The sequence below is a fragment of the Gorilla gorilla genome, chromosome 2, assembly GCF_029281585.2.
Source record: "Gorilla gorilla gorilla isolate KB3781 chromosome 2, NHGRI_mGorGor1-v2.1_pri, whole genome shotgun sequence".
Lineage (NCBI taxonomy): Eukaryota > Metazoa > Chordata > Mammalia > Primates > Hominidae > Gorilla > Gorilla gorilla.
In genome coordinates, this window is record NC_086017.1 from 42533351 (window position 1) to 42675586 (window position 142236).

General features: G+C 43.4%; 1 protein-coding gene and 2 pseudogenes across 13 annotated transcripts; 2 read left to right on the forward strand and 1 right to left on the reverse strand.

The window, feature by feature from the left end:
- The first annotated feature begins 21449 nt into the window (after positions 1–21449).
- CNOT10 (CCR4-NOT transcription complex subunit 10) lies at positions 21450–109802 on the forward strand. 13 transcript variants are annotated; one of them, XM_004033799.2, is made up of 19 exons: positions 21458–21837; positions 40284–40378; positions 41231–41392; positions 45085–45235; positions 49632–49774; positions 52627–52713; positions 53556–53639; positions 56518–56635; positions 61673–61822; positions 63871–64073; positions 69296–69417; positions 70681–70857; positions 73292–73372; positions 95402–95515; positions 98674–98804; positions 100388–100423; positions 100615–100742; positions 105813–105888; positions 109384–109802. In XM_004033799.2, exons 1-19 carry the CDS (start codon positions 21816–21818, stop codon positions 109536–109538), a joined length of 2235 nt encoding a protein of 744 aa, XP_004033847.1. In that variant the 5' UTR covers positions 21458–21815; the 3' UTR covers positions 109539–109802. The 13 variants fall into 13 exon arrangements, with proteins under 13 accessions (XP_055239334.1, XP_004033848.1, XP_004033847.1 ...); XM_004033801.2 differs by lacking the exon at positions 21458–21837 and adding an exon at positions 31859–32164; XM_055383359.1 differs by lacking the exon at positions 100388–100423 and having other exon boundaries at positions 21450–21837.
- LOC115934275 (uncharacterized) lies at positions 30504–30578 on the reverse strand (annotated as a pseudogene).
- LOC129532690 (protein SGT1 homolog) lies at positions 86479–90246 on the forward strand (annotated as a pseudogene).
- Positions 109803–142236: the final 32434 nt, after the last annotated feature.

Genomic DNA, 142236 nt, shown 5'->3' on the forward strand with positions numbered 1-142236 from the left:
TCTTTCGCCCAGGCTGGAGTGAAGTGGCACGATCTCAGCTCACTGCAACCTCCACCCCCCAGGTTCAAGCAACTCTCCTGCCTCAGCCTCCCAAGTAGCTGGGACTACAGGCATCGCCACCATGCCTAGCTAATTTTTGTATTTTTAGTAGAGACAAGGTTTTGCCATGTTGGCCAGACTGGTCTCGAACTCCTGACCTCAGGTGATCCACCTGCCTTGCCCTCCCAAAGTGCTAGGATTACAGGCGTGAGCCACTGCACCCAGCCAGGCATTGTTATTATAGGGTTAACTAAGGTTAATTTATCATTGAAGATAAATTTCTGGCCAAGTGCAGTGGCTCACACCTGTAATCCCAGCACTTTGGGAGGCCAAGGTGGGAAGATCGCTTGAGCCCAGGAGTTCGAGGCTAGCCTGGGCAACATAGTGAGACCCTGTCTCTTTTTTTTAATTAAAAAATTAATAAATAGCCCAGGCACGGTGGCTCACGCCTGTAATCCCAGCACTTTGGGAGGCCGAGGTGGGTGGATCACGAGGTCAGGAGATCGAGACCATCCTGGCTAACACGGTGAAACCCTGTCTCTACTAAAAATACAAAACATTAGCCGGGCGTGGTGGTGGGCGCCTGTAGTCCCAGCTACTCGGGAGGCTGAGGCAGGAGAATGGTGTGAACCCAGGAGGCGGAGCTTGCAGTGAGCCGAGATTGCGCCACTGCACTCCAGCCTGGGCGACAGAGCGAGACTCCGTCTCAAAAAAAAAAAAAAAAAAAATTAATAAATAATGCCGGGTGTGTTGGTTCACGCCTGTAATCGTTTAACTTTGGGAAGCCAAGGCGGGTGGATCACCTGAGGTCAGGAGTTTGAGACCAGCCTGGCCAACATGGTGAAACCCCATCTCTACTAAAAATACAAAAATTAGCCGGGCGTGGTGGCATGTGCCTGTAATCCCAGCTACTCTGGATCCTGAGGCAGGAGAATCACTTGAACCTGGGAGGCGAAGGTTGCAGTGAGCTGAGATCGTGCCACTGCATTCCAGCCTAGGCAACAAGAGCGAAACTCTGTCTCCAAATAAATAAATATATAAATAATAAAGAGAAAAATTTGTTTTCTATAAATGTAGTGTAGTTTAAGTGTACAGTGCCTATAAAGTCCACAGAAGTGTACAGCAATGTCATGGGCTTTCACATTAACTCACCACTCACTCACTGACTCACTCAGAGTAACTTCAAGCCCTGCAAACTCCATTCATGGCAAGTGCCCTATAAGGGTGTACCATTTTTTATCTTTTATATTATCATGTACTGTGTCCTTTCTATGTTTAGGTACACAAATATTTACCATTGTATTACAATTGCCTACAGTATTCAGTAAAGTAACATGTTGTTCAGGTTTGTAGCCTGGGAGCAATTGGCTACACCATAGCCTAGGTGTGTAGTAGAATATACTATCCAGGTTTGTGTAAATACACTCTATGATGTTCACACAATGATGAAATCACCTAATGACACATATCTCAGTAGGTATCCCTGTCCTTAAGCAATGCATGGCTGTATTTCTGTAATATCCTTTCCGAAAATGCATAACCTTATTCTAACCATGAGAAAACACCAAACAAACCCAAATTCAGGGGTGTTCTCCAAATTTCTCTAAACTGACCAGTAGTCTTCAAAAACCGTCAAGATCATTGGAAGATAAAGAAAGACTGAGGACGTTAGAAGAGACTCAGAGCCTGGGCGGTATGGCAAGACTCTGTCTCTCAAAAAAAAAAAGGTTTGAAAAAATTAGCTCGGCATGGTGGCATATGCCTATAATCCTAGCTACTAGAGAGGATGAGGTAGGAGAATCACTTGAGCCCAGGAAGTGAAGGCTGCAGTAAGCTATGATTGTGTGACTGTTCTCCAGTCTGGGTGACAGAGCAAGACCCTAACTCTAAAATAACAGCAACAAAAGACTAGGAGAAGGCTGGGCAACAAAGTGAGACCTCGTCTCTACAAAAAAACAAAAAAATGAGGTGAGTGTGGCGGTGTGTGTGTACAGTCCTAGCTACTTGGGAGGACTATAAGTACACACCACCACACTCACCTCTTTTTTTTCTTTAGGAGGCTGACGTGAGAGGATCACTTGAGTCTGGGGGTAGAGGCAGCAGTAAGTCACGATCATGCCAGTGCACTCCAGCTTAGGCTACAGAGTGAGGCACTGTCTCAAAAAAAAAAACTAAAGAGAGATAATAACTAAATGCTATGTGAATGTGAAATCCTGGAACAGAAAAAGGACATCATTGGAAACACTGCTGAAATTTGAATAAGTTCTATACTTTAAATAATAGTACAGGCACACCTTGGAGATATTGCAGGTTTGGTTCCAGATCACTGCAATAAAGTATTGCGATAAACCAAACCACATAAATTTTTTGGTCCCCCAGTGGATATAAAAATTATGTTTATACTATAGCTTAAGTCTGTTAAGAGTGCAGTAGTGAGCATGCCACTGCACTCCAGCCTGGGTGACCAGCGAAACCTTGTCTCAAGAAAAAAATACTTTATTGCTAAAAAATGCTAATAATCATTTGAGCCTCCAACAAATTTGTAATTTTTTTGCTGTTAGAGGGTCTTGCCTCCATGTGGATGGCTGCTTACTGATCAGGGTGGTTGTTACTGAGGGTTGGACTGGCTGTGGCAATTTTTAAGGTAAGACAACAATGAAGTTTGTCACACCAATGGGCTCTTCCTTTCATGAAAGATTTCTCTGCAGCATGCGATGCTGTTTGATAGCATTTCACCCCACAGTAGAACTTCTTTCAAATATGCCACTTCTTTATTCACTAAATGTATGTAATATTCTAAATTATTTGTTGTCATTTCAACAGTGATCACTGGCCGGGTTACAGTGGCTCATATCTGTAATCCCAGCACTTTGCAGAAGCTGAGGCAAGCAGATTGCTTGAGCTCAAGAGTTCAAGACCAGCCTGGGCAACACTGTGAAACCCTGTCTCTACAAAAAATGCAAAAATTAGCCGGGCATGGTGGCATGAGCCTGTAATCCCAGCTACTCAGGAGGCTGAGGCAAGAGAATCGCTTGAACCTGGGAGGTGGAGGTTGCAGTGAGTTGAGATCACACCACTGCACGCCAGCCTGGGCAATAGAGCAAGACTCCATCTCAAAACAAAACAAAACAATGTTCACAGCGTCTTCACCAGGAGTAAACTTTGTCTCAAGAAACCACGTGTTTTTTTTTTTTTCTCAAGACCGAGTTTTGCTCTGTCACCCAGGCTGGAGTGCAGTGGCACAATCTCAGCTCACTGCAACCTCCACCTCCTGGGTTCAGGTGATTCTCCTGCCTCAGCCTCCTGAATAGCTGGGATTACAGGCGCCCACCACCACGCTGGGCTAATTTTTGTATTTTTAGTAGAGATGGGGTTTCGCCATTTTGGCCAGGCTGGTCTCAAACTACTGACATCAAGTGACCTGCCCACCTTGGCCTCCCAAAGTGCTGGGGTTACAGGCATGAGCCACCACGCCTAGCCAAGAAACCTCTTTCTTTACTCTTCCGTAAGAAACATCTCCTATCTATTCAAGTTTTATCATGAGGTTGCAGCAATTCAGTCACATGTTCAGGCTCTACTTCTAATTCTAGTTATCTTGCTATTTTCTACCACATCTGCAGTGACTTCTCACTGAAGTCTTGAACTCCTCAACGTCTTCCATGAGGGTTGGAATCAACTTCTCCCAAACTCCTATGAATCCTGATATTCTGACCTCCTTCCATGAATCATGAATGTTCTTTAATGGCATCTAGAATGGTGAATCTTTTCCAAAGGGTTTCAATTTACTTTGCCCGAATCCATCAGGGGAATCACTATTTATGGCAGCTATAGCCTTACAAAATGTATTCTTTAAATAATAAGACTTGAAAGTTGAAATTACTCCCTGATCCATGGGCTGTCTGAATGTTGTGTTAGCAGGTATGAAAACAACATTCATCTCCTTGTACATCTCTATCTGAGCTCTTGGGTGACAAGGTGCATTGTCAATGAGCACTAATATTTTGAAAACAATCTTTTGTCTGAGCAGCAGTTCTCAACAGTGGGCTTAAAATATTCAGTAAACCAAATGTGTAAACAGATATGCTGTCATCCAGGCTTTGTTGTTCCATTTGTAAAGTACAGACACAGTAGATTTAACACAATTCTTAAGGGGCTTAGGATTTTCAGAATGGTAAATGACCACTGGCTTCAACTTAAGGTCACCAGCTGCATCAACCCCTAACAAGAGAGTCAACCTGTCCTTTGAAGCTTCGAAGCCAGATATTGACTTCTCCTCTCTAGCTATAAAAGTCCTAGATGGTATCTTGTTCCAATATAAAACTGCTTCATCTACATTGGATATTTGTTGTTTAGTGTAGCCATCTTCACCAATGATCTTAGATCTGGGTAACTTGCTGCAGCTTCTACAAAAGTACATGCTGCTTCACCTTGCACTTTTATGTTATGGAGATGACTTCTTTCCTTTACCTCATGAATCCACCTGTGCTAGCTTCAAACTCTTTCCTGAAGCTTCCTCACCTTTCTCAGTCTTCATAGAATTGAAGACAGTTAGAGCCTTGCTCTTGATTAGGCTTTGGCTTAAGGGAATATTGTGATTGGTTTGATCTACCCAGACCACTCAAACTTCCTACGTATCAGCAATAAGGCTATTTTGCTTTTTTAGCATTTGTGTGTTCACTGAAGTAGCACTTTTATTTATTTATTTGCTATTATTTTTTGAGACAGAATCTCGTTCTGTTGCCCTGGCTGATGTGCAGTGGTGTGATCATAGCTAACTGCAACTTCGCACTTCTGGGCTCAAGCGATCCTCCTGCCTCAGTACCTGGGACTACAGGCTCATGCCTGCACCTGAGTAAAGGACTACAGGCTGTACTCAGTCCTGAGTACCTGGGACTACAGGCTCATGCCACATCTGGCTAATTTTTATTTTCTATTTTTTGTAGAGATAAGATCTCATTATGTTGCCCAAGCTAGTCTTGAACTCCTGGGCTAAGTTATCCTCCTGCCTTGGCCTCCCAAAGCACTGAGATTACAGGTGTGTGCCACCGTGCTTGGCCTGGAGTACTACTTTTAATTTCTTTCAAGAACTTTTCCTTTGCAATCACAACTTAGCTAACTGTTGGGAGCAAGACACCTGGCTTTCAGGCTGTCTTGGCCTTCAACAAGCCTTCCTCACTAAGCTTAATCATTCTCACTGCTTATGTTCAAAATTGTACGAAAGTTCTAGCTTTTGGTTTAAAGTGAGAGATGTGGGACTCTTCCTTTCACTTGAGCACTCAGAGGCCATTGCAGGGTTATTAATTGGCCTAATTTCAATATTGCTGTGTCTCAGGGGATAGGAAGGTCCAAAAAGAGGGAGAGAGAGCAGCAGTCCCCACCTTTTTGGCACCAGGGACCAGTTTCATGGAGATCATTTTTCCATGGACTGGGGGATGGGGAAGTAGTTTTGGGATGATTCAAGCACATTACATTTATTGTGCACATTATTTCTATTATTACATTGTAATACATAATGAAATATTTTTACAACTCACCATAACATACAATCAGTGGGAGCCCTGAACTTGCTTTCCTGCAGCTAGATAGTCCCATCTGGGAGTGATGAGAGACAGTGACAGATCATCAGGCATTAGATTCTCGTAAGGAACACACAACCTAGATCCCTCACATGTGCAGTTCACAACAAGGTTCGCACACCTACGAAAATCTAATGCTGCTGCTGATCTGACAGGAGGCGGAGCTCAGGAAGTAATGTGAGCAATGGGGAGTGGCTATAAATACGATACAGATGAAGCTTTGCTGGCTCGCCTGCCTCTTACCTCCTGCTGTGCAGCCCGGTTCCTAACAGGCCATGGACTGGTACTAGTCTGTGACCCAGATGTTGGGGAACCCTGATATAGGGGAATGGCCAATCCATTATGCAGTCAGAACACACATATTGATCAATAACTTTGCTGTCCTATGTGGGCACAGTCCATGGCACCCCAAAACAATTACATAGTAACATCAAACATCACTAAATACAGATCACCATAACAGATATAACAATACTAAGGTTTGAAATATTGTGAGAATTACCAAAACGTGACACCGTGACAAAAAGTGAGTACATGCTATTGGAAAAACGGTGCTGATAGACTTGTGTGATGCAGGGATGCCACAAATTTTCAACTTGTTAAAAAAAAACAAAAACAAAACAACAACAAAAAAACTATTTGCAAAGCACAATAAAGCAAAGTACAATAAAACAATGTATGCCTGTGTTATACGAAGATTAATTTCCTGGTTTTAATGACTGTACTATGGTTATATAAGAAGGTAGCATTAAATGAAGCTGGTTGAAAGGTATGTGGGAATTCTCGGAACTTTTTTCTAAGTCTGAAATTAGATAAAAATAAAAAGTTTTTTTGGTTTTGTTTGTTTTTCTGAGACATGATCACTCTGTCGCCTAGGCTGGAGTGCAGTGGCATAATCTCGGCTCACTGTAACCTCCACCTCCTGGATTCAAGCAACTCTCCCACCTCAGCTTCCTGTGTAGCTGAGACTACAGGCACACACCACCAAGCCCAGCTAATTTTTTTTTTTATATTTTAAGTAGAGATGGGGTTTCACCATGTTGGCCAGGCTGGTCTCCAACTCCTGACCTCAAGTGATCCGCCTGCCTAGGCCTTCCAAAGTGCTGGGATTACAGGCATGAACCACCACATACAGCCAAAAATAATTTTTTTTTTTTAAAGGTGGCCAGGGGCAGTGGCTGACGCTTGTAATCTCAGCACTTTGGAAGGCTGAGGCGGGCAGATCACGTGGTCAGGAGTTTTGAGACCAGCCTGGCCAACAACATAGTGACGCCCCGTCTCTACCAAAAAAATACAAAAATTACTTGGGCATGGTGGTAGGCACCCATAAGCCCAGCTACTTGGGAGGCTGAGGCAGGAGAATCGCTTGAACCCGGGAGGCGGAGGTTGCAGTGAGCCAAGATTGTGCCACTGCACTCCAGCCTGGGCTCCAGAGCGAGAATCCGTCCTTAAAAAAAAAAGTGTGCATCTACAAATGTCAGTAGAGAATTTGGTGTAAAAATATTGAATACAGAATATCAATATTAAAGCCAATAGCTATTTCATATTTTTTGTTTTTAAAAACTATTGTCTTATGTTTTAGTAAGAAAACATATCTGAACTCCCAAAATAAGGGAATGGAACTAAGAAATTAGCTAAAACCACTGTCAACCTGGGGTGACAGTGGACACGCAGCTTTTTCCCTTCAGCAGCAACAGTCTTTTCCCCTGAAGAGCTTCACAGAGTGAGGAGCTTGACACAGTGAGGAGAGGCAGGGAGAACACACTATACTAAAATAATCTAGCCAGCCACTAAATAAACAAACAGAGGAAGGGGACAGTATACAGAGTTACTACAATGTATTGTGTCCGGAATTGGTTCCTTCCGGTGGGTTCTTGGTCTCACTGACTTCAAAAATCAAGCTGCGGACCCTCTCAGGGAGTGTTACAGTTCTTAAAGATGGTGTGTCCAGAGCTTGTGCCTTCAGATGTTCAGATGTGTCCGGAGTTTCCTCCTTCTGGTGGGTTCGTGGTCTCACTAACTTCAGGAGTGAAGCTGCAGACCTTTGCTGTGAATATTGCAGCGCTTAAAGGTGGCAAGTCAGGAGTTGTTCATTCCTCCGGGTGAGTTCGTGGTTTAACTGACTTCAGGAGTGAAACTGCAGACCTGCACCCTGTGACAGCTCTTCAAGGTGGCAGGTCTGGAATTGTTGGTTCCTCTCACTGGGTTTATGGTCTCACTGGCTTCAACAGTGAAGCTGCAGACCTTCATGTTGAGTGCTACAGCTCATAAACATAGTGCAGACCCAAAGAGCAACCAGCAACAAGATTTATTACAAAGAGTAAAAAAACAAACCTTCCACAGCATCCACAGTGACCCCAGTGGGTTGCAGACGCCGTCAGGGTGGCCTGCTTTTATTCCCTTATTTGGCCCCACCCACATCCTGCTGATTGGTCCACTTTACAGAGAGCTGATTGGTCCATTTTACAGAGTGCTGATTGGTCCGTTTTGACAGAGTGCTGATTGGTGCATTTACAAACCTTTAGCTAGACCTAGAGTGCTGATTGGTGCATTTACAATCCTTTAGCTAGACAGAAAAGTTCTCCAAGTCCCTACTTAACCCAGAAGCCCAGCTGGCTTCACATCTCAATATTACTAAAATGTTTCTGACAAAAACAATTATAGAACATACAAAGAAACAAGAAAGTGTGATTTGCTCTAGAAAACAAACAACAAACAAAAAAATACAGGCAACAGATACTGCATGTGAGAGCAAGCGGACTTCAGATTTAACAAACAAATCCTTCAAAGTATAATACTTGTTATAGATATGTTGGAACAAACTAAAGGAAACCATGTTTAAAGAAGTAAAGGGGCCAGGTATGGTGGCTCACGCCTGTAACACCAGCACATTGGGAGGCCAAGGAGGGTGGATCATTTGAGATCAGGAGTTCAAGACAAGCCTGGCCAACATGGGGAAATACTGTCTCTACTAAAAATACAAAAATTAGCTGGGCGGTAGTGGCGGGCACCTGTAATCCCAGCTACTCAGGATACTGAGGCAGGAGAATTGCTTGAGCCTGGCAGGCCAAGGTTGCAATGAGCCAAGTTCACGCCACTGCACTCCAGCCTGGGCAGGCAACAGTGTGAGACTCCGTCTCAAAAATAAAAAAATAAAAATAAAAATAAATAAAAAGCCAAGAAGAAGAAGTAAAGGAGACTGGGCCCTGTGGCGCTTGCCTGTAATCCCAGCACTTTGGGAGTTCGAGGTGGATGGATCATTTGAGGTCAGAAGTTTGAGACCAGCCTGGCCAACATGGTGAAACCCCATCTCCACTAAAAATACAAAAAAAAAAAAAAAAAAAAATTAGCTGGGCATGGTGGCACACGCTTGTAATCCCAGCTACTTGGGAGGCTGAGGCAGGAGAATCGCTTGAACCTGTGAGAAGAAGGTTGCAGTGAGCCGAGATTGGGCCACTGAACTCCAGCCTAGGCAACAGAGTAAGATTCCGTCTCAAAAAAAAAAAGTAAAGGGGTTGGGAGCAGTGGCTCACGCCCCTAATCCCAGCACTTTGGGAAGCTGAAGTGGGCGGATCACCTGAGGTTAGGAATTCGAGACCAGCCTGGGAAGCATGGCAAAACCTCGTCTGCACAAAAAATTTAAAAATAATCTGGACATGGTGGCACATGCATGTAATCCCAGCTACTCAGAAGGCTGAGGTGGGAGGATGCTTGGGCCTGGGAGATCGAGGCTGCAGTAAGCCATGACCACGCCACTGCGCTCTAAGATAAGTGGCAGAGAGAGATCCTGTCTCAAAAAAAAAAAAAAAGGAGTTACAGACTGATAAGTCACACCTGTAATAGGTGTGAGCCACCGCACCTGGACTAACCTGCATATTTCTCAATAAAATATCCCAAGTAAATGTGGCAAGCATTGAGCTTTGTTCAATCTGGATGGTAAATAGACTTGTCATATTATATTCTGTACTTTTCAGTGTTTTGAAATATCTCATAATGATGATGATGATAAAAACATTATTCCTCAAATTCCCCATACTTATAGTTGAAATAATTTATTAGATTTATGTTTCAAAGAATAATAAAAGTATATCTAAAATACATATTTTTTTCACAAGTAAATTTAAAATGTCCACAGGAGATGGCACCAATAGATCATTGAAAAACACTCTTCATTGGTAATTGGACACAGAATTACAAAATACAGATACAATAGTGAAAATCCCATTATACTATTAATCTTCTATTAAGAATATATATATTTTTTGAGACGGAGTCTCGCTCAGGTGCCCAGGATGGAGTGCAATGGCGTGATCTCAGCTCACTGCAACCTCTGCCTCCCGAGTTCAAGCGATTCTCCTGCCTCAGCTTCCCGAGTAGCTAGGATCACAGGCACCTGCCACCACATCCTGCTAATTTTTGTATTTTTGTAGAGATGGGGTTTCACCATCCTGGCCAGGCTGGTCTCAAACTCCCGACCTCAGGTGATCCGCCAGCCTCAGCCTCCAAAACTGCTGGTATTACAGGTGTGAGCCACCGCGCCCTGCCTTTTTTTTTTTTTTTTGAGATGGAGTCTCACTCTGTCGCCCAGGCTGGAGTGCAGTGGCATGATCTCAGCTCCCTGCAACCTCCACCTTCCGGGTTCAAGCAATTCTCCTGCCTCAACCTCCAGAGTAGCTGGGATTACAGGCACCCACCACCACGCCCGGCTAATTTTTGTATTTTTAGTAGAGACGGGGTTTCACCATGTTGGCCAGGCTGGTCTCAAACTTCTGACCTCGTGATCCGCCCACCTCGGCCTTCCAAAGTGCTGGGATTACAGGCTTGAGCCACCATTCCCAGCCTATCAACAATATTTTGTAACTGCATAGAGATACAAAATATAGGGTGCTGTGACTCACACCTGTAATCCCAGTACTTTGTGAGTCCAAAGGCAGGCTGATAGCTTGAGCTCAGGAGTTTGAGATCAGCCTGGGCAACATAGTGAAACCCCACCTCTACCAAAAATGCAAAAAAAAAAAAAAAAATTCAGGTGTGAGGCTGAAGTGGGAGGATCACTTGAGCCTGGGAAGTCAAGGCTGCAATGAGCCGAGATGGAGTCACTGCACTTCAGTCTGAGTGACAGACCGAGACCCTGTTTCAAAAAAAAAAAAAAAGGGGGAGGGCGCGGGGAAGGCGAGGCAACAAAAGAAAAGAAAAGAAAAATGATAAAACCACCAAATGCCACCAAACATTGTAAGACATCTCTACAAGAAATAAGCAAGCTCTGTCAGGAAGCCTTCGGATGAAAGAGGAGACTTATCTGTTAATATGTTTTTTGTAAGTCTTTTGCCAAAGAGTTATATCAGTGAGGATCTAGCCAGGAAAACAGAAACCACTGTAAGCATTTAAAAAACACTTCAATACTTTTTTTTTAATTAAAAAAAAAAAAGAAGGAATTGAGCCAGATGCAGTGGCTCACGCCTGTAATCCCAGCACTTTGGGAGGCCAAGGCAGGTGAATCATGAGGTCAGGAGTTCAAGACCAGCCTGGCCAAGATGGTGAAACCCTGTCTCTACTAAAAATACAAAAATTAGCCGGGTGTGGTGGCGGGTGCCTGTAACCTTAGCTACTCAGGAGGCTGAGGCAGAGAACTGCTTGAACCCAGGAGGCAGAGATTGCAGTGAGCAGAGGTTGCACCACTGCACTCCAGCCTGGGTGACAGAGTGAGACTCCATCTCAAAAAAAAAATTAAAAAATTAAAAATAAATTTAAAAAGAAGGAATCAAATAGTAGGAATTGGATGGAAGAGCTGAGAAACCAAGCAAAGGAGTAAAGCAACCCAGGCCTTAGCAACAGAAGAATACCACCACCACCCTCAGCTACAGGAGAAAGGGAAGGATGGAAGAGATGTTTCTGACATCCAAGGGCTGGGGTCACTGAACAAAGCCAGAACCATCATGGGACTGTTTGGGGATAAAGCCTTTGCCAGAAAGACTTCTGAGGCAGACATGGAAAGGGAGAAACACCTTGCCCTTCCTCTTGCCCCATAATCTCTCACTGATGCCTTCTGTTGACTGAATTTCACTGAAGCCAGCTGACATGGGAGCCTGGGAAGCAGCCTAGAGGAGTGAGCCCTGTGATACAGGGCAGGGCAGAGCACAACAAGGACAAAATGTAGAGCCAAGGGCAAAGGAAATCCCTTTCATGAGTTATAACCTTATAAATTATGGCTGAACTTTTTTTTTTTTTTTTTGAGACAGGTTCTCTATCTGTCACCCAGACTGGAATGAAATGGCAAGAATACTGCTCTCTGCAGCCTTGACCTCCTGGGCTCAAGTGATCCTCACACCTCAGCCTCCCAAAGTGTTGAGATTATAGGTGTGAGCCACCACACCTGCCCCCACCTACCTTTAAAAACCCTTACTTGCAAGCCATCAAGAAGGTTGGATCTTAAGCATGAGCTGCCCAATTCTCCTTGCTTGGTGCCCTACAGATAAACACTCCTTTCTCCCACCACAAACCTTGGTGTGGGTATTTGGCCTTACTGTGCCGGGTGAAGGGACCCTAGTTCGGTTAGACAACATAAATATTTGCAGTGCATGTGTACTACCCAAGTACATGACTTCATTGACAAATACGTATAATCCCAGGGCTTTGGGAGGCCAAGGCAGGTCAAACAAAATTTACCAGACTTGGGTCCAACGGTTACTACCACACTTTAAGTTAGCAAATAGCTTTCCCTTGGAAGCTTGATTTGAACAGCCAGTGAAAGAGAAGCACAGCTGGGCCAGGGGCTTGATGTCCCTGGGTATGTTACTGCTTTGGAAAAAGGGGCAGAAATGTATGCTTTTGCACCTTTGTAGTACTTCTTGGTAACAGAGTGTTCCTGTGATGAATCGGTTGCAAAACCATTTGTAGTTTCCATTTAAATCCTGATTATGGGAATAATAACACCTTGATTTAACCCTCAGGGACCTAGAAAGAGTCACATCTAGAGTCCAAGAACTCTTTTCAAGTTCTAGTTCTAATACTTACCAGCTGAGCAAGTTGATCTACTGATTTACTTTTCAGAAATCAAAAAAAGCCCCACTTTCCTTATCTATAAAATGGGTATGAATATCCTTATCACAGGAATGTTAAGGATAAAAAGAGAAATAATTGTACAAACTCTGTATGAAACCATCAAAGGCCATACAAAAGTAAAGACTGTTTAACACCCCAATATAGTGAGGAATTATATTTTAAAGTTGTGTGCTTACAGATATTGTAGTGCTTACTATGCATCGGACACATATACAAATCAATGGAAATACAATATTGATAATATTTAAAGGCAGAATTTGGAGATTACAGTTAGGGTGGTGGCAAGGGGATTCATGCCAAGAGATTGTCCCCAAAGTGTAATAGAAGATTTGAAAGATGTTAGTACGGTCTTTTTTTTTTTTTTTGAGATGGAGTCTCGCTCTGTCGCCAGGCTGGAGTGCAGTGGCACGATCTTGGCTCACTGCAACCTCTGCCTCCCAGGTTCAAGCGATTCTCCTGCCTCGGCCTCCCGAGTAGTTGGGACTACAGGTGCACGCCACCACGCCTAGCTAATTTTTGTATTTTTAGTAGAGACGGGGTTTCCCTATGTTGGCCAGGATGGTCTCAATCTCTTGACCTCGTGATCCGCCTGCCTTGGCCTCCCAAAGTGCTAGTAGTACAGTCTTTGGCAGTCCAAAAAGTCTTCTTGGGAAAATGACAGTCGTCCTTCCTTGGAAGGTGATGGCATTGGCTACACAAGAGAGTGTGTGGCCAGGCACAGTGGCTCACGCCTGTAATCTCAGCACTTTGGGAGGCCAAGGCAGGTGGATCACCTGAGGTCAGAAATTCGAGACCAGCCTGGGCACATGGTGAGACCCCACCTCCATTAAAAATACAAAAAATTAGCCAGGCATGATGGTGCACGCCTGTAGTCCCAGCTACTCAGGAGGCTGAGGCAAGAGGATCGCTTGAACCCAGGAGGCAGAGGTTGCAGTGAGCTGAAATTGTGCCACTGCACTCCAGCCTGCGTGACAGAGAGACTCAGTCTTAAAAAAAAAAAAAAAGAGCATGTGGAGTAGAGGCTAAAGGGGATTATAGACAAATGCCATGGCAAATGCAAAAAAACAATATAGTGCCTCTGAGGAACCCCAGTAATATGGCCAAAGTGGGGAGTATGGAGACATGAAGCCAGAGGTCACAGCCAGATTGTGAAGGCCCTTAAAAGTCCTTGTAGGTCAGGCACAGTGGTTCACACCTATAATCCCAGCAATTTGGGAGCCCAAGGCGGGTGGATCACCTGATATTAGGAGTTCGAGACCAGCCTGAGCACCATGGGGAAACCCTGTCTCTATTAAAAGTACAAAAAATTAGCCAGATGTGGTGGCGGGCATCCGTAATCCCAGCTACTCCAGAGGCTGAGGCAGGAGAATCACTTGAACCCGGGAGTTGGAAGTTACAGTGAGCTAAGATCTCGCCATTGCACTCCACCCTGGGCAAGAGCAAAACTCTGTCTCAAAAAAAAAAAAAAAAAAGGCCTTTCAAGGAGTTTGGACTTGGTATTAAGAGCATTGAATTGTCTTAAATGGCTGTGGATATAATCCAATTCATATTTCTAAAAATCTTTGGCTAAATGCAAGGATTCTGGAGGAAAACAGACCAGATGACAAGGTTGAAGTGGCGCTAGTATCAGTTGGGATTTAGGCTTAGGAATGGAGTAGCAGTGAGAATGGGAAGATCCAGCCTATTTAAGAAGTAGAATGCACAGACCTTGGTTGGTTGAACTAGATGGGGAAATGAATTAGTAGATGTTTCAGTTACCTGTTGCTGCACAACAAAGCATCTTCAAACTTAGCAGTTTAAAAGAATAACATGGGCCAGGTGCAGTGGCTCACGCCTGTAATCCCAGCACTTTGGGAGGCCGAGGCAGGCAGATCACGAGGTCAGGAGACTGAGACCATCCTGGCCAACATAGTGAAACCCTGTCTCCACTAAAAATACAAAAAATAAGCCAGGCATGGTGGCGGGCGCCTGTAGTCCCAGCTACTTGGGAGGCTGAGGCAGGAGAATCACTTGAACCCAGGAGGCAGAGGTTGCAGTGAGCCTAAATGGGTCACTTAGAAAATTGATGTTTGGGCCAGGCGCAGTGGCTCACGCCTGTAATCCCAGCACTTTGGGAGGCCAAGGCGGGTGGATCACCTGAGGTCAAGAGTTTGAAACCAGCCTGGCCAACATACTGAAACCCCGTCTCTACTAAAAATACAAAAAATTAGCTGGACTTGGTGGTGAGCGCCTGTAATCCCAGCTACTTGGGAGGCTGAGGCAGGAGAATCATTTGAACCCAGGACACGTAGGTTGCAGTGAGCCGAGATTGAGCCAGTCCACTCCGGCCTGGGTGACAATAGTGAAACTTTGTCTCAAAAAAAAAAAAAAAGTTCATGGAAAAATAGAATTAAAAAGATAAACTTCATTTCTTAACATAAGCTTCATTGAGTTCAAGACACTTATAAATGATGATACCAGATCACTTGAGGTAAGGAGTTTGAGACTAGCTTGGGCAACTTGGTGAAACCCTCTCTCTACTAAAAATACAAAAATTAGCCCAGTGTGGTGGCGCACGTCTGCAATCCCAGCTACTCAGGAGGCTGAGGCATGAGAATGGCTTGAACCTGGAAGGTGGAGGTTGCAGTGAGCTGAGATCATGCCCCTGCACTCCAGCCTGGGCAACAGAGGGAGACTCCATTAAAAACAAAAAAAATCTTAAAGGGCACCCATTTTTATTCAGCTAACAATGTAAAAAAGACATGCATTGACATGGTTAAATCCCCAGGCCCCTCAGTTCTTTAGTGATCTGCCTGCCTTAGCCTTAAGGTTAGAAAAGAAAAAAAAAGTCAGAAGAAGCCAAATCACGACTGTAAGGTGGATGCCTAATGATTTCCCACTGAAACTCTCAAAAAATTGCCCTTGTTTGATGAGAGGAATGAACAGGATCATTGTTGTGGTGGAGAAAGTCTCTGTAGTAAAGCTTTCCTGTGTGGTTTTGTTTCTTTTCTTTTCAGTTTTTTTGTTTTTTGTTTTGTTTTGTTTTGGGACAGAGTCTCACTCTGTTGCCAGGCTGGAGTGCAGTGGTGTGATCTTGGCTCACTGCAATCTCTGCCTCCCTAGTTCAAGTGATTCTCCTGCCTCAACCTCCCAAGTAGCTGGGACTACAGGCACACGCAACCACACCCAGCTAATTTTTGTATTTTTTAGTAGAGACAGAGTTTCACCATGTTGGCCAGGATGGTCTTGATCTCTTGACCTCGTGATCTGCCCACCTTGGCCTCCCAAAGTGGTGGGATTACAGGTGTGAGCCACCGCACCCGGAATTTTTTTTTTCCTAAAACTTTGGCTAACTTTCTTAAAACACTCTCATAATAAGCAGATGTTATTATTCTTTGGCCCTCCAGAAAGTCAACAGGCAAAATGAGTTGAACATCCCCAGTAACTGTTGCCACGATCTTTGATCTTGATTGGTGTGCTTTTGCTTTGACTGGACCCCTCCAACCTCTTGGTAGCCATTGCTTTGATTATGCTTTGTCTACAAAGTTGTACTGGTAAAGCCATGTTTCATCTTCTGTTACAATTCCTAGAAGAAATGCTTAAGAATTTTGATCCCATTTGTTTAAAATTTCCATTGAAACCTTTGCTTGTCTACAGTTGATCAGGGTGCAACTGTTTGAGTAACTATTTAATGGAAATTTTGCTCAACTTTAATTTTTTAGTCAGACTTGTGTAAGCTGAACCAATTGAGATGTCTATGGTATTGGCTATTGTTTCTGCTGTTAATCGTCTGTCTTACTCAATTAGGGCACAAACCAAGATAGATTTTTTTCCTTGAAAATTGATGTGGATGATCTGCCACTTTGCACTTTGTCTTCAACATTGTCTCATCCCTTCTATTTTTTTTTTTTTTTTTTTTGAGATGGAATCTCACTCTGTCACCCAGGCTGGAGTTCAGTGGCACGATCTTGGCTCACTGCAGCTCCACCTCCTGGGTTCAAGTAATCCCTCTGCCTCAGCCTCCTGAGTAGCTAAGACTACAGGCACGCCCCACCACGCCTGGCTAATTTTTGTATTTTTTCAGTAGAGTCAAGGTTTCATCATTTTAGCCAGGCTGGTCTTGAACTCCTGACCTCAAGTGATCCACCCACCTCGGCCTCCCAAAGTGTTGGAATTACAGGCATGAGCCACTGCACCTGGCCATCTCATCCCTTCTTAAAACGAGTTATGCATTTGTAAACTACTGATTTGTGGGGGGCATTCTCTTTATAAACCTTTTATAAAGGATAAATTATTTCACCATTCTTCCATCCAAGCTTTACCAGAAATGTGGTGTTTGTTCTTGCTTCAATTTTAGCAGAATTCATATTGCTCTGAAAGGGGCTCTTTTCAAACTGATGTCTTATCTTTCTTAGTGCCTCAAACTGGATCCTATTTTGACATGTTATAATAAGTTAGTATGAATTTATTTTGGTGCAAAAAGAGTTTGAAATTCATGCATAGTTTTTTCATAATACATATTTTCCATGAACTTTTTGAAGACTCCACATATACAATACATTATTATTATTATTATTGAGACAGGATATTGCTTTGTTGCCCAGGCTGGAGTGCAACCTCCACCTCCTAGGCTCAAGCAATCCTCCCACCTCAGCCTCCCGAGTAGCTGGGACGACAGGTGCCTGCCACCACACCTGGCTAATTTTTGTATTTTTTGTAGAGACAGGGTTTCGCTATGTTTCCCAGGCTGGTCTCAAACTCCTAGGCTCAAGTGATCCACCTGCATCAGCTTCCCAAAGTGCTGAGATTACAGGTGTGAATCACCACACCCAACCTTACAATACATTATTATTAACTATAGTCACCATGCTATACATTGGGTTCGACTCCACCTCCTGATGGATGGGAGAAGCAGCATGTGCGTATTGGGATGGTAAGAGTTGTCAACCAAGAAGCTAGATGTAAAAGGTCACATATTGTATGATTCTCTGGAGGCAGTTTTCCACAAGCAGTAAGAATCACATATAGGCCAGGCACTGTGGCTAACACCTATAATCCCAACATTTTGGGAGGCCGAGGTGGGTGTATCACTTGAGTCCAGGAGTTTGAGAACAGCCTGGGAAAAATGGCAAAATCCAGTCTCTACCAAAAATACAAAAAATTAGGCCAGGCGAGGTGGCTCACGCCTGTAATCCCAGCGCTTTGAGAGGCTGAGGCGGGTGGTTCACCTGATGTCAGGAGTTCGAGACCAGCCTGGCCAATGTGGTGAACTAAAAAAACAAAAATTAGCCAAGCACGGTGGCTTGCACCTGTAATCCCAGCTACTCAGGAGGCTGAGGCAGGAAGATTGCTTGAACCCGGGAGGTGGAGGTTGCAGTGAGCCAAGATCGCATCACTGCACTCCAGCCTGGATGACAAGAGAGAAATTCCACCTCAAAATAAATAAATAAATAAATAAATAATAAAAATAAAAATAACAAAAATATAAAAAATTAGTCAGGCGTGGTGGCGTGCACCTGCAGTCCCAGCTACTTGGGAGGCTAAGGTGGGAGAATCACCTGAAACTGGGAGTTAGAGGCTGGAGTGAGCCATGATTACACCACTGCACTACAGCCTGGGTAACAGAGTGAAACCTGTCTCAAAACACAGACACAAACAAACAAACCACATACAGTCTAAAGTACTGTGAATGGATAGTGGTATCATTATTAGCTGGAGGTAAAGTGACTCACCATAGTTTATGACGGAGCAAAATCCTACTGAGTTTTTCCACCTCCCCACTCCTGAATTAGTTATCCATCATTGATGTCAGCCTGATGGTGAAAAAAGGGAGAGCTGCTGATATGGAAAGTAGAGGGAAGAGAGCCCAAATATCTTCAATATAATAGCAAATCCTAGAATCTAAAATGTAGTGGTTAAGATAATAGCCATTTACCAGTCTTGTGGCTTGGGAAAGTGGATTAACATCTGTGCCTCAGTTTCCCTATCTATGAAATGGGGGACAAGAACCAACACAGATGTGACCACATGTGAGAAAGTGAAAAGGGGACTAAGAAAATTAAAAAAAAAAAAAAAAACAGTTCTGTTAGTAGAATGTTCCCAACTGGACATAAACAGCACTCACAGAATATGAACAATGTTCATAGACAGTTTCACCATGATCGTGTTTTGGACAAGACAGAAACAAGGCCCTCAACAACCACACAAATGGGAAAACACCCCCTTCTTCTAATGTAAATGATCCCGCTTTTTTTTTTTTAACCAATGACAGCTCTAGCTTGCTTTGTTCCTCCTTCTGTTTAGATAAAACCAAGACTGAATTGCCTGTTTCCTGACAGCATCCAATTCAAATTTGGCCTCCTACTTTCCCAATCCCTCTAGAATAAGCCCAAATTCTATAAGAGATTCCTCCTAATTCCTTTTCATTAAGAGGCTCCCTACTACACTTCAGGTGTGCCTTTTTAGTATTTTTTATTCTTTATTTTATTTATTTATTTATTTATTTTTGAGATGGACTTTTGCTCTTGTTGGCCAGGCTGCAGTGCAATGGCACGACCTCGGTTCACTGCAACCTCTGCCTCCCGGGTTCAAACAATTCTCCTGCCTCAGCCTGCCAAGTAGCTGGGATTACAGGCACCTGTCACAACGCCCGGCTAATTTTTGTATTTTTTTTTAGTAGAGACGGGGTTTCACCATGTTGGCCAGGCTGATCTCAAACTCCTGACCTCAGGTAATCTGCCTGCCTCGGCCTCCCGAAGTGCTGGGATTACAGGCATTAGCCACCGTGCCCGGCCAGGTATGCCTTTGCCCAGCCAGGTATGCCTTTTTATGGTGGGCACATATTCATCAAAAGTCATACTAGAGTAATCATATTGGCCTATTCAAAATAGATAAAATATCCAAATGCCCAACAATAAAATGAATACATAAATTAAGGAATATTCACATAATGCAACATTATAATATATAACAATGAGAAAAAAATACAACTTCATTCAACAATGTGAATGAATCTCATACTATCGAGCAAAAGAAGCTAGACCCTAAAAAATATATTGCATAATGTATATACATTAAGTTTAAAAGCAGGTGAAGCTAATCCATAGTGTTAAATGTCAGCATAATGATTATCTTTGTGGAGAGATGGGAAGAGGTTATGAGGGGAACTCCCAGGTATGGGTAAAGCTCTGCCCTTTCTCTGGGTGCTAGTTATACGTATGTGTTGAGTTGATGAAAAGTCAATAAACTGTACTTATGATTCATGCACTTTTGTTTGTGTATGTTAGCCCGAATTAAAAAGTTTAAGAAAAAACAAATACCTTTTTTTTTTTTTTGAGACAGTCTCACTCTGTTGCCCAGGCTGGAGTGCAGTGGCACGATCTTGGCTCACTGCAATCTCCGCCTCCCGGACTCAAGGGATTCTCCTGCCTGAGCCTCCCAAGTAGCTGGGATTACAGGTGCACACCACCACACCCAGCTAATTTTTGTATTTTTAGTAGAGACGGGGTTTCACCATGTTGGCCAGGCTGGTCACAAACTCCTGACCTCAAGTGATCCACTCGCCTTGGCCTCCCAAAGTGCTGGGATTGCAGTTGTGAGCCACCACGCCCGGCCAAAAACAAATACTTTTTTAAAAGAAAGTTTAAAACAAAAGTTAAAAAAAAAAAGAAAAAAACAGGTACAAACCTGAAAAAATCTCCCAATTAACAAAGCTGGGACAATTTTAGCAACAAAATAATGTAGTATTGGAATGTAACCATTATAAGATAAACATCCATGAGTCCATACTGATATAAATAGCTAAGTGAGGGAGAAGAGGCAAACTTCCCTTGGGGAAGATAATTTATGTACATACTCCCCACTGCAGGAGGTAGAGCTTAAATACCCCGCCTTCCCACCTTGAGTGTGGGTTGCATTTATTGACTTGGTTCCAAAGTAGTGTGGAAGGGTAGGAGGAGTAACTGCACAGTAGAGAAAACTGGCAAGCACTACCTTAGAGAGGTAATCAAGGTTAACATGATCAGTGATGTCATTTTGACAGCATGTACCCTTGATTCTATGTGATGAGAACAGCCAGTCACCTTGTGGTCTTCCTCCTAAACACCCAAAACCCCAGTCTAACCATGAGAAAAATATTGGCCAAACCCAAATTGAGGCACATTCCACCAAATATCTGAGGAGTAACTCTTCAAAACTGTTAATGTCATCAAAAACAAGGAGAATCTGAGAAACTGTCACAGCCAAAAATAGCCTAAGACGACATCATGAATAAATGCAATATGGTGTCCTGGACAGGATCCTGGAACAACAAAAAAAAGGACATTGAAAGAAAGCTGGTAAATGTGAATAAAATGTGTGGTTTAGTGAGTAATAGTGCGCCAATCAAACTGGTTTCTTAGATGTGATCAACGTTACATAGTAAAATAATTAAGACGTTCACAATAGGAGAAACTAGGTGAGGAGACAGGAACTCTAGGTGTCATCTTTGCAACTTTTCTGCACAACTACAACTATACTAAAATAAAAGGCGTTTCTTTTTAAACAGGAATCCTCAACAGCGCCTCTCTCATGGGGTTGCAAGAAATCAATGAGATAGTACAGACCAAGTGCAGGGCTCAGTGCTTAGCACATAAATGTCAGATGTGGTTATTGTAATATTATGTAACATTGAGGGACAAAAGCTCTGACACCTCGGTGTTTTAATTAGAATAAGCAAAGGACAGAGGCGCGTACGTCCCACCGCGTCAGCCCTGCGAACATCCAGAGATTCCAGTCAGAGTACGTCCGGCCGGAGGCGGGGCGCGGAAGGGACGTCGGCGTGGGGCGGGGCCAGCAGCAGTTCCCACGCCGGCGCTCCAGGCGCGGCAGGCTGCCGCCCCCGGAAGTAGTGGGTACCGGGACGCGGTGAGGCGGAAGCTGTGTATGGCGGGAGGCTGTGGCGGTCCCTTGGTGGGGAAGCTGTTGCTGTTGCTAGACGACGGGAACTAGCTCTCGTCACTTCCTCAGCCCGCCGTCTGCCCACTCCTCTAGCCGGAACCTGGGGGCCCGGAGCCGGGGTAGGCACAGAGTTGTCCTCGGAGGTCCAGGACAGCGGCCAGCCCGGCGGCGGGAGTCAGGGCCACGCCACCTGCAGGGAAGAACCCGAGCCGAAGCGGGAAGATGGCTGCAGACAAGCCTGCAGGTAGGGCGCCAATGTCCCGAGCGACGAGACGACGGGACGTGCGGGGCCGGGCGGACCCTGAACTCGGAGGCGGCGGGGCCCGGGGTGGGGACTCCAGGGCGACTTGAATTTGGGCGTGCATTTCTTTACCCCATCCTCTGTCTCGGCTGTCGCTAACATGAGTCTTCGGGCCCCGGGTCCAATAGTTGTTTTACTCAAGTGCAGTATGAAGTCGCCACTGGCCGCCTTTGCCCTGCTCTTCAGAATAACTCCGGCCCAAAAAGCTTAAATGTGTTTTGCCGCTTCGCAGAATTTTCCGCTTCTTCGTGGGAAAAGCAGACAAGAGAAAGTCACCCTGGAGCACACATCTGCCTATAATATCGCGTGGCTGAGGCTGGGATTCACCTGGGCTGTTTTGACCACATGTGGCTTCCTCTGGTCATTGACTCCTGTGAAATTAACTTTGTAAAAACCACTTTTTTTTTCTTGATAGAGACGGGCGGGGGTCTCGCTATGGTGCCCAGGCTGATCTCGAACTTCTGGGCCCAAGCGATCCTTCCGCCTTGGCCTCTCAAAGTAAACCACTTATTTAAATAAGCATAAAATCCCATTGTCTCTCTACAGTCTGTGCTCCTAAAATCTTGCATTTGGTACTTAATTGCTCTAGTTCCTCGAAATTACTTAATCTCAATGGTTTTCTTTATGGGTTATTGCTCCCATTCCTAGAATCTTCCACATTAAGGAATATAAAATTATTTCCTGACCTTGTCCGGAATGTTTCCCGCAAGAAATTCATATTCTTTGTGGCATCCAGGTTTTATTGGAAAGAACTTAAGTGACAGGATTTAAAAGTGATGGAACTTAAAATTTTTACAGTGAATTTAATTTAAAATTAAAGAAAAATTCAGTGTGCTGTGGATTTTAGTAGGTTCTGATCACAATAACTGACAAATGAACTTCACTTGGAAATTAAGCCAATTCTATTTTAGGTACAGAGGAATAAAAATCATTAGAGGATCTCTTCAATAATCTAAGAAGAAAAACAACAAAACAAAGGCCTTGAGAGGGTATAAGGAATGTGCTGTGAAATTTTGGATAGGTTGTTCAGGGAAGGCCTCTGGTGAGATGGTATTTGAGCAGAGATATGAAAGAAGTGAGGGAATGAGCCATAAGAAATGAGGAAAGGTGGATGAGGGAGAGACTATTAGACAGGAAAACGGCATGGCCTGTCCAAGGCTGGACCAGGGGACCAACATCTTCCTCCTTATTTTAGAATAGTGTCTGTGTTCCCCACATTTACCATTCCTACTTGCTCATACCATTGCGCTTGCCCGAAATCACCCTTTTAGACCTAAAGCCCATCCAGTTTTCAAATCCTCAGTCATAAAGCCTTCTACTTGTTCATTTATTCATTCGCAAAGATTGAGTGTTGAATAATGGATATGACACACTCCCTGCCTTTGAAGACCTGCTGTTCAGTCTGTTGGAGGAGACAGGCATATCCTAGCTGCACTCCTGTTTGGTAAGAGCTGTGTGATGTGTGTAGTTGAAGAATAAGGTCCACAGTGATTAGGGGACTGTTTTTTTCATTGGTTTAAGTTTATAGGCCATATTGAAGGAAACTTCCTGCTTTGATATAAGGTTAAATTTGAATAAAATAGATGAGTGTTTAGTGTAGCTCCTTTGAATCTCTGCTCATCTCCATCTCAACTGCTGTGTTTCTGGCCTTTATCTTTTAATATGATCTATGTCGCATTGAGTAGTCTTCTCACTGGTGTTTGTCTCTTGTCTCTTCCTATCCCATCCATTTTCCTCACTATCGCCCCCCCCTTTTTTTATGTCCTAAGACATTCATTGAATCCTGTCATTCCCCTTCCTATAAAGTTTCTAAGACTGTACATGCTTTGGGTATCAAGTCATCATTCTTTTTATTTAATTTGTATTATATTTTCTTTCTCCTTTTAAGTCCTCACGGTTTTTTTTGTTTTTTTTTTGAGACGGAGTCTCGCTCTGTCGCCCAGGCTGGAGTGCAGTGGTGTGATATCGGCTCACTGCAAACTCCGCCTCCCGGGTTCACGCCATTCTCCTGCCTCAGCCTCCCGAGTAGCTGGGACTACAGGCGCCCACCACCACGCCCTGCTAATTTTTTTGTATTTTTTAGTAGAGACAGGGTTTCACCGTGTTAGCCAGGATGGTCTCCATTTCCTGACCTTGTGATCCGCCCGCCTCGCCCTCCCAAAGTGCTGGGATTACAGGCGTGAGCCACCGCGCCCTGCCGTCCTCACTCTAATGTGGTTTGTGAGCATCTTCAAAATCTATTTCCAGCTGGTTTTTCTGTATCAACCCACCCAGCTCTTCACATCATAAGTTACTGTTGCAAAGCATTGTTTTTTTTGAGTTTTTGAGCCGTAGTGTCCTTTCTCTTCTCCGTCGGGTGAACACTATTCATTCAAAGTCTATCTTACATGCTGCTTCCTCTCTGAGCTCATGAGGTCAGGATATTTGTCACGTAGGGTCTTGTGTGTGTGTTCTTCATCAGGTAAGAAAAAAAGGGTCATGAAAGGACTTAAGGTGAGCTGATCACACTGACTGTTGTAGGTGGTGGATTTAAATGAAGACAGGAAGCCTAGAGACCACCTAAGATGAGTTAATGTTGTGATATTAATTTATTCAGTAAATATTCACCAGTGGCCTGTTTTGCCAGGTACTACTTTAGGAAGTGGGCAGGAACAAAACAAAGTCTCTGTTCTGGAGCTTATGTACTATGAAGGACAGATAAGCATGTAAACAAAATGAAAAATAAGATGATTTCAAGTTGTGATAGATACTCTGAAGAAGGCCGAGTGTGGTGGCTCACACCTGTAATCCCAGCATTTTGGGAGGCTGAGGGGGGTGGATCACCTGAGGTCAGGAGTTCAAAACCAGCCTGACCAACATGGTGAAACGCCATCTACTGAAAATATAAAAATTAGCCGGGCATGCTGGCGCACACCTGTAATCCCAGCTAGCCGGGAGGCTGAGGCAGGAGAATTGCTTGAACCTGGGAGGCAGAGGTTGCAGCAACCCGAGATCGCACCACTGCACTCCAGGCTAGGTGACAGAGTGAGACTCCATCTCAAAAAAAATAAATAATACTCAGAAGAAAAAAATGAGTAAGAGAGGCTGTCTGCAGTTGCTCACACCTGTAATCCTAGCACTTTGGATGGCTGAAGTGGGAGGATTGCCTGAGGCCAGGAGTTTGAGACCAGCCTGGGCAGCATAAGTGAAACCCTGACTCTAAAAAATAAAAAGCCAGATATCATGGTGTGTGCCTATAGTCTCAGCTCCTAGGGAGGCTGAGGTGGGAGGATTGCTTGTACCTAGGAGTTCAAGGCTGCAGTGAGCTTTGATCACACCACTGTCCAGGCAACAGAATGAGACCCTCTCTCAAAAAAATAAAATAAAAGGCCGGACGTGGTGGCTCACGCCTGTAATCCCAGCACTTTGGGAGGCCGAGGTGGCAGATCACGAGGTCAGGAGATCGAGACCATCCTGGCTAACACAGTGATACCCCGTCTCTACTAAAAATACAAAAAAATTAGCAGGGCCTGCTGGCGGGCGCCTGTGGCTCCCACCTGTAATCCCAGGACTTTGGGAGGCCGAGGTGAGTGGATCACCTGAGGACAGGAGTTCGAGACCAGGCTGGCCAACATGTTGAAACCCTGTCTTGACTAAAAATACAAAAATTAGCTGGTTGTGGTGGCAGACGCCTGTATTCCCAGCTACTCGGGAGGCTGAAGCAAGAGAATCACTTGAACCCAGGTGGCAGAGGTTGCAGTGAGCCAAGATCGTGCCATTGCACTCCAGCCTGGGCAACAAGAGCAAAACACCGTCTCAAAAAAAAAAAAAAAAAAAAAAAAAAACAGAATAGAGGATAACTGAAAGCCTTGTTTTTCAGATAGATTAGAGAAAGGCTTTCTTAGAGTTGACATTTAAACAGAAACCCTAAGGATGAAGAGCCAGCTGTGTTGGGAAGAATGATCCAGGTAAGAGGAGCAACGAATATGCAAATGTACAGAACCCTTGCTTGGAAAATGTCTAAAGAACATCAAGCAGACCCCTTGAATACAAGCTCCCCGAAGATAGAGACTTTTGTCTGTGTTAGTCGTGTTCTAGCTCTAGTCCCTAGAACAATATCTGACAAGAGACACTCAACACATAATTTAAGGGTGGGCATAGATGCTCACACCTGTGGGAGGCTGAGGTGGGAGAATCGCTTGAGGCCAGGAGTTCAAACCAGCCTAGGCAACATAGCCAGACTTGTCTCCATAAAAAATAAAAAAAAAAATTAGCTAGGCATGGTGGTGTGACCCTGAAGTCCTAGCTGCTCCAGAGTCTGAGATGAGAGGATGGCTTGAGCCCAGGAGTTGAAGGTTGCAGTGAGCTATAATTGTGCCACTGTACTGTAGCCTGGGTGACAGTGAGACCCTATCTCAAACAGAAAACAAAAAAGCCAATACACAATTTATAGCATAGGGAGCAAAGGCAGCATGGCAAGAGATAAAGTCACAGTTGTGTCAGGAGTTGGTGTATGTTGGGAGTTACAGGCCATGGAGGGAGTTTGAATTCATTTTAACTAATGGGAAGAGAGTGGAAGTTTTCAATAAGGGCATGATGGTGTGATCTGATTTATATTTAACTGATCCAGGTAAGGAATGATAAGAGTTAAGAGTAGGGGGTTTGAAATCAGATAGTTTAGGTTCATCCTAGCTGTACTACTTGGTATTTGTGTGAAATTGGGCAAATTTCAAGAAGCCTTTTTTTTAAGCTTCAGCTTTCCTGCGTGTAGAATGAGAACGATGAAAGTATCTACCTCACAGGTATGGTAACAGGTTAAATGATATAATCTCAGGCTCTGAGTTTTTTGGTTTTTTGTTTTGTTTTGTTTTGAGACAGGGTCTCCCTCTTTCACCCATGTTGGTGTGCGGTGGCACCATCATAGCTCACTGCAGCCATGAACTCCTGGGCTTAAGCAATCCTCTTGCCTTAGCCTCTTGAGTAGTTAGGACTACGGGTGTGTACTACCGTATCCAGATTTTTTTTTTTTTTTTTTTTTGAGACAGAGTCTCGCTCTGTTGCCCAGGCTGGAGTGCAGTGGTGCGATCTCAGCTCACTGCAAGCTCCGCCTACCGGGTTCACACCATTCTCCTGCCTCAGCCTCCCAAGTTGCTAGGACTACAGGTGCATGCCACCATGCCCGGCTAGTTTTTTTGTATTTTTAGTAGAGAAGGGGTTTCACCATGTTGGCCAGGCTGGTCTCTAACTCCTGACCTCGTGATCCGCCTGCCTCGGCCTCCCAAAGTGCTGGGATTACAGGCATGAGCCACCGCGCCTGGCCTTATTTGGTATTTTTTCAACTTTTTATTATGAATGATTTCAAACACCTAAAAAATTTAAAAAATAAAATGAATATCTATATATCTACCCCCTAGTTCAGCAATTGTTATATTTTACCATATTTGCTTCCTCTATCACTAGCTATGACTTTTTTTTTTTTTTTTTTTGAGATGGAGTCTCACTCTGTTGCCCAGGCTGGAGTGCAGTGGTACGATCTTTGCTCATTGCAACCTCCATCTCCCGAGTTCAAGCGATTCTCTTGCCTCAGCCTCCCGAGTAGCTGGGCTTGCAGGCACATGCTACCACAGCCAGCTATTTTTTTTTTTTTTTTTGAGATGGAATATCACTCTGTTGCCCAGGCTGGAGTGCAGTGGTGCGATCTCGGCTCACTGCAACCTCTGTCTCCTGGGTTGAAGTGATTCTCCTGCCTCAGCCTCCTGTGTAGCTGGGACTACAGGTGTGTGCCACCATGCCTGGCTAATTTTTTGTATTTTTAGTAGAGACGAGGTTTCACCGTGTTAGCCAGGATGGTCTCGATCTCCTGACCTCATGATCCACCCACCTCGACCTCCCAAAGTGCTGGGATTACAGATGTGAGCCACTGTGCCTGGCCATGCCCAGCTAACTTTTGTATTTTTAGTAGAGACGTGGTTTGACCATGTTGGCCCGGCTGGTCTTGAACTCCTGAGCTTAAGTGATCTGCCTGCCTCGGCCTCCCAAAGTGCCGATGTGAGCCAACACGCCTGGCTCTAGCTATGACTTTTAATGTTGAATCATTTCAAAATAGGTTATAAACATCACAACACTTCATCTCTAAATATTTCAACATGCGTTTCTTAAAAATAGGGACATTCACCTATGTAACCACGATGCCATTGTCATAGTTTAGACAATTCATGTTTTAATATATTAAAAATTTCCTGCCAGCCAGGCACGGCACCTCACACCTGTAATCCCAGCACTTTGGGAGTCTGAGGTGGGAGGATCAGTTGAGTTCAGGAGTTAGAGACCAGCGTAGGTAACATGGTGAAACCCTGTCTCTACCAAAAATGTAAAAAATTAGTGGTGGCGCATGCCTGTAGTCCCACCTACAAGGGAGGGTGAGGTGGGAGGATCATTTGAGCCTGGGAGGCAGAGGTTGCAGTAAGCCAAGATAACACCACTGCACTCCAACCTGGGTGACTGAGTGAGACCCTGTCACCAAAAAAAAAAAAAAAAAAGCCAATTTCCTGCCAGGCATGGTGGTTCATACCTATAAATCCTAGCACTTTTGGAGGCCGAGGTGGGTGGATTGCTTGAACCTAGGAGTTCAAGACCAGCCTGGGCACCATGGTAAAACCCTGTCTCTACAAAAAATACAGAAAGTTAGCTGGGTGTGGTGGCATGTGCCTGTAGTCCCAGCTATGGCTATATTTTAAAAATTTATTTGTAGGCACAGGGTCCCGATATATTGCCCAGGCTGGTCTCAAACTCTTGGGCTGAAGGAATCCTCCCAGCTTGGTCTCCCAAAGTGCTGGGATTACAGGTGTAAGCCACTGCACCCAGCTTTATCTCCTGTATTTTCTTAAACTCCAACTTATTTCTACAGGCTTGATTAGATATAGGTTCAACATATTTTTGAGAAACTTTGTAGGTGATGGTATATACTTTATTTTCTGTATAAAGTACATAATGTCAGGTTATCCAGTATTAGTGATGCTAAATTTGATCAATTTGAGGTGCTGACAGGAACATCTTTTTCCATTTTCAGTTAGAGGTAATTTATGGAGTAATTGGCATTTCGTAAATATCCACTGTTGATTCTTTCCTCAATCAGTTGTATTATTGAGGGTTACAAAATGATTTTTACCTAGTTCTATTGTAGTTTCTACCTTTGTTAGTGAATGTTCTTCTTTAAAGAGTAGCTCTCCTGGGCTGGGTACAGTGACTCATGCCTGTAATCCCAGCACTTTGGGAGGCCAAGGTAGGCAGATCGCTTGAGCCCAGGAGTTCAAGAGCAGCCTGGGCAACATGAGAGCCTGTCTCTACAAAAAGATTGAAAAAACTTAGTTGGTGTGCTGCTGCGTGCCTGTAGTCCCAGCTACTTGGGAGGCTGAGGTAGGAGGTCACTGGAGCCCAGGAAGTCGAAGCTACAGTGAGCCGTGATCACACCACCGCACTCTAGACTGGGCTACAAAGTGAGACCCTGTCTCAGAAACAACAACAACAAAAAAGAATAGCTTTCTCATATTGACTGTTAGTCTTCCCAGAAAGCCATGTTAAATGCTAAAAGCTTAATTCATTATTTTCAATTACCAGTTTTCAGAACAAGGAGTTGATGTGGTAGTGACCTATGTTTGATATTTAAAGTGGTTTTTTTCTTTTTTAAATTTAATTAATTTTTTTGAGGCAGGGTCTCACTCTGTTGCCCAGGCTGGAGTACAGGGGCATGATCTTGGCTCACCGCAGCCTTGACCTCCCGGGTTCAAGTGATCCTCCCACCCCAACCTCCCAAGTAGCTGGGACTACAAGTACATGCCACCACACCCGGCCAGTTTTTCTGTTTTTCTGTAGAGACAGGGTTTTGCCATGTATCCCGGGCTGGTCTCAAACTCCTGGACTCAAGCAAGCCTCCTGCCTTGACTGCCCAAATTGCTGGGATTACAGGCGTTGAGTAAGTGTTTTTAATATTAGAATTTAGAGTAATATATTGGTCTTTTTTTTTTTCCCCAGACAGGGTATCACTCTGTCACCCAGGCTGGAGTGCAGTGGCATGAACACTGCTCACTGCATCCTTGACTTCCCAGGCTCAAGCGATCCTCCCACCTCAACCTCCCAAGTAGCTGGGACTATAGGCATGCGCCACCACGCCTGGCTAACTTTTGTATTTTTTGTAGAGATGAGGTTTCGTCATGTTGCCCAGGCTAGTCTTGAACTCTTGAGCTCAAGCCATCCTCCCACCTTGACCTCCCAAAGTGCTGGGATTACAGGTGTGAGCCACCATGCCCGGCACTTATATTAGTCTTATGATTTCAATTTAAAATGTATAATCGACTGAATATTGATTTATACTTGTGAATTTAAATTGAAACCTTATTGTAGTTATTTTATTTTGTGGACATTAGAGAGTACCTAAGAGTCACTATAAGTTTAATTTTTTAGGTATGTAAGTTATTCTCAGGAAATTTTTTTTTCTTGACACATGTTAAAATACAAAAATTTTGTCTTTTTAAGTCTAGCAATTATACTTAAAATTGAATATATTGTTGGGGTTTGGTGGGGGGGTTGCAATAGTTCTCACTTGATAATTTTTTTTTTTTTAATTTAAAAAAAGTGTTTGGTACTCTACACTTTTGGAGAAACTTCTAGTAACAAACTGTAGAAATGATCCCTGAAAGTGTAGTCTTGGTAAAATTTTTTAAGTAGTTAACATTTTATGTTTGAAGATGTTATGTTGAAGGTGAACTTTGAAATGAGTTTAGACATTCATCACAGGCCTTTAAAATTAGACCTCCAAGTAGAATAAGTTGTCTAAGTTCAGTGTAAAAATTTGAGTAAAATCTAGGCTTTTTGAATTTGTAACTTTAATAAATTAAGTATTAATATTTTAAAACTAGAGTAAATCTCAGTCTTTTCTATGCATAAAAACTCCTCCTCTTAGGTGTGAAAACAAAATACTCATCAGCAGTGGCAATATTCTGCTTTGCCTAGCTTCCTTAAAGCATGCTGATATTGTTTTTTCTTTTTTCAGTTTTTTTTGTTTGTTTGTTTTTTGAGGCAGTCTTGCTCTGTTGCCTAGGCTGGAGTGCAGTGGCATGATCTCGGGTCACTGCAATCTCTACCTCCTGGGTTCAAGTGATTCTCCCGCCTCAGCCTCCTGAGTAGCTGGGATTATAGGCGTGCACCACCACGCCCGGCTAATTTTTGTATTTTTAGTAGAGATGGGGGTTTCACCATGTTGGTCGGAATGCTCTCAAACTCCCCACCTCGTGATCTGCCTGCCTTGGCCTCCCAAAGTGCTGAGATTATAGGTGTGAGTCACCGCGCCCAGCCTAACTTTTGTATTTTTAGTAGAGATGGGATTTCATCATGTTGGCCAGGCTGGTCTCAAACTCCTGACCCCAGGTGATCCTCCTGCCCTGGCCTCCCAAAGTGCTGGGATTACAGGCCTGAGCCACCGTGCTGGCCATGCTGATATTGTTGATTTGAATTTCTGTTCCTTTATTTCTGCACTACTGGGCAGGACGCTCAATTCTGTAACATTGCTTGTTACAAATGGCTTATTCTTTGGGCTGCGAAGTGTGTGCTTTCCCATTTCTCCAGCTCCTCTTCTCCAGTGGAGGGAATATGGTTTAGTGAATAAACCATTTGAGGTTTTGGTAAGTCAAGTATACTTGTTCAGATGATAGAAATCATATGTGAGGTATGTTAACCTAGCTGTATAGTGACGTTAGTGGGCCTGAATTGTTTTTCTTCGAAGTGGCATCCTTCTTAAGATTTAAAACTTTCCTTCACAAGGGCATCATTGGTATTTTGTGACTGTTGATTGTTGATTTCCTTAGGTCTTTTAACATCCCTTTTTTCTTTGGAAAAGTTTTCTTTTCTTGATATATCAGTGGAGCTGTATTTTGATGAGTGTAGCTTGTAGTCTCCACCAATCAGATTTGAATGATTAACATTCTGTATTGGAATGTGTCTGTGCTTTCAGTTAACTGATGATTTTCAGTTTTGAAAACGTGGTGCATTTCTTTTCTGCTTAGTTCAAACCTAAAGGCAATTGTTTGATTAGAAATGAAGTCTATTGGTGTAAAGACTGTCAAGGTTTGTGGGTCAAAGAGCTCTGTACGCATAGAAGATCAGCCATGTTCATTAGGCCAGAGTAGAAGGAAAGTCAAGCTTATGGGTGAACGGTCGTATACTCTTTCAATTGGCAACGGAGACTACTTTTGGACAAATAAAGAAATGCTGTGGGATTATGTGCAGACTCTGTCTGGTAAGAAGTCAGTAGTTATAAATAATAAATGTTTTTAAAACGTTAAAAAAACTGATTACAAAAATGAATACCCATTTCTGGCAGAAAACTCGAGAAATGTTCAAATATTTAACAGGGAAAATAAAAATAATCCTGTTGAAGTGTGTGTGTGTGTGTCTGTGTGTGTGTGTGTGTGTTTGAAATGGGGTCTTGGCCGGGCGTGGTGGCTCATGCTGTGTGTGTGTGTGTGTGTGTGTGTGTGTGTGTGTGTGTGTTTGAAATGGGGTCTTGGCCGGGTGTGGTGGCTCATGCTGGTAATCCCAGCACTTTGGTAGGCCGAGGCAGGCAGATCACTTGAGATCAGGAGTTCAAGACCAACCTGGCTGACATGGTGAAACCCCGCCTCTACTAAAAATACAAAAATTAGCTGAGCATGGTGGCACGCGCCTGTAATCCCAGCTACTCGGGAGGCTGAGGCAGGAGAATCACTTGAACCTGGGAAGCAGAGGTTGCGGTGAGCTGGGATTGTGCCTCTGCACTCCAGCCTGGGCAACAGAGTGAGATTCCGTCTCAAAAAAAAAAAAAAAAAGAAGAAGAAATGGGGTCTCACTGATTGCTCAGGCTGGTAGTCATATACTGGGCTCAAGCAATCTTCCCACCTAAGCCTCCGGAGTAGTGAAGTGTGTTTTTTTAAAAACAGAAAATTTTTATCCTGAAGTTAAAGAAGGTAGGTAAAATAATGGTTCATTAACATGTAAAAGGTTATTTATTGAGCTCAGTTCTGTGAAACGTGTGTAGAAATGGGAATTTCAGAGGCTCTTGTCAGCCGTAGAGTCCAGCTTATCTATTTATTTATTTATTATTTATTTATTTTGAGATGGGGTCTCACTGTCACCCAAGCTGGAGTGCAGTGGCACAATCTCAGCTCACTGCAACCTCCACTTCCTGGGTTCAAATGATCCTCCCTCCTCAGCCTCCCAGGTAGCTGGACTACGGGCATGTGCCACCACACCTGGCTAAGTTTTGTGCTTTTGGTAGAGATGGGGTTTCACCATGTTGTCCTGAGCTCAAGATCCACCCTCCTCAGCCTCCCGAAGTGCTGGGATTACAGGCGTGAGCCAGTGTGTCCAGCCCAGCTTATATATTTATCTTAAATTGGCTTCTCTCCTTTTCTGGAGAATTTTAGGAGACTTACATTTTCTTTTTCTTTTCTTTTTTTTTTTTTTTTTTTTGAGATGGAGTCTCGCTCTGTCACCCAGACTGGAGTGCAGTGGTGTGATCTCGGCTCACTGCAGCCTCTGCCTTCTGGGTTCCAGCGATTCTCCTGCCACAGCCTCCCAAGTAGCTGAGATTCTAGGCATATGCCACCACGCCCAGCTAATTTTTGTATTTTTAGTAGAAACGGGTTTCACCATGTTGGCCAGGCTGGTCTGGAACTCCTGACCTCAGGTGATCTGCCCACCTTGGCCTCCCAAAGTGCTGAGATTATAGGCGTGAGCCACCATGTCCAGCCTGAGACTTCCATTTTCTGGGGTTGCTGACAGCAGTGGCCACGTGAACTACTCTACTTTTAGTGGAGAATAGAAGCTAAAAATTTTCAACACCTGGGTGAGTTGTTGGGTTTTTTCCCGTTTGCCCTGTATTTCTAAGGTGCTCTTACAGTTGGTCCCAAAAGTCCCATTAAAGAATGTCATCTAATCTAGGACATATTTTACTTATTTATTTTATTCATATTTTTTATTATTATTATTTTTGAGACAGGGTTTCACTCTGTCACCCAGGCTGGAGTGCAGTGGCATGGTCACGGCTCACTGCAGCCTCAACCTCCCAGGCTTCAGCGATTATCCCACCTCAGCTCCCCAAGTAGCTGGGACTACAGGCACATGCCACTATGCCTGGCTAATTAAAACAATTTTTTAAAATAGAGACAGGGTCTTGTTTTGTTTCCCAGGCTGGTCTGGAACTCCTAGGCTCAAGCAGTCCTCCTGCCTTGGCCTGCCAAACTGCTGGGGTTACAGGTGTGAGCCACTGCCCAGCCAAGGGGCATATTTTAGAAGAAGCTTTAGAGAAAACTCAATGGCAAACTAAGAATTTTTGGCATTTGGTTTAAATTATGCTTCTTTATGAGAGAAGACACATTTTTTAAAATGTTAGGTTTTCTAAAATCTTTAATAATAAAAGAAACATGAAAGATATTTATATTCTTTGTTAAAGTTTTATGGTGACAATATGTGGGTTGAGGATTCTGTTTCAATCTAAACTTATAACTTGCTTTCTGAGGTCCTAAAGTCCTGTGTCACATTTTTACACGTTTTAAAATAATTGGTCCTTACCTTTTTTGTGCACCTGACAGTTTTGCAAAACAGATGTATTGGATAAACAGTATGTTCTTGCAGTGAAACTCATTGTTATTGGCTTTCCAAAGAAAAAACTGTTTAACATTGTCCTTTGAAACTGGCAAACTTTATTCACTTAACTCTTAGCTTTTCCTCCTCCCTGTTGTATGCTAAAGTGGAAATAAAATACTAATTGACCTGCTAACTTTAATTATCAGAAGTAACACTTTTTAATAAGCCCAAATACTGGAATGCCTTTTTTATACAGCAGATAAGTTCTTAGATGAGTTTTTTTAAGTACAAGTTATACAGTATTACGTTGTTATAAGTGGTGACTCTCAAAAGGGTGTGCAGTCTTCTGGGGGTTTCGTAGTGATCTAAAGAGCTGTTTCATAGTCAAGTCACATGAAATTGAATTTTACTGTTAATTTTTATGTTTAAATTACAGACATAAATATATTTTTAAAAATATAACTACAAGAATTTTTAGTTCTGGTAAAAGGAAAGTGGGGAAGGGAGCTATATTTATTTAGCATCTCCAGTTAAAGACAGGCCAAAGGAAGACTGGACTGAAGATGTGACTGATTCTAAGACTTGTGCTCTTTTAATTATGTCATATTGCCTTCTTGGAAAAGGGAAGTTGGGAATCTTCACTGACTGCTGACATGTGCCAGGCTAGGACTTCCCAAAGTTAGTTCTGTTGACAACTGGTTCTTTTATTTTTAGTTTATTAAGATGGGGTCTTACTCTGCTGCCCAGGCTGGAGTGCTGTGGCACAATCTCAGCTCACTGCACACTCCACCTCCTGTGTTCAAGCAATCCTCCCACCTTTGCCTGGCTTGTAGCTGGGACTACAGATGCATGCCACCATGCCCAGCTAATTTTTGTATTTTTTGTAGAGATGGGGTTTCACCATGCTGCCCAGACTGGTCTTGAACTCCTGGGCTCAAGTGATCCACCCGCGTTGGCCTCCCAAAATGCTGGAACTACAGGTGTGAGCCACCACACCTGGCCAACAGCTGGTTCTTTGAGATGCTCCTGGTGTCTAGGCAGTTATCAAAAAGTGCCCAGATCATAAGTGCACATACAGTTTGGTGAGTAGTTTGCTGTGTATCCTTGTAGACTTTATACTTATTCAGAGGTACATATTTGTGTATATATTTTTATAAAACATGTACAAAGCAGTTTGCAATCTGTTTCTTTTATTTAACAACATGTTGTAAATATTTTTCCACATCAAGTTATATAGACTTAATAACTGTTAATGTGCCATTGTATTCCTATACCATGATTTAGTTATCAAATCTCTTGAAGAATATTTATTTCTAGACATTTAGTATTATCGTTTTAATTTACAATTATTTAATAAATAATGAGGCTGAATTTCATTTCATGTTATTAAGCCATTCATATTTACTCTTCTTTCAGCAAGTTTCTGGTGTTTGAGGAACACTGTGAAGGACTGTGGCAGGGTTCTTGAAGATAAGGGAGTTTGTTTATCTAGGCAACTCCTGGAAGCCATTATAGAGGGAGTCCCACTTCCCAGTATCCTGGAAGGGGGCTTGTGATGGATGAGGTGCAAAAGTGGAGGCTACTATGACAGATGCAACTCTAGGGCACCATACTGGGGGAGCATTCTACTAGCTCTAGCCCCAACTTGAGTCCATGTTGGCAGATCTATAGAAGGAGAGGGAAGAATGGAAAGGAGACAGTAAGCAAAAGAACCCCATAACCAGTGTGATTCTTGACAACTTTCTGGAAAGTTGGTTGTAGGCACTCTTGAGGGGTAAACTTGGGGACAAGGTGGTCTACTATTTCTCATGTGGGTATTTGTCTTCCATAGAAACCTTAATTGGATATGAGTGCTGCTTTAGGAACAAACATATCAGTTTCTTTTTTTTTTTTTTTTTTTTTGAGATGAAGTCTTGCTCTGTCACCCAGGCTAGAGTGCAGTGGCATGATCTCGGCTTACTGCAACCTCCGCCTCCCAGGTTCAAGTGATTCTTCTGCTCCAGCCTCCCAAGTAGCTGAGACTGCAGGCATGCACCACCATGCCCTGCTAATTTTTGTGTTTTTAGCAGTGATGGGGTTTTACCATGTTGTCCAGGCTGGTCTTGAACTCCTGACCTCAGGTGATCCACCTGCCTCGGCCTCCCAAAGTGCTGGGATTACAGGTGTGAGCCACTGCGCCCGGCCTCAGTTTCTTTATAGAAGCATGTTTGGAGTTACTGAATCTGAGTTGGAAGGGATGCTAAAAACTATTTAATAGAGACTCTCATTTTAGTAAATAGGGAAGCTGAAACTTGCCCCAGTTCCACTTTGTAGCATCTGTTTAATTTCAGAAGTGACATTAAAGTTTTAGTCTTATTTCAATTCTAAAAATTGTCTGTACGTCACTGTGCAACCTGCCTCCCGTCTGTATGTTGAAAATGATAGAATCTGCACTATTGTGCTACATATCGGGTTTACTCTGCCAGGTACATGCCAGTTACTTCACATATATTCTTACTAAAGCCTTACAATAACTTGAAAAAGGGTTTTCTTATCCCCATTTTGCAGATAGGTTCAAGCTTTGGAAGTCTTTGAGTTTCAGTCTGAAGCAACAATTCTGTATGAAAAAAATTCCTGTATAAATAAGAAATTCAAATATTGTGAGACTTTGAAATTCTTTAAAGTCATACACAGTGACATTGCCATCACCTACCTATGTTTGCGGCCCATGACATCACATTTATGCAGTGGTCACATTTCCTTTTAATGATATTTCCATTAGTGGTGCATGGAGCTTTTGCTGGTGAGTAGAACCAAGAAACAGAATATTCTTTGGGAGATAGTAAAATATAAAAGGAATCTTTTAAAAACAAATGGCAAATTTTTGCAGAAAAGAAAACTTAACATTAAAAATGACTAAGCCAAGCGCAGTGGCTCACACCTGTAATCCTAGCACTTTGGGAGGCTGAGGCCAGCAGTCACCTGGGAGGTCAGAAGTTTGAGACCAGCCTGGCCAACATGGCAAAACCCCGTCCCTACTAAAAATAAAAAAATTAGCTAGGTGTGGCGGCAGTTGCCTGTAGTCCCAGCTACTCGGGAGGCTGGGGAGGCTGAGCCAAGATTGTGCCACTGCAGTCCAACCTGGGTGACAGAGCAAGACTCCATCTAAATAAATAAAATAAAAATAAAAAATAAATAAAAATGACTAATATTTACATTACCTATATAGTATTCTTGCCAGAAATGTTAAACTGCATGTAATATTGAGGAAATAACCAGAAAAATTCAGAATGTAGGACATTCTAATTCTATTTCATTAATTCTAATTGGCTTAGACTCTTTTGAAAAAAATAAAAAACTAAAAAACAATGACCTAATGATATCGTGTAGCTGTGTGTCCCCAGCCAAATCTCATGTTGAATTGTAAATCCCCAGTGTTAGGGGAGGGACCTGGTGGGAGGTGACTGGATCATGGGGGTGGATTTCCCCCTTGCTATACTGGTGATAGTGAGTGAGTTCTCACTAGATGTCGTTATTTAAAAGTGTGTAGCACCTCCCCCTTTGCTCTCTCTCCTGCTGACCATGTGAAGATCTGCTTGCTTCCTCTTTGCCTTCTGCCATGATTGTAAGTTTCCTGAGAACTCCCTATATGTGCTTTCTGTACAGCCTGTGGAACCATAAGCCAATTAAACCTCATTTCTTTATAAATTGCCCAGTCTCTGATAGTTTTTTTTGTTTGTTTGTTTTTTGACAGAGTCTCACTCTGTTGCTCAGGCTAGAGTGCAGTGGTGCAATCTCGGCTCGCTGCAAGTTCTGCCTCCCGGGTTCACGCCATTCTCCTGCCTCAGCCTCCCGAGTAGCTGGGACTACAGGCACCCGCCACCACGCCCAGCTAATTTTTTTATTTTTTATTTTTAGTAGAGATGGGGTTTCTCCATGTTAGCCAGGATGGTCTCGATCTCCTGACCTCGTGATCCACCCGCCTCGGCCTCCCAAAATGCTGGGATTACAGGCGTGAGCCACTGCACTTGGCCTTTTTTTTTTTTTTTTTTTTCTCAAGACAGTCTCACTCTGTCGCCCAGGCTGGAGTGAAGTGGCGTGATCTCAGCTCACTGCAACCTCTGCCTCCCAGGTTCAAGCAATTCTCATGCCTCAGCCTCCCAGGTAGCTGGGATTATAGGCATGAGCCATCACGCCCAGCCAACAATGACTCTTGAGAGAACTATAAAAAGTATTGAAGCATTTGTTAGAGTACTTAACACACTTTTGTTCTGAGTAGTTTTAGGTTTGGTTCAGCTGAGATTTTTACCTTTATTTTGGAATTCTATTTTCAAATTAAAACAAAAAGCAAAACATCTAATATTTAAAATAGCAAATTATAGAGGTAGGAGGTAGTTTTCCCAGCTAAACAGATTATTAACCTTTACTGTGAATTTATATGGACACTTAACATATTAAAGAAACTTTTTAAATGTGTTAATATTTTGGATTTCTGAGCCTGTGAAAATATTCCTTGCCTGGAAATTAGCTGTAAGCCCTTATCAGTGTAGTTTTCTGATTGTTACTACTTTCCAACTAAATTATAAATCTCTTAAAGGCATCGTAGGTGTGTTTATATCTCCAGCACCTGCCATAGTTGCTTGAATATGTGGGACTGTATATTGTTGGGTGGCAGATCTAATATTTTTTAAAGAGCACAATATTCTCAGCTTGAATGTCCTCATCTACAGGGCTTGTGGTCTTTATTTAAGTGGGCAGGTTTTCATTGTGTTTCAACTTGGCCAAAGGAACCTTTTCAAGCTTTCAGAGGAGTAGCTTCTTATTAGCTTATAACATTAATCAGTCATTGTTGTTTTTTTTTTTTTTTTTTTGAGACGGAGTCCTACTCTGTCGCCCCGGCTGGAGTGCAGTGGCATTATCTTGGCTCACTGCAAGCTCCACCTCCCAGGTTCATGCCGTTCTCCCGCCTCAGTCTCCCAAGTAGCTGGGACTACAGGCGCCCGCCACCACGCCAAGCTAATTTTTTTTTTTTTTTTTTGTATTTTTAGTAGTGACGGGGTTTCACTGTGTTAGCCAGGATGGTCTCGATCTCCTGACCTTGTGATGTGCCCGCCTTGGCCTCCCAAAGTGCTGGGATTACAGGCGTGAGCCACCGCGCCTGGCAACATTAATCAGTTATTGTTGAGAGAGCCCTAACTTTGGCCACTTTATTAGGAAGAACACAAGATGAAAACTAGGGATAAATTCACTATACAGTAGTCCCCCACCTTTTCCTCAGAAGATACATTCAGGGTCCTCCGGTGGATACTTGAAACCACAGATAGTACTGAACCTATGTACTGCTTTTTTAAATACGTACGTAACTATGATAAAGTTTATAAATGAGGCACAGTAAGAGATTAACAACAACAGTAATAAAATAACAGTTATCTGAATGTGGTTTCTCTTTCTCAAAATATCTTACTGTACCCTACTCACCTTTCTTCCTATGACCTATTGATCTGATAACCAAGATGGCTACTGTGTGTCCAAGGGGGAGGTATCTTATACAACATGGAATGCTGGACAAAGGAATGATTGACTTCCTGGATGGGACAGAGCGGGACACTGCAGGATGGCAAGAGATTTCATCATGTTACTCAGAACATTGCTGTTTAAAACTTAAGAACTGCTTATTTCTGGAATTTTCCATTTGATATTTTCATACCATACTTGACCTTGGGTAACTGAAACTGCAGAAAGTGAAACTGGATAAGGAGGGACCATTGTACAACTTTTATTTCTAAAGAACTGTAAAATTTGTGTGTTTGCAGATCAGGGAGCAGAGAAACATGAAGGCACAGGTCAGTCCTCTGGGATCACTGATCAAGAGAAGGAGTTATCCACCAATGCTTTCCAAGCTTTCACAGTAAGAAATGGCTTCTCTTAATCTGCTCAAGTTGTAGGGTTCTGTCAAGTATGAATCTTTTCATAGTGAATTTTTAAATTTACAATTTTTAATCTGTAATAATTCAAAAGTTAATTTAGAGATAAGTAGGTTTAATTTTAAAAATAAATGTTTTAGAGTTTGAATATGGTGAAAGGAATGGGAGTAATTGGAGCCATTCCCAAGTTTTTGTAAACATGTTTTAACTCATATACTGTTGTTTTTAAGTCTTTTAAATTTAGATTTGTAAGTATGTGGGTCAGTCTTTTCATTTCACTAAGCTGTTCAATTCGTTTATTTATTTATTTCTGAAAATATCAGATTCAAAAATTATTTTCTTGAAGGTACTTTAAAATGGAACCCCAAAACTTTATTGGCAGAATTTTAACTTTTTCTGACATTAAACAATATGAAAGAAAACCTTATTTGGTTATCAGGTTACATGCATGTAAGCAGAAGAACTTGATGCTTGGGTATTTAAAATATATTTACTAGAAAATAAAATTTGGAGTAATTATATTACCTTTCTTGACTAGCCTCAGCCATTAATACCCTGCTAGCACTATATGTATATGCCAGTATATTTATCATATCAATATATGTGTCTTATATGTGTCAGTGTCAGGGTTTTGAGTCTTAGGAAGTAAATATCCACAGTTTCTTAACTGACATGAATATTGCTTTAGTGACTTTGATTAGTATATGTAGGGAAACTACATCTTTCTTTTTAAGAACTTTTAAGATAAAGATGAATGAAATATATTTGGAATGATATACTGTTCTTAAAGCTGGTATGTAATTTTGTGTGTGTGTGTGTGGTTTTCTTTTTTTTAGTCTGGAAATTATGATGCCTGTCTACAACACCTTGCCTGTCTACAAGATATAAACAAAGATGATTATAAAATAATTTTGAATACAGCAGTAGCTGAGTTTTTTAAAAGTAACCAAACAACAACAGATAATTTGAGACAAACACTTAACCAGCTGAAGAATCAGGTGATACACAAATGAATTTAACTATAAAAAATATTGTTCTGTTCTTTAATTTGTGAAACACAAATAGTTAAGGAAAATAAATGTGATTTGTCTGGTATTTCTTGTCAGAAACATTTGTTAGCATTAATTTTATTTCCGTAAAATTATTCCAGGAGATAAAAGGTATGTTGTGGTATTATTTTTTTTAATTGGGGTTTTAATTAACTTGAACAGAATAGACTAATATACCAAATTTGAATGAGCTTTGGAGTTTTGAGAAAGAACTATATGAAGAAGCTTAGCTGTGGAGATATATCTTGTTTATAATTTAAAAAATATGATTAATCCTAATGTCAAGTCGTTTTAGCATTTGGATCAGGAGATGATTGATTAAATAGAAGATATTCTGCTTTGTATCTGGCTTGGGGCTTGAATTGGGGATTGGTCTGGTGATAATGGCAATGTTTCTTGAATCCTGGGGCTAGACTTTTGGTGTTCAAGAGGGCTGATAACAGTGATGGTGCTGATAGGATCAGCTAGCATATGTTAAGTGTTCACTGTGTGACAGGGCTCTGCCAAGAGCTTGTATGCAACTTCTCAGCTTGTTCTTCTCAGTAGCCCTATGAAATAGCTATATAATTTTTCTTATTTTAAAAGTGGGAAAGCCAAGGCACAGATAGCTATGTAAATTGTCCAAAAACACAAAGTTTTTGAGTAGTAAGAGCTACATGAACTCAGTTGTATTTAACTCTATAGCCTGTAATTTTAGTTACTGCTTCATGCTGTTAGGGAGTCATGAGACCTTTCCTGTAACCATGAGTACCATGATACTCTATAGTATCACCCTAAAGTGTGACACAGGTAGAAGCAAGTTGTCCCTTCAGGCTCTCTATAATCCTTTATAGGCATAAAGTAATTTTTAAACCCCATTAAAATTCAAAAATGAGAATAATAGCTACCATTTATTGAATGCATACTGGGTGCCAAATTCTGTATTAAGTGCTTTTTATGCCTTATCTCATATAATCCTCACATTCAACTCTTGAGGCAGTAGGTGCTTATTATCTCAGTTTTAAAACCAGGATTTAGGAAGTCTAATTTAAATTTACACAACTAGGAAGGGGAAGAACAGATTTAAACCAGGCCTTCTGACTCTTGAGCCTGTTCTCCTACCTGTCTCAGTCTTCATAAATTTATATGTCCTCACGTTTCCTCATTACTCCAGTATTATTACTGATGATTTTACCTAGTGTTCCAGAATCAAAAGAAAGATGATGCTTACTGATAATCTAGTACATGCACCCTACGACCTCATAGACAGTTTCTTCCAGGACAGATTTGTTTGGTTTTTGAGAATAAGTTCAGCCTTTAAACTTTTTTTGAATAAGCAATTCCTGCAAACTTCCAGTTAGGCCAAAAAAACTTTGTGAAGTTCTTTCACTAGCTTTTATTGTTTATAAGGTTTGTTAGGGCCTTCCAACTCTTGAGTTTCCTAGAAGTGTTTGTACTTTTGGTTACTGACTTCTTTAAATCATACTTCTGTTCGCAGTCACATTGGGCACAGTGACACACCTTTTCAACCTATTCCATTTTAATTAGCAAACGTCTAATTTCACTTAATGAGTAGTTTTTCTTTTGGCTGGAGCAATTACTAGACTATTTTGGTGAGTCATAGAATATGTGGCAAAGTTATTCGTGTGATAATTATTCAACCATTGCTGAATCCAAAACGCCATAGTTTATCTAAAAGCTTTTCTGGCTAAACTCTTCTTAACTCAGTCTCTCTCCATTACATAACTACAGAAAGAGTTACCTTTGGAAATTGAGTTTTCACTGTTTGAAGATACTGTTTTTAATCTCTTTAAGATAGTGACTTGATAAGCGAAGATTATAAAAAGTTCCCAAACTCATTGAGATGCACATGTTGGTCAGCTAGGACCACTTGCTAACATTTGAACCATGTCAAGCTTAACCATGTGGGTGGTTGACGTCTGCTGAAGTCCAGTTACAAAATTTACAAATCATTGTGTGTTGTGAACTTGCAGGTTCCTTGCCATTAGTCAAACCAAGGCTGTTAAATCCATGTACTGTATATCAGAGTTCTATGGAAGTGTTGGGTCTTAGAGTTAATTACTTAATATTGAACAATAATTTATTGCAATCTTCATGATGGCAAAGGTTAGTTTTAATACAAGTAGACGTCCAGTTTCGTGTGTTACATGGAATTGTGCAATGGTTGTAAAGCTTGATTAAAATTTAAAAGCCCGTTGCTACAGCTTACAGAAGGGGGTATACAGTTTGAGAATGCAAAGTGTCATGCTTTTTTTTTTTCTTTTGGTGTCAGTTACAGATGTTAGCCTTTAGTGAAGCCCATAAAAGCCTTTTCTAACCATCATGTGTGCAATAATATATTTTTGTTATTGAGTACTTTAAAAAAATCTGTTCTTTTTTACGGGAACAAAACCTGAAAATATACTTTCTAGCCCTATGGCCTTGGGCAAGATAATTAAGTTTTCTGTGCTGGTTTCCTTATGTATAAAGTGGAAATGAAATTATCTATGTCCTCGGCCAGGTGCGGTGGCTCATGCCTGTAATCCAAGCGCTTTGGGAGGCCGAGGTGGGCAGATCGCCAGAGGTCAGGAGTTCAAGACCAGCCTGGCCAACATGGTGAAACCCCATCTCTACTAAAAATACAAAATTAGCCAGGTGTTGTGGTGCATGCCTGTAGTCCGAGCTACTCAGGAGGCTAAGGCAGGAGAATCACTTGAACCCTGGAGGTGGAGGTTACGCTGAGCTGAGTTCGTGCCACTGCACTACGGCCTGGGTGACTCCATCTCAAAAAAAAAAATTATCTATGACCTTGAGGTATGGTGAGGATTAACCTGTAAAAGTTTTAACATAGCAAGTCTGGCACATGGTAAATAGTTAACTATTTTTGTTTTGTTTGATACAGAGTCTCGCTGTGTTGTTCAGGCTAGAGTGCAGTGATGTGATCTTGGCTCACTGCAGCCACTGCCTTTTGGATTTAAGCAAGTTTCCTCCCTCAGCCTCCCGAGTAGCTGGGACTACAGGCGCGTGCCACCACACCCAGCTAAATTTTTTTTTTGTATTTTGTATTTTTAGTAGAGACGGGGTTCACCATGTTGGCTAAGCTGGTCTCAAACTCCTGACGTCAAGTGGTCTGCCTGTCTCGGCCTCCCAAAGTGCTGGGATTATAGGCATGAGCTGCCACGCCCGGCCAGCTATTATTAATGTTTAAATTTTACCTTAGTTTTTACAAAATGAAATCAAACTATGAATACTACGTGACATTTTTATGGGAAAGGTCAATTTTGAGTTTGTTGCACGCCTGGTGTAGCCTCTTGTAGTTTGTGAGACTAGGAGATGGGAATCCTACTCAGAAGTGGTGTTACCAATTGAAACAGGGAAGATAGCTTCACAGTGACAAGGAAGATAATTGTCTAGCCATGTGCTGGGTACTTAATAAGGTCTCATGAAAACATTTTACCTAAAATTTTATTATGTGTGGCACAGAAGAATGAAAATAATTTTTAGTATGTGAGAGTAATTAAAATCTAAAGATACTGTTGAAAGTATGGAAAAATTCAGAATAAGAATGTTGGCCTATGTTCCTTTTTATTCATATGAATTCTTTCACTTTTGCTTTTTATTTCCTTAATGTTAAAATATAATCTCTGTTGATTGCTTTATAGGTCCACTCAGCTGTTGAAGAAATGGATGGATTAGATGATGTTGAAAACAGCATGTTGTACTATAATCAAGCAGTCATTCTTTATCATCTGCGGCAGTATACAGAAGCCATATCAGTTGGTGAAAAACTTTATCAGTTCATAGAGCCTTTTGGTATGTTATCTGTCAAGTCAAAAATTTCCCTATCTTCCCTATACTTGCAGAATTCTCTGGTACTTTTACCTAGATAACCTAAATCCGAGAAGTCCATGTCAGTATTCAAAGAAAAGCCGTATCAGCTTTGCTTAATGGTTAGAAAAGATAAAAATGTAATCCAGGTTTTCTTTGAGTGTCCCTTCCCAAATTTTGAAGATAACTGTTAAAAATGCTGTTGGAAAGTGCTGAAAACACTTAGTGATGTTTGTGGGGTTTTTGCTGTTTCAACACTATTTTAGTGTACCTGATCCTTTCTTACTTTAGTACATTAAGGAAGTAGCATTTTGGAATGTTAGGGGACAGTGAGGTATTTCATTTTTGCCTATTGCCTTACTGAAATTTTTGGTGGTAATTATGGAGTAGGAAGTATAGAACAGAGTTAGTTTTTTGCTATCTTAATTAGCTTACTAACCTCAAGTAGGAGTAGCAAGAAAAGTAAGGGCAAAGGAAAAAAGAAGAGCAAAGGAGAAAGCTAGACCCAGGAAATGGTTGTTAGAGAAGGCTGTTGGTTTCTAGCCCACAAGCAGTCAAATTCCATTTGTGAGTTACATTTTTGTCTTTTTTTTCCATAATTGCTTTCTTTTACATTCAAAACACAAATGAGAATTCCTAATTTATCAGGAACGCCTGATTGCTGATGTGGTTACCACAGGACAAGTGGTGGGGTATGATAGCGCTCTGTGGTGCTTTGGGAAGAGGTAGAGAGTCCCCTTTTGCTGACAGCTGGTTGAACAGCTGATTACTATGGCTCCAGAGAGCCATTCTGAGGTGCTTCTCTTCTTTCCCTCAATCCTGAGAGCTTGGTAGCTGGACAGACTGGGCGGGAGAGACACCAGTGGTAAGGGATTATGTAATTAGTGACCAGGTCCTTCTGTATAGCTAGAAATCAGAGTTACACTTTTAGGACTGTACACATTTTTCTGTAAAGTTACTGTTATTGATGCTTCTTAGAATTTCAATATGGAGAAACTGCCTTTAAAGGCAGCTATTAAAATATAAATATGCCCAGCGCAGTGGCTCACGCCTGTAATCCCAGCACTTTGGGAGGTTGAGGCGAGCAGATCATCTGAGGTCAGGAGTTCGAGACCAGCCTGATCAACATGGGGAAACTCCGTCTCTACTAAAAATACAAAATTAGCCGGGTGTGGTGGCACATGCCTGTAATCCCAGCTACTCAGGAAGGCTGAGACAGGAGGATCACTTGAACCCGAGAGGCCGAGGTTGCAGTGAGCCAAGATTGCACCACAGCATTCCAGCCTGGGCAACAAGGGCAAAACTTGCTCTCAAAAAAAAAAAAGAATTTCCAGAATTCATGAAATCCTATTAATCTGCACTGTGGCTGAACAGAATATATTAATATTAATCAACTAGTCAGTATTCACATTCATTTTTCTTTTATGGCTTTTTTTTTTTAAACTTTTACTGCTTGGATTTTTTTTAAAGACTGTTTTTTTAGAGAAGGTTTAGATTTACAGCAAAACCAAGTTTCCTCTTGTACAGAGATTTCCTGTGTGTCCTCTGCCCCAACACATCCATAGCCTCCCTCATTACCATTATCCCTCAACAGTGTGGTGCATTTGTTATAATTGATAAACCTACATTGATACATCATAATCATCCAAAGTTCATAGTTTACGTTAGGGTTCACTCTTGGTATTGTATGTTCTATGTGTTTGGACAAATATATTCATTATAGTATCATACAGAGTATTTTTCACTGCCCTAGGAATTCTGTGTTGTGCCTGTTCATTCCCTTTCTACATATAACCACTGATCTTTTTACTGTCTCTATAGTTTTGCCTTTTCTACAGTGTCAAACTTGGAATCATAACTACTCAGCTTCTTTTTTTTTTTTTTTTTTTTTTTTTTTTGACATGGGGTCTCTTTCTGTTGCCCAGGCTGGAGTGCAGTGGCGTGAACTCCACTCACTGCAACCTCCACCTGCCAAGCCCAAGCGATCCTCCCACCCCAGCCTCTTCAATAGCTGGGATTACAGACACGTGCCACCACACCCAGCTAATTTTTGTATTGTTTTGCAGAGACTGGGTTTCGCTATGTTGCCTAGGCTGGTCTTGAACTCCTGGGCTCAAGCAGTCCGCCCACCTTGGCCTCTCAGTGTGCTGGGATTATAGGTGTGAACCACCATGCCTAGCCAGTACTCAGATTCTTCATACAACATATGCTAATTGAGCACATGGGCCAATACTGTGGGCCAGACACTGTTCTGGGTCTGGAGATAATGCAGTGAATGAAATACAGAAACTCTTTACCCCCGTTAAGCTTCTATTCTAATAGGAGAGAAAGCAACGTAATAAAAAAACAGCCATCCCTTGGTATTCAAGGGAGATTGGTTCTAGGACACCCCTCTTCAGATACCAAAATCTGCTGATACTTAAATACCTTATATAAAATGGTGTAGTATTTACATACAGTCTCTGTGTATGTCCTCCTGTACATTTTAAATAATCGCTAAATTACTTATAATACCTAATACACTGTAAATGCTATGAAAATGTTTTTATACCATATTGTTTAGGGAACAATGATGGAGAAAACATCTGTACATATTCAGTGCAGATACAACAACTTTTTTTTTTTCTTTTAACATTTTCAATCTGAGGTTGGTTGAATCTGTGGGTGCAGGTCAGATACAGGGGGCTGGCTGTATACTGAATGCTATGAAGTAAAGCTAAAATTGAGTGAGAATGTAGAGATTGACTGGGGATGTTTTAAGTAAGGTAATCAAGCAAGGCCTGGGATGAGATGGTATTTGAAACCAGACCTGAATAAAGAAAAGACATTATCCTTGCTACTGTTTAGAGGGAAAGCATTCCCACTGGAGGTAATGGGATATGGAGAAGACTTGAGGTGAGAGGCTGTGTTTGGTGAGAGCAATAGCAGCAAGATCATTGTGACTGGAGCTAGGTAAGGAGGATAATAGGAAATAAAGTCAGAATTAGCCACGGGCAGAAGAGGTAAAGCCTAGGGCAGGGCTTACTGTCTTAGGTGCAGTGAGAAGCCCTTGGAGATATATGACCTTTGCGCACCAGCTGTGTTAATTTCAGTTTTTAAATGAATTCCACTCTTTAAAGGCTTTTGAAATTTTCTCTTCTAGACCTTATTTTTCCTTTTATCTTCTTTTTTGAAAGGAAAGATAGTTTTATGTCACACCAGGTTAACTTTCCTCTCTTCATTGGGTTCTTTTTCTTTTGAAGGTCTTGTCTCTTGGCAGTCTCAATTTTCTGATATACTCCAGCCCATACCTTGCTTCTTTTGCTTCTGTAATCAGATGTTTTTTTTTTTTTTCCATCTCCATGACCTAGAAAAGAAATGTATTTCATGGAGTCATAGACTTTTTTAGTTAGAAGGAACCTCACAAGATCCCCTGGTCCACTCCTCTGCCTTCAGGCAGGTAAAATATTCTCCTCATTTTACAGGTCAGCCAGCTGAGGTCTGAAAAGTTAAACGATGTACAGAGACCACACATACCTAGTTAGTGGCTGAATAGGTGCAGATTGAGTATCCCTTATCCAAAATGCTTGGGACAAGAAGTGTTTCAGATTTGGGATTTGTTTTAACTTTGGAATATTTGCATTATACTTACTGGTTCAGTATTCCTAACCTGAGGTCCAAAATGCTACCATGAGCATTTTATTTGAGCATCATTGGTGCTCAAAAAGTTTTGGATTTTGAGGCTGGACACAGTGGCTCACACCTGTAATCCTATCCTTTGTGAGGCCAAGGTGGGTGGATCACTTGAGCTCAGGAGCTTGAGACCAGCCTGGGCAACATAGTGAAACCCTGTCTCTATGAAAAAATTAGCCAGGCATGGTGACACATGTTTGTGGTCCCAGCTACTCAGGAGGCTAAGATGAAAGGATCTCTTGAGCCTAGTAGGCAGAGGTTGCAGTAAGCCAAGATTGCAACACTGCACTCCAGCCTGGGTAACACGGTGAGATACCATCTCAGAAACAAAAAAAGTTTTGGATTTTGGAGGATTACAAATTTCAGATTTCAACATTTCTGGTTAGGAATGCACAACCTCTATTGGAATTCAGGTTTCTTTCCGCCTAAAGTAATATTCCTCATTACATGTGCTAGTGTTTAGTAGATATTTTCCTAAGGAAGATTTAATCACTGGAATTTCTGAAATGAGAGGCCTTGCAGTGCCTAGTAAAATGACATTGTTGGCATTGCAAGTTGCTTTCATTCATGGCTCTAGGTGATAGGCATTCATTGAGTAAAGACTTATGCTTTGCTATTTAAAGCTTTGTATCCTTTTTTGGAGGGTGGTCTGAGATGTATGCTTTACTTTAGGTTGTGACTATTCTTTTCTGTGTTTTTTTTCTCCCAGAAGAAAAATTTGCCCAAGCAGTGTGTTTTTTGCTTGTAGACCTGTATATATTAACCTACCAAGCTGAGAAAGCTTTGCATCTTCTTGCTGTCCTAGAAAAAATGATTTCACAGGGTAACAATAACAAAAATGGAAAGAATGAGGTAAGTCTTTAGAGGTGATCAGACTAAAATCTAAAATGTGATTAATTCTCTCTACTTGTTGGTTTACTGGATTAAAAAGAAAGCAATTAAAATATGATTAATGTTTGTGGTTATGAACTATTAACAGCTTTAAGATACAATTTTCATATTATAAGCTTTACCATTTTAAAGTGTAGAGTTTAGTGGTTTTGAGTGTACTCACATTTGTACAACCATTACTACTATCTAATTTCAAAATATTTTTATCACCCCAAAAAGAAACCCTGTACCATTTGCAGTCACTCCCCATTTCCCCCTTTCCTCAGCCCCAAGCAGCCATTAATCTAATTACTGTCTCTGAATTTACTGTCTGGACATTACATATGAATGGAATCATAATATGCGGCTATTTGTCACTGGCTTTTTTTACTTAGTGTAATGCTTTCAAGCTTCATCCATATTGTAGCATATACTTATTTTTTTTTCATGTACTTCGTGCCTTTTGTGGCTGAATAATATTCCATTCATTATATGAATATGCCACATTTTAAAAAATTCTTTATCAGTTGGTGGACATTTGGGTTCTTTTCTACTTTTTGGTTATTATATATAGTGCTCTGTGACCATTCATGTACAAATTTTTGTGTGGATATATGTTTTCAGTTACCTTGGATATAATATTTAGGAGTAGAATCACTAGGTTATATGGTATCTTAACTCTATATTTAACCCTATACAAGACTGTTTTACAAAGTGGCTGCACTATTTTAAATTCCCACCGGCCACTTGTGAGGTTGTAATTTCTCCACATTGTTACCAACACTTGTTATTGTCTATCTTTAAAAAAAAATTAGCTATCTTAGGGGGTGTGAAGTGGTATCTTGTTACAGTTTTGATTTATATTTTCCTAATGACTAAGGATGTACATTGAGTATCTTTTCATATATGAGCTATTACTTTTATAGAATTGAAAGATTGGAATTAAGACAATAGAATCCATACCTGGATAAACACTGTTGCTTTCATTAGGGAAAATTTCATCATTAAAGTTCTTCAAAAAAAAAAAAAAAAATACATGGCTGGGCGTGGTAGCTCACACCTGTAATCCCAGCACTTTGAGAGTCCAAGGCGGGTGGATCACCTGAGGTCAGGAGTTAGAGACCAGCCTGGCCAACATGGTGAAACCCTGTCTTTACTAAAAATACAAAAAATAGCTGGGCATGGTGGCACACAACTGTAATTCCAACTACTCAGGAGGTTGAGGCACGAGAATCACTTGAAACTGGGAGGCGGAGATTGCAGTGAGCCAAGATTACGCCACTGCACTCCAGCCTGGGAGACAGAGCAAGACTCAGACTCAAAAATAAAAAAGCATACATTGTGATGTTTAAGCTTCACCATGTTCTGGTGAGAGACTTGGTGCCCAGTATGAGTATATCCTGGGTCTCATGTTTTTCTTTTACTTGTGCTTCTGGTTATCAAGGGATGACCCTTCTTTCTTCCGTTTTCTGTCCCTTTGTTTTAAAAGGAGTATTTGCAGGAAACGTTGCCAATACCTTTTTGCCTGTGTACATTCTTGATGTTTAAAAAGAAAATAAACATCTGGCATTACTTTTTTCAATTTAAGTGTGTATTCATAAGGGATTTCAGTTGAATAACCTTAGCATTATACCGAAACATTGTGTAGTAAAATATTTATATTCAGTACTTGTAAAATTTGATTAAATATAATTTAATTTAGCAGATGCTTATGTGCTCTGCCAGGTTCTAAGGTACTCTGCTAGGTACTAAGGTGACAAAAACAAACAAAAACGTTGCAGTCCTTGCTTGCAAGGATCTCATGTCTAGGAAGAGATAAATTGGCCAACATCTGGTCATGGACAAGGAGGAAAGAGGTGAAACGGGTTAGGGAATGTTTCAGAGGAATTTGGATGTTTGTTTTGGGCCTTGGAAGATGGTTAATAGTTTGACAAGTCAGACAAGGAGGGGTAGAGCAGGATAACCAGCCTGGCAGAGAATATCACAAAAGGTATGAGCTTATGGTGTGCTGGAGACCTTTCTGGTAATGAAATGAACAGTACCAGAGAAATGCAGAGGAGAGCAGTGGGAGATGATGTTGGCAATATGAGTGTGAGTGATAGCTTGAAGAACTTTGAATACTAGAAAGTTCAAATTTGATATGATTGGCAGTGTTCATAACAGAGAAAGTTTTAAGAAGTGGGTAGATCTGTTCTGGGTTTTAGAAAGATATTCTGAGTTTTGCTTAAAGTAATATTCATGCTTTTTAAAACAAGCCCAGGCTGGCCACAGTGGAGACCCCCGTCTCTATGAAAAATTAAAATTGTAAATAAATAAAACCAGCTCATCATTACATTCGACTGTGAGCTTCTCATGAGTAGAGCTTCCTGTCACCCACTCTAGACTACTGAACCTCAGTCTCTAGGAGTGGGACCTGGGATTCTGCATTTTTTAAAGACAGGGTCTTGCTCTGCCACCTCAGGCTGGAGTATAGTAGCACAATCACGCCTCACTGCAGCCTTGATCTCCTGGGCTCAGGCAGTCTTCCCACCTCAGCTTCCTGAGTAGCTGGGACTACAGGTACATGCCACCATGCCCAGCTAATTTTTGTATTTTTTGTAGAGATGCGATTTTGCCATGTTACTCAAGCTGGTCTCGAACTCCTGGGCTCAAGCGATCCGCCCGCCTCTGCCTTCCAAAGTTCTGGGATTACAGGCATGAACCACCATGTCCCACAAATTCTACATGTTGAAAATGCTCTCTAGGTAATTTAGATTAGCTCACTTGGAAATCACTGATTTAAATTATGGTCAAAAATATTTAATTTTGATAAACTTTGTTTCATCACCCTACAGACTGGTAATAACAACAACAAAGATGGATCTAATCATAAAGCTGAAAGTGGAGCTCTAATAGAAGCTGCAAAATCGAAGATACATCAGGTAGTATAAATTTTAAAGGGGGGCAATACATCACATATATTTAATTGTAGTTATGACACATGAAGCAATGAGATAGATCATTGGAAGCAGTCAGTAATTCAAGGTGCATATATTTGTTTGTCTTTTGAAGTATTGTAGTTTAGAAGCACATTTATCCTAAATACATTTTTCTTAAGGGGATAATATAATTTATTTAAATTGCTCTATAAATAAAGTTTGAGAGAAATGGCACGGGAATGTACTGCATGATAAAAACAACTGGAATTTTAAAAAGTCATTGTTAGCCATGTGCAGAAGAGGATTGATAGGATTTTTGCCCGGAACTTGAGTATTTAAGTTTTTTGTTTGTTTTTTGAGACGGAGCCTCACTCTGTCACCCAAGCTGCAGTGCAATGGTGCGATCTCGGCTCGCCGCAACCTCCGCCTCCCAGGTTCAAGCGATTCTCCTGCCTCAGCCTTCCTGAATAGCTGGTATTACTAGTGCGCATCACCACACCCGGATAATTTTTTGTATTTTTAGTAGAGACAGGGTTTCATCATGTTGGCCAGGCTGGTCTCAAACTCCTGACCTCAGGTGATCCACCTGCCTCAGCCTTCAAAGTACTGGGATTACAGGCGTGAGCCACCACATCTGGCTAAGTTTTTATTCTACCATGATTTTAGTATTTTGAAGTATATTCGAAGAGTACAGTGAAAATAGCATATTTTCTAAAATTGTAAACTTGATTTAGCAAGTAATTAGTGTAACTATGTTGTAAATAGATTGGGTTTTCTTAACTAGAAAGTAAAACTGAATGTAAATCCACCATAGTTTTAACATACTAACATTTTCCCTTTGACAGTACAAAGTACGAGCTTATATCCAAATGAAGTCTCTGAAAGCATGTAAAAGGGAAATCAAGTCAGTCATGAATACAGCTGGAAATGTAAGTTTCTTCTGGACTTTTGTTTTTCAATTTGTGTCTTTCTTATTTAGACTATGGGTATTGTCAGGTTTAAATAATTTATCTTAGTCTTTTACATATACTGCCAGATATGAACCTTGCTATTTTAAAGTTGGGAAGTAGTAATAATACTGTGTCTACAGTTTAATTTTTTTTTTTTTTACTTAAAATTACAACAAGCACTTTTCTATTTTATGTAACCTTCAAAACCACCATTTTAAATAACTGCCTATTTTTCTGTGACTGGTTTATCACAACTCACTTAAACATGTTGCTAATATTAGACATTTAGGTTATTTTAGAATTTTTTAGTATTATACTCAAAACATTTATGGCCAGGTGGTGACTCACCTTGCAATCCCAGCACTTTAGGAGGCCAAGGTGGGTGGATCACCTGAGGTCAGGAGTTCAAGACCAGCCTGGTCAACATGATGAGACCCTGTCTCTACTAAAAATACAAAAATAAGCCGGGTGTGGTGGCGTGTGCCTGTAGTCCCAGCCACTAGGGAGGCTAAAGTGGGAGGATCACTTGAACCTGGGAAGCAGAAGCTGCAGTGAGCTGAGATCGTGTCATTGCATGCTAACCTGGGCAACAGGGTGAGACCCTGTCAAAAAAATTTTTTTAAATAAAAAAAAATTTATTAAAAATCTAACAGTCAAATTGTAGCCAAAACCTGCCCCTTCCAAGTGACTTTTGGCTTGACAGTACCTTCGATTTAACTGAGATAGAATTACTTCTTCCTTCCACTCCCTCCACCCTAATCTTTCATTGATAATTTTTAAGATGGTGTAGGAAAGAAACAGAATTGTGAACAATCTTGATGCTTCTAGAAAAACTATAAATTTAGAAGTATAAAGTCATGAGAAAATATGGTTAAAAATCTCAGGCAGGATCCAGATTAGTCAGTGAGTTAGTTAATATGCTAGTGATTTTTGAGAACAATTGTGGCCTAGACCTGAGCCTAAGAGGGAAAGGCCCAGTTAGCCAGCCAGCCATTATCAAACTTTTTTTTTTTTTTTTTTTTAATGATAAAAGACATAATTCCTAGCCAGGCGCGGTGGCTCACGCCTGTAATCCCAGCACTTTGGGAGGCTGAGGCGGGCAGATCACGAGGTCAGGAGATCGAGACCATCCTGGTTAACACAGTGAAACCCCATCTCTACTAAAAATACAAAAAATGAGCTGGGCGTGGTGGCGGGCGCCTGTAGTCCCAGCTACTCGGGAGGCTGAGGCAGGAGAATGGTGTGAACCCGGGAGGCGGATCTTGCTGTGAGCCGAGACCGCGCCACTGCACTCCAGCCTGGGCAACAGAACAAGACTCATTCTCAAAAAAAAAAAAAAAAAAAAAAGACGTAATTCCTGTCTTAAAGGAGACCACAGTCATAGAGGAAAGACAATTGAAAATTAGTAGTCATCCTAAATCAGCGAAAACTTCAGGAGGAATAGCTACCACTAAGAATAAGCACTGAAAGCCCTTGTTTCTTTAGTGACCAGAACTTTGGGGTGGGTGGGAGGCAGAGCAAAGGATAAACTAGGATTTAGAAGGAAAGCCTGTTGCTAAATTAAGTGAATAAATAGGCCAGGCGTGATGGCTCATGCCTGTAATCCCAGCACTTTGGAAGGCTGAGACAGGCAGATCACCTGAGGTCAGGAGTTTGAGACCAACCTTGCCGACATGGGGAAGCCCCATCTCTACTAAAAATAAAAAAATCAGGTCGGGCATGGTGGCTCACGCCTGTAATCCCCACACTTTGTGAGGCTGAGGCAGGCGGATCCCAAAGTCAGGAGTTCAAGACCAGCCTGACCAACATGGTGAAACCCCATCTCTACTAAAAATACAAAAATTAGCCAGGTGTGGTGGTATGCGCCTGTAATCCCAGCCACTGAGGAGGCTGAGGCAGGAGAATTGCTTGAACCCGGGAGGCGGAGGTTGCAGTGAGCCGAGATCACGCCACTACACTCTAGCCTGGGCAACGGAGCGAGACTCCGTCTAAAAACAAAAACAAAAACAAAAATTTGCCTGGCATGGTGGCGCATGCCTGTAATCCCAGCTACTCAGGAGGCTGAGGCAGGAGAATTGTTTGAACCTAGGAGGCGGAGGTTGCAGTGATCCGAGATCATGCCACTGTACTCCAGCCTGGGCGACAGAGCAAGACTCCGTCTGAATCAATCAGTCACTCAATCAGGATTCCAGATGTCCTCCTGGATGGATGTTGAGTCTCCAGAGCTCTCTGCATGCTTTCGTACTCTAAACAGGTAGCACTATCTAGGGTCCTCCACCAGGAGGATTCTTAGGAGAAGTGAAAGGTGATCTACCATTCAAAACGTGATCTTTGGAACAGCAAATTAGTGCTTGCAAATAAGGCATTCTGTTGAAAATTCTTCCATTTGTAGAATGGCACTTTTTTTTTCCTATTTGGAAAAGTATTTGATTATTTATATCTCTGTAGGTTCTAATGAAAGGTGCATTTGTATCCTAAAAAGTAAGAAAGATCACCAGTCTCTCTAATAACTTAAAATGAAGGACATAGATTGTGTTGTCAAATTGGTTTTCAGTTAGTAGTGTAGTAGATGAACACAATCAGTTGATAATCTACAGACTGTATTCTTACACATATACCTATATTTATTTTTTCAGGTGGATCCTTAGTAATTCTTTTTACAAAGTGCCCTCTGACAAGTTTCAATTTTTTTGATTGTGAGAGCAATGAAAAATTTAGAGACTATATAGTTTTTTGTGACTGTGACTTAATTGATTCATTTATGGTTTTGAACACATGTCAGTACAACAGTATAATTAAGATATTACATTAGGCGTCTGAAAACAAATTATAAGTAACTTTTATATTTTCTCTACAGTCTGCACCCTCTCTCTTTCTTAAAAGCAATTTTGAGTACTTAAGAGGTAATTATCGAAAAGCCGTGAAGCTATTAAATAGTTCAAACATTGCTGAGCATCCAGGATTCATGAAAACAGGTAAAAGAAAATTGTGAAATTTTAACTTTTTTTTGCCTTGCTCTTCTACCCCTTCTTGCTTGTCCACCTCCCAACACCCAGTCTTTTGAGTGATTTATGCTAATTTTTTAATGAAAATGTTTTAATATTTCTGGTGCAAAAATTTCCAGGAATTCTTGTTTCTACTTTAGAAGAAACCTCATTACTTCTTGCTTTCACTTTGCTTTCTTTTTTTTTACTTTTCCAGGTTGGATCGCTTTCCTCCCCTCCCCCACCTTCTTTTTTACTTTTTTTTTTTTTTTTGGAAATAGGGTCTTGCTGAGTGCATTGCCACAATCACAGCTCACTACAGCCTCAACCTCCTAGGCTCCAGCGATCCTCCCACCTCACCCTCCCAGGTAGCTGGGACTATAGGCATGCACCACCATGCCTGGCTTATTTATTGTAGAAACAAGGTCTCATTATGTTGCCCAAGCTGGTCTCAAACTCCTGGGCTCAAGTGATCTGCTGACCTCAGTCTCCCAAAGTGCTGGGATTACAGGCATGCACCACTGGTGCCTGGCCCAGATAGCTTGTCTTTTTTCTTTAACCTGACTTGCCCTCCCTCCCTGCCTCCCTTCCTTCCTTCCCTCCTTTCCTCCTTCCTTCTTTCTTTTCCTTCTTTTCCTTCCTTCCTTCCTTCCTTCCTTCCTTCCCTTCCCTCCCTTCCCTCCCTTCCCTCCTTTCCTTCCCTTCCTTCTATTCCCTTCCTTCTCTTCCCTTCCCTCCCTCTCTTCCCTCTCTTCCTTCCTTCCCTTCCTTTCTTTCCTTTCGTTTTTTTTTTTTGACTGAGTCTTGCTCTGTTGCCCGAGCTGGAGTGCAGTGGCACCATCTTGGCTCACTACAGCCTCCACCTCCCTCCCGGGTTCAAGCAATTCTCCCACCGCAGCCTCCTGAGTAGCTGGGACTACAGGCACACACCACCATGCTCAGCTAATTTTTGTATTTTTTGGTAGAGACAGGGTTTCCATGTTGCCTAGGCTGTATCGAACTCGTGACCTCAAGTGACCCGCCCACCTCAGCATCTCAAAGTGCTGGGATTACAAGTGTGAGCCACCGCACCTGGCCCTTTCATTTGTTTTTATAAGATCCTTGGACTTTTGCTTTGTGAAGTGAGACCTTTTTTCTTTCATCTTTTTTTTTTTTTTTTTTTTTTTTTAGTGAATTACCATCTATACCAGAAAAGTGAGACCTTTTAAGTAAATAATATGTTTTTACTTTTTTCTGCCATAAAGGCAGTTAATAATATAATTTTTTTCAGTAACTTACCCAATTAATATGACTTCTTTAGATCATTACCTAGATTAAAAATCTTTCTATAATGCTAGGAAGATAAGTATTATTACATATTCTTTTTTTTTTTTTTTTTTTTTGAGACAGTGTCTCCCTCCATCACCCAGGCTGGAGTGCAGTGGCACAATCTCGGCTCACTGCAAGCTCTGCCTCCTGGGTTTGCGACATTCTCCTGCCTCAGCCTCCCGAGTAGCTGAGACTACAGGCGCCCGCCACCGTGCCCGGCTAATTTTTTGTATTTTTTTTTTTTTCAGTAGAGACAGGGTTTCACCGTGTTAGCCAGGATGGTCTCGATCTCCTGACCTCGTGATCCGCCTGCCTCGGCCTCCCAAAGTGCTGGGATTACAGGCGTGAGCCACCGTGCCCGGCCTAATACATATTCTTGCCTCTATTTAGACTAAAAAGTCTTACAAATCCTTTGATATTAATGATAATATGAAAGTAAAAATTGTGACTGTCATTTAGGTTTATATCATCAGTATTTGATGGGGCAGGAGAAGGAAAATCACTTATTCGAGAAATGAGGATAAACTATTGAAAATGTATGTGTTGCCTCAAGTTTAAAATGCAAACAATTAATATGTATTTTGGTATGTTTTGTCTTGTTTTTTTTTTTGATTCTATTCAGATACACGCACAGAATACACATGCAAACATACTGAGACCTTCCCCTATTTACCCTTTCAGTTCACAGGAGTGATGGAGGATGGAGAAAGGCACTTTTTCCTTATAATTCTCTTGTGGGTATTATTTCTGTTCTAAATACCCATTTCTAATTCTGCTCAATTTTAGTGTTTTGTTTTCATTGTCATAGTTTCTCCTCAGAGGTCCACTAACACACAACATGCAAGGATCCCTCAAACTAAAAAGATAATATACTTTGAGAAAATTTTGCTTAGGATTTTCTTGATGTAGATGTCAGTATTGACATTGTCAATCTTTAAAATGAAGGCAGGAGCTGGAAGTGGTGGCTCATGCCTGTAATCCTAATGCTTTGGGAGGCCAAGGCGGGAGGACCAGGAGTTCGAGGTTCCAGTGAATCATGATCATGCCACTGCACTCCAGCCTGGGCAACAGAACAAGGCCTTGTCTCTAAAAATAAATTAATAAATAAAGATGGCCAGGCATGGTGGCTCACACCTATAATCAATCCCAGCACATTGGGAGACTGAGGCCGACGGATCACTTGAGGTCAGGAGTTCAAGACCAGGCTGGCCAACATGGAGAAACCCCGTCTCTACACAAAATACAAAAATTAGCCAGGCGTGATGGCATGCGCCTGTATTCCCAGCTACTTAGGATCCCAAAGTGCTGGAATTGTAGATGTGAGCCACCGAGCTCAGCCTAGTTTTTCTCTTTTAAATATTGTCATTGCTTAATTTAAAAATATGTCAGAAGATTACCTTTAGATTTTAAGTGCTAAACAATAAATATCCTGATTATTAATTTTGTCATTCTAGTCAGGCATTTTATGCCATTAAGGGCCATTGTTTTGGAATGTTTGGGTAGCTGTTTAGAAAAAGAATATTAAAGGCCGGGCGCGGTGGCTCACGCCTGTAATCTCAGCACTTTGGGAGGCTGAGGTGGGCAGATCACAAGGCCAGGAGATAAAGACCATCCTGACTAACACGGTGAAACCCCATCTCTACTAAAAATACAAAAAATTAGCCAGGTGTGGTGGCGGGCGCCTGTAGTCCCAGCTACTCGGGAGGCTGAGGCAGGAGAATGGCATGAACCCGGGAGGCAGAGGTTGCAGTGAGCTGAAATTGCGCCACTGCACTCCAGCCTGGGCGACAGAGTGAAACTCCGTATCAAAAAAAAAAAAAGAAAAGAGAATATTAAAGCTTAGATTACTTTCATTACGCCAAAATAAAATTCAGAGAGATGAAGGATTAACATTTAAAAATAAATAAAAGCAGTAAGATAAAACTTGTATGAATATTTTAATTTTGTGATGGGGAAGGCTTGAGTAAACATTTTCCAAAATCTAAGTACCATAGAATTTAGAAAACATGGCTAAATTTGATCACATTAAAATGTTAAACATTTTATGATTAAAAATGTAAACACACGTACACATACTGAACCAAGTCACAAAACAAATGACAAACAGAGGTGGGCAGGAATATTTGAAACAGATGTGACAGAAGGTTTCTATAACATATAAAACAACTAGTAACCAACAGAAAAAACATCTGTAACCAAATAAAGAAATAGATCAGCCAGGAACGGTGCTCATGCTTGTAATCTCAGCACTTTGGGAGGTCGAGGCAGGAGGATCACTTGATTCCAGGAGTTTGCGACCAGCCTGAGCAACACAGGGACCCTGTCTCTGCAAAAAAATAAAAAAATTAGCTGGGCATGGTGGCCCGTGCCTGTAGTCCCAGCTACTCAGGAGGCCGAGGCGTGAGGATTGCTTGAGCCCAGGAGGTCGATGCTGCAGTGAGCCCTAATTATGCCACTGCACTGTAGGCTGGGCGATGGAATGAGACCCTGTCTCAGAGAAAGAAAAAAAATAATACGGGTGAAAGACAAGAGGCAACACAGGCTGAAAAATACAAATTCCCAAACATGAGAAGATGCTTAGCTGCAGTGGTATTTAAAGAAGTGTGAATTAAAATCAGTGGAGACTTACAGTTTGATAGACATACTCTGTTCTGTTCCTTTTTTTTTTTTTCTTTGAGACAGTCTCACTCTGTCACCCACGCTGGAATGCAGTGGTGCGATCTCGGCTCACTGCAACCTCTGCCCTCTAGGGCCAAGCAATTCTCCTACCTCAGCCTCCCGAGTAACTGGGATTATAGGCGCTCTCCACTACGCCCGGCTAATTTTTTTTTTTTTTTTTTTTTTTTTGAGACGGAGTCTTGCTCTGTCACTCAGGCTGGAGTGCAGTGGTGCGATCTCGGCTTACTGCAAGCTCCGCCTCCTGGGTTCCCGTTCTCCTGCCTCAGCCTCCCGAGTAGCTGGGACTACACGCGCTCGCCACCACGCCCAGCTAATTTTTTGTATTTTTAGTAGAGACGGGGTTTCACCATGTTAGCCAGGATGGTCTCCATCTCCTGACCTCGTGATCCGCCCACCTCGGCCTCCCAAAGTGCTGGGATTACAGGCGTGAGCCATCGTACCCAGCCTCACTCTGTTCTTTTCTATATATTCTTGCTATTCACTTAATATACTTTGGTTGTTTCCATGCATACTTGCTTCCTTGTTTCTAATTTCTACATAATATTTCATTAGTGGATGCAATGCATATACATTATATTACTGATAAACACTTTTTGTCTTTTGCATTTTTGTGTCATTTGTCTACAGTTACTAAAAATTAGCTGGGCATGGTGGCTCATGCCTGTAATCCCAGAACTTTGGGAAGCCAAGGTGAAAGGGTTGCTTGAGCCCAGGAGTTCGAAACCAGGGTAGGCAATATAATGAGACCCTGTCTATTTTAAAAATTGTTTTAAAAAAGGAAAAAAAAATCAACAAAATTAGATTAACAAAATAGGACTGGTTTTTTTAAAATAATTTGTATCACCTTTAATAAAAGAGATTTTAAAAGGAGTTTTAAAATTTTTCAGATATTTCCTAAATTTCAAATGCCTTGTGAACTGTTCTTTAGGGAGTAAGTGGAATGGTAACAGTGTTAACTCATGCAAGATGAGCCCAATTCTTGTCTGAGGGACATCAACATTAAAATTTTTCTGTGGACAAATTTATTTGCATTTTTTTCAGGTGAATGCTTGAGATGCATGTTCTGGAATAACCTTGGTTGCATCCATTTTGCCATGAGCAAGCACAATTTGGGAATATTCTACTTTAAAAAGGCTCTGCAGGAGAATGACAATGTCTGTGCACAGCTCAGTGCAGGTAGCACTGATCCAGGTAAGCCCAGTACTGGGGGACAGTTTGTATTTACTACTTCAGAAAAGCATGATTTAAAAAGCATGAATGTGGTTAAAATACCCACCATGTAGACTTACATATAGTTAACTCTGATCTTACCCAACAAGTTTGGCTCTGGGGATTTTTAGTAGATATTGCTACTTTGAATAGCAATAACAAGGTGTTAAGAGTAATTTTGAATTATCCAGAAATTTAAGTTGCATTCCATTTTTCATCGATTTGAAAATGAGTAATTCCCTGTGGTAATGTTATATACCAGAATGTTTGATTAGTCACAACATGACTGTGCCAAACTAGGCTTATTGTAGTTTTGTTTTGTTTTGTTTTGTTTTGTTTTGTTTTGAGACAGAGTCTAGCTCTATCACCCAGGCTGGAGTGCAGTGGTGTGATTTCAGCTCATTTCAACTTCTGCCTCCTGGGCTCAAGTGACCCTCCCACTTCAGCCTCCTGAGTAGCTGGAACTACAGACACATGCCACTGTACCTGGCTAATTTTTGTGTTTTTTGTAAAGATAGGGTTTCACCATGTTGCCCAGGCTGGTCTGGAACTCCTGGCTTAAGTGATCCTCCCATCTCAGTCTTCCAAGGTGCTGGAATTACAAGCATAAGCCACTGTGCCTGGCTTGTTACAGATTCTTTGCAGAGTTTTACATGTGATACTACTGGCAGCATCTGACGGTCTTTAAGCAAATTCCTGACATTTATCCTTTAATATTCATTATCATATGGATCCTTGATCTGAAATGCCTAAAATCAAACAATTATTTAGCTTTTAAAAATAATAACCTATTTAGGCCAGGTGCGGTGGCTCACGCCTGTAATCCCAGTGCTTAGGGAGGCCGAGGTGGGCAGATCACGAGGTCAGGAGATCGAGACCATCCTGGCTAACACAGTGAAACCCTGTCTCTACTAAAAATACAAAAAAAATTAGCCGAGCATGGTGGCAGGCGCCTGTTGCCCCAGCTACTCGGGAGACTGAAGCAGGATAATGGCGTGTACCCAGGAGGCGGAGCTTGCCGTGAGCCGAGATCATGCCACTGCACTCCAGCCTAGGTGACAGAGCGAGACTCTGTCAAAAATAATAATAATAATAATAATAACCTATTTAATTGATGGCAAATGTATTATAAATCAAGGTAGACCGAAACATTGAATAGGTGATAACACATGACAATAAAATGGTTAACCAAGATGAATTTTTTTTTTTTTTTTTTTTTTTTTTTTTCCTGAGACGAAGTCTCACTCTGTTGCCCAAGCTGGAGTGCAGTGGCGTGATCTTGGCTCACTGCATCCTCCACGTCCCAGGTTCAAGCAATTTTCCTGCCTCAGCCTCCCGAGTAGCTGGGACTACAGGCACATGCCACCATGCCCGGCTAATTTTTGTATTTTTAGTAGAGATGGGATTTCACTATTTTGGCCAGGCTGGTTTTGAACTCCTGACTTCGTGATCTGCCCGCCTTGGCCTCCCAAAGTGCTGGGATTACAGGCGTGAGCCACTGTGCCCAGCTGAAAATTTTAAAAAGTGGAAACTTTATATAGACTCTAAAAATGTTGGCTAGGAAAGATGGCTCATGCCTGTAATCCCAACATTTAGGGGAGGCCAAGGTGGATCACTTGAGTCCAGGAGTTCAAGACCAGCCTGGGCAACATAGTGAGACACCCCCCCATCTCTACAAAAATAAAAATAAAAAATAGAATAAAGTAAAAATGTAGAAAAGTAGTATAAGGTGCAAAGGAGTGAGAGCGGGTCCCATCTCTTATCTTTGCCTTCCTGGAACATTGTTGCCTGAGGAGCTGGCAAATGAGAAGAGACATCTCTGGCTTTGCTAGCATAGACAGCTGAGATGACTCTGGAGAATATTTGTGGGGTTGAGAATGGAGACCACCATTGGCGAGAGCTATTAAAACTCAGATCAGGATTATTGGTGTTAAACATGGTAGTGTCTAAGTACTTAATGGAGTAAATGTTTTCAAGGTTACTATTACTGTAAATCTAATGATGTATTCTTATCTAATTTTTATCACTAGGTAAAAAATTTTCAGGAAGACCCATGTGTACGTTACTAACCAATAAGAGATATGAGTTGCTGTATAACTGTGGAATTCAGCTTCTTCACATTGGAAGGCCTCTTGCTGCCTTCGAATGTCTGATTGAAGCTGTTCAGGTTTATCATGCAAATCCTCGCCTCTGGCTACGGCTGGCTGAATGCTGCATTGCTGCCAATAAGGGGGTGAGTGCTACTTGGGTATCTTTTTGAACCCTGTCTTCTCCCCACTTACTACATGGAATGGTTAAAAAAAAAAAAAACCTTGGAAACATACATAAGACATTTCTCTTTTTTATTTATTTATTTATTTATTGAGACGGAGTTTCTCTCTTATTGCCCAGGCTGGAGTGCAATGTTACGATCTCGGCTCACTGCAACCTCCACCTCCCGGGTTCAAGCGATTCTTCTGCCTCAGCCTCCCAAATAGCTGGGACTATATGCACATGCCACCACGCCCAGCTTATTTTGTATTTTTAGTAGAGACGAGGTTTCACCATGTTGCCCAGGCTGGTCTTGAACTCCCGACCTTATGTGATCTATCCACCTCAGCCTCCCGAAGTGCTGGGATTACAGGCGTGAAATGTATAGTCTTCTCTTCTTAACCACTGGGGGAAAAAATTAGTTTCAGAAAGTCATTTGTTGGCCGTGCGCAATGGCTCACGCCTGTAATCCAAGCACTTTAGGAGGCTGAGGCGGGTGGATCACTTGAGCTCAGGAGTCCAAGACCAGTCTAGACAACATAGTGAGACCTCCATCTCTACAAAAAATTACTGGGTGTGGCAGTGAGCGCCTATAGTCCCAGCTATTCAAGAGGCTGAAGCGGGAAGATCGTTCGAGCCTGGGAGGTGGAGGTTGGAGTGAGACCAGGTAGAGCCACTGCACTCCACCTTAGGCAACAGAGCAAGACCCTGTCTCAAAAAAATAAAAATAAAAATTTAAAAAGTCATTTGTTAACATTCTCATTCTTGGTAAGTAAGTATGGCAACATTAAAGAGTTGAAGCCAGTGAGAAAGTCATGTATGTTGTAACAGAGGTCTGCTAGCTGCTCCAGGGGTCAGGATACATGCATCTGCTGGCGTAAGAATCGCGTGTAGCCTGGTGATTAGAAAAGGTCTGATAACATCCAGGCGCAGTGGTCACGCCTGTAATCCCAGCACTTTGGGAGGCCGAGGCGGGTGGATCACGAGGTCAGGAGATCGAGACCATCCTGGCTAACACAGTGAAACCCCCGTCTCTACTAAAAATGCGAAAAATCAGCCGGGCGTTGTGGGCGGCCGCCTGTAGTCCCAGCTACTCGGGAGGCTGAGGCAGGAGAATGGCGTGAACCCAGGAGGCGGAGCTTGCAGCTAGCCAAGATCGCGCCACTGCACTCCAGCCTGGGTGACAGAGAGACTGTCTCAAAAAAAAGTTCTGATAACATAATGTGGAAAGAGCTGCATTAAGCTGGATTTCCTTCAATGCCTGAGGGTTTTACTTTGGTTTCAGTAAATGATACAGAGTTTATGGATTACCAGGCTGTTTCTCTCTGACACATGATTGCCCATGGTAGCTACGGGAATAGGCCAGTTTACATTGATTTCCATGCTTAGATAATCTCTAAATGGCAATTGGTGGAAGCCTTTTGATTTTCAATTTGGGAGGGATCAGTAGGAGATAGGGGAAAGACGGGTTGTATCAGAATTACCAGATATGTGTGTCTTCCATTTGCTACCCCACGCCCTGCCCTTGCTGTGCTTTTTGGGTGTGTATAAACATTGGGAAGGTATGGTACCTGGAGGTTTTACCTTGCATGCCTACCATAGGTGATAGAAGATGTTGAGGCTCTCCTCTCGCTGAACAGCAGTTTCTGAGAAGTACAAGAACTAAGGGGATTAAAGAAGTGTGTTTGCTAGTTTTCATACATGGTACTTAGGTAGTTTATGATTTGAGCATACCAACAGAGGAAGAGATGAGTGATTTGTCTTTGAAAGACTTTAATGATTTAATTATACTTTGCTTTTTAAAAGAGAACTTTCTTATTGGTTAATTCTTAACTGATAAACAGTTCTAGGCAGAATTTATACTTCTTAAAGATAAAAGAAGCAAGTAGAAATTGCTTATTCTCTTTAATCTGTTTATAAATTTAAGTGTTGGGGGCCTTTCTTTGGTATTTACTGGAAACCAGGGAGTTACCTTTTTCTGGGACTAGGGAAAGATTGTGAAGTTTAATATTTTCTTTTTAAATTAACTGGTTTTAGAAATAGTACTTTTAGGATTGTGTTCTACAGAAGCCATTGATCTTACAAGGTCTCCTCCCCTCCCCCTAGAGGAGAAGGAGCGGGAGGGGAGGATAAGTATTTTCCATATTAATATGCTGCCAGTCCTGTTTTTTTTTCTAGAAAAGTTGTAAATTTGTAATTTTTAAAAAATGGTAAAGATGACTTTTGGTTGCCATAACTTCATGAACACACACACAATTTGTGCTGCTAGTAGGAAACTTGCCACCAGTAATATCTTTGTCTGTGCTTTTCCTCCTCCTAAAAAAAACTTTAGGGTAACCTAAAAAACAGTAAAAACAAGCCCAAAACACTAATAAAATCAGAGGACAAATCCCAATACGAGTAATTGTAAACTCCAAATAACATTTCATAAAATTTGTTTTATTTAGTCAGGACAGGAGGTATGCTGAACAAAGTAGTTTGTACCTTCAGAAATAAATTCATTTTGGATTTAAAAAAATTAACTTGTTTATGCTAAGGAGGACATTTTGTCCTGAATATCTGGTACATATTATTTCAGACTTGGCAGAGGCAAGGCTTATATTTACCTGGGCAGTGTATAAATATGGGAAAAGATCTGCTAAACAAAAATAGTCCCAATATTTTAATTATGTATGATCCTTTTACCTTAAAACTTATCTGGCACACTTTCTGGCGATCGGTGCTTGAAGGTGTGGATTATTATTCTACGTTTTTTAGTTCCATTCCATCGTGGGCCAGTTTGTTTTCATCTGTTGCATCTTCGTATCTAGCCATTTGGATCAGTTTTCATGGCCTTAGCAATAAGAAAAGAGAAGAGAATATGGATGAATCCATGTAAATTTATTACCACAACTAGGAAAAGAAGTCAGAACGGAAGTCCTCACAATAATGGTTTAAAATATCCACTTTTTCATTAATATTGCATGGCCTTCTCTATACACAATTAGTTTTGATCAGAGCAGTTTTGTATTTTTTAGCACTGCATAGTATGTTCTTTATTAAAAGTCATATATGGAAGTGCAACTATAATAAGTTACATTCAGGAGCAATAAGTAACAGTACAGAAACATTTGTGTTTAGAGAAAAGACTTTTTGCAGGGCAGAGATTAGTTTTGCAAATTCATATTGATTGACTCCGGTTTGTTCTGGTATGTGAGAATTTGGATGTCATTATAAGATAACTACTTGGGATTCCACCTGCAGGTAAATTAGAGACTTGTTTTATTTTATTTTATTTTTGAGACAGAGTCTCACTCTTCACTCAGGCTTGAGTGCAGTGGCGTGATCATGGCTCACTGCAGTCTCGACCTGCCTGGTGTCAAGCGATCTTCCCTCCTCAGCTTCCCTAGTAGCTGGGACTATAGGCATGCATGACCGCACTTGGCTAATTTTTGTATTTCTTTGTAGAGGTGGAGTTTCACCACATTGCCCACACTGGTCTCGAGTTCCTGGGCTCTAGCGATCCACCCCCCTCAGCCTCCCAAAGTTCTAGGATTACAGGTGTGAGCCACCTTGCCCAGCTTAGTTTTATTTTTTAGATTTGGCCTAGAGCAGTGGTTCGTGCCTGTATTCCCAGCACTTTGGGAGGCTGAGGCGGGTGGATCAGAAGGTCAGGAGATCAAGACCATCCTGGCTAACACGGTGAAACTCCATCTCTACTAAAAATACAAAAAATTAGCCAGGTTGTGGTGGCACCCACCTGTAGTCCCAGCTACCCAGGAGGCTGAGGCAGGAGAATTGCTTGAACCTGGGAGGCGGAGGTTGCAGTGAGCCGAGATTGTGCCACTGCACTCCTGCCTGGGTGACAGAGTGATATTCCATCTCAAAAAAATGAATAAATAAAAGACTTTTTCTGGCTGGGCGTGGTAGCTCACATCTGTAATCTCAGTACTTTGGGAGGCCGAGGCGGGCGGATCACCTGAGGTCAGGAGTTTGAGACTAGCCTGGCCAATGTGGTGAAACCCCATCTCTACTAAAATACAAAAATTAGCCAGGTGTGGTGACAGGCGCCTGTAATCCTAGCTACTCGGGAGGCTGAGGCAAGAGAATCACTGGAACTCAGGAGGTGAAGGTTGCAGTGAGCCGAGATACCACTGCACCCAATCCTAAAGAAAAATTTTCCAGCCTCAGCAACTTGGCAAAACCCTGTCTCTAAAAAAAATAAATAGAAAAATTAGCCAGTCATGGTGGCACACACCTGTACCTGTAGTCCCAGCTACTTGGGAGGCTGAAGCAGGAGGATCACTTGAGCCCAGGAGGCTGAAGTTGCAGTGAGCCGAGATCATGCCACTGTACTCCATCCTGGGCAACAGAGCCAGACCTTGTCTTAAAAAAGAAAAAAAAGAAAGAAAGAAAAAAAAGGTAGATAGAGGGGGGTCTCACTATGTTGCCCAGGCTGGTCTCACACTCCTGGTTTCAAGTGATCCTACTGCCTTAGCTTCCCAAAGGGCTGGGATTACGGGCATGAACCACTGCACCCAACCAAATTAGAGACTTAGAATGAAGGGGGATCATAAATCAAATTATCACTGTGAGCTCTGTAGTGAGATAATACATCTTAATCAAATATCCTAAAGTACTATGTATGTGTAAGTAGCTTTTATTATTTTCAGTTTAATGTTTATTCATTTGGTTTGGGGATTTTAATTTCCTAGAAGGCAAGTATTGTGTCCATGTAAATTTTTACCATGTACAGCTTATTAAAGTTTATATATTGTTGACAATGTAATTAATACTTTGAATTAAGAAGGAAATGATCTGTGTTTAGGAAGTGGAGCTGCTTCCTTTTTGTTTTACACTATTTTGGGCTCTCTTATTTTCCTTACTCTGATGTCAAAGTACCTGTAACATGTAGCATGGTACTGGAGGTCTAGAATATTCTAAGTAAATGATTCTAAATAAATTATTGGGACATAATTGAATTGGATTTTGTTCGTAGAATTTTCTCCAATCTCATGTAAACAAAATGTAGCACATATCCCAGATTTTCAGCCTTATATACTTTTTCCACTAATATCAAACATGTTTCCATTATCACCAAAAAAAGTCCTCATTGACTTTAAGAACTTTCTTAAATTTAGAGTAATTGTGAGAGATATTCCCTCATTTTTTATACCACATCTTACAATTCCCTTAAATTTATTGGAAATTATTTGTATTTTGTAGACTTCTGAACAAGAAACTAAAGGCCTTCCCAGCAAAAAAGGAATTGTACAGTCTATTGTTGGTCAAGGCTATCATCGTAAAATAGTTTTGGCATCACAGTCTATACAGAATACTGTTTATAAGTAAGTATTTTGCAAAGAAAAAGTGTATATATATTTAATACTAGTTTACATAATGTTACTTATATATAAAAGTATGATTAGGATTTATCATTGCATAGGAGGGACCACTTTGTAACTAGATTTTATTGCTATTTCGACAAACAGACCCTCAGGTATAGGTCCATAGTGAATGTTATCTAACATGATTTTGGTTTATTACATCCATGGGTGCTGCAGTTATTGATGGCCTAGGAAACCCTAGTCTATTCAGTGCCATTATTAAGAATGTCCAGAAGAGGGCATCTTGGTATTTCCTTTTTATGTAGTTTTGGTTATCATTGATACTTTTCATTTAGGTATTTTCTTATAGTCCCTAGGACTGAAAATACATGAAAGGGAATTCTTACTATTCAGAGAAAAAAGGTGTATTAAAACATTAAAACATAAAGCAACCAAAGCAGTATAGAAGCTGTCACATGTATAATCTTCATTTGACAATTTGGAATTGCCATTATTTGTAAAGTGGCAAACTTTGCAAATAATTAGCTGCCTTAATTTGTTTTTGTCAAATAAGAAAATTGTTCTCTACCATTTAAAAGTTTTTCCACAGTTTAAAAAATATCTGATTCACAATAATTTAGTCTTAATTTAGTTAAACTATAATGCCAGAATATTTTTTAAAACTATTATGATAAAGCATTTCAAAGTTTTAAAGCAATTTCAAAGTTGTTACTACTTTTCAAAATTTTATTTTTCTCTAGTAAAGATTCTGTTTGGGTATATCAAACCAACAGAAAGTTGTATAAAATGTCAATGAAATTATAAGACAAAAAGTAATGTTGGTGTTTCAAAGTGTATAGAGGCATTTTTGAAAGCAAGGATCAACCAAAGTAAGGCTCAAACGTGAAAACCTGTTTTCTTCCCTTTCATCCCATTCTTAATATACCTCTCCTTGCCCTCATTACAGTTGCCCTTGTCTGCAGTTTCTCTAATATGTTAACATTAACATTGTGATATACATCAAATTGTCTCTCCTCCTTGGTCTCATTCCTAGAGACACAGTGTATGTAATTTATATACTTGCAATCCATTATTTATACTATTTACAACCTATACTTAGGATTTGGGTTCTTTAGCATGCTTTTGTAACTGCTTATATTAAAATTTCTACCTATCAAAAGGCATAGCTTTCATTTATAATCGATTGGTTTTATTCCTCATAATAAAAGAGCCTTATTTTAAAATATTTTATCCACTTAGCTAATTTGGTTTTGTTCTTTTAAGTGATGGGCAGTCTTCGGCCATTCCTGTAGCCAGTATGGAGTTTGCAGCCATATGTCTCAGAAATGCCTTGTTGCTGCTACCTGAAGAACAACAAGATCCAAAGCAGGAAAATGGGGCTAAAAATAGTAATCAATTAGGTGGGAACACAGAGAGCAGCGAAAGCAGTGAAACTTGCAGGTATTCTAATCCTTGTGACCTCTCTTGGCAAAATCCTTTCAGGACTTCTTTAGTAAACCCTTTGTTCTTTAAGTAAATTCCTAAAATCTTCAACCTGAATTTCTGAAATTCTCTGTTTTGCGTAACAAGAAAGGAAAGTATTTATGTTTCTGAGTCTTTCTGGAAGAGAGAAATAAGGTGAAAGCTAAGTTAGGAGAGATCCTTGAAAAAGAAAAGTAGAAAGTAGCAGCTTTGGCCGGACGCAGTGGCTCATGCCTGCCTGTAAAAGGTTGAGGCAAGAGAATTGCTTGAACCCAGGAGGCAGAGGTTGCAGCAAGCCGAGATTGTGCCACTGCACTCCAGCTTTGGCGACAGAGTGAGACTTCATCTCAAAAAAGAAAGTAGCAGCTTTTCATTGACAAGAGGGATATTTGTAAGAAGTCCTGTTGTCAGACAGCTTTAAAAAAAATTTGGCCAGGTGTGGGGGCTCACGCCTGTAATCCCAGCACTTTGGGAGGCCAAGGTGGGTAGATCACTTGAGGTTAGGAGTTCAAGACCAGCCTGGCCAACATGGTGAAACCCCGTCTCTACTAAAAATACAAAAATTAGCTGGGCGTGGTGGTGGGCACCTATAATCCCCGCTACTGGGAAAGCTGAGGCAAGAGAATTACTTGAACCCGGGAGGCAGAGGTTGCAGTGAGCCACGATCATGCCACTGCACTCCATCCAGCCTGGTGACAGAATGAGACTCCATCTCAAAAAAACAAAAAATTTATTAAAGTAAACACTTAACTCCTAGAGCTGCTTATTTCTTATTATCCTCTGTCTATCCTCTTAATATACTATAATCACTAACCTCCAGAATATTTTTGTATATTTCTGGTTTTCTAGTATAAATTCAAAATTATGCAAATCTAGGCAGGGTGCTGGAGGAGGCCAAGAGTTCAAGTCTAGTCTGGGCAGCATAGCAAGACCCCATCTCTTCAAAAAAATTAAAAATAAATAAATAAAAATTATGTGACTATAGAAATTGGGAGAACTTTTGGTAAGGACAAAACACATACCATTATATATAGGAAATTCAGCTTTTTTCTTTCTTTTCTTTTGTTTTCTTTTTGTTTTGTTTTTTGTTTGTTTTTTTTTTTTGTGACAGAGTCTCCCTCTGTCACCCAGGCTGGAAAGCAGTGGCACGATCTCAACTCACTGCAACCTCCACCTCACAGGCTCAAGCGATTCTCCTGCCTCAACCCCCTAAATAGCTGGCATTATAGGCCCGGCGCCACTATGCCCGGCTAATTTTTGTATTTTTAGTAGAGATAGGGTTTTGCCATGTTGTCCAGGATGGTCTTGAACTCCTTACCTCAAGTGATCCGCCCTCCTCGGCCTCCCAAAGTGCTGAGATTGCAGGCATGAGCCACTACACCCAGCTGGAAATTCTGCTTTTTATACATGGCATCGTTAAACTTACATCTCCCATCCCAGCATTTTTTCTTGATTATAATAGCAATCAATACATGTTTACTATAGAAAATTTGGGCCAGGCATGGTGGCTCACACCTGTAATCCCAGTGCTAAGGGAGACCAAGGCTGAAGGATTGCTTGAAGCTAGGAGTTCGAAGCTAGCCTGTCCAACATAATGAGACCCCATCTCTACAAGAAATAAAAAAATTTTAGTTGAGTGTGGTGCCAGGCACCATTAGTCCCAGCTACTTGGGAGGCTGATGTAGGAGGATCGCCTGAGCCCAGGAGTTTGAAGCTGCAGTGAGCTATGATCATGCCACACTGCAGTCCAGCCTGGGCAACAGTCTCAAAAACCCAGTCTCAAGAAAAGGCAGGGGTTGAGGGGGTCAGGGTAATTAGAATAATGAGAAATGTGTGAAAATATTCAGTTATTTCCCTTCTGTAGTAAAGATATTGTTTTCAGTTAGAGATTTTTTAAAGCAGTATTGGAGGGGTGGGGGCAGTGGGGGAAGAAACTAATATACAATATAGTTTTAACATGTTAGTGTTACCAAATTACTAAGTATTTCCATTGTTTAACTCTTTTACACTTTTGTTGTAAAAAGTTACATGGGAGGCCAGGCGAGGTGAGACACCTCTGTAAATCCCAGCACTTTGGGAGGCCAAGGCAGGTGGATCACCTGAGGTCAGGAGTTCGAGACCAGCCTTGCTAACATGGTGAAACCCCGTTTCTACTAAAAATACAAAAAATTAGCTGGGCGTGGTGGTGTGCGCCTGTAATCCCAGCTACTTGGGAGGCTGAGGCAGGAGAATCACTCAAACCTGGGAGGCGGAGGTTGCAGTGAGTCGAGATCGTGCAATTGCACTCCATCCTGAGCGACGAGCAAAACTCTGTCTCAAAAAAAAAGTTGGGAGTAAGGACAGGGAAACAAAATTTTACGTTTAATTATTTATTTGTTGCTCTTCATAATTAAGACTCTTACCTCTATTTTAGCAGTAAAAGCCATGATGGAGATAAATTCATTCCAGCTCCACCTTCTTCTCCATTGAGAAAACAGGAATTAGAAAACTTAAAGTGAGTATCTAAACAAAATTAGCATTGCATCTATTGAAATGAACATATTCATGGCTGGGCACAGTGGCTCATACCTCTAATCCCAGCACTTTGGGAGGCCGAGGCTGGTGGATCACTAGGTCAGGAGTTCGAGACCAGCCTGGCCAAGATAGTGAAACACTGTCTGTACTAAAAATACAAAAACTAACTGGGTGTGGTGGTGGGCGCCTGTAATCCCAGTTACTTGGGAGGCTGAGGCAGGAGAATTGCTTGAACCCGGGAGGCGGAGGTTGCAGTGAGTGTGCCACTGCATTCTAGCCTGAGCAACTCTGTCTCAAAAAAAAAAAAACACATTCTTTTTTATCTTGTTGATACTGTTAATATGATGAATTACACTGATCAAATGTTAAACCAATCTTTCAATCTTGTGATAAACCCTACTTGGTCAGAGTGTATTTTCTTTTGTATAAATTTTTAGATTTGATTTGTTAATACTTTGTTGGGAATAAGTGCTTCTATATCCGTGAGGAAGATTGGTCCATACTTTTCTTTCCTAGAAATGATTTTGTCAGATTTGGTTTCAGGATTATGCTGACCATATAAATGAGTTGAGAAGTGCTTCATCTTCCTCTGTTTTCTGCAAGAGTCTGTGTAAGATAGGTATTACTCATGGACACAAAGAGGGGAACAGCGGGCGCTAAGGCCTCCTGGAGGGTGAAGGGTGGTAGAGGATCAGAAAAAATAACTATTGGGTACTAGGCTTAGTACCTGGGTGACAAAATAATCTGTACAACAAACTCCCATGACACAAGTTTACCATATAACAAACCTGCACATGTAGCCCTGAACTAATAAAAAGGACAGGTATTACTTCTTCCTTAAGTATTTGATAGAATGCACCAGTGAAACCATCTAGCCTAGGATTTTCTTTGCAGGAAGATTTTTGATAATGAATTCAACTTGTTCAACAACACTTTTTTCAGATTTTATATTTCTTTTTTTTTTTTTTTTTGAGATGGATTCTCGCTCTGTCTCCCAGGCTGGAGTGCAGTGGCGCGATCTCAGCTCACTGCAAGCTCCGCCTCCTGGGTTCACACCATTCTCCTGCCTCAGCCTCCCGAGTAGCTGGGACTACAGGCGCCTGCCACCATGCAGGGCTAATTTTTTGTATTTTTAGTAGAGACAGGGTTTCACCGTGTTAGCCAGGATGGTCTCGATCTCCTGACCTCGTGATTCGCCCACCTCGGCCTCCCAAAGTGCTGGGTTTACAGGCGTGAGCCACAGCATCCGGCCTGTATTTCATCTTATCTCAGTTTGGTTAAGTTTTATTTTTCAAGGAATTTTCTAAGTTGTCAAATTTATTGGCATAACATTGTAACATTGTTCATAATATTTTTTTTTACCTTTTTAATGTCTGTAGAATCTGCAGTTATACCTCTATTTTCTTTCTTTTTTTTTTTTTTTTTTTGAGATGGAGTTTTACTCTCTATCCCAGGCTGGAGTGCAGTGGTGTGATCTTGGCTCACTGCAACCTCTGCCTACCAGTTTCAGGCGATTCTCCTGCCTCAGCTTCCCAAGAAGCTGGGATTACAGGTGCCCGCTAGCACGCCTGGCTAAATTTTTGTGTTTTTAGTAGAGACGGGGTTTTACCATGTTAGCCAGGCTGGTCTCGAACTCCTGACCTCAGGTGATCCACCCGCCTCAGCCTCCCAAAGTTCTGGGATTACAGGCATGAGCCACTGCGCCCAGCCAGTTTTCATTTGTGATATTTGTGGGATCTCTTGCTTTCTCTCCTTTCTTTCCTAAGCAATCCTGCTAGCAATTTACATATTGGATTGATGTTTTCAGAGAATAGACTTCTACTTCATTTTCTGTTTTCTATTTCATTTCTGCTCTTTATTTTATTCTTCTACTAACTCTGGTTTATTTTGCTCTTTTTTTAACTTCTTATGCTGGTCACTGATTTTTAGATGGTCCTTTTCTACACAGTTCCCTTTAAGCCTGCTGTGACTTCCTTCCACAAATAGTTATGTTTTATTTGTTTATTTCACTCCATGGTGTCTTTTTTTCAAAATTAAACTTCATTTAGAGACGATTGTAGATGCACATAATAGTCTAAAAAGTAATACAGATGCCTGGGCAACATAGTGAGACCCTGTCTCTAAAAAAAATCAAAAAATTAGGCCAGGTGCAGTGGCTCACGCCTGTGATCCCAGCACATTGGTGGGCTGCAGAGGCAGGCAGATCAGCTGAGGTCAGGAGTTCGAGATCAGCCTAGCCAACATGGTGAAACCCCATCTCTACTAAAAATACAAAAGTTGGCCAAGTGTGGTGGCAGGTGCCTGTAATTCCAGCTACTTGGGAGGCTGAGGCCGGAGAATCACTTGAGCCCAGGAGGCAGAAGTTGCAGTAAGCCAAGACCGTGCCGTTGCACTCCAGCCTGGGCAACAAGAGTGAAATTCCATCTCAAAAGAAAAAAAGAAAGAAAAAAAATTATCTGGGCGTGATGTTGCATGCCTGTGGTTCCAGGTAGCTGGCAGGCTGAGGTGGGAGGATCACTTTAAGCCCTGGAGGTCATGGCTGCAGTAAGCTGTGATTGTACCACCAAACTCCAGCAAGGATGACAGATCGAGGCTCTGTCTGAAAAATAAAAAATAATACAGAGACCTAATCTACCCTCTACCCAGTTTTCTCAAAGGCAACTTCTTACAGAACTTTAGTACATGCTGGGCGCGGTGGCTCATGCCTGTAATCCCAGCCCTTTGGGAGGCCGAGGTGGGCGGATCACGAGGTCAGGAGTTCAAGACCAGCCTGACCAATATGGTGAAACCCCATCTCTACTAAAAATACAAAAATTAGCTGGGTGTGGTGGCGTGTGCCTGTAGTCCCAGCTATTCGGGAGGCTGAAGCAGGGGAATCGCTTCAACCAGGGAGGCGGAGGGAGGTTGCAGTGAGCCAAGATCGCGCTATTGCCTAGGCAACAGACTCTGTCTCAAAACAAAAAAAGAACTTTAGTACAATATCATAGTCAGGATATTGACATTGCTACAGTAAAGATACAGAACTTTTTTTGTTTTACAATATTTTCATTACATTCAATTTCTTAAAATTTTTTTAAAATTTTGTGGCCGGGTGCGGTGGCTCATGCCTGCAATCCCAGCACTTTGGGAGGCCGAGGCAGGCGGATCACAAGGTCAGGAGATCGAGACCATCCTAGCTAACACAGTGAAACCCTGTCTCTATTAAAAATACAAAAAATTAGCTGGGTGTGGTGGCGGGCGCCTGTAGTCCCAGCTACTCGGGAGGCTGAGCCAGGAGAATGGCGTGAACCTGGGAGGCGGAGCTTGCAATAAGCCGAGATCGCACCACTGCACTCCAGCCTGGACGACAGAGCGAGACTCCGTCTTAAAAAAAAAAAAAAAAAAAGAAAAATTTGTGGAGGTGTGGAGTCTTGCTGTCCTGCCCAAGCTGATCTCAAACTTCTGGCCTCAAGCAATCCTCCCACCTTGGCCTCCCAAAGCACTGGGATTATAATTGTGAGACACCGTGCCTAACCCAGAACATTTTTATTACTACAAAAGATCCCTCATATTGCCCTCTTACAGCCATACCCACTTCTACTCCTGCTCCTGCCCCTTATTTAACCCTTGGTTATGACTAATCTCTTTTTAATTTCTATAATTTTGTCTTTCAAAAATGTTATATAAATGGAATCATACAGCATGTAACCTTTTGGGATTGATTTTTTTCATTCAGTATAATTCTTGGAAAATTCATTTAAGTTTGCTGAGTAAATCAATTGTTGTTCCTTTTTATTGGTGAGTATTATTCCATGGTATGATTGTACCTCAGTTTAATCATTCACCTTTTGTAGAACATCTAGCTTTATTCCACTTTGGGGCTGTTACAAATAAAGCTGCTAGAAATATTCACAGGTATTTATGTGCACATAAATCTTTGTCTCTCAGGATGAACATCCAACAGTGCTGCATAGTAGGGGAGTTACATGTCTAATATTTTAAGAAACTGCCAAGGCCAGGCGTGGTGGCTCACGTCTGTAATCCCAGCACTTAGGGCGGCCGAGGCGAGCAGATCACGAGGTCAGGAGTTCGAGACCAGCCTGGCCAACATAGTGAAACCCCATCTATACTAAAAATACAAAAAATTAGCCAGGCATGGTGGCGTGCACATGTAGTCCCAGCTACTCTGGAGGCTGAGGCAGGAGAATCGTTTGAACCCAGGAGGCAGAGGTTGTGGTGAGCCGAAATCGTGCCACTGCCCTCCAGCCTGAGCAACAGAGTGAGACTCTGTCTCAAAAAAAAAAAAAAAACAGAAGAAAAGAAACTGCCAAACTCTTTTAACAGAGTGGCTATACCATTTTACATTCCCACCAGTGATCTATGAGTGATCCAGTTTCTTTACCACAATATTTCTTATTTTCTTTTTTTAAAAAATTTATTTTTTCATCACATACTTGTTTTGATATTTGTGTGTGTTGTAGGTTTTTTTTTTTTTTTTTTTTTTTTTTTGCCAGGCTGGAGTGCAATGGCATGACCTCGGCTCACTGCAACCTCCGCCTCCTGGGTTCAAGCAGTTCTCCTGCCTCAGCCTCCCGAGTAGCTAGGACTACAGATGTGTACCACCATGTCCAGCTAATTTTTGTATTTTTAGTAGAGACGGGGTTTCACCATGTTGGCCAGGATGATCTCTTGACCTCGTGATCCACCCACCCCGGCCTCCCAAAGTGCTGGGATTACAGGCATCCCAGCACCTGGCCTGTTATAGGTACCTGGCCTGTTATAGGCACTTTTTACTTTACTCATTCTAATAGGGAAGTAAGATGTGTAGTGCTATCTCATTGTGATTTTTATTTGCATTTCTCTAATGAACTCCTTTTCATGTGGTATAGCTTTTTGTTTTGTTTTGGTGTGTTGTCATTGTTGCTATTGTTCTGAGACAGTCTTGCTGTGTTGCCCAGGCTGGAGTGCAATGGAAGGAACTCAGCTCACTGCAACCTCTGCCTCCCAGGTGCAAGCGACTCTCATGCCTCAGCCTCCTGAGTAGCTGAGATTACAGGCATGTGCCACCACACCCGGCTAATTTTTGTATTTTTGGTAGAGATGGGGTGTCACCATGTTGGTCAGGCCGGTCTCAAACTCCTGAGCTCAAGTGATCTGCCCGCCTCTGCCTCCCACAGTGCTGAGATTATAGGCGTGAGCCACCGCATGTGGCCTTTACCAGTAATTTTGTAGTCTGTAAACTGCTCTGTACCTTACTTTGTTCCCATATCAGCACAAACCTTTGTTTCACTCTTTCTCATGGGTGCCTAGAGTTGCATTTTGTGGATATGATCTAATTTATCTAACATTGCTTTTTATTGAGCTGTTTATAATGTTTTCAGCTTTTGCTGTTACAAATAATGCTGCAGTGAATATGGTTATACACATTTAAAGGGAATCCTTAATGAAGAAGACATTTGAAACAGTTTTTCAAACTTGATTTAATTTTTACAAGTTTACTTGAATGAATACTAATCTTTTTTTTTTTTTTTTTGAGATAGATTTTTGCCCTTGTCCCCCAGGCTGGAGTGCAATGGTGTGTCTTGGCTCACTGCAACATCCGCCTCCCGAGTTCAAGCAGTTCTCCTGCCTCAGCCTCCCAAGTAGCTGGAATTACAGGCATACGCCACCATGCCCAGCTAATTTTTTATATTTTTAGTAGAGATGGAGTTTCACCATGTTGGTCAGGCTAGTCTCGAACTCCTGACCGCAGGTGATCCATCTGCCTCAGCTTCCCAAAGTGCTGGCATTACAGGCATGAGCCACCCACCCAGCTTAATGAGTACTAATCTTAGGATTGCTCTATTTTTGTGTGCAATTTAAGAAGTATATTGTTTCTGCCAGGTGCGGTGGCTCATGCCTGTAATCCCAGCACTTTGGGAGGCCAAGGCAGGCAAATCACCTGAGGTCAAGAGTTCGAGATCAGCCTGGCCACCATGGTGAAACCCTGTCTCTACTAAAAATACAAAAAAAAATTAGCTGGGCATGGTGGCACACACCTGCAGTCCCAGCTATGCGGGAGGCTGAGGCAGGAGAATTGCTTGAACCCAGAAGGCAGAGGTTGCAGTGAGCCGAGATCGTGCCACTATACTCCAGCCTGGGAGACAGACTGAGACTCTGTCTCACATACACACACGCACAAAAAGTAGTATATTGTCTTACAGTGGTTAAACATCTGCAGAGTTGTGTAATTTAACTTTACCTTCTGAGAATGTCATTAAAGAGAAGTGTACATACAGGATGGGATTCCTCTCAAAGAGTTTTGTACCTTTCATAAGTACAGCTGTTTGCTTTCCATATGTCATAGTAGGAGGATTGATGATTTTCAGAGAAAATAATATTACTTCCATTTTTTGTGTGTGTGAAAAGGAGCATAGGGCTTCCATAGGGAATGCCGTCATCATAAAGTGAGGCAAGGGTGGATTCTGTAGTATATATATATTTTTTTCTTATGGAGCAGATGGGAGGGAGAAAGGAAACAGTACAAGATGGAAGGAGCCTTAGGGTAGATTTATAAAAAGGACTGCTATGCCAGACAGTAGCAATGGTAATGTGGACACAAATGGTGAAGGGGAGGAGTCGTAAAAGAATTGTGTCGTAATTTTCAAAGCCATAAAGCTCACAATGCAGTTAGGTGTGTTAAAGGGCAATTCTGTGGCAGGAGCCAGCTGTCTTCTATGTAAGGAGCCTGAGCACTGTGTTTTAAGATTGTGAAATTCTTCGAGATTTCATCTATTTCTGACCTGAACTCTTTTAGGTTATTGAAAATGTGACTAGTATATAGTTTAGCTTTTATGGACTATTATATTTGACCCCTTGTGTTCAATGATACCCAAGACACCAATGCAAAGCCCCAGTTTCTGTTTCCAGCATAACTAATATGCAGTAAATTATCATGACTTTTCCAATGGCCACTTTTTATGATATGGGTTTATAGCCCCTTGAATATTTTCATTTTTTTATTTGTACATAAATTAAGGTAAGTCCAAAAAGTTTCATTCTAACCAATTTACCAAGTATATTTTTAGAAGGCAGATAATAATTAAAGAAGTTGTGAGATTGTATATTAAATCAAGGTAGTTTTCAGAAAAATATTCTCACAATTGAAATTAAAATGTGGCCCCAAATTAGGAAAATGTCTCAGAAATCAACTAACTAGTTTAACTGTTAAGATTTGGATGAACTTAGAGATACTAATATAATGGATCAAGAAAGTTATATAGTCATCCTTTGGTATCCTTGAGGGATTGGTTCTAGGGCCCCCAACAGATACCACAATCCTCAGATATAAAATTCCTTATATAAAATGGTGTAGTAATTGCAGATAACCTGTGCACATCCTCTCATATACTTTACTTATTTTTATTTTATTTTATTTATTTTTTTGAGACATAATTTTGCTCTTGTTGCCCAGGCTGGAGTGCAGTGGCTCAATCTTGGCTCACTGCAACCTCCGCCTCCTGGGTTCAAGTGATTCTCCTGCTTCTGCCTTCCAAGTAGCTGGGATTACAGGCGTGTGCCACAATGCCTGGCTAATTTTTGTATTATTAGTAGAGACGGGGTTTCACCATGTTGGCCAGGCTGGTATTGAACTCCTGGCCTCAAGCAATCCGCCCATCTTGGCCTCCCAAAGTGCTGGGATTACAGGCATGAGCCACTGCATCCAGCCTTCTCTCATATACTTTAAGTCATCTTTAGAGTACTTATAATACCTAGTGCACTATATATATGCTATATAAACAGTTGTCATACTGTATTGGTTTTTAATTTTAAAAAAATTATTGTAGTGTTTTTTTATTATTATATTTTAGAATATTTTCTATTTATAGTTGGTTGAATCTACAGATTTGGAACCTGTGGATTCCAAGCACCAACTGTACACATAATGACACTTTTAGAAATTTGCTTCAGTTTCTGAACCACTCAATGCTGTATGAAGCCATAAGTTTTATTCAATTAAGGAGATAACATACTCACACAAACATTCTGTGCCCTGGAATTAAATAAATGCTATGACTTTGAAATTTTAAGGTGATTCTGTTCCTAGATGTTTACCAAAGAGAAACAGAAACTTGTCCATAAAAGAATTTTGTAGCAGCTTTACTCCTGGTAGACAAAACCTAGACATAGCCCAGGTATTCATCAGTAGAAGAATGGATAACTAAGTTGTATTACACTTGTATTTTGGAATACTAGTCAGCTATAAGGAAGAACCAATGAGGTCAGGCACAGTGGCTCATGCCTGTAATCCCGACGCTTTGGGAGGTCCAGGCAGGCAAATTGCTTGAGTCCAGGAATTTGAGACGAGTGTGGGCAACATGGTGAAACCCCGTCTGTACAAAAAATTGGCCAGGCATGGTGCTGCACGCCTGTAGTTCCAGCTGCTCCGGAGGCTGAGGTGGGAGGATCACCTGAGCCCTGTAGGTTTGAGGCTGCAGTGAGCTGAGGTTGCACCAATGCACTCCAACCTGGGTGACAAAGTGAGACCCTGTCTCAAACCAAAACCAATTACTAATGCACAAGTTAACATGGATGAATCTCAAAACATTTTTCTGTTTCTTCTTTTCCTTCACATAAGGTATCTACTGTGTGATTCCATTTATACCATTTATATGACAAACAAAACTTTATGAATAGACAAAACTAATTTATGTTGCTAGAAATCAGAACAGTGGTTGCGGGAATTGACTGGAAAGAAATATAAACGCATCAATTTAAGCGCAGACCCCAGCCTTTTTGGCACCAGGGACCAGGATCGTGGTAGACTATTTTTCTGTGGACAGGGTTGCAGGGGAGGTGGTTTCAGGATGATTCAAATACATTACATTTATTGTGCACTGTATTTCTATTATTATTACATTGTAATATATAATGAAATAGTTATACAACTCACCATAATGTAGAATCAGTGGGAGCCCTGAGCTTGTTTTCCTACAACTAGATGGTCCCATGTGGGGGTGATAGGAGACAGTGACAGATCATCAGGCATTAGATTCTCATACGGAGCACACAACCTAAATTCCTTGCAGGCGCAGTTCACGATAAGATATGCACTCCTGCCGGGTGCGGTGGCTCTCGCCTGTAATCCCAGCACTTTGGGAGGCCGAGGTGGGCAGATCATGAGGTCAGGAGATTGAGACCATCCTGGCTAACATGGTGAAACCCCGTCTGTACTAAAAATACAAAAAAATTAGGCAGGCGTGGTGGCGGGCACCTGTAGTCCCAGCTACTCGGGAGACTGAGGCAGGAGAATGGCATGTACCCAGGAGGCGGAGCTTGCAGTGAGCCAAGATTGCACCACTGCACTCCAGCCTGGGCGACAGAGCGAGACTCCGTCTCAAAAAAAAAGATATGCACTCCTATGAGAATCTAATGCTGCTGCTGATCTGACAGGAGGCAGAGCTCAGGCAGTAATGCAAGTCATGGGAGCAGCTGTAAATATAGATGAATATAGCTATAAATATAGGTGTGGTGGCAGGCACCTGTAATCCCAGCTACACAGGGGGCTGAGGCAGGAGAATCACTTGAACCCAGGAGGCGGAGGTTGTGGTGAGCCGAGATTGTGCCACTGCACTCTAGCCTGGGCGACAGAGCAAGACTCTGTCTCAAAAAAATAAATGTAATAGGCTTGGCGAGGTGGCTCACACCTGTAATCCCAGCACTTTGGGAGGCCAAGGCAGGTGGATCACCTGAGGTCAAGAGTTCGAGATCAGCCTGGCCACCATGGTGAAACTCTGTCTCTACTAAAAATGCAAAAAAATTAAGCGGGTGTACTGGTGTATGCCTGTAATCCCAGCTATTAGGAGACTGAAGCAGGAGAATCGCTTGAACCCAGGAGGTGGAGGTGGAGGTTGCAGTGAGCCCAGATGGTGCCATTGCACTCCAGCCTGGGCAACAAGAGTGAAACTCTGTCTCAATAAATAAATAAATAAATAAATAAAATAAAAATAATTTTATGTGTTTCTTTTAATGTTATTTTTTAAACGTGTCTGTTAGAAAAAATTTAAATTACATTTATGGCTTCAATTATATTTCTTCCTTTTTTTTTTGTCTTTTACAAAAAAATCTATACCACAAACTTTCACTACACCACACACAAACTTCTGGCCTCAAGCAATTCTCCCACATCAGCCTCCTGGATAACTAAGACTACAGGCATGGGCTGGGCTCGGTGGCTCACGCCTGTAATCCCAGCACTTTGGGAGGCCGAGACGGGCAGATCACGAGGTCAAGAGATCGAGACCATCCTGGCCAACATGGTGAAACCCCGTCTCTACTAAAAATACAAAAATTAGCTGGGCGTAGTGGCGCCCCCATGTAGTCCCAGCTCCTCGGGAGGCTGAGGCGGGAGAATTGCTTTAATGCAGGAGGCAGGGGTTGCAGTGAACCGAGATTGTGCCACTGCACTCCAGCCCAGCGACAGAGCAAGACTCCGTCCCAACACTCCCCCCACCTCCAAAAAAAAAGACTGCAGGCATGTACCGCCATGCCCAGCTACTTTTTTATTTTTTGTAGAGCCAGGGTCCCACTGTGTTAACCAATCTAGTCCTAACACTCCTGGGCTGAAGTGAAACTCCTAGGCTGAAGCAGTCTTCCCACCTTGGCCCCCCAAAGCATCGAAATTACAGGTGTGAGCCACTGCAGTTGGCTATGGCTCTAATTATATTTCTCTTGAACAGAGCTGCTCTAAGGTTTTAAGACAAGTGTGTTCGAATGTTTGTATGCTATAACATGATTTTTACGTGTGTGAATGTTGTTACTATGTCACAGTTTTTTTGTACCACAAATTTTAACTGAATTATTTATCTCTTTAGAAAATATTTTTTTGTTAAAAGGCCTAATACCCAAAGGAATCTTAGAACACAGTTTCTTGGGCAGGATTGATATTTTGGCTGTATTCTTTGATTTAGATGTGAATGTTTGCTGCATACATTTGGGAGACGATAGGTTTTTGAAATAACAATGATTGATCGCAATAGAATAATGTATTTTTCTTCTGATATGTTTTTTGGTATTTATTTATTTAGAGATGGAGTCTCACTCTGTGGCCCAGGCTGGAGTGCAGTAGCGCAGTCTTGGCTCACTGCAACCCCTGCCTTCCGGGTTCAAATTATTCTCCTGCCTCAGCCTCCCGAGTAGCTGGGATTACAGCTGCCCACCACACCCGACTAATTTTTGTATTTTTTGTAGAGATGGGGTTTCACCATTTTGGCCAGGCTGATCTCAAAAACACGTGACCTCAAGTGACCTGCCCACCTCTGCCTTCCGAAGTGCTGGCATTACAGGTGTGAGCCACCATGCCCGGCCTGTTTTTGTTTTTGTGGTTTTTTTGTTTTTGTTTTTTGAGAGGAAGTCTTGCTCTGCCGCCCAGGCTGGAGTGCAGTGGCACAGTCTTTGCTCACCCACCTCCGGGTAGAAGCAATTCTCCTGTCTCAGCCTCCCGAGTAGCTGGGAATACAGATGTGCATAACCACACCCAGCTAATTTTTGTATTTTTAGTAGAGATGGGGTTTCACCATCTTGGCCAGGCTGGTCTCGAACTCCTGACCTCAGGTGATCCGCCTGCCTTGGCCTCCCAAAGTGCTGGGATTACAGGCATGAGCCAACGCATCCGGCCAAGAGTTCTTTATATGTCCTAGATACAACTATCAGATAAATGACTTGTAGTTATTTTCTCACATTCTGAGGGTTGTCTTTTCACTTTTTTGAAGGTGTCCTTTGAAGCATAAACGTTTTTCATTTTGATGAAAGTTAATTCTTATTTTTGTTGTTGCTTGTGCTTTTCATGTCATTTCTAAGACTTCTTCACTAAATCCAAGATCATGAGGATTTACCATGTCTTCTCTAAGAATTCTAAGTTTTAGCACTTACATTTAGGTCTTTGATCCATGTTGAGTTAATTTTTTTTTTTTTTTTTTTGAGACTGAGTTTTGCTCTTGTTGCGCAGGCCAGAGTGCAGTGGCATGATCTCGGCTCACCTCAACCTCCACCTCTTGGGTTCAAGTGATTCTCCTGCCTCAAGCCTCCCGAGTAGCTAGGATTACGGGAATGTGCCACCACGCCTGGCTAATTTTGTATTTTTAGTAGAGACAGGATTTCCCCATGTTGGTCATGCTGGTCTCGAACACCCGACTTTCGGTGATCTGCCTGCCTCGGCCTCCCAAAGTGCTGGGATTACAGGCATGAGCCACTGCGGCCTGCCTTATTTTGAGTTGATTTTTATAGATGAGGAAAGATAAGGCTCAACTTCATTTTTTTTGCATACTACGATCTTGTTAATAGTAGAGAAATATCGGGTGATGGGTGCACCAAAATTTCACACATCACCACTAAAGAACTTGTGTAACCAAATACCTGTTCCCCCAAATACCTATGGAAATAAAATGAAGGAAGGAAGGAAAGGAGGGAAGGAGGAAGAAGGGAAATAACTGGGTGTGGTGGCTCATGCTTGTGATCCCAGCACTTTGAGAGGCTAAAGTGGAAGGATGCCTTGAGTCCAGGAGTTCAAGATCAGCCTGGCCTACATAGTGAGACCTTATCTCTACAAAAAATTTAGTCTGGTCATGATGGCGCGCGCCTGTAGTCCTAGCTACTTGGGAGACTAAGGTGGGAGGATCGCTTGGGCCCAGAAGATAGAGGCTGCAGTGAGCCGAGATCACACCAGCCTGGACGACAAGAGCTGTGTCAAAAAAGTAAGGCCTGGGCACAGTGACTCACGCCTGTAATCCCAGCAGTGTGGGAGGCCAAGGTGGGTGGATCACCTGAGGTCAGGAGTTCGAGACCAATCTGACCAATATGGTGAAACCCCATCTCTACAAAAAATATAAAAATTAGCCGGGTGCGGTGTTCTGTGCCTATAGTCTCAGCTACTCAGGAGGCTAAGACAGGAGAATTGCTTGAACCCTGGAGGCCGAAGTTGCAGTGAGCCAAGATCGCACCACTGCACTTCACCCTGAGCAACAGAGCAAGACTCCATCTCAAAAAAGAGTAAAGAAGTAATTTCATAGATTTAGTCATATAACAATATTTCTTTTTCTTTTTTTTTTTTTTTTTGAGACAGAATCTCACTCTGTTGCCCAGGCTGGAGTGCACTGGCGTGATCTTGGCTCCTGCAACCTCCACCTCCTGGGTTCAAGTGATTCTCCTGTCTCAGCCTCCTGAGTAGCTGGGATTATAGGCACGCACCACCAGGCCTGGCTAATTTTTGTATTTTTAGCAGAGACTGGGTTTCACCATGTTGGTCAGGCTGGTCTCGAACTCCTGACCTCGTGATCTGCCCACCTCAGCCTCCCAGAGTGCTGGGATTACAGGCGTGAGCCAGTGGGCCCAGCTATATAACAATATTTCATTGTTGCATAGTGGTTTAATAACTGTCATGGGTATGAACTGACTCTCACATGTTGCTTATTATAGAACATCTTTGTTATTCGTTCTGAGATTGTGATATTAGCTGAACTTAATGGAGGCTATTCAAGAGTCTGATACAAAGAGTGTAACAGAACTGAAAAAGGTAGGAAATAATGTTGGAGCCAACATGGGAAATGTCTGTACAAGAAATTAAAATCAAAGCATACAAAATTTAAATGAAAAAAAATTTTTTTTTTGAGACAGGGTCTTGCTCTGTCACCCAGGCTAGAGTGCAGTGGCACAATCTTGGCTCACTGCAGCCTCTACTTCCCAGGTTCAAGCAGCCCTCCCACCTCTGCGTCCCAAGTAGCTGGGACTACAGATGTGCACCACCATGCTCTGCTAATTTTTAATTTTTTTTTTTTTGTAGAGACAGAGTCTCACTGTATCGCCCAGGCTGGTCTTAAACTGCTGAGCTCAAGCAGTTCTCCCACATCAGCCTCCCAATGTGCTGAGATTATAAGCGTGAGCTACAGCACCTGGCCTGAAAATGAAATTTTAATTGGTCATTTCTAAAATGGGAGGCCACAAAAGGGATAAAAGGAAATGTTTGGAGCAAATTTAATTAAGCCCAGTTATTCCACAAGTGTAAATTATAAACCTTAATTAGTTCTTTCAGACTCTAATGTGACAGTCAGTGAATTATTTTCCATTCAGTTAAAAGGGACCTCCTGTGGTCCAGTGTTTATAAAAGAAGATGAATCAAACGGTTGATAACATAAATATTATAGACAGTTTTAGTGTGCTTAAGAAACCATATTTCTTCTTTTGTTAACCCAGTGGTGATATTGTAGCCCATAAGACATAACTAAAAGAGGATTATGGCTAATAATCTTTTGAATCTTATATTGCTTTTGCTAGAGATCCAGCCCCATTTCAGTCTTACGACTGAGTGTGGTCCTCCTGAAACTTGTTCATCTAACGAACTCTACCATAGAAGGATCCTACCTGTGTGACATTTCCTTCACACTATCAGCAATTTGTGTTCACGTTGGCATGATTCACATCTGCCTCCAAGGATCTCATTTAGATGAACTGGTGATCAGATTGATCACAAACCAGGGTTAAAATAATTCTTCAGGCCAGGTGGAATGGCTCACTGTAATCCCAGCACTTTGGAAGGCCGAGACAGGTGGATCACCTGAGGTTGGGATTTCGGGACCAGCCTGACCAACATAGAGAAACCCCATCTCTACTAAAAATACAAAATTAGCCGGGAGTGGTGGTGCATGCCTGTAATCCTAGCTAGTCAAGAAGGCTGAGGCAGGAGAATCTTTTGAACCCAGGAGGTGGAGATTGTGGTGAGCCGAGATCACGCCATTGTACTACAGCCTGGGCAACAAGAGCGAAACTCCGTCTCAAAAAAAAAAAAAAAATTCTTCAGTGGTCTGCCACTCTGTGGAAACCCCACAGGGCCACTAATGTGGATAAATCATTTAACCCCTGTGGGCCGCCTTTTCCTTTTCTGTCAAATAAAGCAATTGGATTAGGTGACCTTAAGGTCCCGTCCATGTGTAAAATGCTAAGTCTCTGTGACTTTATATTTTATTTGCTGCCCAGGATAAGACTGGGTTCTTTGGGATGCTAGATTTGATAAAGATAAAACTTTTTTAGCTTTTTGTGTTGAACTTCTATTTGTGTTGGATTTGGACTATGTTTGTCAATAAGATTCTTTTTGCACAGAACTGTTATTAGCAAAATGTTTACAGAAGATAAAATTAAAAACTAATTGAACAACTAAACTTCAACTTTAACAGTTGAAAGTTGGCTGAGTGTGGTGGCTCATGCCTGTAATCCCAGCACTTTGGGAGGCCGAGGTGGGCGGATCACCTGAGGTCGGGAGTTGGAGACCAGCCTGACCAACATGGAGAAACCCCTTCTCTACTAAAAATACAAAAATTGAGAAGTTTCCCCCTTGGGCAGTGGCGGAGGTGGTAACTGCGATAGTAGCAGCTCCGGCGGCAGCAGCAGTGACTACGAGGATGGTGGCAGCTGCAGCAGGACCTGCAACTTCCCAGAGGTTTTTCCAGAGCTTCTTGGATACTCTAATCGACGAGGACCCCCAGGCGGCATTAGAGGAGCTGACTAAGGCTTTGGAACAGAAACCAAATGATGCATAATATTAGTGTCAAAGAGCTTATTGTCACATTCTTCTTGGTAATTACTGTGTTGCTGTTGCTGATGGAAAGAAGTCTCTCGAATTCAATCCAAATAATTCCACCACTATGTTGAGAAAAGGAACATGTGAATACTATGAAAAAAACTATGTTGCTGCCCTAGAAATTTTTACAGAAGGACAAAAATTAGATAGTGCAGATGCTAATTTCAGTGTCTGGATTAAAAGATGTCAAGAAGCTCAGAATGGCCCAGAATCTGAGGTGTGGACTCATCAGTGAAAAATCAGGTATGACTGGTATCAAACAGAATCGCAAGTAGTCATTACACTTATGATCAAGAATGTTCAAAGAATGATGTAAATGTGGAATTTTCAGAAAAGGAATTGTCTGCTTTGGTTAAACTTCCTTTGGAGAGGATTACAATTTGAAACTGGAACTTCATCCTATAATACCAGAACAGAGCACATTTAAAGTAGTTTCAACCAAGATTGAAATTAAACTGAAAAAGCCAGAGGCTGTGAGATGGGAAAAGCTAGAGGGGCAAGGAGATGTGCCTACACCAAAACAATTCATAGCAGGTGTAAAGCACCTACATCCATCATCATCTCCTTATACAAGAAATTGGGATAAATTAGTGGGTAAAATCAAAGAAGAAGAAAATAATGAAAAGTTGGAGGGAGATGCAGCTTTAAACAGATTATTTCAGCAGATCTATTCAGATGGTTCTGATGAAGTGAAATGTGCCATGAACAGATCCTTTATGGGAGTCTGATGGTACAGTTTTGAGTACCAGCTGGTCTGATGTAGGTAAAAGGAAAGTTGAAATCAATCCTGATGATATGGAATGGAAAAAGTACTAAATAAATTAATTTGCTCTCACACACACACACACAAAAAATACAAAAATTAGCTGGGCATAGAGGTGCATGCCTGTAATCCCAGCTACTGGGAAGGCCAAGGCAGGAGAATTGCTTGAACCCAGGAGGTGGAGGTTGCAGTGAGCCAAGATCATGCCATTGCACTCCAGCCTGGGCAACAAGAGCAAAAAACTCTGTCTCAAAAAAAAGTTGAAGGTTGACAAGTTTAACATTTTTTGGATTATTGTAGACAAGTTGGCATTAATATTTTTTTCTTTAGAAATTTTATTTATTGGCCAGGCGCAGTGGCTCACGCCTGTAATCCCAGCACTTTGGGAGGCCGAGGTGGGAGGATCATGAGGTCAGGAGATCGAGACCATCCTGGCTAACACAGTGAAACCCCATCTCTACTAAAAATACAAAAAATTAGCTGGGCATGGTGGCGGGCACCTGTAGTCCCAGCTACTTGGGAGGCTGAGGCAGGAGAATGCCATGAACCTGGGAGGCGGAGCTTGCAGTGAGCCAAGATCGTGCCACTGCACTCCAGGCTGGGTGACAGAGCGAGACTCCATCTCAAAAAAAATATATATACATATATGTGTATATATATATATGTATATATGTGTATATATATGTGTGTGTATATATATATATTTATTTATTTATTTTACTTTTTTTTTTTTTTTTTTGAGACGGAGTCTTGCTCTGTTTTCCAGGCTGGAGTGCAGTGGTGTGATCTCTGCTCACTGCAACCTCTGCCTCCTGGGTTCAAGCAATTCTCCTGCCTCGACCTCCTGAGTAGCTGGGACTACAGGGGCATGCACCACCACACCCAGCTAATTTTTGTATTTTTGGTAGAGACGGGGTTTCGCCATGTTAGTCAGGCTGGTCTCAAACTCCTAATCTCAGGTGATCAGCCTTCCTCGGCCTCCCATAGTTCTGGGATTACAGGCATGAGCCACCGTGCCTGGCCTCTTTTGAAATTTAAAAATCTCAGCTACTCTGGGCATACTGCCTGTGGGGTAGCCCTGCTCTCCAAGGACCATTACAAAAAAAAAAAAAAATAGATATTTAGTGTGTACTTTCCCATACTCAAGTTTGTTGAAAGAAATTACATTAACCGGGCATGGTGGCTCACGACTGTAATCCCAGCACTTTGGGAGTCCAAGGCAGGCGGATCACCTGAGGTCAGGAGTTCGAGACCAGCCCGGCCAATATGCTGAAACCTCATCTCTACTAAAAATACAAAATTAGGCGGGTGTGGTGGTGCACGCCTGTAGTCCCAGCTACTCGGGAGGCTGAGACAGGAGAATCACTTGCAACCGGAAAGTGGAGGTTGTGGAGAGCAGAGATCATGCCATTGCACTCTAGCCTGGGTGACAAGAGCGAAACTCTGTATCAAAAAAAAAGGAAAGAAAAGAAATTACATTATTAGATTTTTTATTTTTATTTTCTTTTTTCTTTTCTTTTTTTTTTTTTTTTTGAGACGGAGTTTCGCTCTTGTTGCCCAGGCTGGAGTGCAATGGCATGATCTCAGCTCACTGCAACCTTTGCCTCCCAGGTTCAAGCAATTCTCCTGCCTCAGCCTCCGAAGTAGCTGGGATCACAGGCATGTGCCACCACGCCTGTGTAACTTTTTGTATCATTATTGCATTTTTTAAGCAAATTTTTCAAATGTTTGCTGTGAGGCTACTTTGTAAATTTATTTTCCTTTGACAAATGGTGACTGACTGGATTTACCCTAATTTTAGCCTTTTTAAATAGGGTTAAACTATTTCAGATATTTGGTTTAGATTTCTTTAACTCACAGGATCTATGGCTTGACAAATTTTAATGCCTAGTCTTGCATAGCTTGTTGTAACTTGGTGCTTGAAGAAAATGTTTACTCCTTTCTTTTCCTTTCCTTTTTTTTTTTTTTTTTTTTCTTCTTTTTTTATCTTCTTTTCCAAGGATTGGCATTCTGGGGACCTAGAGCTAGTTCCTTCAGCATGTGAAGGGGAGAGTGGGGTTTTGTCAGATCCTCCACAGGGGGGAAAAGCTAGTGTCTCTTCCCTTGAGGTATAGTTCTTCCAGTCTGATGAACTGTCAGATCCACTGAGTGATTGGTAAAGCAGATTGGACAGTGACTCGAGGAAGTGGGGGTGGGGACAATATTTTAAGTAGTAACTATCAAAAGTAAAGTGATTCTCTGGGGGCTCAGTAGAGCCATGTGTGCTTCTAGCGTTAGCAGTCTGCAGGAATTGTGCAGAGTGCGGTGTTTTCTAAGAGGAAAAGGAGGATGAGTGATGAGAGGATGGATTGTAACGCACCAAGAGAAGGGAGCATAAATGTTGGTTTGAGTTTCAGGCAATGAAACTTGCTTAATCCTGATGGCTCTTAATCAGCATGTCAGCCCTAAAGTTTCATATTCACAGTTGAGAACTTTTAATTGAATGATTATTTTTTATAGTCTTTTACCCTGTTTCAATTTAGAATTTGAAGAAAGCAGATTTTTATATTGTACGTAATTATAGTTTGGGCTTCCTGGGAAACAGAATCCTGCTGCAAATCTTACATGACTGATTTCTGGACCCAAAGTGGGTTTGACAGTGGGCTGGAGCAGTAATAGCCCACCTACTGTCGGGAGAGGCCAGGGCAGGCATTTCCCAGCAAGCCTGCCTGAAGTGGGTCTTGTCCTAGACTCTAGGACCTAGATCATGCAGGAAAAGTCCCGTTTGTGGGAGCTGGAAAAGAGTTGGCTTCATTAGCAAAGTGACCTACCAACAGGAAAGGTGGGGGTCTGGAGAAGCAGATTTAAAATGTTGAAAGCTGTGTTTCTTTAACAAATACTTATTAAGCACCTACTGTCTATGTGAGATATTGCTCTAGTCTGTGTAGGAAACCACAGATGTGTGCTTCTGCTTTTAAGAAGCTTATGTTTTACACTGACCTTTGGCAGAGTCACATATGAAAATGGATATCGGGCCGGGTGCAGTGGCTCACGCCTATAATCCCAGCACTTTGGGAGGCCGAGGCGGGCAGATCACAAGGTCAGGAGTTTGAGACCAGCCTGGCCAACATAGTGAAACCCCATCTCTACTAAAAAAATACAAAAAATTAGCTGGGCATGGTGGCGGGCGCCTGTAATCCCAGCTACTTGGGAGGCTGAGGCAGGAGAATAGCTTGAACCGAGGAGGCAGAGGTTGCAGTGAGCCGAGATTGCACCACTGCACTCCAGCCCAGGCAACAGAGCAAGACTCCGTCTCAAAAGAAAAAAAAAAAAAAAAAGATACTAAATGTTGTAACTGTCATTCACATAGGCCCTGAACTAATTTTTTTTTTTTTTTTTGACGGAGTTTCACTCTTGTTGCCCAGGCTGGAGCACAATGGCATGATCTCAGCTTACCGCAACCTCCACCTTCCGGGTTCAAGCGATTCTCCTGCCTCAGCCTCCCAAGTAGCTGGGATTACAGGCATGCGCCACCACACCCAGCCAATTTTGTATTTTTAGTAGAGATGGGGTTTCTCCATGTTGATCAGGCTGGTCTCGAACTCCCGACCTCAGGTGATCGGCCTGTCTCAGCCTCCCAAAGTGCTGGGATTACAGGCATGAGCCACCGCACCCAGCCACTAATGGTCTTCTTGAGCCTCCAGAGACCGGACCTTTAATAGTCTTTTTTTGTTCATAAGTAGTACATATCTGATATGTTGTAGTTACTCAGTATACTTCTTGAATGAATGAATGTCATTGCCATTTTAAAATTAAAAATACAAATAAGCCAAAAGGAGAAATTAAGTCACCAGTCTTGCCACACAGACCTAACTACTAACATTCTTCTGAAGATGAGAGATAACTAGCCTCCTGCCTCTGGTCCCTGAGTCTTCCTTCATGGGGAGGGTTCATTGTAGGGACTGTGGCCATGAGACAACCTTGCTGGTAAAGCCAGCTGTTGAAGAGCCAGAAATATTGATAGTAGGCTTGCCAGGAAAATTCCTTTGAAAGTGGCACTGCTTGCTTGCTCTCAAATTACTATCATCTGTAATAAGGGTCAGATTTAAAATTATATACTCAGGGACAAAATATAAACTTGCGTTTGGATTAAACTTTTTCTACCTGTTTAAAAAGACAAGTTAGAATACCTATGTTGTGTATGCCTAGAACTTAGAAAATTATAATGTACAAGAATCTTTTCTGTTATGTTTTTTGTAAGTGGTCTTGTGAGTTAATAAAGAAGCAATGTGATTGGATGGGAAGAACAGCGGATTGGGAGTCTACAATGTCAAATGTTAGTCCTAACTAATCACACACTAAGCTAAAGACTATGTTTACTCACTTTGAGTCTCTGTTTCCACATCAGTTAAACAAGGAACCACACTAGACAGTCTTTCAGCCCTCCCATGGTAGTATAAGGCATAAACCTCAATTTTGTTATGCTTCTCCAGGACCACTCTACTTTTCTGTGTTGTTAAGAGTTGAGGGGCTGCCTTTCTAAGATTCTAGGAACCAAATTCTAGGGTAGTTTTCTAAGATTCTAGGAACCAAAAGTTAGCAAGTGAAGAGGAAACAGAATACTTTTGAATTTGCCCAGCTGTGCTTTTTATAGGAAGAGCCATTTCTAGTCAGAGGATTTCAGAACATTTCAAAACTCTGTGGTGATATACTGGTTGCATTCTTCCTTAGACTAAAATTACAACCTGAATGCACTTAATGATACATATGTGTATTGTAATTTGTAAACATAACTCAAAACCCTGTATCTGAGTCAGGTCATTTGTGGTTAGCCATTCAGACTTCATTTCTATTTGACAAGGGTTTATTTTAAGATTGCTTTGTGGAGCAGTTGTTTAACATTCAAGTGATCTATTAGTATTAAGTCTTTAACCAGACTTGTTTTAAATGAGCTGTCTGTGAAGTAGAAAACCAAATATTATAGAAACTTAGATTTCCAATCCAACTTAGCAAAATCAATGTAACTTAAATGTTGTCTTCACATATGTTTGTTTAACCTGTTTTTTTTCCTTCAGTATTCCTTTAGAAGAATGGTAACTGTGTGAATAAAACTTTTTAGTTACTCTTGATACTGTGGTTTAGCAAGAACTGTAGACTTAATTGGTTGAGAAAAGAACATTTAAAGTAAATGAATGCTTTAGTAAGTTAATTATTTCTTAGCATATCACAAATATATGTAGAAAGAATAAGATCTCATTCTATAGCTTTATTCCTAGGTTATTAAAAGCAAACTTCTATGGAAGTTAGTTCTCAGGCTATATATATATATATATATATATATATATATATATATAGTGTGTGTGTGTGTGTATTTATCTATACATATATACATACATACATACATACATACATACAGGCTATGTATTGTAATCCATTGGTTATTTTGTTGGGGATGTGGGTCAATTGGATGAAAGCTAAAGATGACTTATGTAAATAGCCAAACTGTGTTTCAGAATTGTTTTATGCATCAATCTAATTCTTACCATTAGTACCGTGGCTTCCTCTCCTCTTTCCTGGTGTCCAGATTGTCACAGCTAAAGGACATTTCTTCCTATTTAGCAAATATAACCATTATCAATGTTTAAAATGAGATTTTCGGCCCCTTCCCTTTTGTGTTATAGGTGCTCCATACTTGCTTGCAGTGCCTACGTGGCTCTGGCTTTGGGTGATAACCTTATGGCTTTGAATCATGCAGATAAGCTTCTTCAGCAGCCCAAGCTGTCAGGATCTCTTAAGTAAGTGTGACTTGCCCTGTGTGTCCCTGGTTTCTTTAGTTTTGAGGTTTCTCCTTGGTTTGTGGTTTATGTTGCTTCTTTTGACTCCTCCAGTGGAATATATATTTGTAAGGAAAGCAACTGTTTAAAAGAACGTTTTTTAACCCATGCCTCGGCAGTGAAAATGTTTTCACTTGTGCTGTACTGAGCGTTAGGAGACAAAAACTTCGGACTCTAGTGTCCACTTCTAGGCTTCACTGCAGCACTTTAATTCTCCAAATAAGTCAAGTCCTCAGAGAGAAGACCTACAAAAAAAGGAGTTTGGTCAATGTGATAAATCTACTTGGAGGGACCAGGCGCGGTGGCTCACGCCTGTAATCCCAGCACTTTGGGAGGCCGAGGCAGGCAAATCACGAGGTCAGGAGTTCAAGACCAGCCTGGCCAACATGGTGAAACCCTGCCTCTACTAAAAATACAAAAAATTAGCTGGGCGTAGTGGCGGGCACCTGTAATCCCAGCTACTCAGGAGGCTGAGGCAGGAGAATCACTTGAACCCAGGAGGCAGAGGTTGCAGTGAGCCAAGATCGCACCACTGCACTCCAGCCTAGGCTTCAGAGCAAGACTCTGTCTCAAAAAAAAAAAAAAAATAGACAAGAATTTGAAAAATCTTTCCAAGCTACTGTATCATTCCAGAATCAGCTAGTTTTAGTCAAACTGCAAATACTTCTTCATTAATATCATTGTCATTCTAAAACTTTTCAAAGCACATTATCTTTTCTTTTACCAAAATTGAGTAAAATACAGGCCAGGTGTGGTGGCTCATGCCTGTAATCCCAGCACTTTGGGAGGCCGAGGTAGGCAGATCATTTGAGGTCGGGAGTCTGAGACCAGCCCAGCCAACGTGGTAAAACCCCATCTCTACTAAAAATACAAAAATTAGCCAGGCATGGTGGCAGGCATCCATAATTCCAGCTACTTGGGAAGTTGAAACAGGAGAATCACTTGAGCCTGGGGGGCGGACGTTGCGGTGAGCCACGGTTGCACCGTTGCACTCCAGGCGGAGTGACACAGCAAGACTCCCTCTCAAAAAATAAAAATAAAATACAGCTTGAATTTTTGTATGGTGCTGATCCTGGAAATTTTATCAAAAGCCACGAGTATTCTGCACAACATTAGAACAGTTCTTTCATTCATCGTATAGGTGTATACTTACAAATGCCAAAATATAACTACTTACTCTTTGGCTTTTTAGTGATCCCCAAACATACCTAGTGTTTGGTTTTTTTTTTTTTAAAGTAATTAAGGCCAGGCGCAGTGGCTCACACCTGTAATCCCAGCACTTTGGGAGGCCTACGTGGGCAAATCATTTGAGGTCAGGAGTTGGAGACCAGCCCTGCCAATATGGTGAAACCCCATCTCTACTGAAAATATGAAAATTAGCCGGGAATGGGGGCACACTCCTGTAATCCCAGCTACTCGGGAGGCTGAGGCACAAGAATTGCTTGAGCCTGGGAGGCAGAAGCTGCAGTGAGCCAAGACTGTACCACTGCATTCCAAACTGGGTGACAGAGTGAGACTCCATCTCAAAAAAAAGTAATAAATCATTCAACTATATAAGAGACTTTGTCACAATTCAAATATAAGGGAGCTCCTGCTCTTCTGCAAGAAAATCTTGTCCAATATTCAGGCCTGGAGATGGGGAAGATCCTAATTTTCAGTTCAAGGCATTTGGGTTGCCTCTAAAGTACCTTCCATCCTTATCATTGCCCAACTCAAAATGCCAATGTTGGGAATTGTAGCTGATGCTGGTGTTCAGATTGTGGTGTATACGGCCATTATGAGAGAACTGGACTTTGTGTGTGTGTGTATGACTGAGTCTCTCTGTGTCACCCACACTAGAGTGCAGTAGCACAATCTCAACTCACTGCAACCTCCACTGTCTGGGTTCAGGCGATTCTCCTGCCTCAGCCTCCCGAGTAGCTGGGATTACAGGAGCCCACCACCACACCCGGCTAATTTTTTTTCTTTTTCTGAGACAGTTTCACTCTGTTGCCCAGGCTGGAGTGCAGTGGCATGATCTCAGCTCACTGCAACCTCTGCCTCCCCAGTCCTGCCTCAGCCTCCTGCGTAGCTGGGATTACAGGTGCACGCCACTATGCCCTACTAATTTCTTTTTTTTTTTCTTCTTTTTTTGAAACGGAGTTTCACAGGCATGAGCCACCGCACCTGGCTACTTTTTGTATTTGCTCTTATTGCCCAGGCTGGAGTGCAATGGCGTGATCTCGGTTCATCACAGCTTCCACCTCCCGGGTTCAAGTGATTCTCCTGCCTCAGCCTCCCAAGTAGCTGGGATTACAGGCATGCACCACCACGCCCGGCTAATTTTGTATTTTTAGTAGAGATGGGGTTTCTCCATGTTGGTCAGGCTGGTCTCGAACTCCCAATCTCAGGTGATCTGCCGTCTTGGCCTCCCAAAGTGCTGGGATTACAGGCGTGAGCCACCGTGCTCAACCTGGAGAGTTTTAAAACTATAAAAGTTTAGTTTGTGTTGTTGTTGTTCTTGTGTAGAAAGTCATTAAGATTTTGAGTAGATCAAAAGGTCCCCAGTTAAAAAAAAAAAAAAAAAAAGCTGGGCATGGTGGCTCACGCCTGTAATCCCAACACTTTGGGAGGCCGAGACAGGCGGATCACGAGATCAGGAGATCGATCTTAATTTTTATTTTTATTTTTTTGAGATGGCGTCTCACTCTGTCATTCAGGCTGAGGTGCAGTGGCATGATCACTGCTCACTGCAGCCTCAGTCTCCCATGCTTAAGTGATTCTCCCACCTCAGCCTCCTGAGTAGCTGAGACTACAGGTGTATGCCACCACACGCCCAGCTAATTTTTGTATTTTTTTTGTAGGGATAGGGTTTTGCCATGTTGCCCACGCTGTTCTCAAACTCCTGGACTCAGCAGTCCACCCACCTAGGCTTCTTGAAGTGTTGAGATTAAAGGCATGAGCCACTACACCCAGCCAGTTGATTCGTTTTACCTAAATAAATTTAGATTTCAATTTAAGGACATGAAATATGAGACATATATCCAATGTGTAATAACATAATATACCCAGCATTATTTTACATTGGGTATTTTTGTGATGTTGTACTTTTCAGTTTGGAATCTGTTTTTTCATTTTAGGTTTTTGGGACATTTATATGCTGCAGAAGCCCTCATCTCTCTCGACAGAATATCTGATGCCATTACTCACTTGAACCCGGAGAATGTCACTGATGTCTCCTTAGGGATCTCTTCAAATGAGCAGGACCAAGGTTAATGAGGACATCTTTGATCAGAACTGGTCACTGTTTCCATTTCCCTTCTGTCATAATTCAGGATGTGTGGAAATTTAAGGGCATGGTGGTAATGAGAAGAAAGTTTTAGGTTGGCTTTCCACATTTTTGTCTGTACTTACTTTGTAGCAGTTGTTTGCTAAGTAGACCTGAGAGTGAATGATCACATCATCTAAATTCTCACTTTTGAAAGGCTGGTACTGTTAGAATAGTTAATTTTGGTTCTGATACTATTTGTTTTCCTTTGGAGTGATTCTAAAATCCACAGGGGAGTAAAAATATTGCATTCAAGAGTCAGTTTTAGTCCAGGCGTGGTGGCTCACACCTGTAATCCCAGCACTTTGGGGGGCTGTAGCAGGAGGGTCACTTGAGCCCAAGAGTTCGAGACCAGCCTGGGCAACCTGGTGAGACCCTGTCTCTATTTTAAAAATAAGGAAAGAAAAAAAAGTTTGTTTTAAGTCATTGCTAAATTTCTAAATAATTGTCGGGTGCAGTGGCTCACACCTGTAATCCCAACACTTTGGGAGGCCGAGGCGGGCAGATCACCTGAGGTCAGGAGTTCAAGACCAGCCTGGCCAACATAGTGAAACCGCGTCTCTACCAAAAATACAAAATTAGTAGGGCGTGGTGGCGCAAGCCTGTAATCTCACCTACTCAGGAGGCTGAGACAGGAGAATCGCTTGCACCCGCGAGGTGGAGGTTGCAGTGAGCCAAGATCACGCCACTGCACTCCAGCCTGGGTGACAGAGCAAGACTCTGTCTGAAGAAAAAAAAAAAAAATTAAATAATTAAAGCTATGTGACATTCATTTTACTCAAGATTAGTGCTCAGGTTTGAGATGGTGGTGGGTGGTAGCATTCTGGCATTTTTTAATGGAATCTCCACTACATGAAAAGTAAATAAATTGCTTTATATTAAATTTCCATTTCATAAATAAAGTTAGGTTTTTAGAAAATATGCTCTCAGCTGGGCACAGTGGCTCGCGCCTGTAATCCCAGCACTTTGGGAGGCTGTGGTGGGTGGATCACCTGAGGTCAGGAGTTCAAGACCAGCCTGACCAACATGGTGAAACCCTGTCTCTACTAAAAATACAAAATTAGCCAGGCATGGTGGTATGCCCCTGTAATCCCAGCTACTCAGGAGGCTGAGGCCAGAGAATCACTTGAACTCAAGAGGCGGAGGTTGCAGTGAGTCATGCCATTGCACTCCAGCCTGGGCGGCAACAAGAGCAAAACTCCATCTCCAAAAAAAAACCAGCCTGACCAACATGGTGAAACCCCGTCTCTACTAAAAATACAAAAACTAGCCAGGGATGGTGGCACATGCCTGTAATCCCAGCTACTCAGGAGGCTGAGGCAGGAGAATCGCTTGAATCCAGGAGGCGGAGGTTGCAGTGAGCCCAGATCACGCCCCTGCACTCCAGCCTGGGCAACAGAGCGAGGCTCCATCTCAAAAAAAAAAGAAAAGAAAAAATATGCCCTCTACCTTCTGAGCCCGAGGAGAAAAAAAAGAAAATATGCTCTGTTGTTCTGCCCCTCAGATTTATTTTCGTGTTTTTGTAGGATCAGACAAAGGTGAAAATGAAGCAATGGAATCCTGTAAGTAAGAAGTTTTGTGATACTTAAGTAGCCTGGCCTGCATCCCAAAAATTTAGATTCTAAATCTTCTGTGTTCGTTTTTCTGCCTGAGGAATACTGCTGTGCCAAGTGGCTCCTCAAGGCGATAGATTGGGTTGCTCCCTTGCTGTTGGCACGGCCTCTTCACCAGTGTCTACACTCTTTTTCCCCAGCTGGTAAGCGGGCCCCTCAGTGCTACCCCAGTTCCGTCAACTCTGCCAGGACTGTGATGCTGTTCAACCTTGGCAGCGCTTACTGCCTGAGGAGCGAATATGACAAAGCCCGAAAGTGTCTCCACCAGGTGAGTCCAGAGTGGGAGGAACTGAACCTTGTAAAGCAGCCAACACAAGTTTGACGTTTATATTTTTTGTTACTTTGTTTGAGGCATCTGATCAGTTTGTTAAATATTGGAATATCACTTTCCCAGATATAAAAATATTCTTGCAAGGTAAACAACTAATCAGCATTGTAAATGAACCTAGACACTTAATGGAAAGTTCTTCTTGATGATTTTATTTTTAAAAAAAATTTTTTTTGCCAGGCACAGTGGCTCATGCCTCCCAGCACTTTGGGAGGCCGAGGCAGGCGGATCATGAGGTCAGGAGTTTGAGACCAGCCTGGCCAATATGGTGAAACCCCATCTCTACTAAAAATACAAAAGTTAGCCAGGTTGGTGGCACGCACCTGTAGTCCCAGCTACTCGGGAGGCTGAAGCAGGAGAATCGCTTGAATCCGGGAGGCGGAGGTTGCAGTGAGCCAAAATTGTGCCACTGTACTCCAGCCTGGGCAACAGAGCGAGACTCCGTCTCAAAAAAAAAAAAAAAAGAATGTTTAAATTTCAAATCAGCAGAATAAAAAGCAACTTGGGGCCGGGCACAGTGGCTCACATCTGTAATCCCACACTCTGGGAGGCTGAGACAGGCAGATCACTTGAATCCAGGGGTTTGAGACCAGCTTGGGCAACATAATGAGACCCTGTCTCTACTAAAAATACCAAAAATTAGCCAGGCATGGTGGTGCATTCCTGTAGTCCCAGATACTTAGGAGACAGAGGTAGGAGGATTACCTGAGCCTGGGAGGTCGAGGCTGTAGTCAGCCAAGATCATGCCACTGCACTCCAGCCTGGGCAACTGGAGTGAGACCCTGTCCCCCCCAAAAAAAAAGATGAAGAAGTAACTTGACAGTTTTAATTATTAAAATTCCAAAAGATGGAAAACTGTCTAAAAGATCACTTATATAAATAATAGTGCATCTGTACAGTTGAAGACAATGCAGCTATAAACTCTAGGTACTAAAATGGAAAGATGTCCAAGACATACTAAATGAAAACAGCAAGGTGTGAAACAGTTTCTGTATAACCCTGTATACATGCATAAAAGATCTCTGAAAGGACACACCAAGAAACTGCAAACATTAGTTGTTGGGGTGGCAGGATGAATACTACATGGCTGGAGCAGTAGAATGGGAGACTTTTCGCTGTATACTGTTATGCTTTTAATTTTTTTTTTTTTTTTTTGAGACGGAGTTTCGCTCTTGTTGCCCAGACTGGAGTGCAATGGCGCAATCTCGGCTCACTACAACCTCCGCCTCCCGGGTTCAAGCACTTCTCCTGCCTCAGCCTCCCGAGTAGCTGGGATTACAGGCATGTACCACCATGCCCGGCTAATTTTGTATTTTTAGTAGAGACGGGGTTTCTCCATGTTGAGGCTGGTCTCGAACTCCTGGCCTCAGGTGATCCACCCGCCTCAGCCTCCCAAAGTGCTGGGATTACAGGTGTGAGCCACCGTGCCCAGGTGCTTTTAAATTTTGAATTGTGTAAATCTTTTTTCAAAATGTGAATTATAGGCCGGGCACGGTGGCTCTTGCCTGTAATCCCAGCACTTTGGGAGGCCGAGGCGGGCGGATCATGAGGTCAGGAAATCAAGACCATCCTGGCTAACACGGTGAAACCCCGTCTCTACTAAAAATACAAAAAAATTAGCCAGGCGTGGTGGCATGTGCCTGTAGTCCCAGCTACTGGGGCGGCTGAGGCAGGAGAATGGCATGAACCCAGGAGGTGGAGCTTGCAGTGAGCCAAGATCGCGCCACTGCACTCCAGCCCGGGCAAAAAAAAAAAAAAAAAAAAAAAGTGAATTATAAATCCACCTTTCAGAAAGCCAATACTAGAGAAACTCCATACACACTAAAGAAAGCTACTGGCAATATACAACTAAAATAAACCTCTGAATTCTACCACTGAAATGGTGCATCATGAAGCTTCAAGGAAGATTTTGATTGGATCTCTTTAGTAGGTCACCTGCCAATCCCTGGACCAATCATGGGCATTGAGCCATACCTGTAGTAGGGGACTGGGTACCACCATTGGCAGCCCCAGAGGAATCTCACAAAATTAGAAATAATTCCTCAAGAGGACATTCATCCAGCAAATATCTGTTGAGCACTTACTTCTGAGCTAAGCCATGGGAATAAGACTGCACATAAGCAGACATACTACAATCTTGCCCTTGCTTGTAGACCTTTGCAGTTAGGAGACACCTTCCTAAAAAGGGAATTGCATGGTCAGAGGATATGCAGGATTTTAAGACTTCTGATATAGAAAGTTTGTATCAAATGGTACATTCTCCAGCAGCAGATGAGAAGGCCCACATCCCCACATGCTTGCCACAGCAACTAAAGTCGATATTAAACCTCTTCTCAGGAGATAGGGTGGCTTTCAGCCGGGCGCAGTGGCTCACACCTGTAATCCCAACACTTTGGGAGGCCGAGGCAGGCGGATCACCTGAGGTCAGGAGTTCGAGACCAGCCTTACCAACATGGAGAAATCCTGTCTCTACTAAAAACGCAAAAAGTAGCTGGGCGTGGTGGCACATGCCTGTAACCCCAGATACTCGGGAGGCTGAGGCAGGATAATTGCTTGAACCCAGGCGGTGGAGGTTGTGGTGAGCCGAGATCGCGCCATTGGACTACAGCCTGGGCAACAATAGCGAAACTCTGTCTCAAAAAAAAAAAAAAAAAAAAAAACCTATGTGGTTTTCACATAGGTTCCTGCTTATGTAAGCAGCCTTCTTGTGCCTAGAAGTGATGATGCTTTACCATGTGAAAAATAACTACAAATTCTATTTAGTCAACTTAGTGGCATCTGGTCAGCATTTCTGATCCCAAATCAGAAAAGTTAAGTGACAGGCTGTCCAGGGTAACATGTTTGATATTATCTAGGCATTGAGTGTATGAGTTAAACCAGTAAGAGTTAAAATGTTTCACTCTTCTCAGTAGCAAGGCTAGGGTGTTGAGCAGCCCCTCTCAAAGTGCCCCCAGACCCCAGTCACTGCAGCAAAGAGAGCTTTTGATCTAAAGTTACAGTGTGTACAGTCCAGCTGAGGTTCTCATACAGCAGGTGGCCATGGCTGCTGCCACGCTGGGAGAGACAGATGGGGTCAGGCCTGGTTCGGGGTCTGAAGGGGGTTTTGTTTTGGTCCCTTGGTTTTTAGGTTAATCCAATGGCTGGACCTTTGTTAATTGGGAGGCCCACCCTGCCTGGGAGGGAAGAACAGTGATGTGAAGAGTTGGAAAGGGCTCCGAGTAGATGTTTCCAAGGTTGCCTGCCCACCACTAACCATTCTGAACAGCCAGTAAGCAAAATGCCATTAAGTATCATAAAGATGTTGCCTTGAATTCTTGTATTTTAAAAAAAGCTTCAGACTGGTCATTGCAAAAAACAGTAAATAAAATGTGTTACTAGCCACTTGGATGGAAAATAGAGATTTTACTATCCACAAAATGGGCCGGGCACAGTGGCTCACGTCTGTAATCCCAGCACTTTGGGAGGCCAAGGTGGGGGGATCATCTGAGGTGAGGAGTTCAAGACTAGCCTGGGCAACATGATGAAACCCCGTCTATACTAAAAATAAAAGAAATTAGCCGGGCGTGGTGGCAGGAGCCTGTAATCCCAGCTACTTGGGAGGCTGAGGCAGGAGAATCGCTTGAACCCAGGAGGCGGAGGTTGCAGTGAGCCTAGATCGTGCAATTGCACTCCAGCCTGGGCAACAAGAGCAAAACTCCGTCTCAAAAAGAAAAAAAATCCACAAAATGGTATAAAGACGATCTTGCCTATACAGCTTGCCTAGAAAGCTAGGCTTAGAATATATAAAATCTCATTTTCTGAAAAGAGTTGTTATACCTCAGTGTTGTGGCGAGAGGAATAAAAGCCTCCCCACCTCATTCATGAGGAACTTCTTAGAAGCACATGCTCTGGGCAACATGCCCCGCTAGTCTGAGATTTCTCCTAATGCTGCCAGAAACCAACCTAGTACACGTTTCTGGTCTTCCCCAACATCTCCCACGTTGAAGCTGCTACCTTCAGTACCATTTCTCCCCATTTTCTACCTGTGAGATATCTACCCTGCAAGGACTAAAACAGGCCTCCCTTACCCCAAAGCTCTGTTTGAAAGAAACTTCTTTCTTTCTCTCCATATTCACAGCACATTCACTGCCTTTCTCCCTGGCATTTACGTAACTGTGTTTGGATTATTGTTAGTTATTTGCATGCTTGTTTATTATCAGGGGACGCCCCTGTCTTATCTCCATACCCACCTCTGTTCAATAAGTATTTGTAGAAGTCTGTTATCTGATTAGATTAAGAGAAGAGGCAGAGCTGTCTGGAAGCAATGAGCAACTAAAACCAGATGGGGAAGTACAAGTTGATAATAAGGTGAGGAATATTTTGGCTGGAGCTCAAAGAGGCCCAGACTGAGGAAATAAACCTGTAATTTCAGCACTTCTGTCCAGAGCAGTCCAGGCTTCCTTCTTCAGGACTGGATCAGAGAGAAACTGCTGGCTGATGCTATGGCTCTTACTCAGATCTAAGGGCAGCATGTTGCCTAAACTAGTAAATTATTTTATTGGACTAAATTGAACTGTGTTTCAGTCCTTAAGAATGGAGACATCAAACATGCTACGTGGTACGTTTTTTCTGTATTACTATAAGTTTGAATTATTATTCCTGACATTGACAACTTAACAGTTTGTAATACTGAAGTGTTACTTAGGAAAACAAATGGGCATGCAGATTTTGATGTAATTGCAACTGTATGTGTCTGTTGTGAAAGCCACCAGCAGAATTGGATGGTTGACTGTAGTATCGGGGTGTCCAGTCACCCATCTCAAAACCCAGAGTATTACATGTCTAGCTTAATTGGTAGGTTTTAAGACAAAAGGAACTGAGGCTCATCAGAGCAGAACAACAGGTAGTCCCTAGGAAGTCACGTGGGAATGAGCTTGAATAAGTTTGTTACCTTGTTGGTTGGCAGATGTACTTGGAGTGTGTATCTTAAGCTTTTGTTTTTTCACGGGCATCTTTCTGTTTTGAGCAAAGGCGGCTTCAATGATCCATCCTAAAGAGGTGCCCCCTGAGGCCATCTTGCTGGCAGTCTACCTTGAACTGCAGAATGGTGAGTAATTCTCTCTGTTTAGGACTTTATCCCTTGAAAGAGCCTGAGATTTTTTGGTTGGGAGACAGGGTCTCACTGTGTTGCCCAGGCTGGAGTGCAGTGGTACCATCAGAGCTCACTGCAGCCTCCAAACTCCTGGGCTTAAGCAGCCTTCCCACCTCAGCCTTCCAGGTAGCTGGGACTACAGGTGCACGCCACTGAGCCCAACTAATTTTTTAAATTTTTTTTAGAGATGTGGTCTCGCTTTGTTGCCCAGGGTGCTCTCGAACTCATGGGCTCAAGCAATCTTCCCATCTTACCCTCCCTAGTAGCTGGGATGACAAGCATTAGCCACCATGCTCAGCCAAGGCTGAGATTTTTTTTTTTTTTTTTGAGACAGAGTCTTGCTCTGTTGCCCAGGCTGGAGTGCAGTGGCGCGATCTCGGCTCACTGCAAGTTCCGCCTCCCGGGTTCACGCCATTCTCCTGCCTCAGCCTCCTGAGTAGCTGGGACTACAGGTGCCCGCCACCACGCCCAGCTAATTTTGTGTATTTTTAGTAGAGACAGGGTTTCACCGTGTTGGCCACGATGGTCTCGATCTCCTGACCTCATGATCTGCCCACCTCGGCCTCCCAAAGTGCTGGGATTACAGGCCTGAGCCACCGCACCCGGCAAGGCTGAGATTTTTAATGTCTGTTTTTTCTCTTCAGAGTCAGAAATTTGCCTTCCTTGAAGATAGGTGACCCATCAAATTCTTTTTTTTTTTCTTTTTTGAGATGGAGTCTCGCTCTGTCACCCAGGCTGGAGTGCAGTGGCACTATCTCAGCTCACTGCAACCTCCGCCTCCTGGGTTCAAGGTTCAAGAGATTCTCCTGTCTCAGCCTCTCAAGTAGCTGGGATTACAGGCGCCCACCAACATGCCTGGTTAATTTTTGTATTTTTAGTAGAGACCGGGTTCACCACGTTGGCCAAGCTGGTCTTGAACTTCTGACCTCAGGTGATCTGCCTGCCTCGGCCTCTCAAAGTGCTGGGATTATAGGCGTGAGCCAGAGCGGACGACCCATCAAATTCTTCTACATAAAAATATAGTTAGGAGCTGGGCGCAGTGGCACATGCCTATAATCCTGGCACTTTGGGAGGCTGAGGTGGGCTGATCACCAGAGTTCAGGAGTTCAAGACCAGCCTGGGCAACATGGCAAAACCCCATCTCTACAAAAAATACAAAAATTAGCTGGGTGTGGTGGTGTGCGCCTGTAGTTCCAGCTACTGGAAAGGCTGAGATTGGAGGATCACTTGAGTCCTGGAGGTTGAGGCTGCAGTGAACTGAGATCATGCCAGAATGAGACCTTGTCTAAAAAAATAATAATAGGCCGGGCACAGTGGCTCACGCCTATAATCCCAGCACTTTGGGAGGCCGACACGGGTGGATCATTTGAGGTCAGGAGTTCGAAACCAGCCTAGCCAACATGGTGAAACCCCATCTCTACTGAAAATACAAAAATTAGCCAGGTGTGGTGGCGCATGCCTGTAATCCAGGTACTTAGGAGGCTGAAGCAGGAGAATTGCTTGAGCCTGGGAGGTGGGAGGTTGCAGCAAGCCGAGACACACCACTGCACTCCAATCTGGGCGACAGAGTGAAACCCTGTCTCAAATAATAATAATAATAAATACCTATATCTATCTATCTAGATAGATAGATAAATAGATAAATTGATAGATATAGTTAGGGAGTTTTTGGTATCCTACAAATACTCCTTACAAGTTAAGCTTATCTCCTTTTATCTGAGAAAATACAGAATCATAACTTCAGACACTTAATTATAATTAATCACTATTAATTAACCTTTCTCCTAGGCAGCTAAATGACTGAGAACATGAGTTAGAATGCAGTTGCTTTGAGTTATACACCATAGTATTTTGAACACATATTAACAAGTTTTACAGTAAGCCAGTTCTTGCTGAGAATTATTTATTCAAACATAAATTCAGGTCATCCCTCTAGGGCATATACGATCTCCAAGATGTATCTCACTAGAAGAAAGGCTGTTGGCTCTAAATATGAGATAGCATGAAGTAGAAAAGAGACATGAATGAGAGAGATTAGAAGGGACAGAAATAGGCCGTGTGCGGTGGCTCATGCATGTAATCCCAACACTTTGGGAGGCCGAGGCGGGCAGATCATGAGGTCAGGAGATCGAGACCATCCTGGCTAACATGGTGAAACCCCGTCTCTACTAAAAATACACAAAATTAGCTGGGCGTGTTGGCATGCAGTTGTAGTTCCAGCTACTCAGCAGGCTGAGGCAGGAGAATTGCTTGAATCCGGAGGCAGAGGTTGCACTGAGCTGAGATCGTGCCACTGAACTCCAGTCTGAACGACAGAGCGAGACTCCATCTCAAAAAAAAAGGGACATAAATGAAGTCACAGCCAAGCGTGGAGTCCTAGCTACTCTGGAGGCTGAGGAGGGAGGATTGCTTAAGGCCAAGAGTTCAAGGCTATAGTGTGCAGTATTGCTCCTGTGAACAGTCACTGCACTCCAGCCTGGGCAACATAGTGAGACCCTGTCTCTTTTTTGAAAAATAAAAAATTTTAAAAAGGCTGGGCACAGTAGCTCATGCCCGTAATCCCAGCTACTCTGGAGGCTGAGGCAGGAGAATTGCTTGAATCTGGGAGATGGAGGTTGCAGTGAGCCGTAATCGCCCCACTGCACTCTAGCCTGGGCCACAGAACAAGACTCTGTCTCAAAAAAAAACCCAATATTCTAAGGCATAACTCCTTGTTGACCTTGGGAACTCTTAACAAGGCTCCCTTTTTTTTAATAGCTGAAGAAGGGGTCTTTAGTGCCTGGCACCCAGCGGGCCTTAGCCTCCTTAAAGATGTGATTAGGGTTAGTGCATTGCCCTAGATTGTTTCATTGTTTTTTGTCTGTCTTGAGACAGGGTCTCACTTTGTCACCCAGGCTGGAATGTAGGCACGCCTGCAGGCGTGATCTTGGCTCACTGCCGCCTTGACCTCCCAGGTTCAAGCAGCCCTCCTGCCTCAGCCCCCCAAGTAGCTGGGACTACAGGCATGCACCACCACGCCCAGCTAATTTTTGTATTTTTTTGTAGAGACGGGGTTTCACCATGGTACCCAAGCTGGTCTCGAACTCCTGAGCTCAGGCAATCTGCCCACCTCGGCCTCCCAAAGTGCTAGGGTTACAGGCATGAACCAACCCTCCCAGATGATCATTTCTTTTATACAGCCCACCTATAACAAGCTCTCTACCTGGGCTATACCTTAGAATCACTGGGAAGCTTTTTAAAATTCCATTGCCCGGGCCATGCCCTACATCGCTTAAATCAGAATTTCTGGGGATAAGATGGAGGCTTTATGGGATTCCAGTATACAGCCAAGGCTGCAGATGACAGCTCTTCTAGATCATCTTTTACCTCCCCAGCAGGATTTTCATGTCTTGCTTTGTGTGTGGTAGTATTGTTCTGTGCTTTGTTTTTTAATGGGAAGTGTTTTTATAGGTAATACTCAGCTGGCCTTACAGATCATCAAAAGGAATCAGCTGCTCCCTGCAGTGAAAACACACTCTGAAGTGAGAAAGAAGCCAGTGTTTCAGCCTGTCCACCCGATCCAGCCCATCCAAATGCCGGCTTTCACCACTGTGCAGAGAAAGTGATACTTCACTTTTGGAAAACTGTTACCTGAGACCCAGGGGAGTATTTACTGGCCATTTTAGTTGTATCACAGCAGAATGAATAAAAGATGGTGAAGGCTGTTAATTTTGAGACAATTCTACCCCTGACTTTTGGCCAAAAGCTTACTTAAAATTAAGGATTTACTAAGTCATCATCAGCTGTTTTTCTTAATTTCAGCCAGACTATTAATTTTGAGCCATTATGTAATATATGCCATAGGCAATTAAAACATAATTTTATCAGAAGTCTTATACACTTTTATTGACTATTAGATTATTTTAGCATCTGAGGTTTTGTGTTAACATTCAAAAATTGACAAAGAACATCAGCAGTAGATAAAATAGCCAGTTCAGAAGCTGACCTGGGGGTGAAGGGGAGGGAAAGAGAGTTGATGTGTTTTATGTCTAGTTATGACTGAAAAGACCAGAAAATGTGTTGAGAAATTAGGTTAAGAAGATACAACTGGGCCAGGCACAGTGGCTCATCCCTATAATCCCAGCACTTTGGGAGGCTGAGGTGGGCAGATCACTTGAGGTCAGGAGTTTGAGACCAGCCTGGCCAACATGGTGAAACCCCGTCTCTACTAAAAATACAAAAATTAGCCAAGCATTGTGGCACACACCTGTAGTCCCAGCTACTCAGGAGGCTGAGGCAGGAGAATCGCTTGAACCTAGGAGGTCGAGGTTGCGGTTAGCCGAGATTGCACCATTGCACTCCAGCCTGGGCGACAGAACAAGACTGCCTCAAAAAAAAGACACAACTGATCTGTTAGGAATCATTTGCTTAAAAAGTGCAAATACAACAGGGTTCAGTGTACTGGCCTTGTTCACTCTCCTAGGTTCTGGAGTCTGCTGGCAGGCAGTTCAAGGTTCATTACTAACCCTTTTGCAAATGCAAACAAGAATTTAATAGCTTCTTCCCAAGAGACAGTTATGTGTTGTGCGATTGACGTTGACAAAATTTGCCAATAGGATGGATATACACTAACATTAAGTAGGCGGAAAAAAACAATACAAGTGGGTGCAGTGGCTCACATCTGTAATCCCAATGTTTTGGGAGACCAAGGCGGGAGGATCACTTGAGGAGTTCAAGACCAGCCTGGGCAACATAGCAAGACTCTGTCTCTGAAACATTTTTAAAAGCTGGACATGGTGGCCCATGCCAGTAGTCCTAACTATTCTGGAGGCTGAGGTGGGAGGATTGTTTGAGCCTAGGAATTCAAGGCTGCAGTGAGCTATGATGGCACCACTGCACTCCAGCCTGAGTGACAGAGTGAGACCCTGTCTCAAACAAACAAAAGACAATGTGGATTTGCTCTAGTAAATTGGGTGTCCCCCTAGTTAAGATGGTGTTTGGTAGATTCATCAAAGCTTGCCATTTAGGAATATCCCTTAACGTCACAATGCTTCACTTCCCTAGTTGGAGACACATTAGCTGAATCTACATGTTACCTCAGTTTCAGAACTAGAGAGACAAGTGTGTGGATAAGCACTGATTTATCTGAAACTTTGTCTGAATTATTCTTTTTTTTTTCCTTTGAGACGGAGTCTTGCTCTGTCTCCCAGGCTGGAGTGCAGTGGCACAATCTCGGCTCACTGCAGCCTCTGCCTCCCGAGTTCAAGTGATTCTCCTGCCTCACCCTCCTGAGTAGCTGGGATTTCAGGTGCCCACCACCACGCCTGGCTAATTGTTGTATTTTTAGTGGAGACGGGGTTTCACCATGTTGGTCAGGCTGGTCTGGAACTCCTGACCTTGTGATCCGCCCGCCTCAGCCTCCCAAAGTGCTAGGATTACAGGCGTGAGCCACTGCACCTGGCCGTTTTTTGTTTTTTGTTTTTTGTTTTTGAGACGGAGTTTTGCTCTTGTTGCCCAGGCTGAAGTGCAATGGCACGATCTCGGCTCATCGCAACCTCCGCCTCCCAGATTCAAGCGATTCTCCTGCCTCAGCCTCCAGAGTAGCTGGGATTACAGGCATGCGCCACCATGTCTGGCTAATTTTGTATTTTTAGTAGAGATGGGGGTTTCTCCACGTTAGTCAGGCTGGTCTCGAACTCCGGACCTCAGGTGGTCCGCCCGCCTCAGCCTCCCAACATGCTGGGATTACAGGTGTGAGCCATCGAGCCCAGCCTATCTGAATTATTCTGTTGCTGACAGGAAGCGGAACTCAGGTAATGATACATGCTAGAACTGAGTATTCGTGACTGAGATAGGCATTGCCAACAGACTCAAAGAAGGGGAGAATATCCTCTTTTTAAACATGGATGGATGGATTTAGGGGCTCCATTGATCGAGTGCCACATTGTAGTTGTTTTGTACACAGAGTAGATCTTTACAGGTGGACACAGAAAGCAGAGATAGCCTAGCTTCCTTGGACCTCTTGAAGCCCCTTCTAAGTAGGACCATAGGACCCGTAATCTGCACTGCTGTTGGTTTAAGTCTGCCGTCTCTGCTTTCCCATACTCCAGACCGACAACAGTACTGTGAGACCCACTCAAATGAGCAGAATTGCTTAGCCTGGGAATTTTCTGGAGAGTGAGTCCACAGACTTCATAAATCGCTAGGAACTCACATAGTCATGGTAGTATGAAGGGGAAAAGCCCTATAATTGTACTTCAATAAAACACATCTTTAGAGAAATCAAGAAATTAGAACTTTCTCTGCATGCTGGTTTGTTTATGGGAAAGCAGGTAATACCTAGTAAGGGTAGGGCAGGTCCTATATTAAATAAGACTATATTTGGCTGCAAGTAGCAAAAAATAGGTCTGTGACTTAAACAAAGATTATTTTTCTCTCACTTGAGAAGGGGATATGAAGGCAGCTGCTGGCCTGGGTTCTAGTGTCCCGTGATGCCATCCAGGACTCAGCTGTTTTTCCATGCCACTGTCCTCAGCATTTGGGCATTTGTTTCCATAGTCACAAGATATTCCAGTATCACATCAACATTGAAGGCAAGAAAAATAGGGCAAAAACTAGCTAATCTTGATGGGAGACTGTCTGGAACAAAACTTAGAAACCCCAGCAGCCTTGAGCTTAACATCTCTTTTGTCACATCATGTCGTGGAGCCATCCTAAGCTGCAGGGAAGCCTGGCAAAGATGTCATAACCATGTCTGCTGCAGTTGCTGGCATAGCCCTCCACATCCTAAGGGAGGCCAATTCAGTGTTTTCAGATTAATGTTCCAGCAGCTCAGCTTTTCCTTCCACTGCCTACTGTCAGCAGAGCCCAGCAAATTAAATATAAGTTCTTCACCTCTGTGTCTGGACTCATACTGGTTCCCATAGCCAGGAAGGCTTCTTCCCACCTATTTTTCCTGCCCCATTTTGTTAAAGCCACCTCTGCTAACTGAGGTAACTCTGTCAGAGGGGTTGGAACCAGAGCAACTCCATCTTAAATGGGAGATGGGTAAAATAAGGCTGAAAGCTGCTGGGCTGCATTCCCAGGTGGTTAAGGCTTAAGGCATTCTAAGTCACAGGATGAGATAGGGCAGCACAAGATACAGGTCATAAAGACCTTGCTGATAAAACAGGTTGCAGTAAAGAAGCCAGCTAAGACCCACCAAAACCAAGATGGCGATGAGAGTGACATCCTCACTGCTACACTCCCACCAGCGCCATAACAGTTTACAAATGCCATGGCAACATTGGGAAGTTACTCTATATGGTCTAAAAAGGGGAAACATGAATAATCCACCCATTGTTTAGCACATCATCAAGAAATAACCATAAAAATGGGCAACCAGCAGCCCTCAGGGCTGTTCTGCCTGTGTAGTAGCCATTCTTTATTCCTTTACTTTCTTAATACACTTGCTTTCACTTTACAGACTTACGCTGAAGTCTTTCTGAATTCTCTTGGAGTCTAGATCGGGACCCCTTTCTAGTAACAACCCTATCTATACAAAAAGGCTTTTGGCCAGGTTTGGTGGTTTACGCCTGTGATCCCAGCACTCTGGGAGGCCAAGGCGGGTGGATCATTTGAAGTCAGGAGTTCAAGACCAGCCTGGCTAATATGGCGAAATCCCCGTCTCTACTAAAATATAAAAATTAACTGGGCGTGGTGGCGGGTGCCTGTAATCCCAGCTACTCGGGAGGCTGAGGCAGGAGAATCAGGTGAACCTGGTAGGTGGAGGTTCCAGTGAGCCAGAATCGTGCCACTACACTCCAGCCTGGGTGACAGGGCAAGACTCTGTCTCAAAAAAAAAAAAAAAAAGGATTTAAATGTCACTTACTAAAGTTTTTCCTGGTTGTTCCCAGTTTCTTCCCCCTTTGTATCTTCCCTGGTAAATAGTTTCTTCTATGGTATATGGTTTTCTGGAATTTAACAGATATGAGAACCATAGGCATCAGTCTCAAAATATGGCAACTTATTTGCTGGGGTTTACGTTTTTAGGTTTTTGGGTTTTGTTGTTGTTGTTCTATGGTCTTGCTTTGTTGCCCAGGCAAATGTTGCAGTGGCTCTATCAAGGCTCAGTGCAACCTGGACCTCCTGGGCTCAAGTGGTCCTGCCACCTCAGCCTCCCGAGTAGCTGGGACTACAGGCAAGAGCCACCATGCCCAGTTTTGTATTTTTTGTAGAAGTGGGTTTTCGCTATGTTGCCCGGGCTGATCTCAAACTCCTGAGCTCAAGCTACCCACCTGCCTCAGCCCCCCAAAGTGCTGGGATTACAGGCATGAGCCACCATGCCTGGCCTTTGCTGGGGTTTTGAATTCTGAGAGCCATTAGGTCTATTCAAGCTCTACCACTCATTCAGCTGCATCATCTACAATATGGGACAAAATTGACCTCATTAATTTCTTCATGGACCCAGGAGGATGTTGTTGCAAGTGTCTCCCAAACCACATGGCATGAACCCTCAGAACAGCTGTAGTAGTCTTCCCTTGTGCCCTCCGGCCCTTAACCCATAATTTGGCCTCCTGCAGAGCTCTGTTAAAGCCATGCCCTTGACTGGGACATAGGCCGGCAACCTTGCATGACCTTACCCAATGCACTGTCATCTGCCTGCATGTGTATAGTATGCACCTTCTGCCTCCTCTTTCATATCAGAGTGTCACCTCTCATAGTTCCTTTCTGACTAGTTTTCTGACAGCTCTGCCCTTACTCAATCTAAGTTTGAGCAAATGACTTCATCTCTCTTGAGGTTTTTTGACCAGTTTGTAAAATGCTTTTCTCCAGGGCCTAGTGTGAGGATTAAAATGAGATGATGCATGCAAAGTGTGCCTGGTGGACACTTAATACAGGTGAGTTCACTTATCCCTCTTGTTACCGAAAGGGCCTGCTCAGCCCAGTCTCCCTCTGTACTTCCTTCATCTCAGTGCTACCTCTGAGTCTCTCTCATTCCTCCCTGTTCTTGGAAGCCACCTGGAGAAAAGTGAGTGATGACATCGTGGACCCTCTAGCCAGACTGTTTGGCTTCAAATCTTGGTTCTCTCTCTGGAACAATTTTGATATGAAACAAGTTGCTTTGCTTCTTTGTGCCTGAGTTTCTTCATCTGTAAAATGGGGATACTAATTCATAGGATTAGAATGATGTTTAAGGGTGCGGCCATTGTACCATTGCTGAATGTGCCTTGAACTCCCAAATGTTTGAAAGGGAACACCATAATTTTCACTGTATCATGTAAAAGTGATATCAAAGCAAAGATTATATAACAGCACTAAGGCTGGACAGTGGGGAATGGAGGGGGACTCCTTGAGATAAATTACCACCTCCTTCACTTTTTTTCTGAGATGGAGTCTCACTATGTTGTCCAGGCTGGCCTCAGACTCCTGGGTTCAAATGATCTTCCCACCTCAGTTTCCCTAGTAGCTAGGACTACAAGTGCAAACCACTGCACCCAGTCCTCCTTCACTTTTGATTTGCTCAACACCTAGTGGCATCCTGTGTTCTCATCCTATTCTTTCCTGCCTTGCCCAGGACCTCATCTTGTGATGACAAGAGGTACCAGGTCTCCTTGCCTCAGATTCCTTCTCCCACCCTTTCTTCCTCACCACAGCCTGTAACTTCCTATAGCACAGCTCTGGCTCCTGCCTAGGGGTTGCTTCAGGGATACCTGAAGGTCTCTTTCTGCCCTTCCTACTTAGCCTTTTTTTTTTTAAAGCAGAGACAGTGTCTCACTATGTTGCCCAGGCTGGTCTCAAACTCGTGGCCTCAAGTGATCCTCCCACCTCCCAAAGTGTTGGAATTACAGGCAGGAGCCACCACACCCAGTTTAGCTACTATTAATCCCTCCCTTATGCCCCATTTGTTCCACCACTGGATTCTCTGCCATCCCCTAAAAGGAGTCACCATTTCCTACCCTCAGAGCTTTGCTTCAGTCTCTTCTGCTGCCTAAAATTTTCTCCCTTCCAGTTTTAATGTGTCAACATCCTGGGCATCCCACACTGCCTCTCCATAGCCCTATCCTCCTCCAAGGGATTTCCTCTTATGCCCCCACTCTTCATTTCACACATGCTTACTGAGGGCATGCTCTGGTCCCAGAAGCTTTTTTGTTTCAGCCCCATAGTAACTAGGCAAATCTGCAAGCGCATGTCTTTCATGACGTGTTCTTTGTTGACCATTTTCTTTCCCCTACTGGATTGTAAGTACTTTTGAAGACAGGCTGTGCATTATACAGTGTGTGGATTGTTCTAGGTGAACAATAAAGTCTGCTAAACAGAATTTTTGGTGACATGTCCTTTCTAGGCCTGGCAACGACACCCAGGGCCTACTTCTTTCAAGGTGGTGAAGGCCTATTAACATAAGCCCAAGATTCACAGGGCCTCAGCATCCTTGACCTCTGCGCCTTTATGGAGTGAGAGTTAAATAGTAGCCCGGGACGGATGGGTTAGTTACTGGTCAAAGTCAATCCTCCAAGTCAACTTGGCCCGGCCTAAAGTAACCAAACCCATGCAGAAAACTTGCAATTTAAAAATTCATCTTCCCTTTCTTCCTAGAAAGGACTGGGCAGAAATGCAGGCTCCAGGGTGGGAGTGGGGCTGCGACGGGAGGAGGCAGCGAAGTTCATTAGCCCCCTCATTTGGGGCAATAGGAATCCGTGTGGTGACAAACAATTGTCCTGGAGGATTTAGGGGGATTTGGCCAAGTGTCCCTGTGGGCCCCCAGCCTCCTCCTAATCCCGTCCACATTTCAGACTACTTAGGATCGCATTAAATGTCAAAGCCGGCGTTTAGGGAAATATCTACATTTCGTATGCATCGCTCGGATGAAAAGAAAAGCTGAAACGAACCTCGGAGCTTTTGGCGCGAGAGGCGCTCTGTGTGGTCCCGAGTGTGAATGGGAAGAGGGGGGCGGCGCCCCGGGGGCCTCCCCGCCCAGGAATGCAGGCCTTTCACATGTAGAAAGTGCTAATGCTTTGTTCCTGCCTCGGCCTCCCGGAGGCGCAGAGGCGCCCGGCCGGATTGTCCCGGCCGCATTTGCATGTGAGCGGCCCCAGATCCCCGTCCCCACCCGCGGCCCTCCCCCACCCCAGCACGGCTGGCCGGGGACTTCTGTCCTCGGGCCGGGGCCGCCTTCAAACGTCCTCTGCCGTCATTTATTTCATCCCGGTTAAAGCCACAAATAGCTACTTTCTGAATGGATAGCCTTTCCCCTGGGGCGCCGGGCAGGTGAACATTTTTTACTCCATAGTTGGGACACTGACACAGAGAGTTGTATCTGGAACAACCTCTGTTCCAGCGAGGAAGGGCACGGCGTTGGCTGAGCCATGCCCCGCTCCAGCGTCACATTTATGTCCTGTGGCGAACACGCTGTGTTTGGCGTGACACTAGGGGCTCCAAACTACCCATTACGTGGTTCGTCTTCAGTGGCATCCAAGCGACCGCAGATGGCGGGGCCGAAGGGGTAAGGGTATTTCATGCACGTTTTACGGAAGAAGACACAACCCAGAGTTGAGGGGCCACCGGGGTCCCTCTCTTGAGCACAGGCGCCTGGAGCGCAAATGCGCGGACTGACCGAGCGGCCGGCGCGGCGGCGCCGGGCGGACTTAATCGCGGGCGCAGGGTGAGGCTCGGGACCCAGAGCGCCACCTACCGGCGGCACGGTCGGCGCAGCAGGCCCCAGAAGGGCGGGGGACGCTGTCAAGCCCAGGGGCACTTCGGCGAGGAGCCCCACCCGCCCTCCAGCTGACCCTCAGCTGTGGCCCACATCCGGGGCCCAGAGCGCGGCGGAAACGCCGAAGCCCGGCCGGCAGGTACCCGCACGTCTCCTTCTGCCACCGCGGAGCTTGCTTCATTAACTCCGTTTCATGTGACTTATTTTATTTCTTTTATTTTTATTTATTTCATTTTATTTTATTTCACTTATTTCACTTCAATATTTTATTTGGTTTATGGTTTTACTTCATTATTTTTACTTCATTAATTCTGTTTTCCCCATTATTTAATTTTATTCTGTCTCAGTATTTAATTATTTGTTTCACTACTTTATTTGTGGGTGAAGGGAAAGGGCGGATACCTTTTTTGTCTTATTTTTCGTTGTTGTTATTGTTGTTGTTGTTGTTTTTTGAGACAGAGTCTCGCTTTGTCGCCCAGGCTGGAGTGTAGTGGCGCGATCTCGGCTCACCGCAACCCCTGCCTCCTGGGTTCACGCGATTCTCCTGCCTCAGCCTCCTGAGTAGCTGGGATTACAGTCGTGCGCCACTACACCTAGCTAATTTTTGTGTTTTTAGTGGAGACGGAGTTTCCACCATGTTGGCCAGGCTGGTCTCGAACTCCTGACCTCAGGTGACCCGCCCTCCTCGGCCTCCCAAAGTACTGGGATTACAGGCCTAAACCACTGCGCCCTGCCGGCCTCAATCATATTTTTTTAAACCCCTTCCAGCTGCCTGCTCTAGGCAAGATACCTTGCCCAGTGTACAGGGCAGAAAAGAGGAGATGACCACATAGTCCTAGGCTCAAGAGCCCCAAGCCAAACTAACAACAAAAACCCAATAATTCAAACCAGGCTCCATGGAGGAGGTGTCATTTCAGGTGGGCAGATACAAAGGGATAGGAAGCTGCTTCAAGTGCCTGGATAATAGGGGCCGTGCCTGGATAATAGGGGCCATGTTCCATATCAATACAAGGAAGGAAGAGTTCCGTCACACTGTGGAGAGCCTCTTGTGCTGGAGCGAGCTGTCTGCAATTTGAGTTAGGCCAGGAAAGTCTCAGGCCTGGGCTCTGATGGTTCTGTGGTTTCCATGGGAGGGCCTTCAAGGTTGTGACATCCGCTTCCCATACAGTATGATGTGTGTTATGTATTATTTTGAGGATAGGGGAAGATGATTCCCTATTTATTTGCTATCAGTTCTCTAGAAAGCACAATGAATTGCATTTCTGAATATTCACCTTATTTTCCCCTAATCTTTAATTTTGAAAAATATTAAGTATGTAGAAAAGATGGATGGCCGGGCCCGGTGGCGCACGCCTGTAATCCCAACACTTTGGGAGGCCGAGGTTGGCGAATCACCTGAGATCAGGAGTTCAAGACCAGCCTGGCCAACATGGCGAAACCTCATCTCTACAAAAATACAAAAAGTAGCTGGGCATGATGGTGGGTGCCTGTAATCCCAGCCACTCAGGAGTCTGAGATAGGAGAATTGCTTGAACCCCAGAGGCAGAGGTTGCAGTCAGCCGAGATCACACATTTGCACTCCAGCCTGGGCAACTGAGCAAGAATCTGTCTCAAAAAAAAAAGGATGGAAAAGTCGCTTAATGAAACTCTTTATGTCCTAGATCCACCAACTGATTCTTTGCCAGCATTTACTTTAGCATGCTTCCTCTCTCTCTCTCTCTCACACACACACACAAACACACACACACAAACCTGTATGTATGTATGTATCTATCTTTTTTTACTGAAAATTTTTTTTTTTTTTTTTTTGGAGACGGGTCTCCTTCTGTCACCCATGCTGGAGTGCAGTGGTGCGATCTCAGATCTCTGCAACCTCTGCCTCCTGACTTCAAGTGATTCTCCTGCCTCAGCCTCCTGAGTAGCTGGGACTACAGGCACGTGCCACCACGGCAGGCTAATTTTTTTTTTTTTTTTTTTTTGAGACGGAGTTTCATTTTTGTTGCCCAGGCTGGAGTGCAATGGCGCAATCTCGGCTCACTGCAACCTCCACCTCAGGGGTTCAAACGATTCTCCTGCCTCAGTCTCCCGACTAGCTGGGATTACAGGCGCGCACCACCATACCTGGCTAATTTTTGTATTTTTGGTAGAGATGGGGTTTCACCATGTTGACCAGGGTGGTCTCGAACTCCTAACCTCAGGTGATCCGCCTGCCTCAGCTTCCCAAAGTGCTGGGATTACAGGCGTGAGCCACCGCGCCTGGCCTAATTTTTGTTGTTTTTTGTTGTTGTTGTTTATTTTTTTTAGAGACAGAGTCTCGCTCTGTCGCCCAGGCTGGAAGTGCAGTGGTGCGATCTCAGCTCAGTGCAACCTCCACCTCCCGGGCTCAAGCAATTCTCCTGCCTCAGCCTCCCGACTAGCTGGGACTGCAGGCACACCCTGCCACGCCCAGCTAATTTTTTGTATTTTAGTAGAGACTGGGTTTCACCATGTTGCCCAGGCTGGTGTGGAACTCCTGAGCTCAGGCAATTCACTTGCCTCAGCCTCCCAAAGTGCTGGGATTATAAGCGTGAGCCACTGCGTCCAGCCAATTTCCTTATTTGTAAAATAGGATGATAATGATACAGACCTCATAGACCTGTTAATGAAGCTTAAATGAGGTTGTATTTGTAAAGCTCAAGGAACAGTCAGTCCCTAGTACCCAGTATTATACTAGATCAGTGAAGGTTACATAAATCAAGTAAATGCAGAAGCTACCATCAATGCCCTGTAGAGCTCCTGTATCCGGACCTCCCTTGCAGACTTGGAAGGGAAGCAGGATGGGTTCATGGAAAAGTCTTGGGCGTTGGGATTAGACACTCCTGGATTCAAATCCCAGCTCTGCTACTCCCTGGCTGTGTGAGCATGTGTAAGCTTCTTGGCCTCTGAACCTCAGTCTCAACACCTGTAAAATGAAAATAATGCTCACTTTGCAGGGCAGTGGTAAGGAAAAGAGCTTCCTTAGCTAAGGCTACACAGTAAACGGCCTCTGCTGTTGTCAGAGTGGTTCCTGAGGTTTTCTGTTTTTTGCCTATGAAAATCCAGTCCACTAGAGATGGCAGCTGCCACAGGTGTAGGAGTGGATAAGAGGGGAACTTCCCTGGATCCCCTGAAGTTTCCAGGCCTTCTTTCCCAGAATAGGGGAAAAAATAGGCTTTTTCTTCCTTCTGGCTTTTCATAAGAGCAGTGTGGCCGAGTGTGGTGGCTCACGCCTGTAATCCCAGCACTTTGGGAGGCTGAGGCAGGCGGATCACAAGATCAAGACATTGGCTGGGCGCAGTGGCTCACGCCTGTAATCCCAGCACTTTGGGAGGCCGAGGTGGGTGGATCACCTGAGGTCAGGAGTTCGAAACCAGCCTGACCAACATGGAGAAACCCCATCTCTACTAAAAATACAAAATTAGCCGGGTACGGTGGCACATGCCTGTAATCCCAGCTACTCGGAAGGCTGAGGCAGGAGAATCACTTGAGCTCGGGAGGCAGAGGTTGCAGTGAGCCGAGATTGTGCCACTGCACTCCAGCCTGGGAAACAAGAGCAAAACTCCATCTCAAAAAAAAAAAAAGATCAAGACATCGAGAACAGCCGGGTGCAGTGGCTCACGCCTGTAATCCCAGCACTTTGGGAGGCCGAGGTGGGCGAATCACGAGGTCAGGAGATCGAGACCATCCTGGCTAACACGGTGAAACCCCCGTCTCTATTGAAAATATAAAAAATTAGCCGGGCATGGTGGTGGGCACCTGTAGTCCCAGCTACTCGGGAGGCTGAGGCAGAAGAATGGCGTGAACCCAGGAGGTGGAGCTTGCAGTGAGCCAAGATCACGCCACTGCACTCCAGCCTGGGCGACAGAGCGAGACTCCATCTCAAAAAAAAAAAAGAGAGATTGAGACCATCCTGGCCAACATGGTGAAACCCCATCTCTACTAAAAATACAAAAATTAGCTGGGTGTGGAGGCAGGTGCCTGTAGTCCCACCTATTCTGGAAGCTGAGGCAGGAAAATTGCTTGAAACCGGGAGGCGGAGGTTGCAGTGAGCCGAGATCGCACCACTGCACTCCAGCCTGGTGACAGAGCAAGACTCTGTCTCAAAAAAAAAAAAAAAAAAAGAACAGTGTGAAAAACTTTGAAAATCACAGGATTTTGTGATCAAAAACCTGAAGTCACATGCAGCCCCTCATTTGGCCTGTAAGCCCCTCACAGGCCCCAAAATTGGGGCAGCTGTTGTGGAGCCCAGTATTGCTATGACAATTGCCCCTTCAACTTAGAGTCTGGTGCTCTATAGAACTCTGAGTATGGGTTTTATCTGTCTGTCTGTCTATCTATCTGTCTATCATCTATCATTTTTTACTACAATCCAGGCTAGACTAATCATTAAAATAGAGAACAGGATTCTTGGAGGAGATGACAAGCTGTGGTCCCTCCTTCACTGATTCCTGCAGTAAAATTCATAGAACAAAAGGATTCAAGGCTGGGTGAGGTAGCTCACGCCTATAATCCCAGCACTTTGGGAGGCTGAGGCGGGTGGATCACTTGAGGTCAGAAGTTTGAGACCAGCCTGGCCAACATGGAGAAACCCCATCTCTACTAAAAATACAAAAATTAGCTGGGCATGGTGGCGGGCAACTGTAATCCCAGCTACTCGGGAGGCTGAGGCAAGACAGTCACTTGAATCCAGGAGGCAGAGGTTGCAGTGAGCTGACATCCCGCCATTGCACTCCAGCCTGGGCGACAAAAGCGAAACTCCATCTCAAAAAAACAAAAAGCACTTTGGGAGGCCAAGGCGGGCAGATCACCTGAGGTCGGGAGTTCAAGACCAGGCTGACCAACATGGAGAAGCTCCGTCTCTACTAAAAATAAAAATACAAAATTAGCCGGGCGTGGTGGTGCATCCTGTAATCCCAGCTACTCAGGAGACTGAGGCAGGAGAATTGCTTGAACCTGGGAGGCAGAGGTTGCAGTGAGCCGAGATCGCGCCATTGCACTGCAGCCTGGGCAGCAAGAGAAAAACTCCCTTTGGAAAAAAAAAGGATTCAGCAGAAACAGGTAAACATGGTGAAATTGAGGCCAAAATTCAAGAGATTAGGCCTAGACTTTTTTTTTTCTTTTCTTTTTTTCTTTTGAAAATTTTAGCCAGGTTTGGCTGTTCATGAAAACTTTTAATAGCTGAGTTTTTTCTGTGTTTTGTTTTAAGTGGGAGTGAAGTTCTGAAAGGGTCAGGAACAAATGGAAGAAAATGGAGCTAACAGGGGGGACTTGGGGCACAGTGAACTGTTCTTAGGCCCACTGAGTCAAAGGCACAAGAATCAAACTGGAGAGAGTGAGGAGCTCAAGCCAGACAAAGCCAAAGTGGTAGATTTCCTTTTAGGCCAACTAGGTTTTCCTTTGCTGGGAAGGAAGAGTGGCTTTTAAGTTTTTGATCTAAAATAGAGGTGAGTTTAGGGTGCCGTACAGCTGCATTTTTCACCCCTCAGAATCCCTTCTGCTTGAAAAAGGTCTTAATGAGGTCTAGTGGCCCTAACTCGACCTGCTTGGTCAGTGTTTCTTTCTTTAGAGAGTGATCCTGCTGAATTAAAATTCAATTAATCCAACTTTAAGGACAAGAAAAACTATTTGTGAAAAATCATTAAACAGCACATAAAATCCTTTGAGGAAGACTGAATACTAGGAGAAGTACAGCCTGGCTTTTGTTAAGGTACTTTGGGCCCAATGAGTTAACTTTTTCAAGGAATTTTAACAAGATAGTGGTCAAAGTGGAATTTGTTCGTGTAGTTTATTTAAGGTTTTACAAGGCCCTGCAAAGAGTCCCTCCCCTAAGTCTGGAGGAGAAGAGAGTTTGTAAAAACGTGGTGAGAGGTAAAATCTTAGGGGGGCATTTTTAGACCTGGGAGGAAAGAAAACTGGCCTAGATGCTTCAAAAATATCAGGGTCCTGGCCGGGCGCTTAAACACTTTATGGCAGGGCGCGGTGGCTCACACCTGTAATCCCAGCACTTTGGGAGGCCGAGGCGGGTTGATCTTCTGAGGTCAGAAGTTCGAAACCAGCCTGGCCAACATGGCAACCCCCGTCTCTACTAAAAATACAAAAATTAGCTGGGCGTGATGGCACACACCTGTAATCCCAGCTACTCAGAAGGCTGAGGCAGGAGGAACACTTAGAACCCAGGAGGTAGAGGTTGCAGTGAGCCCAGATCATGCCATTGCACTCCAGCCTGGGTGACAGAGCAAGACTCCATCTAAAAAAAAAAAAAGCCAGGGTCCTTAAAGACAAAGGAAGGCCAGAGAACTGCCACAGATGAAAGGAAACTGGGCTGGGCACAGTGGCTCACGCCTGTAATCCCAGCACTTTGGGAGGCCAAGGCAGGTGAATCATGAGGTCAGAAGTTCAAGACCAGCCTAGCCAACATGGTGAAACCCCATCTCTACTAAAAATACAAAAAAATTAGCCAACCGTGGTGGCCGGCGCCTGTAATCCCAGCTACTCAGGAGGCTGAGGCCAAGAATTGCTTGAGCCTGGGAGGCAGAGGTTGCAGTGAGCCAAGATTGCACCACTGCACCCCAGCCTGTGTGACAGAGCGAGACTTCGTCTCAAAACAAAAAACAAACAAAAAGGAAACTGAGGAGACTTGACAACTGAATGTAGCATGTGACCATGGATTGGATCCTGGGAAGGGAGAAACAAATTTGCCCAGAAAGGACAGATTTGGGACAACTGGTGAAACATGAATCCAGTCTATGGATTAGATAATGGTACTATATCAACATTTAATTTCCTGACTTTGAGAACTGTACTTTTGTTGTGTAAGATAATGACCATGGTCTTAGGAAATGCACAAGGAAGTGATTAGACATAGAGGGGCATCACCAGGAGCGCTGGTTCACGCCTGTAATCCCAGCACTTTGGGAGGCTGAGGGGGGCGGATCACGTGAGGTCATGAGTTCGAGAAATAGAAGGGCATCATATCCACAACTTTACTCCCAAATGGTTCAAGAAAAATAGTATGCGTGTGTATAGATATATATACTCCACTTATGATAGACACATATGTACATATCCCAACATATACATACCGTGTACCTGTAATACATGTATATAATATATAGATATAGTAATATATATGTAAATATATGGGAGAGAAGAAGTGATAATGCAAATTGGGCAAAGTGTTAATATTTGGGGACTCTAGGTTAAGGATATATTGGAGTTCTTTGTACTATTACAATTTTTCTCTAAATTTGAAATTATTTCAAAATACAAGGTAAGCTAATATAAAAATAAGTAAAACTAAATAAATGTAAGAAGAGATAAAAGCTTTAAAAAAGAGCCAGGCATGGTGGCTCATGCCTGTAATCCCAGCACTTCTGGAGGCTGAGGCAGGAGGATCATTTGAGGCCAGGAGTTCAAGACCAGCCTGGTCAATATAGTGAGACCTCATCTCTATTAAATAAATAAACAAACAGGCTGGGGGCAGTGGCTCGCCGCCTGTAATCCCAGCACATTGGGAGGGCGAGGTGGGCGGATCACAAGGTCAGGAGATCGAGACTATCCTGGCTAAGACGGTGAAACCCCGTCTCTATTAAAAATACACAAAATTAGCTGGGCATTGTGGCAGGCGCCTGTAGTCCCAGCTACTCGGGAGGCTGAGGCAGAAGAATCGCTTGAACCAGGGAGGCAGAGGTTGCAGTGAGCTGAGATCGTGCCACTGCACTCCAGCCTGGGTGACAGAGTGAGATTCCATCTCAAAAAAAAAAAGAATAAATAAATAATAAACAAACAAATAAATAAATGAAAAGAAACCTTAAAAGAAAAAAAAAGAAACAAAAAGGAGGTAGATAAGGAAAGAAACAATCTGTGACTTTTTAAATTTCCTCTTGCCCCATAATATATCAAGACAGGTGCTAACAGGCTACACAAGAATTAAGAATCACCCCAAAGAGGTTTGTAACCAAACTCGGAAGACCTAAGGCACTTGCAGTAATTGAAAACCTGTGGTCATCCATGTATCCAGGAGCCATCATTCAACAAAGAGTTACTAAAGACCTTTGGTGCCCAGGCCAGAGTTTGTGACTTAGCTCCCGCCTCCAAGGAGCTGGCAGTTTTATGCAAGAGACCAACACACACAAAATTATTGCAGTGTCCACAAGAATTGTGACGGTAGCATGAATGTGGGAGTGTGCATCTCAGTCTGGGGAGGGAACCTGCCGGAAACAACTTACTTCTCAGAAGATGTGACACTGAAAGGTTTTGAAGGCTGAGTAGGAGTCAGAGAAGGGAGTTGTGAGCCTTGGTAGAGGAGACAGTCTGCAAAGCACAGAGATAGGAGACAGTATGCAACAGCCGAGTAACAAAGGCACATTAAGCAAAGTGGGTGCTGAAAAGCATCAGGCAGGAGGCTGGACAGGCGAGTCATGGCTGAAAGGCTTAGAGGAGGCTAGAGTTTCTGAGCTAGGATTTGAAGAAGGAGACTGCCAAGGATTCGTGAAAACCACGTATTATAGACAAACAGAGGGAATGAGCACACAGGTCAGGAATGAGCAAATCCCAAGGCTAAGGGGACGGTAAACACTCTGGAGCCTGGGAGTCTGCACAAGGTGGGGTTGTGCAAGGTGTTTGCTTCTCACCTGAGCCTGCAGGCTTTCACATGAGGCCTCAGCCTATAGTCCCATGGTCAGGGTCAACCCAGAAAAACAGAAATGACTATACATATTTGTAACAGAGAAATTTAGTGGGGGGATTTTGTTGGACAGGTGAGGGAATTAAGAGGTCAGCTAGAGCAGGAAGCTGCTGCCACTCCTAGGCTGGAGGGTCAAGGGAGGAAGTGATGTTACCTGAACCCAAGGGTTGAGGTCACCTGCTGGAAGCTGAAGCCACAACAGGCCTGGAACTGGAGCCATGGAAGAGATGCAGCCACTACTGAAGACGGGAGTTGCTACCTAAGGCAGAGGGAGGAGAGAATACCCTGGCTTTTCCCTTCTCATCCTCTTGTCAACTGCCAACCTCCTATTGGCTAAACTCAGCCAAAGCCAACTGACATAGGAACTGAGGGAGTATAACTGAGGATCAGCCTCGCTGTGATCTAGGACAGAGCAGGGGAAGGGCTGGGAATGGATCTGAGGGCACCCAGACCCAGAAGCAGTCCATATGGGAGTTGTTTTCAGTCCCGCACATAAATTGGGCAGTCTTTTCTGTCCATGTATCAGCACTGACCCATTCAATCCCCCAGTGTTCTTCGGCTCAGGAAATGGTACCATCATACATCCAGATGCTCAGGTAAAAACTCTGGAGTCAACCCCACTCTCACCTTTTGACTTCTGTCTTTCATCCAACCCATCAACAAATCCTAAGGGCTCCACTTTATTTTGTTTTTTGGTTTTTGGTTTTTGTTATTGTTTTGAGATGGCACCTCGCTCTGTTGCCAGGCTGGAGTGCAGTGGCTTGTAAAATGGAGAAATCAAAAGTGCTATTTTCTTGCTATTTAGAACCATTATCGAGTTTGTATTGGGGCCAAGCAGTGTTGCAGAAGAAAATAAGACACTTAGGTTTTAGTTCAGGTGAGAGTTGAAGAGGTTTTGAGTTTTTGAGAACACAGGCTAAGGGAGAAGGAGGAATGGAGGGTGGAAGGTTGCCCATAGTGAAGGAGGCAAGTCCACAGAAAAGAGAGGGTAGAGACATAGAGAAGGGGGGTTAGTGAGCAGCCCTGGGCTGCAATGCGGGTGAGCAGCCAATGCAGGCATCCCCACCATTGACTTGCCACCAAGAGAATGTGGGTGAACGACCAAGGCAGAAGTCCCCGTGGTAATCAGACACCAATATAGTGTGGGTGAATACTCAGGCAGGGGTCCCCGCAGTGATTAAACACCAAGGGAAAACTGTCTTCCCGAGTCTATGACCGGCGCTGGAGTTTTGGGTCCACAGATAAAATGTGTCTTCGTTGTCTCTACTACAGAGGAAAAAGAACTGGAATTGGAAGGACAGGGAGACTGAAGGGTAGCAACAGAGGCTGGAGAAGAGAGTGAAAAGACCGCTTACCCGATTTGAAATTGGTGAGATGTTCCTTGGGCTGGTTGGTCTGAGGACCCGAGGTAGATCTCCTCACGGAGTGAGGGTGAGGACAGGGGAGTGGTCTCCCGAAGGAGTCCTCCTGTCCCGGGTCTTCGGCACCAAATGTCACACGCGTCCGTATGAAGAGACCACCAAACAGGCTTTGTGTGAGCAACAAGGCTGCTTATTTCACCTGGGTGCAGGCGAGCTGAGTCCGGAAAGACTCAGCCAAGGAAGATAGGGGTGGGGCCATTTTATAGGATTTGGGTGGGTAGTGGAAAATTACAGTCAAAGGGGGTTTTTCTCTTACGGGCAGGGGCAGGGGTCACACGGTGCTCAGTGGGGGAGGTTCTGAGCTAGGAGAAGGAATTTCACAAGGTTAATCCCTCAGTTAAGGTGGGGCAGGAATAAATCACAATGGTGGAATGTCATCAGTTAAGGCAAGAACCGGCCATTTTCACTTCTTTTGTGATTCTTCACTTGCTTCAGGCCATCTGGACAAATACACGCAGGCTTGGGCTCAGAGGCCTGACACAAGCGATTCTCCTGCCTCAGCCTCCCCAGTAGCTGAAATTACAGGGACGCGCCACCATGCCCAGCTAATTTTTGTATTTTTTTTTTTTCTTTTTTTTTGAGACCAAGTTTTGCTCTTGTTGCCCAGGCTGGAGTGCAGTGGCGCGATCTCTACTCGCTACAACCTCTGCCTCCCAGGTTCAAGCTACTCAGCCTTCCTGATCTGCCTGCCTCGGGCCTCCCAAAGTGATGGGATTACAGGCATAAGCCACAGCGCCCAGCCAATTTTTGTATTTTTAGTAGAGACAAGGTTTCACCATGTTGGCCAGGATTGTCTCAATCTCCTGACCTCATGATCCACCCACCTCGGCCTCCCAAAGTGCTGGGATTACAAGCATGAGCCACAGAGCCCCGCAAGGGCTCTACTTTAAAAACATTGTGTATTTCATCAGTTTGAAAAGGCACATTTTTGTTTTTCTTTTTTTTTTTTTTTGGGATGGAGTCTCACTCTGTCGCCCAGGCTGGAGTGCAGTGGCGCGATCTCAGCTCACTGCAAGCTCCGCCTCCCGGGTTCACACCATTCTCCTGCCTCAGCCTCCCAAGTAGCCGGGATTACAGGCACCCACCACCATGCCCGGCAAATTTTGTGTATTTTTAGTAGAGACGGGGGTTTCACCATGTTAGCCAGGATGGTCTCGATCCCCTGACCTTGTGATCCGCCCGCCTCGGCCTCCCAAAGTGCTGGGATTACAGGCATGAGCCACTGCGCCCAGCGAAGAGGCACGTTTTTCACTTGACATTTCTGAAGTTGGGATGAAGTTTTCAGAGCATTAAACTAGTGGAGTTTTTCCTTGTGTGGTGGTAATAATGGTATATGCTTCACTTATTTATTGCTGCTTAACAAACCACTTGAGAACTGAGCTGCATAAAACAACCACCATTTTACCTTGCTCACAGATTTTGTGGGTCTGGAATTGAGAGAAGGCACAGCAAGAAATATTTATCTCAGCTTCACAATGCCTGGAGTCTTAGCTGATAGCTGGGATGACTAAGGGCTGGAGGCTAGAGTCATCTGGAGAGGAGTCACTGACATGTCTGGCTCCTTGGTTGGGATGACATGAATAGCTGGGGGCTCAGTGGCTGGCTGGCTATCTGTCTATCATCTATTGTTATATATTCTCGGAACTTCTCCATGTGGACTCTCCACATGGCCTCTCTATTATGGCAGCTCATGGTTCTGAGGGCCAGTGTCCCAGCTTCTTATTCTGATTGGACTGCTATAATAAAGTACCATAGACTAAGTAGCCTGTAAACAACAGTTTACCTTTCTGAAGGCTAGGAAATTGAAGATAAGGTACCAGTAGATTTGGTTTCTGGTAAGGGCCTGTTTCTTCATAGAGGGCATCTTCTCGCTGGGCGTGGGGGCTCACGCCTGTAATCCCAGCACTTTGGGAGGCTGAGGTGGGTGGATCACGAGGTCAGGAGTTTGAGACCAGCCTGACCAACATGGTGAAACCCCATCTCTATTAAAAAATCCAAAAATTAGCTGGGTGTGGTGGCACGCACCTGTAATCCCAGCTACTCAGGAGGCTGAGGCAGGAGAATCGCTTGAACCCGGGAGGCAGAGGTTGCAGTGAGCCAAGATCGTGCGCCATTGCACTCCAGCCTGGGCGACAGAGTGAGACTCCAACTCAAAAAAAAAAAAAAAAAAAAAAGAAGGCATGTTTTCATTGTAACCTCACAGGGTAGAAGGGGTGAGGGATCTCCCTGGGGTCTCTTATAAAGGCACTCATTCATCATGAGGGCTCCATTCTGATGACCCATCACCTCCCAAAGGCCCCACCTCCTACCTCCTAATACCATCACCTTGGGGGTTAGGATTTCAACATATGAATTTTGTGGAGACACACAAACATTCAGATCATAGCGCCCAGTGAGCAAGACGAAAGTTTGCCTCCGAAGTCACATCGCATCACTTCCACTGTACTCTGCTGCTTGAAGCAGTCATAAGCCCACCCAAATTTTAGGGGAAGGCACACAGACCCCTGACCTCTCCATAAGAAGAGTGTCAAAGAATTCGGGGCTATGTTTTAGAACTGCCACAGCGTATCTTAAAATTAGTGGAGTCTTTGAGTCCACAAAATACGTTATCTTGAATTTGAGCACCCCTCACAACCTCTACTGCTAACACCCTGGTCCAAGCTATAATTACCATCCATCTGCCTCAGTGATTCCACTCCATCCCTCCTAGGCACCCTCACCATCTATTCTCTACACAGTAGCCAGAGTGATCCTTATAAAACATAAATCATGGCCGGACATGGTAGCTCATGCCTGTAATCCTACCACTTTGGGAAACCGAGGCAGATGGATCACTTGAGATCAGGAGTTCAAGACCAGCCTGTGCAACATGGTGAAACCCTGTCTCTACTAAAAATACAAAAATTAGCTGGGCATGGTGACTCATGCCTGTAGTCTCAGCTACTTGGCGGGGCTGAAGCAGGAGGATTGCTTGAACCTGGGAGGTGGAGGCTGCAGTGAATTGTGCCACTGCACTCCAGCCTGGAGGACAAAGTGAGACCCTGTCTCAAAAAAACAACAATAAAAACCCACAAACAGGCCGGGTGTGGTGGCTCATGCCTGTAATCCCAGCACTTTGGGAGGCCGAGGCAGGCAGATCACCTGAGGTCAGGAGTTTAAGACCAGCCTGGGCAACATGGTGAAACCCTGTCTCTACTAAAAATATAAAAATTAGCCGGGCGTGGTGGCGGGCACCTGTAATCCCAGCTACTCGGGAGGCTGAGGCAGGAGAATCGCTTGAACTCAAGAGGCGGAGGTTGCAGTGAGCCAAGATCACGCCACTGCACTCCAGCCTGGGCGATAAGAGCAAGACTCCATCTCAAAAAAAGAAAAAAACCCACAACAAACAAAAACACTTAAATGATATCATAGACTGCCTTGATCTTAATCTTCTATTGGCTTCTTATCACCCAGAAGAAAATCCAAAGTTCTAACTTGGACTTATAAGGCCCTATATAATCAAACCCCTGACTTTATATCTGACCTTACTTCCTGCCAGTTTACCCCTCTGTTCATTCCATTCTTTCACTGGCAACATTGCTGTTTCTCAAAGGAATCTATCATATTCATACCTCAGGGTGTTTTAATTTGTGGTTCCCTCTTTCTGTTACTCTTCTCCCCTAGATATCTACATAGATATCTTTCACCTTATTCTGGTCTCTACTCAGATGTCATCTCTTCAGACAGGCCTTCCTTGACCTCTCCATCCAAAAATAGCACACTCAACTCTATCACTCTGTCCCCACACCCAGCATGGCTTTGCTGTACTTTGCTTTACAGCGTTGATCACAAAAGGCTAATCTGCTCCACATTCATTTACGTGTGCATTGTCTGTCTCCACCTTCAAGGCAGGGACTGTTTTGTTCACTGCTGCTTTCCCAAAGCCTGGTATATGGTAGGTGCTCAATAAATACTCATTGAATGAATTCACTTATTGCCTCATTTCCTCACTGTGTAAACCTCAGGCAAATAACTTCTCTGGGCAGTTGGCAAGCAGGCTGGTGGATGGCTCTTCCTGCAGGGTCTCACTCACATAGTTGTTAGTTGGCCAGCTGTCTGTGGGGAGACGGAGGTAACTGAGCCACATGTCTTTCATCCTCCAGCAAAGTAGCCCAGGTGATCACATAGGTTGAATAGCAGCAAGAAGGCAAGCTCCACCTTCTCTTCTGCTTGTGTCATGTTTGCTATTGTTCCATTGGCCAAAGCATGTCATGTGGCCCTTCCCAGAGTCATGGTGATAGGGCACAGTCAAAAGGCAAGCATACAGGGAGGCATGCACAAATCCGGGGCCACGATTACAACAGTCTACCCCAACAGCTAATTTCAGAAGAGAGGACTAGCTTAAGTGCAGCAAAGTTGGGAGGTGGCAAGGAGGAAAAACAACTTCTGACCCAGCATTCTAGAAAAGCAGTGGACTTTGAGTTAGTTTTGTTTTGTTTTGTTTTGTTTTTTGAGACCAAGTCTCGCTCTTGTCCCCTAGCCTGGAGTGCAATGGCGCGATCTTGGCTCACTTCAACCTCCACCTCCTGGGTTCAAGCGATTCTCCTGCCTCAGCCTCCCCAGTAGCTGGGATTACAGGCGTGCACCACCACACCCAGCTAATTTTTGTATTTTTAGTAGAGACGGGGTTTCACCATGTTGGCCAGGCTGGTCTTGAACTCCTGACCTAAAGTGATCCACCCACCATGGCCTCCCAAAGTGTTGGGATTACAGGTGTGAGCCACCACTCCCAGCCAGGTTTTTTTGTTTTTTGTTTTTCAGACAGAGTCTTGCTTTGTTGCCCAGGCTGAAGTGCTGTGGCATGATCAAGTCTCACTGTAGCCTCAACTTCTCGGGCTCAAGTGATCCTCTCACCTCAGCCCCCTACTAGCTGAGACTATACATGTGGGCCACCACACCCAGCTAATTTTTTGTGTTTTTTTGTAGAGATGGAGTTTCACCATGTTTCCCAGGCTGGTCTTGAACTCCTGGCCTCCAGTGATTCCCCCCGCCTCAACCTCCCAAAGTGGTGGGATTACAGGTGTGAGCCACCATGCCCAGCAATTTTTGTATTTTTTGTAGAGAGGGGGTTTTGCCATGTTGCCCATGTTAGTCCCATACTCCTGGGCTCAAGTGATCTGCCCTCCTCGGTCCCCCAAAGTACTGGGACTACAGGCATGAGCCACCATTACACCCTAACATCTGTTATTTTATTTATTTATTTATTTATTTATTTATTTATTTTTGAGACCGAGTCTCCCTCTGTCACCCAGGCTGGAGTGCAGTGGCGTGATCTCAGCTCACTGCAAGCTCCGCTTCCTGGGTTCATGGCATTCTCCTGCCTCAGCCTTCTGAGTAGCTGGGCGCCCACCACCACGTCTGGCTAATTTTTTGTATTTTTAGTAGAGACGGGGTTTCACCGTGTTAGCCAGGATGGTCTCGATTTCCTGACCTCATGATCCGTCCACCTCGGCCTCTCAAAGTGCTGGGATTACAGGCGTGAGCCACCGCTCCTGGCCCTATTTTTTTACTTTTTAATAGTAGCCATTTTGATTGATGTGAGATGGTATCACACTGTGGCTTTGATTTGCATTTCTCTAATGATTAGTGATGTTGAACATTTTTTAATGCTTGTTTGCCATATATATGTCTTCTTTTGAGAACTGTCTGTTCATGTCCTTTGTCAATTTTTTAATGGGGTTGTTTGTGTTTTGCTTGTTGATTTGTTTAGGTTCCTTATAGGTTCTGGATATTAGATCTTTGTCAGATGCACAGTTTGCAAATATTTTCTTCCATTCTGTAGATTATCTGTTTACTGTGTGATAGTTTGTTCTGTGTGCAGAAGCTCTTTGGTCTAATTAGGTCCCGCTTGTCAACTTTTGTTTTTGTTGCAATTGCTTTTGGAGTCTTTGGCATGAAATCTTTACCAAGGCCTGTGTTCACAATAGTATTTCCTAGGTTTTCTTCTAGGGTGTTTACAGTTTTGGGTTTTACATTTAAGTCTTTAATCCATCTTGAGTTGAGAAGGAAGGGATCCATTTTCACTCTCATGCATATGGCTAAGCAGTTATCCCAGCACTATTTATTGAATGGGGAGTCCGTTCCTATTGCTTGTTATTATCAACTTTGTCGAAGATCAGATAGTTGTAGATGTGCAGCTCTATTTCTGGGTTTTCTATTCTGTTCCAATGGTCTACGTGCCTGTTTTTGTACCAGTACGACATTGTTTTGGTTACTGTAGCCTTGTAGTACTGTTTGAAGCAGGGTAGTATGATGCCTCTGGCTTTGTTTTAAAAGTACTACCTCATTTAATTTTGAGCACTAGGTTCCATTTTCATCTCTTTTTTTTCTTTTTCATTTTTGAGAAGAAGTCTTGCTCTGTTGCCCAGGCTGGAGTGCAGTGGTGCAATTTTGGCTCACTGCAACCTCTGCCTCCTGCGTTCAAGTGATTCCCCTGCCTCAGCCTCCCAAGTAGCTGGGATTACAGATGTGCACCGCCATGCCCAGCTAATTTTTGTATTTTTAGTAGAGATGGGGTTTCACCATGTTGGCCAGGCTGTTCTCAAACTCCTGACCTCAAGTGATCTGCCTGCCTCAGCCTCCCAAACCTGGGATTACAGGTGTGAGCCACTGCTCCTGGCCACAATCTCGAGCAACAAGAACAAACCTGGAAGCATCACACTACCTGATTTCAAAATACACTGCAAAACTATAGTAATTAAAACAGCATGGTATTGGCATACAACAGATACATAGATCAGTGGAACACAATATAAAGCCCAGATATAGATCCATGTATTTATGCTCAATTAATCTGCAACAAGGGTGCCAAGATCACACAATGGGAAAAGGACAGTCTCTTCAATAAATTGTGTTGGGAAAAGTGAATGTTTACAGGTAGAAGAATGAGATTGGACCTTTACAGCACACACAAAAATCAACTAAAAGTGGATTAAAGACTTAAAATATAAAACCAAAAACTGCAAAACTACTAAGAAGAAACAGGGAAAAAGCTTATTCACATTGGTCTGGACAATGATTTTTTTGGGTATAACCCCAAAAACACAGGCAACAAAAGCAAAAATAGACAAATGGGATTGCATCAAACTAAAAAGCTTCTGCACAGCAAAGGAAACCAACAACAGAGTTGAAGAGAACCTATAGCATGGGAGAAAATATTTGCAAACCACACATCTGATAAGAGTTAAAATCTAAGATATATAAGGAATTCAAGTAGTTCGACAGCAAGAAAACAAATAACCCAATCAAAAAATGAGCAAAGAGGCCAGCCATGGTGGCTCACGCCTGTAATCTCAGCATTTTTGGAGGCTGAGGTGGGTGGATCACCTGAGGTCAGGAGTTTGAGACCAGCCTGACCAACATGGTGAAACCCTGTTTCTACTAAACATACAAAATTAGCTGGACGTGGTGGCATATGCCTGTAATCCCAACTACTCGGGAGGCTGAGGCAGGAGAATCATTTGAACCCAGGAGGTGGAGGTTGCAGTGAGCCGAGATTGCACCATTGCACTCTAGCCTGGGCAACAATAGCGAAACTCCATCTCAAAAAAAGAAAGAAAAAAACAAAGGCAAACAGCCAGGTGCAGTGGTGTCTACCTGTAGTCCCTCCTACTTAGGAAGCTGAGGTGAGAGGATTGCTTGAGCCCACGAGTTTGAGGCCAGCCCAGGCAACATAGCGAGACCTCATCTCTAAAAAAATAAAAATAAAAAATTTAACGGGCAAAGGACCCAAATAGATATACCTCAAAAGAAGATATATAAATGGCCGATAGGTGTATGAAAAAATATTCAACATTGGCCGGGCGCGGTGGCTCACGCCTGTAATCCCAGCACTTTGGGAGGCCAAGGCGGGTGGATCACGAGGTCAGGAATTTGAGACCAGCCTGGCCAACATAATGAAACCCCGTCTCTATCAAAAATACAAAAATTAGCCAGGCATGGTGGTGCACGCCTGTAGTCCCAGCTACTCAGGAGGCTGAGGCAGGAGAATTGCTTGAACCCGAGAGGCGGAGTTTGCAGTTAGCCGAGACTATGCCACTGCAGTCCAGCCTGGCGAGAGAGCAAGACTCCATCTTAAAAAAAAAAAAAAAGAAAAATACATCACCACTCATCAGGGAAATGCAAATCAAAAGCACAATAAGATATCACTCACACTTGTTAAAATGGCTATGATCAAAGAGACAAAAGATAACAACATGTGGAGAAATGGGAACGCTTGTACACTGTTGGAGGGATTATGAGTTGGTAGAGCTGTTATGGAAAACAGTTACAGTGGTTCCTTGAAAAATTAAAAATAGAACCACAAGCTGGGCATGGTGGCTCATAGCTGTAATCCCAGCATTTTGGGAGGCCAAGGCAGAAGGATTGCTTGAGTCCAGGAGTTTGAGACCAGCCTGGGAATCGTAGTGAGACGCTATCTCTACAAAAAATAAAAAATTAGCGAGGCCTGGTGGCCGCACCTGTAGTCCTAGCTCCTCGGGAGGCTGAAGTAGGATTGCTTGAGCCTGGGAGTTCAAGGCTGCATGTAGTGAGCTATGTTTCAGCCACCACACCAGCCTGGGTGACAGAGTGAGACCCATCTCAAAAAAACAAAAGAACTACCATATGATCCAGTAATCTCACTTCTGGGTATATATCCATAGAAAATGAAATCAGTATGTTGAAGTGGTATCTGCACTTCCATGTTCATTGCAGCATTATTCACAATAGCCAAGATATGAAATCAACCTAAGTGTTTGTGGAAGGATAAATGAATTTTTAAAATGTGGTATATCCAGAGAATGGAATACCATGGAGCCTCAAAAAGGAAGGAAATGTGGTCATTTGGAACAACACGGATGAAGTTGGAGGACATTATGCTAAGTGCAATAAGCCATAATAAGTGAAATAAGCCATTATGCTAGGTGAAAATAAAAAGACAAATATTGCATGATAAAGATATCACTTATATGTGGAATCTTAAAAAGCTGAACTCATAGAAGCAGAGTGTAGAATGATAGCGGCCAGGGACTGGTGGGTGGAGGAAATGCGGAGACTGGTCAGTTATTATTATAGAGCTGTTTTACTCATGCAAGATGAGTAAGTTCTGGAGATCTAACATATGGCAATTATAGTTAATAATACTGTATTGTATAGTTGAAATTTGCTAAGATAGTAGTTTTTTTTGGGGGGGGGGTGGGGGATGGACTGAGTCTCGCTCTGTCGCCAGGCTGGAGTGCAGTGGCACAATCTCGGCTCACTGCAACCTCCACCTCCCGTGGTTCAAGCGATCCTCCTGCCTCAGCCTCCTAAGTAGCTGCGACTACAGGCATGCGCCACCACGCCCAGCTAATTTTTTGTATTTTTAGTAGAGACGGGGTTTCACCATCTTGGCCAGGATAGTTTCGATCTCTTGACCTCGTGATCTGCCCACCTTGGCCTCCAAAACTGTTGGGATTACAGGCATGAGCCACTGCGCCCGGCCGAGAGTAAATCTGTTTTTTTTTTGAGACGGAGTCTCACTCTGTCGCCCAGGCTGGAGTGCAGTGGTGTGATCTCAGCTCACTGCAAGCTCCACCTCCGGGGTTCTCGCCATTCTTCTGCCTCAGCCTCCCGAGTAGCTGGGACTACAGGCGCCCGCCACCATGCCCGGCTAATTTTTTCTATTTTTAGTAGAGATGGGGTTTCACCATGTTAGCCAGAATAGTCTCGATCTCCTGACCTCGTGATCCACGCCTCTCAGCCTCCCAAAGTGCTGGGATTACAGGCGTGAGCCACCACGCCCAGCCCTGAGAGTAGATCTTAAATGTTCTCATACAAACAAAAAGCAAAAAGTTAACTATGTGAAGTGATTAATATGTTCATTAGCTTGATGTGGTGATTATCTTTTTTTTTTCTTTTTTTGAGACAGGGTCTCACTTTGTCGCACAGATTGAAATGCAGTGGTGCAAACCCTGCTCACTGCAGCCTCAACCTCCCAGGCTCCACCAATCCTCCTGCCTCAGCCTCCCAAGTAGCTGGGACTACAGGTGCATGCCACCATGCCCAGCTAATTTTTTTTTTTTGAGATGGATTCTTGCTCTGTCGCTCAGGCTGGAGTGCAGTGGTGCAGGTTCACGCCATTCTCCTGCCTCAGCCTCCTGAGTAGCTGGGACTACAGGCGCCCACCACCACGTCTGGCTAATTTTTTGTATTTTTAGTAGAGACGGGGTTTCATCGTGTTAGCCAGGATGGTCTCAATCTCCTGACCTCGTGATCCGCCCGCATTGGCCTCCCAAAGCTCGGCTAATTTTTGTATTTTTTGTAGAAACAGGATTTTGCCATGTTGCCAAGGCTGGTCTTAAACTCCGAGGCTGAAGCAATCCACCCGCCTCAGCCTCCCAAAGTGCTGGGATTACAGACATGAGCTACCATGACCAACAGATGTGGTAATTATCTTACAACGTATAGGTATATCAAAATGTCGTGTTGTTAGTCAGGCATGGTGGTGTACACCTATAGTCCCAGCTACTCCAGGGAGGTAGAGGCTGCAGTGAGCTATGATTGTGCCACTGTACTCCAGGTTGGGCAACAGAGGGACACCTTATCTCTTTCTTTTTTTTGGACAGAGTCTCCCTCTGTCGCCCAGGCTGGAGTGCAGTGGGCACTTGGCTCACTGCAGCCTCCATGTCCTGGGTTCAAGTGATTCTCCTGTCTCAGCCTCCTGAGTAGCTGGGACCATAGGCTTGTGCCACCATACTCGGCTAATTTTTGTATTTTTAGTAGAGATGGGGTTTTGCCACGTTGGCCAGGCTGGTCTTCAACTCCTGACCCCAGGTGATCTGCCCGTCTCAGCCTCCCAAAGTGCTGGGATTACAGACACAAGCCACCAACATGCCCACCCTGGGAGACCCTATCTCTAAGAAGAAGAAAAAAATTTTATGTATTATTCACAATATGACTATTTTTTTGAGATGGAGTCTCGCTTTATCACCCATGCTGGAGTGCAGTGGCGCTATCTTGGCTCACTGCAACCTCCACCTCCCAGGTTCAAGCAATTCTCCCACCTTAGCCCCCAGAGTAACTGGGACTACAGGCATGCACCACAATGCCTGGTTAATTTTTGTATTTTTAGTAGAGATGGGGTTTCACCATGTTGGCCAGGCTGGTTTCAAACTCCTGACCTCAGGTGATCCACCCACCTTGACCTCTCAAAGTGCTGGGATTACAGGCGTGAGACACCACACCTGACCTTTTTTTCTTTTTTTGAGACAGAGTCTTGCTCCGTCATCTGGGCTGGAGTGCAGTGACGTGATCTCAGCTCACTGCAACTTCTGCCTCCCGGGCTTAAGAGATTCTCATGCCTCAGCCTCCCAAGTAGCTGGGATTATAGGCATGCACCACCACGCCCGAGTAATTGTTGTATTTTTAATAGAGACGGATTTTGCCATGTTGGCCACGCTGGTCTTGAACTCCTGGCCTGATTCATCCACCTTGGCCTCCCAAAGTGCTGAGATACAGGCATGAGCCACCGCACCCGACTATTTTTAAATTAAAAGTGTTTTCAAGGGTTACTGAGGTGTAATTGATAAATAAAGTGTATATGAGTGTACAATGTCTTAAGCCTGTAATCTCAGCACTTTGGGAGGCCAAGGCAGGAGGATCTCTTGAGGCCAGGAGTTTGAGACCAGCCTGGGCAACATGGCACTACTCCGTCCCTACAAAAAAACAAAAATATTAAGTGTGGTGGCACATGCCAATAGTATATTACTAGCCACTCATGTGGCTGAGGCGGGAGGATCACTTGAGCCTGGGAGGTCGAGGCTGCAGTGAGCTGTGATTGTGCCACTGCACTCCAGCCTGGGCCACAGAACAGCCTGGTGAAACCCTGTCTCTACTAAAAATACAAAAAATTAGCCGGGCATGGTGGCGAGCACCTGCAATCCCAGCTACTCAGGAGGCTGAGGCAGGAGAATCGCTTGAGCCCAGGAGGTGGAGGCTGCGGTGAGCCAAGATGGTGCCAGCCTGGGAAATAGAGCGAGACTCGGTCTCAAAATAAAAAAAGAAGAAACAAAAAAAAAGTCTCCCCTCAATTTTTTTTTGAGGCAGAGCCTCACTCCATTGCCCAGGCTGGAGTGCAGTGGCACTTTCTCGGCTCACTGCAGCCTCCACCTCCTAGGTTCAAGCGATTCTCCTGCCTCAGCCTCCTGAGTAGCTAGGACTGCAGGTGCACGCCACCATGATTGGCTAATTTTTTTATTTTTAGTAGAGACCATGTTGGCCAGGATGGTCTCAATCTCCTGACCTCATGATCCACCCGCCTCAGCCTCCCAAAATGCTGGGATTACAGGCGTGAGCCACTGTGCCCAGCCTTAAAATTTTTTTCTGGCTGGGTGCGGTGGCTCACACCTGTAATTCCAGCACTTCGGGAGGCCAAGGCAGGTGGATCACCTGAGGTCAGGAGCTCGAGACAAGCTGGCTAACACAGTGAAACCCAGTCTCTACTGAAAATACAAAAAATTAGCCAGGCATGGTGGCAGGCGCCTGTAGTCCCAGCTACTCGGGAGGCTGAGGCAGGAGAATGGTGTGAACCCGGGAGACGGAGCTTGCAGTGAGCCAAGATCGTGCCACTGCACTCCAGCCTAGGTGACAGAGCGAGACTCTGTATCAAAAAAAAAAAAATTTTTTTTTCTTTAATTTAAAATTTTTGTAGAGATGAGGGTCTTGCTGTGTTGCTCAGGCTGGTGTCAAACTCCTGGGCACATGCAATCCTCCTTCTTTGGCCTCCCAAAGTGCTGGGATTACATGTGTGAGCTACTGTGCCTGGCCAATGAAGCTGTTTTAAAAAAAGAGCTGGGAGTGGCCGCACGCAGTCACTCAAGCCTGTAATCTCAGCACTTTGGGAGGCTGAGGAGGGTGGATCAGGAGGTCAGAGGTTTGAGACCAGCCTGGCCAACGTGGTGAAACCCCTTGTCTACAAAAAAAAAAAAAAAAAAAAATTAGCTGGGTGTGGTGGTGTGCGCCTGTAATCCCAGCTACCTGGGAAGCTGAGGCAGGAGAATCACTTGAACCTGAGAGGTGGAGGTTGCAGTAAACCTAGACTGCACCATTGCACGCCAGCCTGGGCGACACAGCAAGACTCCGTCTAAAAAAAAAAGAAGAGCTGAGAGTAATGGATGTCCCAATTATTTATTGCTATGCTGCAGCAAATGACCACAAAATATAGTGGCTTAAAGCAACAGTCATACCATTATATTTCATAATTTTGTGGATCAGGAATTCAGACAGGCTCGGCTGGGTGGGATGTTCAAGGATGGAGGTTTCAAGATGGTTTCACTCTTACACCTACCACCTTGGCAGGGACAGCTGGGAGGCTGGGCTCCAGTGAGCCTCTGTCCTTCATGGAGATTCTGAGCCTCTTCATGTGGTCTCTCTGGAAGGAAGGTCAGACTTCTTTTTTTTTTTTTTTTCTTTTCTTTTTTTTTTGAGACAGAGTCTTGCTGTCGCCCAGACTGGAGTGCAGTGGCACGATCATGGCTCACTGCAGGCTCTGCCCCCCGGGGTTCACACCATTCTCCTGCCTCAGCCTCCCGAGTAGCTGGGACTACAGGCGCCCGCTACCTCGCCCGGCTAATTTTTTGTATTTTTAGTAGAGACAGGGTTTCACTGTGTTAGCCAGGATGGTCTCGATCTCCTGACCTCGTGATCCGCCCACCTCGGCCTCCCAAAGTGCTGGGATTACAGGCGTGAGCCACCGCGCCCGGCCAGGAAGGTCAGACTTCTTACGTCGTGGCTCAGGCTATGAGAGACCAAGGTGGAAGCTGCCAATTCTCTTAAAGTTTAGGCCTGGACCTGGCATAGCATTACTTCTGCCATGCTTTATTAATCAAAGGAGTCATGTTCTGGGAGGAGGGAAAAGGCTGAGTTGGAACCGCCAGGCAGAAGCTATACTGGGAGCTATGATGGCACCAGTGCACTCCAGCCTGGACAACACAGTGAGACCCTGTTATCTAATAATAATAATAATAATGCAAAATAAAAATGGGAGCCATAATGGGTCCTAAGCAGTTGAGTCTGGGTATATGATGGTTGCGGGTGGGCCTCGTGTGGAAGAGTGATGGAAATAATACTGGGTCGGGCATGGTGGCTCATGCCTGTAATCTCAGCACTTTGGAAGGCCGAGGTGGTTGAATCACCTGAGATCAGGAATTCGAGACCTGCCTGGCCAACATGGTGAAACCTCGTCTCTACTAAAAATACAAAAATTAGCTGGTGTGGTGGTGCATGCCTGTAATCTCAGCTACTCGGGAGGTTGAGGCAGGAGAATCACTTGAACCTGGGAGGTGGAGGTTGTAGCAAGCCGAGATCGTGCCACTGTACTCCAGCCTGGTGACAGAGCAAGACTCTGTCTCAAAATAAAATAAAATAAAATAAAATTTAAAAACACAAAAAAAGGAAGTAATACCGGACAGGGAGTTATGAGAGACTAGAGAGGTCTTCGGCTGTCAGGT

What these genes read in the sequence shown, in the direction of transcription:
- CNOT10 (XM_004033801.2), top strand. Translation starts at nt 31,963, where the DNA reads ATGAAGTCTATTGGTGTAAAGACTGTCAAGGTTTGTGGGTCAAAGAGC. An exon ending in TTAACCAGCTGAAGAATCAG is followed by an intron (nt 41,393 to 45,084) that starts GTGATACACAAA and finishes ATTGCTTTATAG; the next exon opens with GTCCACTCAGCTGTTGAAGA. An exon ending in CTACCTTGAACTGCAGAATG is followed by an intron (nt 105,889 to 109,383) that starts GTGAGTAATTCT and finishes GTGTTTTTATAG; the next exon opens with GTAATACTCAGCTGGCCTTA.